The sequence below is a fragment of the Vulpes vulpes genome, chromosome X (assembly GCF_048418805.1).
Source record: "Vulpes vulpes isolate BD-2025 chromosome X, VulVul3, whole genome shotgun sequence".
NCBI classification, from domain to species: domain Eukaryota; kingdom Metazoa; phylum Chordata; class Mammalia; order Carnivora; family Canidae; genus Vulpes; species Vulpes vulpes.
The window spans coordinates 11346747-11490925 of NC_132796.1; positions in this window are offsets into that span (position 1 = coordinate 11346747).

Sequence of the window (144179 nt, forward strand, 5' to 3'; positions counted from 1 at the left end):
CTAGGTGGAAAGGAGAACAAGCAGATGAACCCAGGTTCAACACCTCCCTAGGTACAGCCATAGCTTCAAAAGACACTGAGTCAATTTTACGTCTTGGCTATATATATTTATTCCAGCTATGTACTGAATCCTGGGAGACTTTTAAGAAAGCCTAATGTTTAGCCACATCCAAAGCCAAGGTTCTTAACCTTTGACCACCCACTGGAATCACCTGGGAACTTTAAAAAATACTGGGGTGCCAACCCCAGAGCTTCTGATACAACTGGTCTGGATGTGACCTGGATGTAAAAACTCTCCAGGAAATTCTAATGTACACCCAAGGTTGAGAAAGTCTGGTTCAAACCAAGAGTCTTCTGATGCATCTACAACCCACCCCCACCCAGACGGTGGCTGAACTTTTTGTGGTGGGTATTGTGTGATGCATGGAATTGTTGAATCACTAGGTTGCACACCTGAAACTAATACAACATTGTATGTCAGCATGCTGAAACCCAATGCTTTAAGTGGGAAAACAAACAAAAATCAGGTAACTAACTGGCAGTTACAATATTATGTTTTGAAAAGTATGCATTTGCACAGGGGCAAGGGAGGGTGACTGAAATGATATGCTCCAAAATGTTAATAGAATTCTTTCTGAGAGATGGGATTATAAGTCATTTTCTATTTATGCTTTTCACGATTTTCCAGAATTTTCCACAATGATTATTCTTGAAATTGATGAGGAAAATGTCCCACCAAAATTGCTTTGTATTCAATACTAGAATAGCAAAATTGGAAAACATGGCACCTTATTTTGCCTAAAGTAACGAGTCTCCAAGTGTATAACTTCATCTGTATATCCACTTAAACCCCATAAAACTCTCATTGTTTCATACATGTGGCTAGCTTCAGTTGTGACCTTTGACTTCTTTACTAGACTCTACATACAACATTATGTTGATTGTTTCCTTCTGTAGAGACTCCTTTATCAAAAAAGATTTTATTTATCTATTCATGAGAGACACGGGGCGGGAAGGGGGGAGCAGAACCACATAGGCAAAGGGAGAAGCAGGCTCCATACAGGAAGCCAGACGTGGGATTCGATCCAGGAATTCCAGGATCACGCCCTGAGCCGAAGGCAGGCACTCAACCACTGAGCCACCCAGGCATCCCGAGACTCCTTTTTTAAAAAAAGATTTATTTATGTATGAGAGAGAGAGAGAGAGAGAGAATCCCAACAGACTCCCCATTGAGTAAGGGGCCTGATACAGGGCTTGATCTAAAGACCTCGAGATCATGACCTGAGCCAAAATCAAGAGTGGGACACTTAACCTACTGAGCCACCCAGGCACCTCTTTCTGTAGAGATTCTTTAAAAAATATCACTTGAAGGCATCCTAAGTCACTTATAGTTAGGGGACTTTACGACATGACATAAATGTGCATTTCCCTGCAAAGATAGGCATTTACCTCTGAAATCCAAGCATGAGTCACTTCCCAGAAGGGCCTGGCTAATGCAGGGATTTCACAAATGACATTTCCTTTATGTCAATACAACCTCTGGCTTCCTTTTCTAAAAGATAATCTAAGCTCCAAGCTGAAAATGGGCAGTGCTCAGACTGACTTCAATAATGGTTCTCACAGTTTAATGCTAAAGGATTTTGACAGGATAGATTAAAATCATAGCATTTCTACCCTCAAGGTTACAGAAACGACTCAATGGGGTTCAAAAAAAATAAATGACTACAGACAATACAATGTTTTGGATACTTGGTTCTAGATAAGCGAGAGATTTCTTTAATTAACACTGTAAAGTGTTTTCCCTTTTTATTGAAATAGAAAGTATCCTCTTTCATTAAAAGGAATTGGTCATGGACAGTTGGATACCTTTCATTTTGTACTTAAACTGCATTTAAAAGGAATTAAAATTTGCTTTGCTCTTATTCCAGAGCTCAGAAACTTTCATAAATATTGGGATGCTTTTAGTGAGGTGGTTTTGTTATTACTTTAGTTCTTAAGACATAACACAGGAAACACCTGCATCGCAGTAGGCTATTTCAAAGGTATTTGTTAGAATTTAATTCAATTACTTAACATGTGCCAGGGCCTGTGCCAGTCTGAGATGACACATGGATCACTGAGATGCATCACTGCTTTCAAGGAATTTACAGATTGCAGTGGAGATGCATAAGTTTACACATCATTGAATGCAAAACATTTAATTAGAAACCCAAACAGGCCGTGGTATATAGACAAAATGCTATGCAAATACAGAACACAATGGATGAAATAATACTGAGTTGTGTGGATATAGCCAGGGAGCTCAGGGGGGCTTTATCTCAAGGGAAATGGATTTCAGCAGTCAAAAAGGGGGGAATAAAGGCTAAGAAAATTTCCCACTTAGAATAAGGGGAACACTGATTTACAGACAGAAAAGTTCACACGTTCAGAGTTAAGTAGACAGTCAGATGGAGCTGGTATCCTGGGGCATGGCCAGCTCTTGGATGGTCTTCAGAAGTGAGACAAAGAGGCTGAATGTTAATCTGAGTGAAGCAGGGAGCTGCTGCGAGCTTCGGAGCATGAAGAGGGTGTGAGCAGAATTCAGCTGCAAGAGTAGTGCTCTGGCAATGGAGTGAAGGCTGGGCTGGAGTGAGGAGAGGCGGGTAGGGAGACCAGATAGAAAGCTATTGTAGGGGATGAGTGTGAGGTGATGGGACCCAGGGTCTGGGCAGAGCAGTGGAGATGTCACTGTATGTGGCTTTGCAAAGAGCTGCACACAATTTGCTCTTGTACCAACTGCAGCACCCCCCACCCACCACCCAGTGCTACCACGCTCTCTGCTTATTCTCATTTTCTGCTTCACTTACTTTTCCCTTCACCCTTGCTGCCCTGGACTTGTGGCCGATGCAGACTATATGCAGCTATGGCATATAGCTCATAGACTGTTTTCTGGAGAAAGTGAATTAAAATGAGTAGCTTGGAATTGCTATTTCCACATTACAGCTCTATCACTGACCTCAACTCTCTTCATTGCAAAAAAATTCAAGTTGAAAAATTTGACCCAAAGATACACAGAAATGTTTCTTTTTGGATAAAGGGAAAATAACATTTTTTTTTACATTGTTGAAATTTAGTTGACAATGGTACTGTGAGCCAAGAGGGATTAAATGCACTGGCCTCCTCACAACATCTGCCCCACCAGAATATTAACTCCCCCAGCCCCCAGCTCCCAAGGCACAGCCCTTCAACTGACTTCCAAAGTGGTGGGGACAGTCAGAGGCTTGTTATTCCAGTCCCATTGGGCACTAAAGTGGCTCAACGTGTCCTGACCTCCCTCTGAGTGAGGCTGAGCCAGTGTTGGAAGATGAGGCCAATATGACGGCAGCAGGCCTCTGCTCTCAAGTATTTAGCCAGGGATCAGCAGGGCAGAAGGGGTCAAGAGAAAGTGGAGAGGTGCATACATTGGGTGAGATCTATCACCTTTCAACTGAGGAGTACATTTTAGGCCAGAATCTTACTCTACCAAACTTCAGGCTGTCTTCCAGTAGTGCAGAAATAGATTATCAAAATTCTGCTTGGTCAAAAAAAAGAAGCAGTAGGAGATTGTAAATCTTGAATGACCTTGTGAAAATGGAATACATCATGTACCACTCCGGTCTATTTTTTCTTTGGCTCCCACTTAATTGTGCTTACATTTTAACATTAGCATATCCTAATTAATTGTCAAATACCAACAACTGTAATTCATAGAAGGCCAAACAATGCAGAGAAATTACTTATTCATTTGGAAAGGTCAGCCCAATTACAGTAGACAAAGGCTTGCACTGTCTTATGTTCCTAGTTAATGTCAGGAATCTGCCATTCCACGCATTCAATAAAAATGTGTTGACTGTCTACCATGTGCCAGGTGTGCAAGAAATACTGATTAATCCATGCCTTTGACCTTGAGGAATTCATAGAAAGACGTGTAAATAAATAATCCTAATGCATAGAGGTAAAGAGAAGGCATATGCTGATTTGATGGCATGTTTTCTCAAATGGGATGGCAAAGCAACGCTTGGTGTGCTAGACAATATGTGGAGTTTCTTCTGTGGGAAGGTAATATGAATGCTTAGAGAGTTTAGAAATGTTCTTCTCATCCGTTGCTTGCGGTGCCCGAGCTGCCTGGTTAGGAGCTGGGATGGAGCTGCTAAAGTACATTCGAGCCTATCCTATTTCCTAGATTGCGGCCCGCATACACCCAGAAGCACTAACTTTGTGTAACAAGCACTTTGCATGTGTGTAATCACTTCCTCACAGGCCCCCATGTGGTAAGTGCTGTTATCATTCCTGTTTCACAGATGAGCAAACTGAGGATTACGGGGCTTACCAACGTACGCAGCATTGCACTGGAAGTGGCACAGTGGACATCTGAATGCAGATCGTGTTCCTCCAAAGTCTCCGTGCTCTGCGGATTGGCCACCTATTAGTAAACTGCTGTTCATCTCTGATGAGATAAGGAGCTTGTGCCAGAATATAAATCAACTGCATCTGTAAGAACACTGTTTAATTCATCTTTTTTTTTTTTTTTTGGTATCAAAATTTTCTCGCTAGAGTAAGCAGTGCATTGATTTGCATTCTGGTGCAGCCTCTTATTTTGTCATGAATCAGCACTTCGTGTAGCACCACACTCAAATGACACTGACTCCTAGAAAGGCAGGATCTTAGATTACCGTAGAGCCTTTTATCTTTCACATCTATAGAGGAAGACTATTAAAGGGTACTTAGCTTGTCTTGAGACAGAAGTAACTCAGAGGCTCCTGGCTACTACTCTAGGGAGTCTGCTCCAAAATTTCTAAACCTCCTGGTCATTTTGAATGTTCTTCTTTCTGCTTCCCAAAGAAACGCATTTTACAGGGAATTGGTGGTCTTAAAATTGGCTGGGGCAATTTTCTTGTAATGATACTGTTGATGAAGCTCTTTGGCACCTTGTGAACACTCTCTCCCCATGATGGATCCTTCTAGCTGCCTCAGTGTCCAGGACAACAGAGGTAACTGGGACCAGCTCTCCCTCTGTTGGCACCAACAGCCTTTACTCTTGTACTCAGGGGCTTAACCAGTTGTTTCCCTTACTCATGTGATTTCCTACCATCATTTGTGGAGATGTATTTCTAAATACATGCCTATTCCATGATCCAGCAAGTCCAAGGCAAATGTCCATGAAAAGGTATGGATAAGAATGTTCATATCGACCTTACTTGTGATAGCCCCAAACTGGAAACCCAACGTCGACCAACAGGAAAGTGGAGATATAAATGGTACATGCATTCATGTAACGGACATGTGCCGTCAGTTCCTTTATACAGCAGTTATAAAGAATAAAGTGCTGTTATATACACAGCATGGGTAAATCTCGCGGACACAGTGATGAGTACAAGTAGGCACACACAGAACAATACAGTATTCATCTGTTGATATCAAGTTTAAGAAAAGTTACCTCTAGGATGTGTGGGGAGTGGGTAAAAATTGTTGGAGGCTTAAAGCCTTCCAGAGGGCTGAAAATGTTCAACATCTTGATCTGGAAAGTTCAGCATAAAGAAAACTTTAAAAAATACTCCAAAGAGAAGGAATATTTAAAGGATTTGGGGATTCAGTTAAACAGTTAAACTCAAAATGTACACATCTGTTGACCTTCAAGTCCACTTCTAGAAATTTCTCTTAAAGAAACAAACCATGATTATACATGAAGGTTTAGCATCAACACTCTTTCAGAGCTCTGTTCATAATTGGAAAATAATTGGAAACAAGCTAAATTTTTCACAATAGGGACTTGGTTAAAGAAATAATGATAAAGAAATTATGATATAGTCACATAGTGAACCACTAGGTAAAAATAAAAGATGAGGTTATAGAGAATTTTCACTGTGATGAAAAATGCTAATCTTGTGTTGAGTGAAAGGTGATAGGTTACAAAGCAGCATGTAAAATATATTAGTATTTTTAAATTTGTAGATATTCATATATTGTACACAAACTAAATATATGGGATTATGAATATATATGATATTGTACATAAAACACTGGAAATAGATTCACCCACATGTTAGACTCAGTGTTTTTATTAGGGATAACAGTTTACTTTTATCTTTGGGATTTTAAAATTTTTTCACCTACTTTTAACAATGAATATTTATTACTCATGTCATCAGAAAAATATTAAAAGTAAAGCCTGTATGCTCTGTGCCTATTAAATAAAGGCTGTAGGTTTCTGGCAGTATGAAAATGCAAATGAGATCATTAGACCAAATTGCATCATTATTGGTGAAAAAATGTAAATCCGTCAGCCAAATATCAAATGGGTACATTAAACCACTCTGAAACCAGTGATTACACCCTGAGTGACCTCACAGTAAAGTACCTTCACCGGTTTTGAATAATAATAAATATGGAGCCTGGTGTCAGTAATTCTCTATTCAACGAACCTTGAACTGAACTCACTCACTTGAAAAACAGCCACGATCCTCCAATTGCCTTTTTGATGGAGATGAAAAATGCTCACAACTCAATTTTAAGCCCAATTTTTTTCCCTTTGTCACTTTTACCTCAAAGAAGTTGTCAATTAAACCAAAGGGACATTTCACCGCCCTGAAGTTTCACAAAATTAGAGGTTCGCTGGCATCAGGAGTTGGAATTCTGTGTTTTCAGTTCCTTCCATTCATTACTGAACGCTCACAGGCCTTGAGAGGTATTTTTGTTCTTTTGAGGAAATGATGTGTATAGGGACACCACTGACAGTAGATTTTAACGACCCCAACTCATCTTCATCAATGCCTCAGAATCCTGAAATTATCAGATAAAACCATGCCTATGTGCTTTGTTACAAAACCCCTGCAAGGGATAGCTATAGGCAGTTGAATTTTTTTTCCAGGGGGAGAAAGGTAACTATGGTAACTATTTTTATCTACTAACATTATAATTTCATGTTGGCTAAAGCTGCCTATACCTTTATTTGTAATAGTCAGCTGTTAAGGGACTCCTTGAGAACACTCTTCTGGAAGCACCAGTCTCTCTGTTCTTCCCTTACCTGCTAAGTAGTCATTAAAAGAAAATTATACAGGCAAAATAACCCAGTTAGCATTTTCAGGGCTTTCTGAGCCATTGCTTTAGGCATTGGTGGGTGATTTGTTTTAATGTACCTTACCTTTTTCTTTTCCAAAACAGACTTTTCCTAGACTGCAAATACACACAGAAGTCACCTAATATTGTGGTATATATACTCTATTGTGTAATCTACTTTTTAAAAATGCACTGGGGTCCCCCAGCTAGCCACTGGGTTGCTTTTCCCCTCAAAATCCCTCCAAGGTTGGGTGTTGGGCTCAAACTTGAGAACATAAGCTATTTAAGCTGAAAGTAAGAGGAAGGGAAGAGTAGAAGCTACTCGCTGTTCTTCCTCCCCACACAGAGTGTCTGTGGAGTACATGCGTGTACTCCACATGAGCGTGTGCACATGCATATTGTGTGTGTTTGTGTATCGGTGAGAGGAGGATGAAAGTCAGCCAGGAAAGGTTTTAAGATCAACTGGCAAATTGCGACTGATTTACTAGAAACTCTGGTCTACCCCAAAATATTCAAACCAGGGGTCAGCAAACATTTTCTAGAAAGGGCCATATATTAGTTTCCTAGGGCTGCCATTAACAAATTACCCCTAAGGTGGTGGCTCAAAACAACAGAATTTATTCTCTCACCGTTCTGGACATCTGAAGTTCAAAATCAAGGTATTGTCAGGGCTGCATTCCCTCCCAAGGCTGTAGAGGAGAATCTTCCCTCTTCCAGCTCCTGGTAGCTCCTGGATTTCCTTGGCTTGTGGCCACATCACTCCAATCTCTATCCTCAATCTTCACAGGCCTTCTCCTCTCTATCTGTGCCCCTTCCGTTCCATCTCTCTTTTTTTTTTTTAATTTTTATTTATTTATTCATGATAGTCACACAGAGACAGAGAGGCAGAGACACAGGCAGAGGGAGAAGCAGGCTCCATGCACCGGGAGCCCGACGTGGGATTCGATCCCGCATCTCCAGGATCGCGCCCTGGGCCAAAGGCAGGCGCCAAACCACTGCGCCACCCAGGGATCCCTCCGTTCCATCTCTTACTAAGATTCTTGTCATCAGAGTTAGGGTCCACTTAGGTAATCCACGATGGTCTCATCTCGAGATCTTTAATTACATCTGCGAAGACTCTATTTCCAAAGAAGTTCACATTATTAAGTTCTGGGTGTTAGGAGGCAGACATACCCTTCTGGGGGCCACCATCAACCCACTACAGGCCAGATAATAAATATTTTAGGGTTTTTAGGCTATATGACCTCTGTTACAACTATTCAACTCTGCCACCACAAAGCGAAAGCAGCCATTTACACAGATATGTACACAAATGGATGGGACTGTGTTCCAATAACACTTTATTTGCAAAAACAGACAATGGGTCAGATTTGGCCCGTGATTCATAATTTACTAACTCCTTTTACAAAATCCTTTTTCTGAGGCACATGGGTGGCTCAGTGGTTGAGCTTCTGCCTTCTGCTCAGGTCATGATCCTGGGGTCCTGGGATGGAGTCCCGCATTGTACCCCGCTCAGGGAGCCTGCTTCTCCCTCTGCCTGTGTCTCTGCCTCTGTGTGTCTCTCATGAATAAATAAAATCATTAAAAAAAAAATAAAACTCTCTTCCTGGAACGCAAAGACCTTAACAGTCTGGTCCCACCAGAAATCTCTGACATTAGCTCATCCATTCCTGGGCATGGAAACTCAGTCAAACAAATTTTCCCAGTGTCCTATGAACAGGTTTTTCTGGTTTCCCACCTTTTTTGCTTACTAAATGTCTAGCCTCTCGTAAGTGTCGCCTGGTACAGAGTGAGAGCTCAATGTAAGTAGTTGTTACAAAGTACTTCAAAAGTTAGGCGTGCAGACAACTAATAATCATTGTTTTTAGGGGACAGGACAGAGGTGCTTTTCACTGTCCTTTATTTACTTGTCTCTAGAATTGAATATTTGCCTTAAGCAAGGTTGTCAAATAAATACAGGGTGCTCAGCTAAATTGAATTTTATATCAACAATGAATAATATGTCACTATAAGTAGGTCCCCAATATTTTATGGGGTAAACTGTACTAAAAATTAGTTATTTACCTGAAATTCAAATTTATTTGAGCATTCTGTATTTTTATTTGCTAAATCTAACAACCTTAACCCTGACCATTTCTTACTTTCATAAGCAGAGACAAAGTGCTCATTAGAGAATAATCATAAAATACAAGGTGTTGCCATTATTACTCTTTATTCTTTTTTAAGTTGCACATGTGATGCAAAGCTATACTTCCCCAACGAGGTATGAGAGTGTCTGCTTTCTTACATTTTGGTCACTCTGCATATTATCATTAAAAATATTTTTGCCAGGGTTCCTGGGTGGTGCAGTTGGTTAAGTGTCTGAATCTCAGTTTTGGCTCAGGTCCTGATCTCAGAGTTCTGAGATGGAGCCTAGTGTCAGGCTCCAGGCTCAGCACAGAATCTGCCTAAGTTTCTTTCTTCTTTTCCCTCTGCCCCTCCCCACTCCACACATATGCTCTCTCAAATAAATAAATAATTAAAAAAATATTTTTGCTAATCAATGGCATAATAGTATCTCTATTTCTTGCTCATTTGTTTTTAAACTGTTTTATTGGGATCCCTGGGTGGCTCAGCGGTTTGGCGCCTGCCTTTGGCCCAGGGTGCGATCCTGGAGTCCTGGGATCCAGTCCCGTGTCAGGCTCCCGGCATGGAGCCTGCTTCTCTCTCTGCTTGTGTCTCTACCTCTCTCTCTCTCTCTCTCATGAATAAATAAATAAACCTTTAAAAAAATAAACTGTTTTATTATGAAAGTAATATTTACCTAGTAAAAGAATTGAGTGTTCTAGAAAGATGTAAAAGGTATTAAAAGTCTCCCTCAACCCATCGTTTACTCACTAGTTTATTCAACTAAGAAACTGCTTTTAAGACTTTCTTGTATGTTTTATCTGCCTTTTTGTATGCTTATTTAAGTATGTTTTATATCTATATCTATTTTTACATAGATGGCCTCATACATTATTCTTTATCCTGCTTTATTTCATTAGTAGCCTACCTTAGACTACATCTACAACTGAACATATAGCTTTACCTCAGCATTTAAAAAAACTCACCTCTAATGGAATGAGTAAGTTATGGGAATAAAAGGCACAGCATAAGGAATACAGTCGATGACACTGTAATAGCAACGTAATGGGTTGGATGGTAGCTACACTTATGGTGAACAAAGCGTAATGTATAAACTTGCCAATCACTAAGTTGCACACCTGACACTAGTGTAGCATTGTGTGTCAACTATACTCAAAAAAAGAATAAAAGTAAAATAACCTCTATAAAAGAAAATAAAAGTTATTAGCAATGCCCCTAGTATTGACTTTAATTATATCCAGTTTTATGTTTGAACATAATTAAGCAACACTATAATAGAAGTAAACTTTTTACGCATACGGGGTTTATATAATTATAAGACCAAAATAGACTTACAAATTAAATCCAAGCTGCTAGAAAAATTTAATTGAACATTAAGTCAATAATGATGCAACTTTGCTGAAACTTACATTTTATGGCAGAGAGATGCATTTACATGTTTCATGGTATATTGGTAGTCGACATGATTTTATTTTATTTTGTTGTGAAGATGGTTCACAAAAAGCCGTGGCTTTAGTCCTTGTCATTATCATTCATGGTAATTTTCCTTTTTCACAACAAATGTGTTTATAATTATTAGTTCTGTATCCTTTTAGGGAAATTAACTAAATAGTAAAAGCCAAAATGCAATTATTTAAACATGGTTCTTGAAAAATACTTATTTAAGATTTTATTTATTTATTCATGAGAAACAGAGAGAGAGAGAGAGAGAGAGAGAGAGAGAGAGAGAGAGGCAGAGACACAGGCAGAGGGAGAAACAGGCTCCATGCAGGGAGCCCGATGCGGAACTCGATCCCAGGTCTCCAGGACCAGGCCCTGGGCTGAAGGCGGCGCTAAGCCACCCGGGCTACCCGAAAAATACTTATTTATTGCATATTCAGTCTTACAGTTACTGAAAATGAACCTGTTAGTCTGAAAAATGTGATGTTCACCTCCCATCTGGTTATAAGACAACAAAGGTGCTTACCATTAGGATAAGGTTGCTTTCGAGTACTTCCTGCCTGAGCTACAGAGCGCCATGCAATGATTCAGGTCTCCCCCAGAATTCTTTAATAGCCCTCCTGCAAGTCATTTGCATGGACACACATTGTGACATTATTGGGCAAAAACATACCATTTTGCCTTAAGTTCTCTTTTGTACATTTCTCTTTATCCTCTGACATTTAAAGTAGTATATTACTGATCTCTACTACATTGATTTGATTATATAAAACCACTGGTAATTTACTAAATAACTTATAAAACAGGTCTTATTCTATGAAAGTGTTATAAATGTAAGTTATCAACTGCAAGAGATAAGTTTTGTCTTTGTCACTGCTGATAGAATTTAACAAGGGCATAATGGTGGTCAGAAGATGGTTGTTCCTATTTTGACTTAAGAATATTCCTTGGGGTGGGATGCCTGGGTGGCTCAGCAGTTGAGAGTCTGCCTTTGGCTCAGGGCATGATCCCAGGGTCCTGGAATCAAGTCCTGCACTGGGCTCCCCACAGGGAGACTGCTTCTCCCTCTGCCTATGTCTCTGCCTTTCTCTCTGTGTCTCTCATGAATAAATGAATAAAATATTTTTTAAAAAAAGAATATTCCTTGGGGTACCTGGGTGGTTCAGTCAGTTAAGCATCTGCCTTTGGCTCTGGTCATAATCCCAGGGTCCTGGGATTGGGCCCTGCATTGGGCTCCCTACTCAGTGGGGAGTCTGCTTCTCCCTCTGCTTCTGCCATTTTCCTGGCTTTTGCTCACTGGCTCTATCTCCCTGTCAAATAAATACATAAAATATCTTAAAAGAAGAATATTCCAGGGGGAATCCCTGGGTGGCTCAGTGGTTTAGCGCTGCCTTCAGCCCAGGGTGTGATCCTGGAGTCCCGGGATCAAGTCCCACGTCGGGCTCCCTGCATGGAGCCTGCTTCTCCCTCTGCCCGTGTCTCTGCTCTCATTCTCTCTCTCTCTCTCTCTCTCTCTCTCTTTCTCTCTCTGTGTGTCTCATGAATAAATAAATAAAATCTTTAAAAAAAAAAAGAAGATTCCAGTGTGGCACTGGCACAAAAACAGACACATACATCAATGGAACAGAATAGAGAACCCAGAAATGGGCCCTCAACTCTATGGTCAACTAATATTCGACAAAGCAGGAAAGACTATCCACTGGAAAAAGGACAGTCTCTTCAGTAAATGGTGCTGGGAAAATTGGACAGCCACATGCAGAAGAATGAAACTAGACCATTCTCTTACACCAGACACAAAGAGAAACTCAAAATGGATGAAAGATCTAAATGTGAGACAAGATTCCATCAAAATCCTAGAGGAGAACACAGGCAACACCTTTTTTGAACTTGGCCACAGCAACTTCTTGCAAGATACATCCATGAAGGCAAGGGAAACAAAATCAAAAACGAACTAATGGGACTTAATCAGGATAAAAAGCCTCTGCCCAGCAAAAGAAACAGTCAACAAAACTAAAAGACAACATCCAGAATGGGAGAATATATTTGCAAATGACATATCAGATAAAGGGCTAGTATCCAAGATCTATAAAGAACTTCTCAAACTCAACACCCCAAAAACAATCCAGTCAAGAAATGGGCAGAAGACACAAAGACATTTCTACAAAAAAGACATAGACATGGCCAACAAGCACATGAGAAAATGCTCCGCATCACCGGCCATCAGGGAAATACAAATCAAAACCACCATGAGATCCCACCTCACACCAGTCAGAATGGGGAAAATTAACAAGACAGGAAACAACACATGTTGGAGAGGATGTGGAGAAAGGGGAACCCTCCTGCACTGTTGGTGGGAATGGGAACTGGTGCAGCCACTCTGGAAAACTGTGTGGAGGTTCCTCAAAGAGTTAAAAATAGATCTGCCCTACGACCCAGCAATTGCACTGCTGGGGATTTACCCCAAAGATACAGATGCAGTGAAATACAGGGACACCTGCACCCCACTGTTCATGGCAGCAATGTCCACAATAGCCAAACTGTGGAAGGAGCTTCGGTGTCCATCGACAGATGAATGGATAAAGAAGCTGTGGTCTATGTATACAATGGAATATTCCTCAGCCATTAGAAACGACAAATACCCACCATTTGTTTCGACGTGGATGGAACTGGAGGGTATTATGCTGAGTGAAGTCAGTCAGAGAAGGACAATCATATGGTTTCATTCATACGGGGAATATAAAAAATAGTGAAAGGGATTATAAGGGAAAGGGGGAAACTGAGTGAGAAAAATTAGAGAGGGTGACAGAACAGGAGAGACTCCTAACTCTAGGAAATGAACAAGGGGTAGTGGAAAGGGAGGGAAAGGGAGGTGGGTGGGGGGAAGGAGTGACTGGGTGATGGGCACTGAGGGGGGCACTGGACGGGATGAGCACTGGGTGTTATGCATATGTTGGCAAATTGAACTTCAATTAAAAAATTAATTAATTAAAATTAAAAAAATTTAAAAAAGAATATTCCAATATTCCAATATTCCAGTAGCTAGTTCTGCTTATCAGACAACATTTTAAGAGTTAAATACAGTCACTTCAGGCATGGAGATGATTAGATACACAAATGCAAATATGGAGTGGGCTCATTTTTTAAAAAAGATTTTATTTATTTATTCATGAGAGACACACAGAGAGAGGCAGAGACACAGGCAGAGGGAGAAGCAAGCTCCTCACAGGGAGCCCAAGGTGGGACTCAATCCCGGGACCCTGGGATCACGCCCTGAGGCAGACGTGCACCCAGGCATCCCGTGGAGTGGGCTCACTTATAATGTAATCAAACAGATTAGAGGCCAACAAACAGTTTTTGTCAAGGGCCAGATAATAAATATATTCCACTCTGTGGGCCATGGATTCTCTGTTGCAACTACTGAGCTCTATCATTGTATAAAATAGCCATACATGATACTTGTATGAATGAATGTGTGGCTGTGTTCCAAGAAAATTTTATTTGCAAAATGAACAGAGTCCTGGATCTGGCCATGGCCTATATAGTTTGCTAACCCCCAATATAGATGATCTGGAATGTACTTATTTTTATGGATCATCATAGAATTTAAAATACAGAATTAAGTTTCTTTTTTTGTTTTTTTTTCGAAATTAAAAGATTCTTGAAGAGCCCAGAGAATATATTTCTCCTAAAGAATGTTCTTCATTCTGCTTACTTCATGCAGAATACTATTTCTTTTTGATAGTGCTATGAATAAACTCTTTAAATTCTTTTCATTATTGTGTTTTATAATTGCTTGTAGCGGGTTTGAAGAGGAGAGCTACTGATCTGTATATGTTGAGGTTACATCTGGCTTACTTACTGAACTCAAATATTCTGTTAGGGTTTGAGTTGATTGAATAGACTTTTCTAGGCGGATAATGATAAAAACTCCAAATCATGAGAATTTCTAATATTCATATACCTTATTTATTTTTCTTGTCTAAATGTACTGGCTAAGCATCCCAGAATAATGTTGATTGGGCATGTGAAAGCAGCCAAACTTCTCTTGCTTTTTTTCTTTTTTTTAGCATTTATTTTTTTCCATTTCTGTAACTTTGTTAAAATCTTGACAAATTCCTCTAGGTCTTTGATATGAACCAGACAACAGGGGACCAAATATGTCACATCTCTCTGGATCTACCCTAGTGCCAGTGGCTGTGGCTTATTAAAAATACTGGCATTGGACCAATTTAATTAATTTGCTGAAGGGCATATGAAATTCTCGGGTTACACATAAGATGTAAGAAAGCCATTTCTATACCAATCATTAGCAAGGGGTATGGGTTTGGGCTCAGACAAATTATTAGGGACCATTAGATGATGGGGAATCAATTCACATGGCCATCAGAGTGGTCTGCAGGAAATACTTAAATTTCATAAGCAATTTATACTGCAGATGAGGTTACTTCTGCAAACTTAAACATCAGTTATTAAACTATTGTTACTCAGCTCCAAGCCTTCCCTTCTATGTTCTGTGATGCTCTGGCTGGGCCTTTACAGAACACATCTTTATGTTGCCAGTGATCCCAGTTAGGTTTTCACCAGAAGCACCAGTAATAACCTGTAAGGCCAGAGAAGGGAGAAGGTCTTGATTTTTCCTGTTTGTTTTCTCTGGGCTTCACCCCAGTCTCACTTCTTTACCCTGGCAGTGGCAAGGGCAGCAGCTGAATTCAGTTTTCACTCTCTTTCAACACATGCAGAGCCAGATTAATTGCACCTCACCAGCACCTTGAGTTAACAGCACCTGCCAAACAGGATGCCTTTTGCAGGGCTCCGAGTTTTAACTCCATGGGCCCTTCCTCCTCCAGTCTTCCAAAATTTTACAATCCCATTTGTAAAATTACTCTTCCCTTGTTGTACTCTTCCTTTGTTGTCTCAGGAATAGTGGCTTCTTCCTGTAGTTGCCATCTCTATAATACCTTCTTTCAGGTATTGTAGGTACCACTTTATACCTAACAATTCCTTATATTAAAATTACTCCTTTGATTTCTGTCTCTTGACTGGGCCCTGACTGATATTTACCTACAGAAAAAGACTTCCTTATGGACTATGTGGATTTATGTTAGCTCTCCTGACACTGGGTTTTCCCTGATATCTCCCCTTTCAGGATAACCGTAGTTTTGTAGAGAAGATTCCAGCTGAGGATCATAAGTTACCCATGACTGAGATAAATAAATATACTTATTCAGAAATTAGTTTCACTTATACCAAGTTCTTCCCATTACTTTTAAGATCTTCCCATTAATTTTAAGACTTTTCTACCTTCTAAAGATCTGAAATTCAACTGATATTTTATGAAATGCCCCTTTTAGCAGCAATTAGAAAACAAAACCAGGTTAAGGGCAAATAACTATCAAAGTTTCAGAGTATAAAAACTCAGACTGCTTTCACCAAAGTAATTAAGTTTTCTCCACCACAGAATGTAATTTGAGGAGAAAGAAAAATGAAGACCCAGGACAGATCACATTATATTAGCAGTGAAGAAGCCAAAATGTGAGAAGTCAAGTAATTTTTTTTTACCCTGTGGAAGTAAAAGATCTTATAGTTATGTATATCATTGTCAACATATCTAATAATTAATACATTGAGCGAAATCACCTTAGTGTGAAAAGGAAATTATTTTGTTCCCATGGGGTCAGGAGTATAAAGAAGTCATTGAAAAATAGCTCAATTAAGTTGGTTGAGAGTGAAACATTAGCATCTTGGTTGGTGTTCCCAACTTGCCTCAGGCATCAAGACACAGGATGAAATTTAGAAGTAATAAACTTAACAGTTAGAAATACTTGGCATTGAGAGCAGTCAATACTTATAAAAAGTTTAGGTTCCTGTAGGGAAACCCAGCACACATTTAAGCTGATGGGGGAGTGAGAATTTTCTTCCCTCTGTACACTGACATAACGTCTGAGCCTGTAGACCTAGTGCCTCCAAATTCTCAATCTCATAAAGCATCTAAATTGGATGCGAGGACGTAGAAAACTGAGCAGTTCCTATCTTGCCTCCATGCCCTGAAGTAAATAACAATTTAGTCTGTGCGTGTTAACTAGTGGTTCAATTCAGCAAGGCTTCCAGATAGATTAGATACAGATGTATTTGTGTTTGTACAAAGCTTCTGTGTTCTATATCCTTCCATCCATGCATCCATCTATCATTTATCCCAGCTTGCCCATACCAATGAGCTAGGCACTACGGAGCCAAGGAAACTTTGTCTTCTCTCATCCCTTTAACCTCTTCCTTAGATCTTGCTTGTGGTGCCAGGAAGAGGGGGGAACACAAATATTTTGCAAAAAGCATTTCCAAGCATTCTATTCTCCACTTTTAAAAAAGATTTTATGTATCTATTTTCAAGGGGGGACACACAAGCAGAGGGAGAAGCAGAGTGGGAGGAGCAGAGGGGGAAACAATCTCAAGCAGACTCTTCGCTGAGCACAGAGCCCACTGTGGGCTCTATTTCATGACCCTGAGACCATGACCAGGGCTGAAATCAAGACTCAGATGCTTAACCGACTGAGCCACCCTGGCACCCCTTTATTCCTCACATTAAGAACCGCTGTTTGAAATCCAGGTGGAAAAAAAGGACTTCTTTTTCCAATTCCATGAAGTTCCCCTCCTCAGAACCTTCAACTCATGCTTTTAATTGTGCCTAGAACAAATTTCTTTTCCTGATTACAAGATTACTTACGTCTCAAGATTCTATCCATCCTGTTTCCTCTTCTGTGCCTCAATAGGTCTCTCATCTAGCACATTCCACATTATCTTAGAATAATTCATTTCGGTGTTGCCTCCATCTGTAGATGAGGGCAAACACTTTGACTTGATTTTTGTCTCTTGTACTTATCCAAATGCCTGGCACATACTGGGTATACAATAAATGTTTGCTATTCTGAACAAGTACACTGACAAGCTGGATATTAAGGCATGCAAACATGAGAATTTCATCAGTGTTTTCTGCTTGTTCCTGTGTTCTCTTTCCCCAAAGCAGATTTGAAAGTACTTGATGGCAGGAAGCCCATATCTAGTCATTGGTTTATTCAACTTTTTCCACCTATTTCTTTTTTTTAAGATTTTATTTATTTATTCATGAGACACACACACAGAGAGAGAGAGAGAGGGGGGGGGGGCAGAGACACAGGAAGAGGGAGAAGCAGGCTCCAGGCAGGGAGCCCGACGTGGAACTCAATCCCAGGTCCTCAGGATCACGCCCTGGACTGAAGGCGGTGCTAAACCACTGAGCCACCTGGGCTGCCCTTTCCACCTATTTCTTGCCAGTGCTAGTATGGTGTCTTTCTAGAAACTGAATAAATCGGTGGGTTGCAATTTTTCATTTAGACAATGTGGCTGTAAACTTTTTTTCAATCATACAAGATGAATACTTTTATTTCCCTAAAGCAAATAGTTTGTATTATGTAATGAAATATGCTGTTCAAGGCTCTTTCTCACTCAATGGTCCAAATCTCTATTCATACTCATTTCTGAATTTCAACAGGTTTCCAGAAACAACTGCAAACCTTTCCTTCTGGGATGTAGCAAAGTCTTCAAGGCAATTTGAAACTGCCAACGTGTGCATGGAACAGGCTCTTTAGTGAAGAAAAAGTTAGAAATAGAAATTCAATGAGCTGAGTTCAATCAACATTTCTAACTTTTATGTACTCAAAGGAGTTCTTAAGAACCCATATATTGGTTGCAGGTGGATTTCCTTCTACATTTCCTTTTCTCAAAGTTAGCATCACTACCCAGTATTTTAATAGGAGAGGAAAGGGTTGGAAACCCAGCAGCCAGAATAAATAACAGCAAGGAGTGTCTCATGGGGGAAAGTGGAAACATGATAATTCTGTGGCTTCCTTTAAGCTTGTTAACAGGCTATACGGTAAGAAGTTGGCATAGTCTCACAGGAAACATTTATTGTCAGATGTTCATCCTCAAATTCAAAGCTAATCATTTTCATCCCTACTTATATCCCAGAGGGCAGGAAGCAGATTTAAAATAGCCCTGAATACCAATGTATGTAATATAAATTTTAAGTATGGTAAAACTGTTTAGCAATATATTTGGCTATCCTATTTCTCTGATACAGGTGTAAAGAAAATAATAAGAATATAATCCCCAAGAAAAATATTTTGGTGATTTATAAGACCATACTGGTATTATTTTGTCTAGAAGGATAAAACATTTTCAAACATATAGAAAATTATATATCTTTGTTCATACACCAAGATTAAATAGATTTTTCCATCTTTTTTTTTATAAAGTGTTACCAAGACAGCTATAGTCACCCTATCCCTTTCCCCTGCCTGAAGTTGATGTCTATTCTCCTGTATACTTTAAACTTTAGTAACATAAATATATATCCATAAGCAAATTACATTGTTTTGTTTTGAATTTTTACATAATATGATGCATATGTGTGCCTTGATCCTTTCACTCAACATTTTTTTAATTTATCCATATTAATACATGCAGACCTACTCCATGCATCTTTACTATTGCATGATATACATTTTCTTAATACTGCAGTTATCCATTGTTCTATTGAGGGATAGGGTTAGATTATCTCTAATGTTTCACTAAACTGTCTTTTACTTGTCTTCTTATGCGCAGGGATAAAAGTTTCTAGAAATGGAATTATCCAGTTACTATTTATATTTGTCTGCATCTTTATTAAATATTCCAAAAATGCTTCCCGAACTAAGCAAACCAATTTGTAGTCTACCACCAATGCTTTTGTTCAACTCTATGCTTCTCTATGTTCAACTCTTACCAACATTTGTTGTTTTCAGACTTGAATAATATTTGCCAATCTGAAAGTGGTGGGATGATATTATATTATTATTTGAATTTCCATTCCCTTGATTATAAATGAGGCTGAAGTATAACTTATTAACCACTGAGAACATCTCTTCTCTGAATTATCTGCTCATCCTTTGTCCCTGTCTCTTTTGGGTTGTTTTCCCTGTAAAACTTGCCTATAAAACTATCTGGGCCTGTGCTCATTTTATAAATAGATTTTAGATCATTGATTCTACTTCTTTAGTGGTTATTTTTTCTATTAAGTAAACTTTATAACCTAAATGTTTTAAGTAAGAAATGAACAATTTTTCTAAGTCTTCATTTTGTCCTTAATTTTGAATGCTATTTTAGCTAGGTGTAAAATTTTGGATAACAGTTAATTTCTTTTATTATTTTCAATATATTATTCCAATGTTACTTGGCCTATATTACTGCTGTTGCAAAGCCCAATGTCTGTCTTACTGTTAGTATTGTTATAATCTGGCTTTTTTTTTTTTTACTACATTTTAAATTTTGTTGTTGTTGTTGTTTCTTTGCCTGCAGTTTCACTACATATGTCTGAATGTGCACTTAGTTTTGCTTACTGTACTCAGAACATGTTGTAGTTTTTATTTTATTTTATTTTTTTTCATGTTGTAGTTTTTAAATTTAGGAATGTGTCTTCAATTCATTATGGAAAGTTCTGTTATTATCCTGCAAATATTGCCTCTCTGCCAATATTGTAATATCTCTTAATCTCTCTTTTCATATTTTCCATACCTTTATCTCTTCACACTTCATTCTAATTGATAGACTCAGATTTACTTTCTTTGTCTCTAGGCCTCTCCTCAGCTATATATAGTTCACTGTTTAATTTGTCCAATGGGTTTTTAATTTTAATAACAATGTTTTTTATTACTAGAAATTCTATTTGGCTATTTTTCAAATGTCTGCTCTTCTTTAAAAGTATATTGTTCTTTTTCTGAATTTGATCACTTCTTTTGTCTTTAATTATGTTTAACATATTTTTATAGTCTTCCATGAATTATTCTATTATTTCAAGTCCTTTGAGTTTTAATAAACCTGTTTGCTCGGTCTGTGGACTCCTGGCTCATGGTAGATTTTGTCCTCAATTATTATCATTAAGTTTTTTATTAAGATTTTATTTTTATTCATGAGAAACACACACACACACAGAGAGAGAGAGAGAGAGAGAGAGAGAGAGAGAGAGGCAGAGACACAGGGACAGGGAGAAGCAGGCTCCACGCAGGCAGCCCAATATGGGACTTGATCCCAGGACTCCAGTATCACGCCCTGGGCCAAAGGCAGGCACTAAACCGCTGAGCCACCCAGGGATCCCCCTATCATTAAGTATTAAAACTATTAATACTATATCAGTCAGATTCCTGGCAGGAAATATAGGGTACATCAAATAGAGTATTTATGGAGTTTCATAATAGGGCTATTTCCAAATGTATGAGCATGGCTAAGAGTAGCCAACCAATAGTGAAACATGAAGTTGTTGCTATCCCACTGTGAGTGGCACAAAGAGGAAGTGATTACCAGACCTTTAATTAGAAGACAGAGTTGCCTGACAGGAGCCATGGTCTTTGGTAGGGGCAGGCTGACACTGCCAACCAATGACCCAGAACAGGTGTGGCTGGAGAAACAAATGCCAATGACATTGCTAATCTATGGTCCTTCAATCTCCTGCCATTATCTTCCACTGGCTGAACCCACTGAAAAACCAGGAATCTCAGACTATGCAATATAGAGGTATCAATTCACTGGGGAGCAAAGCAGGGAGAAGGATGGAACAAAGATCTAGAGGAGCAACTGGAGGACATTGGGCACAACTGTAAGCTCATGTTCAGTGTTGTCTTATCTGTAAGAAGCCCCTGTTGCTTGGGAGGCGAGCATACCCATCCAGAGAAGCTTTATATTTGCTTCCTGAATATGACTTAAATTCACCATTAAACAATCGAAGGGGAGACAATTTTTAATTTTTACGCAAAGCACATTCATGAGCAGAACAATTTCTTTATTGCCTTATCATGATAATACATAGAACTTTGCAACATTTTCCCTGGATATGCAGCACTTAAGAATCTTCGCTTTATGCAGAGATTTGGGTTCCTACTATCTGCTGTGCATAAGTTGAAGACCTTATATTCAGTCACTGCACAGGTGGTAAAATTCCAACCCCTAGCTCGCCTAGAGTAGAAACCTCCTTACCCCCCAGCCAACTGGATGCTTCCCTCTCTGGCTATAATTTTTATCATAGAGAAACAGGGGGAAATACGAGAACAACTTATGTTATTGTCATCTGTTTAAGAAATTAAGCATCACTAACATTTTATTTTTTTTAATTCCATGTTCTTGCTTCTTTTTTTAATAAAATTTTTTATTGGTGTTCAATTTGTCAACATACAGAATAACACCCAGTGTTCATCCCGTCAAGTGCCCACCACTCAGTCACCTCCACCCCTTGCCCACCTCCCCTTCCACCACATTTTATATAAATATCGACATTGTCGTGTTCATTCAGTTATATGTCAGATGGTAACAGTCCATAAGATGTGCTGAAGGAAGAGGGGGATATAAAAATTTTGAGGGACTGATACTTTTTTATTCAGCATTGGCACTTTGTGACATTTTGGTTTATGTATGACAGGATGTCAACAAATTTTCTTTTATAAAAACAAGACCTTTAAACAGTACAATTTTTATAAAGCTTTGAAAACAAGATGATACACATTTCCTTGTGTTTGTTACAGAATTTTCGGTTACCTTGTGGAAAAGTACTTGAAGTAGTTATCAACTTAAAAAAAGTTATCAACTTTTCAACTTAAGAAGGCTGTTGTCTTCATTTTCTGGCCAAGAATAGGAGCTTTGCATGATGACAAGTGGCTGTCTTTAGTTGGCTACTCAGCAGACTTAAAAAAATTAATGCACTAATGTGTCTCTTCAAAGTATATATTAACATTTTAGCAAAGTGTGCAAAAAGCTGATTTTTTAAGAGATATTTTATGGAAAGAGCATTTTCAAAAGAAACGTTTGGAAAAATTTCCAGCCTTATGTAATTTTGTCACCAAAAATGATATATCACTTATAAAGAATATTATCATAAACAGAAAAACCTCAAAATTGAATATTCTAAACTAAAAAATATCTTTAAAATGCAAAGGCTTACTGGCTTTTAAGACCATTAAAATATATGTCAATGAAAATTTTTCATAAATTGGCAAGGACTGATTTGTATCAAGGAAAATGGAAATTAATAACCACATTACAACAAAAACTTTGGCATAAATGGTGAATGGAATTTTTTAAAAAATGAGCACCATGAATCAGAAGCAGTAGGCAATGAAGGTCTTATAAAACGCAGTGATGGATTTCAGAGCACAGAAGCTGAGGCCATCACTCTTTGCAGTTGGATATCTATGAGGTATGTTTTTCATGGTCACTACATCAATACAATAGACAAAGCTGCCAGGTGCTGCTAGGTTCTGTGTGAGGTTCAGGGCCACCAGGATAAGTGAAGTCATTCCTGCATTTCACTCAACTGTAAATAAATTTGCTGGTACAGGCCTGCATCAGCGTCTTCAATGCCTACACAGCAGCCCACCTACCTGTTTGCTGAGTATGGAGAGATATCTGCATAGCACACAGCCTGTAAACAGTGTAGACTGAGGGTATAAATCATGAGCCCACTGTGGGGATAAATGGAAGGCTAAACAGAAGGAGAATCCAACTTCACAGATGCTTCTCTCAATTTTTCAAATGCTTTTCTCTTCCTTGTATCTCATAAAGTACTTGGTCTATGACCAAACATTATTTGGAAAATGAAAGGCTCATATGTTTATACAGGTAAAGTTTTTTTTGTTTGTTTTTTTTTAGTAAACGCCCTTTTATAGTATATTGATTGGGCTATTTTCCAAATCCTCAACCAAATATGATGCTAGAGATGATGAGGTCACTTCTATGAGGCATTTCTGCTGGGAACAAGTGTTCTGTTTGGTGCTATGTCCACAGTTGAATTTTTATTAAGTTTTATCCTACAGGCTATGCTCTAATTGGCTCCTACACAAATTTTCTAGCTCTGGCTTCATTTGTTGATTAATGATTCTAACTTTCCATTTAATTATCAAGTCTGTTGATATGAGGCTTAAAAAACACATATAGTAGAAAGTCTAAAAATCCTTGGCCTCAACCATATGCTAAAAGTAGAGATTCCTAACTTTTATGAAATAAGATAGTGTGTAATACTCTAACTTTATTGGGTTTCCTAATACACAATCTTTGTTCCACCCTCTTCACCAAAAAAAAGTTTTCGTAACGTCTATTTGGAAAAGTAAATTTATTTTAAAGTTGTACTTTTAACATAGATTAGTCCTTAAAATAATCAAAGATAAATGAAGGTATATAAAAAACAAAGGCCTAGATAAAAAGACAGGTACACTTATGTTGCTTTCTTGTGTTAAGTAAAGTACTAGACTAATCCTATACTATTAATTTACTAGTATAACTCTTTACTACTATACTATCTGTATAGACCCACAGAAAGTCCATATATTAATTCCTATAATGCCAGCTACTGAAACAAATATTTAAGCTGTTAAAGGCATAGAAATTAGATACTCATTTTTTACTTATATACAATCCAGTCAATGGCCAAAAGGAAACCTAGGACAATGGTTATTATGATTAAGAAAGTTGTCTTTATAGGGAGACATCTGGGTTCAAAACCTTAACTCTACCACTTAATAATGGTGAAACCTTTGGCACTTTACCTAACCATTCTGTATCACAGATGGGCAGAGACTAAGGAGACACAACAAAATTCAAGGTGAGATCCAGGACCAGAAAAAGGATATTACTGGGTAAACCGGAGAAAGTCACAAAAGAGCTGTAGGTTGATTAATAGTGCTGTGTCAATGTTCATTTCCTGGTTTTAATCATCGTATAATGGCTATGCAAAATGTAATCATTAGGGGAAGCTGCATAAAGGCTGTATCTGGGAACTCTCTGTACTACTCCAGGAGCTCTTTTCTATGTCTAAAATTCTTCATAAGTAAAAAGCTTTAAAAATAAACATTTAGGGGATCCCTGGTTGGCTCAGTGGTTTAGCGCCTGCCTTTGGCCCAGGGCGCGATCCTGGAGTCCCGGGATCGAGTCCCGCATCAGGCTCCTGGCATGGAGCCTGCTTCTCCCTCCTCCTGTGTCTCTGCCTCTCTCTCTCTATGTCTATCATAAATAATAAATAAATAAATATTTTAGAAAGTAAACATTTAAAAGACCTTTTTGTGTAATGGCATTTTGTCTGACACCATCATCTGATCGCAGTGATGTCAGCGTGGTATCTAACCTGTAACTGTCACTTCAGTTTAGTTATGGGTTAGTTCACAAGTGGCCTCAGTTAATTTGGAATTTCCCAGCTTTGTAGCTCTTGTCCTTGGGCAGAGAAAGGTCGTCCGAACACATGAAGAAAGAAGGGGGGCAGCAGAGAATTGGCGAAGAAAGAAATGATGGGTAACTCCTGTCCTATCAAAATCCCCTAGCAGAAAGAGGATCCAGAGGATACCTCAGTTTCTTTCACAGCAGGGATTAGGTTTGAGTTTGATGCCATCATTATTATCATTGACAGCAACAGTAAAAACAAGGAAAGCCCATATCTGCCATGAAGACATTTTGCAAAGGTACCTCCATGTTCACAGTTGAAGCTACTTGACCAGTGGGTGGTTTGTATAGTTCTTTTTCCCTTCCCCTTTTGTGCCATCTGCCTTACACGTCCAGGATACTTGGATTCCGCAAGGCTGCATGAGCTGCTCTGGTGTCTCTATTGTGTGGCTTTCAGCAAAGCAATGGAAAGTGAGAAGCAGAAGGCAGTAATTGGCTTATCTCACATTTTGACAGAGAGACAAATCTATTCTCTGCTGTTGCTCACGTGAGGCTTCTCCAAAATGCGTGGCTTTGATGTGAGATTCGTCTGGCAGCTAGTAAAGACTCCAGGGAGGTTGGAATTTATCAGCACAAAATGAACTGACATGAAAGGGTGAGTAGAGAGAAGAGGGATGCAGTTAGAATACAAAGCCAGGCTGGGACTTAAGTGCTTCCCTAGACCTTGGGGGTTTTTCTTCCTCTCCTGACACTGGGAAATAAAGGAAGCATTTCCTGCCTAGGCCATTTCCACTCCAAGTGAGTGGTACTTTCCAACTCTAGGCATTATCTTGAGATCAGTTTTTTCCGTCATTATCCGTGCCTCAGTTTCAAAATGTGGGTGGCAGGAGGATATAGACCGGTCAGGAGGGAAAAATGAGTCCACACCTATAAAAAAACTTAAAACAGTGCTGGACACCTCATAAGCTCAGTCGATATGAGCTGCTGTTGTTCATGATGTCACTATCATTGCTACCAGAGCAATAATAGGGAGCATTTGAACAGAATAGAGGCTTTGCAGTCAGAACACGTGGGCCAGGGTATCAATTCCACCACTCACTAGTTGAGTGATCTGAAGTGGCCTTAACAATAAAGGGATAAGAGTGTCTAACTTCAGAAGTATTGATGAGATTTACAAGAGAAAAATGACAGGTTGCTCAATATAAAGTAACCATTATTTTTATTAGCATTGAATTCATGACTGGCAGATCTCAGTGATGTTCTGAAGTGCAGTCACCTCACAGGCTGCATTTGTGGCTGTTGGTCCTTTTCTGTAATGGATAAGTAGATGGCCTTATACATACCCTGGAAAGCTGGGGGTGGAACAATCTCGAAAGTCATCTAGCTTCCTCACTTTAAACATTTTAAGCATATTGCTGTTGGGCAGCAAGCTACATCCAGACTTCACTCACTCGAATCAAGCTTCTAGCCCAACTTTCTCCCAGTTTCTGAGATTAAGCTGACTCCAAGTAAACAAAGACTGGCAAGGTGGTTGAAGTCATTTGGGATAAAACTAATAGAATTTTCCCAGCTGTGTTTGCCTTGTTTACCCAATCTAACCATTCTTATTTAGAGACTGTTATCTGACAGCTTTGAAGTAAACACACGAATGAAGAGTGGAATTAGTACTCAGAAATTGTAAAACACAAAATTATAGTCCTTGTATGATTTTAGGCCAGGAGTCAGCAAACCATAGCCCCGCAATCTGATTTCAGACCATCTTCTAATCTTGCAAGAAAAATCTATTGGAACACTAGCAGGCTCACGTGTTCATGTACCAGCTATGGCTACATTCATGCAACAACAGACTCACTGTGTAGTTACAGCCAACACTGTGTGGCTCCCTCAGGCTTAAAATATTTTCTATCTGACCCTCTATAAAAAAAAGTTTCTTGACCCCTAGTCTTTGCAGTCTCAGTCCACAAACTAACATAGTAGACAAGAGCATTAAGCACCATTTGCTCAAATAGGTATCTTTTAAAATGTGGACACCAGGCTTAGGGAATTTAGCATAAAAGTCATAATTCTCAATACTTCTTAAAGAATGAATGCCACTTGGTAAATTTGTTCTCTAGCATCAGTGCAATAAAAAGAAAATATGAAACCCAAATGTGCCTGTCCATTCTGAACATCACAGAAATGTAATACAAATAAATAGTTGTGAAGTATTTCACATTCCTTGCAAGAAAAGATACTATAAAAAGCACAGAGAAATAGGTACACAGGCCATGTGTCATATGCTTCAAAGTAAAGTGTCTAATGCCAGTCAGGTTATTCTCTTTATAACTGGACATCAGAAGACACCGGAAGATTGCAAGCATAAGGGGATGAGCAGACACTTGGAAACTACCAGGGCAGAGAAACTGGGTAGACATTACTTTGATTATTAGCATTCCCCTCCGCAAATTCACACAGAACTTTTAACAAATAAATGATTACAATCATCAATCCATCTACTAAAAAGAAAGCTTGATAAAATAACACAATCTCATAAAGCTTTCTACAATTCTACCCAAACCATCTGTGTTTCTCAGATGCTCCACTTTGAAGTTGAGAAAGCAGAAAGATATTTTTAGCCCTGGGAAGGTAACAGTCATTTTCTGTTCTGACCAGGTCAAATCCTTCTGATTTGTGTAACTGTAGAAAAGCTCCTGGTTACCACTTAGATTTTAAAGTACTGCATTTTCTCCTGCAAAACTTCTCAGTCACATACCAATTGAATTTCCCAGTAAGCAGAGAGGCTTGGCGAAAATGAGGAAATTGAACTGATCATCTAGTGTCATGACTGAGAAGTTAGGCTCCAGAGTCAGAAAGCCCTAGTACCACATACAAAATTTTAAGCCAAACTCCTCGAAGCTCAGTTGCTTCATCTGTAAAATGAATATAATAGTAACACTATCTCATAAGGCTTTTGTGAAGATTAAATGAGATAAAGCATAAGAAGTGCTTAGAAAAGTACCTGGACAAGGATGCCTCAGTCATTTAAGTGTCTGCCTTCGGCTTGGGTCATGATCCTGGAGTCCCAGGATCAAGCCTCACATTGGGCTCCCTGCGCAGTGGGGATTCTGCTTCTCCCTCTGCCCCCCTCCACCCTGCTCATGCTTTCTCCCTCATACATACATACATACACACATACATACATATTTTTTTTAAAAAAAGAAAAGTACCTGGACAGAGGAAGCACTCAATATTTCTGTTTAAGCATTATCTTCAGTATCATTCTAATAAAGTTAAAATTAATAGCATTGCCATCTTTGTAATACAAAAGTATAAGATGAAATGTTGATGGGTGTGTATGTGTCTGTGCATGCACACATGTATAAGAGAAATCCTCTCTTTAAACAATTCTTCTAATCTTGTTAAATTTTACTGGATTCTTGACTTACACACTGGAATCACTTAGGGAGATTTAAATATCCTGATGCCAAGACCAACATTCCAGACCAACTCAAAGTCTCTGAGAGTAAGGTCTGAAGCATCAAAATCTTTTAAGATTCCCAAGTGATTCCAATGTGCAGCCAAGATTCAAAACTACTGATCTAATGTGACCTTTCTCCTGGGAAGTTAGTGGAATATTGACATTACAAAATGGCTCCTAGCTGAGGTATAAAATAGAACCCAACACTACTATCTTCCCACAAATTCCCGGGGAGAAAAACAGATTTTATTGTAAAAATCAGCTTTTCTGGATTTCCTATCATTGAATGACACTATCAGTGTCATTCTACATTTCTCTTCTTCCTCACTCCTCACATACACTGAGGCTCCAAGCTCCATCAATTGGTATTCACCTTGGTATCTTGTAACCATCTTTCCCTATTACCTCAGCCTCACTGGAAGTTTAGATCATTATCTTCTCTGTTTCAGACCAAAACAATTATCTCACAGTTGGTGTCTATATCTCTATTCAACTTCTCTATCTTAGTTTAGGTTCCCTGGAAGCAGATCCAAAGATAAGGATTCAAAGACAAAAAGTTTTTTGGGGAGGTGAATGCAGAAAACATCAGTAGGGAAGTAGTTTTAACCCACAAGGGGTAACAATTTAGGCCCCCAGGGATATTTGACAATATCTTAATATATTTTTGTTTGTTACAATTTTGGGGAGTGCTACTGGACTGTGGTGGGTAGACATCAGGAATGTTGCTAAACTTCCTATAATGCACAGGATGTTCCCCTAACCGCCCCAACAGCAATAAAGTATTAGCCAACCTCAAATGTCAATAGTGCCCATGTTGAGACACTCTGCAGTTGAGAAGTAAGAAAATGAAATAGGGAAGAGAAAGAAACCAAATAAGAGAAATAAACCAAATAAAAAATATATATTTTAAAGATTTTACTTATTTATTCATGAGAGACAGAGAGAGAGGCAGAGACATAGGCAGAGGGAGAGGCAGGCTCCCCGCAGGGAGCCTGATGTGGGACTCGATCCCAGGACCCTGGGATCATGCCCTGAGCTGAAGGCAGATGCTCAACCACTGAGCCACCCAGGTGCCCCAAATAAAAGTATATTATCCAACTAGTTAGCACTGTGGGTTACCATAGTTCAGTCCTGCTACTCTAGGAGATAGTAGAGACCACGTGCCTCAAAGTTATTCTACACAAGGGATATGGGAGCAAGAGTATTCATACACTAACCCCTGTAAGTCATCAGTGAGTGCTGTAGCAGGGGAAGTATGAGTTGTCTAATTCTCCCATATTTCTAGTCAGCTGTGTATGCGAGCAGCGAAAGAATTGGGTTACATCAGTTAGAGAAGGTCATCACACAGTTGGTCAGAAGTCTACAATGGTAAATTCCAAGGTATATGGGTGAGACAGCATCTGCTAAACATCCTTCACATAAATGACAGAGGAGTCATGCTAGAGCTTATGCAGAGCAGTCTTTCATCGATTTTTCCATTGTACTTAAGATAAAAGCCAAGTTCTATAAGGTGGCATAGCACACACTCCACAATTGAGCACTGTCCATCCCAGTGATCCTGAATCCATCCGAACAGAACTGGACTTTGTAATTCTAGGTTTCACATACAAACTACCTCTAGAACAGTGATTATTAGCTTGGATGCACATTAGAATTACCCAGGGTGCTTTAAACAAGCACTCTTCCTGGAGACTTCTGGGGAAGACAGTGGAATAAGAAGATCCTAAGTTCACCTTGCCCTGTAATACAACTAGATAACACCCACATCAGCATAAATAACCCAAAGAAGACTGATAGAACAGACTCTCCACAGCTAAATGTAAAGAGGCCACATTGAAAAGGGCAGCAAGGGCAAAGACACAGCTAGGAGCTAAATGGACTGGCAGGACTGTCCAAGGGAGGGAGGAACACCATGAGCACAAAGAGGGGAGAGAAAACAGACCTTCATACAAAGCACGACAATGCACAGGGAATCCCCATGGGGAAGATGAATCCCATTAACATTTGGCTTTGAAACTCAAAGGCCAAATTTTGTGAATTCTTACAACCAGCGGGGCTTAACATCTTAAACTTAGAAAATCAGCAGCCTTGGCTATGGGAGAATCAGGATGGAAAGAAGAAACTGAGTCCCCGTCCTCTGAAAGCAGTTTGAAAAAACGCCTGAGGTATATGGGAAAGAGATTTATTTACTGATTTCAGAGCATGTACTGGAGGGCCAGGGATCTTTAGTGGACTTCTCCAGGAACAAAGGAACTGGCAGGTGTCATTTCCCTCCCCGCTAGCCTAGACACAAGGACATCTGTGGGAACCAGCATAGCACAACGCTCTCCACCTAGCTTGCTAACAGTGTGGCCCACCCCTGCATGCTTCCGTGGACATGTCCCTCCAGCCAGGCCTGGGCACCAGTCTCCTATAGCAGGCTATTGAAAACCTTGCTAATACCATATGCCCCACACCCATGGTCTTCTGCAAATCTGCCTCCTTCAATGCCAGCCTCCTCTTGGGGACTTGCAGTTCCTCTCCTGCAGTGTAACACATACTCTGCCCCCGTGCTCTCCTGTGGATTCTCCTCCTCCAGCCTGGTGGCATGAGTTTTCGAAAGCAGTTTCAGTTCCCCTCCTACAAAAGATCTATGCAAACCCTGCTAACACTGTGTGCCCTACTCCTACATTGTTCTGTAATCCTGCCCCCTCCGATATGACCTTGTCCAGAGCCCCAGTGGAAGTAGTGCCACAAGTTTGGCAGTGTGCAAGCAGCCCTGATGGGCCAGCACCACTCCAAAGCATCTTCCGTCCTGGGGATAGGGAAAGATACCACAGATGCCAGGTTGGTTGTAGCCCCAGTAGTGGGCTGGGAGCAGACATCTGGTCCGACTATAGGTCCTGCCCAACAACTAGAGCTTCTTAGAGGCAAAACAGGGGAAGCACACTGCAGTCCAGTGCTACTGCATCTCAGGCAAACACCTGGTTTGACTCAACTCAAGCCCAAGATGGCCCCAGATTGGCCGACTAACAATACAGGGACCAAACCCTGCCCACAGCAAGCAGAGCCATTGCAGATGATTGGACTGAAGGCAAAAGCAGCTCAGTCACAATAGCAGGGTACATGCAGCACACATAGGAGACACCCCTGAAGTGCCAGTTTTTGGTAAACGGGGCATTGCACTATAGGACACTAGAGGACCTCTTCTTCAGAAAGCCACTACTTTTGAGAGCAGGAAATGAAGCTAACCTTCCTAACACACAGAAACAAATACAGACAAAACGAGACAGAGGAATATATCTCAAATCAAAGAACAGGACAAAGTCACACAGCAAGAGAGCTAAATGAAATAGAGATAAGCAATATGCCTGATAAAGAATTTAACATAATGGTCATAAAGATACCCAATGGGTTTGAGAAGAGCGGAGGACCTCAGTGAGACCCTCAACAAAGAGACAGAAGACACAAAAAAGAAACAATAAGAGATGAAGAATTCAGTAATGTAAATTAAAAATACACTAAATGAAATAAATTGTAGACTAGAGGAAGCAGAAGAATAGATCAGCAACCCAGAGGACACAATAATGGAAAGCAATCAAGCTAAGCAGGAGAGAGAAAAATAATAACAATAAATGAGAACAGGTTAAGGGAACTCAGTGACACCATGAAGCATAGTAACATTCACATCATAGAGATCCCAGAGGGAGAAGAGAGAGAAAAGAGAAAATCCCAGAGGGAGAAGAGAGAGAAAATTTATTTGAAAAAATAATAGCTGAAATTTTTCCTAATCTGGGGAAGGAACTCAAAATCCAGACCCAGGAAGCACAGAGAACTTCCAATAAAATCCAACCCAAAGAGATCCACACCAAGACACATAACAACTAAAATGGCAAAAATTCTCAAGAGAGAATTTTAAAAGCAGCAAGTGAAAAGAAAATAGTTATATAAGGGAAGCCCCATAAAGATATGAGCTAATTTTCAGCAGAAACTTCACAGGCCAGAATAGAGTGACATGATATATTCAAAGTACTAAAAGGAAAAAAACTACCTCCAAGAACACTCTATCCAGCAAGGCTTATCATTAAGAAGAGAAAGATATATAAGTACTTTCCTAGATAAACAAAAACTAAAGGAATTCATGACGCCTAAATCACCCTACATGAAATATGGAAGGGAACTTTACTGAATGGAAAAAAAAATAAGTAGGAGTAAGAAAAGTAGGAAGCAGAAAGTCAGTAAAATTAAGTATATCAATAAAAATTAGTCAAAGGATTCACAAATTAAAATGATATAAAGTATGGCACCATACACATAAAATGAGGTGAGAGAAGAGTAAAGATTTAAGGGACCATTAACTTAATATAGACTGCTATCTGCATAAGAAGTCATATATAAACCAGGAGCCTCGGTGTCCATCGAAAGATGAATGGATAAAGAAGATGTGGTTTATGTATACAATGGAATATTACTCAGCGATTAGAAACGACAAATACCCACCATTTGCTTCAACGTGGATGGAACTGGAGGGTATTATGCTGAGTGAAATAAGTCAATCGGAGAAGGACAAGCAGTGTATGTTCTCATTCATTTGGGGAATATAAATAATAGTGAAAGGGAATATAAAGGAAGGGAGAAGAAATGTTGAGAAATATCAGGAAGGGAGACAGAACATAAAGACTCCTAACTCGGGGAAACGAACTAGGGGTGGTGGAAGGGGGGAGGAGGGCGGGTGTTGGAGGGGAATGGGTGACGGGCACTGAGGTGGACACTTGACGGGATGAGCACTGGGTGTTTTTCTGTATGTTGGTAAATTGAACACCAATAAAAATTAATTAAAAAAAAAAACCAGAAATCAAAAACCAGTAATAGATATGCAAAAAAATAAAGAGAAAGGTATCCAAGTATATCATTAAAGAAAGCCAGCAAACCATTAGAGAAAAGAACAAGAGAAGAAAGAAAAAGAGAACTACAAAAACAACCATAAAACAAGTAACAAAATGGCAGTAAGTACATACTTATCAATACTTACCTTGAATGTAAATGGATTAAATGCTCCAATCAAAAGACACAAGGTGATGGAATAGTTAAAAAAAAAAAAAGGCAAGACCCATCTATATGCTGCGTACAAGAGACTCGTTTCAGACCTAAAGGCACATGCAGAGTGAAAGTGAAGGGATGGAAAGGCATTTATCATGAAAATGGAGGTAAAAAGAAAGCTGGGGTAGCAATACTAATATCAGACAAATAGGATTTAAAACAGACTGTAACACACACAAAGAAGAACACTATATACTCATAAAGGGAACAATCTACAACAAAAAAGATATAACAATTGCAAATATTTATGCATGCAACATGAGAGCATCCAAATACATAAAGTAGCTAACAACAAACATAAAGTAATCAATAGTGATACAATAAATGTTGGAGACTTTAACACCCAGCTTATGTCAATAGATAATCCACAGAGAAAGTCAACAAGGAAGCAGCAGCTTTGAATGACACATTAACCAGATGGATCTAACAGATATATTCAGAACACTGCATCCTAAAACAGCAGAATACACATTCTTTTCAAGTGCACATGGAACATTCTCCAGAATAGATCACATATTAGGCCACAAAACAAGTCACAACAAATTCAAAAAAGTTGAAGCCATATCATGCATCTTTTCTGACCAACACTATGAAACTAAAAATCACCCACAAGAAAAAAATCTGGAAAGAACACAAATACATGGAGACTAAATAACATGCTGCTTCTGCTGCAGCTGCTGCTTCTTCTTTTATGAGAGAGAGAGAGAGAGAGAGAGAGAGAGAGAGAGAAATAGAATGCATGGAAAGGGGCAGAGGTAGAGAGAATGGAGCCTGACACAGGGCTCCATCTCACAACCCTCAGATCTTTACCTGAGCCAAAATCAAGCCAGATGCTTAACAGACTGAGGCACCCAGGCATCCCTAAATAATAAGCTTATAAACAGTGAATGGGTTAACCAAGAAATCAAAGAGGAAATAAAAAAATACATGGAGACAAATGAAAATGAAAACACAATGGTCCAAAATCTTTGGGATACAGCAAAATGTGTTGTAAGAGCAAAGTTTATAGAAATACAGACCTATCTTAAGAAGCAAAAAAATCTCAAATAAATAGCCTAAGCTTATACCTAAAGGAGCTAGAAAAAGAACAAACACAAGCCAAAACTAGTAGAATAAAGAAAAGAATAAAAATAACAGAACAGAAATAAACACAAGAGAAATTTTTTAAAAACACACAATAGAACAAATCAATGAAACCAGGAGTGAGAGTGATTCGTTGAAAAGATCAACAATATTGATAAATCTCTAGCCAGACTCATCAAAAAAAGAGAAAGAGCACTCAAATAAAATCAGAAATGAAAGAGGAGAAATAACAACTGACAGTACAGAAATATAAAGGATGATAAGATAACATTTTGAAAAATTATGTGCCAACAAACTGAACAACCTAGAAGAGATGGATATATTCCTAGAAACATACAACTTCAGGAAGAAATAGAAAATTTGAATAGACCAATTACTAGCAATGAAATTGAACCAGTAATAAAAAAACTCACAACAAACAAAAGTCCAGGTTTGGACAGCTTCACAGGTGAATTCTATGAAACATTTAAAGAAGAGGTAATACCTATTATTCTCAAACTATTCCAAAAAATAGAAGAGTAAGGAAAGCTTCCAGGTTTATTCTAAGAGGCCAGCATTACTCTGATACCAAAATCAGATAAAGACAGTACAAAAAAAGAGAACTACAGGCCAATACCTCTGATGAACATAGATGCAAAAATTCTCAACAAAATATTAGCAAACTAAATCCAATAATACATTTTAAAAAATCAATCACCACAATCAAGTGGGATTTATTCCTGGGTTGCAAGAGTAGTTCAATATTCTCAAATCAATGATACAGCACATTAACAAAAGAAAAAATAAAAATTATATGATCATTTCAATAGATGCAGAAAAGGCACTTGACAAAGTACAACATCCATTCATAATAAAAACAAAATAAGTTTAGAGGGAATATACCTTAACATAATAAAGGCTATATATGAAAAACCACAACTAACATCATATTCAGTCGTGAAAAACTGGAGCTTTTACCCTATATGTAGAAAACCCTAAAGACTCCACCAAAAAAACAAAAACTGCTAGAACTCATAAATAAATTCCATAAAGTCACAGGATACAAAATCAATATACAGAAATCCAATACATTTCTATACACTAATAATGAAGTAGCAGAAAGAGAAATTAAGAAAACAATCTCATTTATAAATCCTATCCCCAAAATAATAAAATACCTAGGAGTAAGTTTAACCAAAGAGATGAGAGACCTATACTCTGAAAACTATAAAATACTGATGAAAGAAATGAAAGATGATACAAATAAACGGAAAGATATTCCGTGCTCATGGATTGGGAGAACAAATATAGTTAAAAGCTCATACTACATAAAGCAAGCTATAGATTAAATGCAATTCCTGTGTAAATATCAACAGCATTTTTCACATAACTAGAACAAATAATATTACATTTGTGTGGAACCACAAAAGACCCCAAATAACCAAAGCAATCTTGAAAAAGAAGAACAAAAGTAGAGGTATCACAATCCCAGATTTCAAGATATACTACAAAGCTGTAGTAATCAAAACAATATAGTAATGGCACAAAATAGACACATAGATCAATAGAACATAATAAAGAGCCCAGAGATAAACTCATGATTATATGGTCAGTTAATCTATGACAAAGAAGGCAAGAACATGTAAGGGGCAAAAAAACAGTCTCTTCAACAAATAGTGTTGGAAAAACTAGACATGCAAAAGAATGAAACTGGACCATTTTCTTACAACATATACAAAAATAAACTCAAAGTGGATTAAACACCTAAATGCTTTATCCTGAAACCATAAAAATCCTAGAAGAGAGAGCACTGGCAGTAATTTCTCTGACATTGCCCATAGCAACATTTTTTTAGATATGTCTCCTGAGAAAAGGATTCTAAGGTATAGCCAAAAGTAAACTTGGGACTACATCAAAATAAAACTTATGACAGCAAAGGAAACAATCAACAAAACTATTTTGAAGATATTTACAAATGACATATCCAATAAAGGGTTAATATATAAAATAGAGAAGTTATACAACTCAACACCAAAACCCCCAAATAATCCAATTAAAATGGGCAGAAGGCATGAACATACATTTCTCCAAAGAAGACATCCAGACGGCTAACAGACACATGAAAAGATGCTCCCATAACTCATCATCAGAGAAATATAAATCACAATCACGATGAAACATTACCTCACACCTGTCAGAATGGCTAAAATCAACAACACAAGAAACAACAAGTATTAGCAGGGATGTGGAGAAAAAGTAAGCTTTGTGAATTGTTGGTCGGAATGCAAAATAGAACAGCCATTGTGGAAAACAGTATGGAGGTTCTTCAAAAAATTAAAAATAGAATTACTGTACAATCCACTAATTCTGCTCCTGTGTATTTACCCAAAGAAAATGAAAACACTAATTTGAAAAGATATATGTGCCTCTATATTTATGGTAGCATTATTTACAATAGCCAAATTAGGGAAGCAACCCAAGTGTCCATCCATAGATGAATGGATAAAGAAGAGGTGAGGTGAGATAGATAGATATAGATAAAAATGCAATATTACTAAGGCACAAAATACAATGAATTCTTGTGATTTGCAACAACATGGGTAGATCTGAAGGGTCTAATGCTAAGTGAACTCATTCAGAGAAAGAGAAATATCATATGAGTTCACTTATATGTGGAATTGAAGAAACAAAACAAATGAATAAAGAAAAAAAGGGATTAACCAAAAATCAGGCTTTTAAGTTTAGAGAACAAACTGATGGTTACCAGAGGGGAGGTGGAGTGGGGGATGGTTGAAATAAGTTAAGGGGATTAAGAATATACTCATCATGATGAGCACTGAGTAATGTATTGAATCACTGTATTGTACACCTGAGACTAGTATAATACTGTATATTATCTACACTGAATTAAAATTTAAAAATAAAATAAAGTGGGCAAGGAGGCTCACAACTTCTATGACTAGCCTGTTAAAAAAATTAAATACTTTTCCTAAGGTGACATCCCCAGAGGTTTTGACTTAACTGACCTGGGACATGGCCTGGACACTGGCATTCTTTACAGCTCCTCTGGTGATTCTAAGGTATAGCCAAGGTTGATGAACATCATGCTAGAATTTTGTTTCTTGGAGGACAGGACCATCTTATTCGTCTGTGTACTTTCCCTATGACCTTCCCCCGGAGTGAATCCCATAATAGATGTTCAACTGATGTTTGTTCAATTAATGTAATAAAGTAACAGAAGCAAAGCTTGTGTGAAGAAGGATAAAGTTTAGAATCACATTGAGAATGTACTAGGATTATTACCACTTCACATGTTTTAGAACTTTAGGTCATCGCAAGTGGCCTTGTGTAGGTAGATGTTTTTCTGTTTTATTTTTTCAGAGGAAGGTGTTGATATTCACAAAAGTTAGATTGACTCATTCAAGATCAAGAAGCAGAGACATGACTCAAACCTTAACTGCCCTGACTCTGAACACTGGGTCCTTTTCAATAAACGATCCTGTCTCAAATAGATAATGGCAAGTGGGAATTCCATCAAGGGTGTGATTCCTTTCCTCTTACAAGGACCTGAAAGGGGTGCCCAGGAGTCTCCTGGAAGCAGAAGAGAAGCAGCAGTAGGCTCCGAAGTTTTGGGTATCATAAGGCTCTCCTGATGATACTCTGTATATTCAAAAGTGGAGATTATACACTGAACATCAGCGCCACGGCAGGAATGGAAAATCAGAAACCACCATCTCCAAGCAGAGCCAATTCAGCATTACCGAGATGTGACCACAGGATCTCCTTTAATGAAACCCAAGTCTTCGTGTGCAATTGCTTTTTTATGGTTTGAGCCATGGCAAATGCTGGGATGGCCCAGGAAGCAAGAGGGAGGGCAAATAACTCTATGGCTTTAAGCCTACGAATCAGAGATAATACAAATATAAGTATCACTCACCAGAAATAAATTTGCAATGATGGATAGGTAGGCTGTAGAGAGTGCCTAAATAAACAGGTGATGTTTCCTTTTCTGAACACCAACTGTTTAAAAGAAAAGCAAAAACATGACAGAGACTGCTATGCCTCTAGTTCTTCTCATTCTAAAAAAAAGATGGTGAAGGGGGAAAAAAAAAAGCTACTAGTCCATATACATGGAATTAAACTACAGAAGGTTTCCGTCAGTCTTGGCATTAACTTCTCCACTACCACATCCACAACAGAATTCATATTCGTGGCTAGGACTTTGAGTAGAATGTGCACATCACTGGTTTAGAAATTTCCAGCTACTGTTCCATACGCTTCGTGAAGAAGGCAAACAACAGTTAACAGCATGCTGCCTTTGGTTTCACAGACTTAAATATTGTGATGTACAAATGGAGATTCTTTGTACAGTATAAACACAACCTGACTATTAACTGTAATACTAGAAAACACTGCTATACCTTTTAAACACAGCGATTTCTCCCCATCACACTGCTAAGCTTCTCTTCCTACAAAGCCTAGGAAACAAAAAGTTGACACGTCTGACAGGGACTCAGAAATGCTACATTCTATCTCTCAATTTCAGTGTCTCCTGACTTGCTGACAACCTTTTGATGATGTGTGAAGTATCAAATCTGAAATGCATGGTGGAGCTCACAAATCCAGGGATGCTCTCAACTTGGCCCATTTTCAGTGGAATATATCTATGGCCAAGAGCTGTGAGGGCAACTTGATCTGTATGTGTAATTCAGTAATGCTGTGCTTCAGTACGAAGACAAATAGAAAGTTCTATGTTACGACACTGTCATTATCTCAACGAAATGAGGGATGGCATATGAAAAGAAAGCTAACACAGGGCAGAGAAAATGGTAACTTTTAGGTCAAAGCATAACCATGTCTCACAATCCAGCATTAATTTGTCCATCAGAAAATCCTCACATCTAAGGTTAATTGCCCTGTGTTTGTTGGCCCCTATGTACTCTCAAATCCAAAGTCACCATAATCAATAAATGTTGGCCTCCCTAATCAGGCTTTCAGCGAAGACCAAACTCTACCCATGTCTCTAGTTATATCTATTTATGGTGCCAAAATCAAAAAACAAAAATGCTGTAAACAAGCTGTTGAGTCTCTCCCAGCACAAATGGAACACAGAGGACATTTATCATAGCAGAGATGAATAAATCACTCTCCCAACTGTCTCACATAGGCAAGCCAAAAATTGTTTTACTTTCCAGCACTAAAATATCTGGTAGCAGGAAATTTTATTTTCCCAATCTGTATTTTTAATTTATTCCTTCACTAAAAGAAAATATATATTTGAGGTAATAATAGCAATCAGCCATACAATTTAAAGGAATACATTTGCCGGAACATCCTTGGTGTCAGAATCTTTAGTAGAGTTTTGAGCCAAATTTTTGAAAATTAAATTTCATAAGGAGAGCATGAGTATGAATATCAAAATCACTTTGTTCATTTGTGATACTATTTAAATAGATAAACTTGCATTTCTGTCCCGATGGAGTCTAGAGAAAGGAAAACAGAAGACTCAAGACTGATCATTTGAGAACACTCATAATATATAAGGAAAGGAAAATTTGGAATGAGCCAAGTATTCTGAAAAAGAGATTGGGAAGGAAGGCAGGATGCCCTTCAGACCCCACTCTCCTGCCTGGGAGTTCCGTGGAGAAGAACAGCACACCCCCCAACCCCTAGGACCCACATTTTCTCACCCCTTGCTTTCCCTCTATCTCCTGTACTCTCCCTTATCTGGCAGGTCTTTATCTAGTCTGCTTGGCAGGAAGCCTAGCTCTGTCTTATCACAGCTTGGTTTCTGTCTGTGCTCCAAGGCCCCTCAGGACCTACGCTTGTGAAACTCAGTCTTGTTCCTGTCCTCCCACCCTCCTGTTGCAACATCCCTTTCCATTGGAATGTACCTGCCCAAATGATCAAGAGGGCCACAGAGGATAAGGGATATACACCAAAAACAAGGGGAGAGGCTGGGAGCTCTGGGCACAGTTGCCTCTGTTCACTCCTAACCGTGGACATCTGGCCATAGCTCCACCCAGGTCACATGCTAAATCCGTGAGAGTCACAGGATACCAATGGTCTTTCTCTGGGTACATGCTTGGTAGGAAGAAAAAGGATTTCCCTCGTAAAATTTCATTTATGGGTTTATCTATTTAGTGGTGGTTTTTTTGTTTTGTTTTTACTGAGGTCTAACACACACAGTAAGCTGTGTAAAGTATGCAAAAATGTACAGTTCAAAGGGGTTTTACCAACATATGCCCTGAGTACACTGAGTGACCACTACCGAAATCAAAACCATTCCGACACCCCAAGAGGCTCCTTCAGGCCCCTCCCCTGTCGATACCCTCTCCCTCCCCACACTCCACAGCAGTAAACGCTATTCTGACTTTCATCACCAATGCTTACTCTGGCCTCTTCCATCATGTACAGCATGTCCTCTCTGTGTCTGGCTTCTTGAATTCACCACCATGTGGGAGAGTTCTCCATATTGCTGTGTATATCAGCGGTTCTTTCTTTTTCATGTGGAGTATTCCATTGTATGAATACAATTTATTTTTCATCGATGGGCATTTATGATGTTTCCAAGTTGGTGTTATTATGAATGAGGCTGCTATGAACTTCCTTCGCTGTGTTTTTTTGATGGGTATAAGCATTCATTTCTCTTAGGTGTGTATCTGGGAGCATAGAATTGCTGGGTCATAAGATAGGCATTTGTTTAGGGTTAGTAGACACTAAAGGGGTCCCTTTTGAGAAGTGCAGATACTGTATGTAGCAGCAAGTTAAATCTCTTCATGAACCTCTGAGTCATTTGACTTCATAATGTTGTTGCCAACAGTTAAAGACTTGGTTATGGAGAAAGCTATTGAACAGAAGCCAGGCGAGGGTGTCATGCATGTTTCTTCCAGAAAGTAAGCCCTGTTTATTTTCTACCAACGGTATGCATATATAGGTTTATCCCCAAGGAGAGAAATTAGAATCCTAAGCATTGGGGATTTTATCTTCCCCAAATTGCAATCTCATTATGCAGTATACCAAGTTTGTAAACAAGTTTCAGCTACTTGCCATTTCACCAAGACGTTTAATTAGCTGTTTCTGTTCTCATTGCCCTATTCCCTCTGGAGATACATAGGTAATAAAATAAATGAATTAAACATTCTTTAATATTCACTTGGCACAATGTGTCGTGTAGCCTGCAATTAAGTAAATGGTTATATATGAGACTGGTTAGCTTATACACATTTAAAAATTTTCCCCAAATCAATTGTGTTGTTGCACTATGGACTATAGATTTCTCAGGAAACTTACATTGGTCTCATGTTTACTTTTTTAGGTTTCTGTAATTAATTCTATGTGGGATTGTGGAAGGCAGGAAGGGAGGAAGGGAGGGAGAGAGGATCCATTTTTCATGTAGCAATTTTATACTCATTCCATTTCAGGTTGCCTTCACCTCACTCTTATTGCATCAGTGCAGTGACCCACAGTATCACAAAGGTTGAAAGGACCAATTGCCATTACAAATTTTGTCCTCAGAAATTTCAATGGCTTTTGACAAATTGTGACCAGAATCGCCTCCCCATGAATTCTAAAAATATCGCTAGATGGATATTAGTTATCTCAAAATATAGAAGCAATAAATCAATAGATTAAACAAATATCCAACTGACTTTTAGTCTACATATTCCCTGGGGAGTGGAGGTATAGATTTTTGCTGGCTCACACTATTCAATAGGTACAGAAATACAAGAAGTTGATAGAGATCAGAGTAGCAAAACATAGAAAAGAGGTGTCCTAGAAGCTGTGTCAATTTCATAAGGCAAACAACAGGAAATAATATAAGCCAGGTGATTAGAGTTGAATTTCCATTAGGTAGGACACAGGAAAAATCATGTCAAACCACAGAGCTGACAAAGACTTTAGACATCACCAAAGATGAGGAAATTCTTTGTGAAAAGGTGAAGTAATCTGCCTGGGAGAACAGGGAGAAGAAAATTAATATAATTATTAATAAAATTAATAAGTTCCTGGCCACATTTTATACAGAATATAACATAATATACAACAATAACGTATTACTTCTAATTTAAAAACTTACTGAGTCTGGAGGAAAGGTGAAAGGTACAAAATCCAGATTCCATGAAAGTCATTAAATTTGACTATTAAAAAAAACTTCTGCCTTCTGCATGGGAAAATTCCCAACAAAAGAATCTTAAAATATAATGTACATTATGGCATTAATTAATAAGAAAAAGCAGAACAGACTATAGAAAAATAGAAAAAGAATATAAATAGGCAGGGGCATCTGGATGGCTCAGTTGGTTAAGAATCTGACTCTTGATCTGAGCTCAGATCTTGATCTCAGGGTCATGAGTTTAAGCCCCGCATTGGGCTCCAAACTTGTCATGGAACCTACTACACACACACACACACACACACACACACACACACACCGAGGCAGTTTCCAGAAAACAAATTATAAATAGCCAACAAACATGTGAGAACATGGTGAAATTCATTTGTAATTAAAAATGCAAGTCAAAAGATACTATTTTTCAAGCATTAAGTCAGCAAAAATTTCATAGTTTTGTTAATACCCAGTACTTTGGAGAGTGTAGAGGAAATATGCATTTTCATATACTGTTAGGAATATAAAGAGTTTTGGGGGAGCAACTTGGTAGTGTCTATCAAATATAGAATTATGCAGGGTCTTTAATCTAGAAATTTTTCTCTTAGATTTTTCCCATACACCCACTTCATCAAACATATGTAGAAGGATATTTATGACACTATTTCTTTGAATGACAAAGAACTTGAAACACTTCAAGTCCATCAATAGGGTGTTGATTAAAGAAAGTATAATGCATCAATCCTGTGGAACTTTATTTATTGAGAGACAGAGAGAGAGAGAGAGAGAGAGAGAGAGAGAGAGAGAGAGAGAGAAAGTGAGCACAAGTGGGAAGGGCAGAGGGAGAGAGAAACTCGAACAGACTCTATGCTGAACATGGAGTCCGTTGCAGGGCTCAGTCTCCTGATCCTGAGATCATAACTTGAGCTGAAACCAAGAGTCAATATTTAACCAACTGTGCCACCCAGGCGCCTCTTTTTATTTTGTTTTGTTTTGTTTTATCTTATTTTATTTTATTTTATTTATTTTATTTGGAGAGAGAGAGAGAGAGAGAAACTTTATGGAGCTTTAAAAGAATGAGGTAGATTTGTGTGCTTATGTGAAGGGTGGAGAAAAAATACTATGAAATGAAAAAGTAAAGTATAGAACAGCTTATGTAATGAATTCCTCTGGTATCACTGAAGAAAAGTGTGTGTCTACATCTCTGTCAATATTGCTATAAAGAGATATACACAAGTATATACACAGATAAATTATATATTCTAAATATAGACAGAAATAGAAAGAATATTTTTAAAGATTTTATTTATTTGAGAGAGTGAGCAAGAGAGAGAGATAGAATGAGGAGGGGGGAGGGAATAGACTCCCCGCTGAGCAGGGAGCCCAATGTGGGGATTAATCCTGGGACCCTGGGATCATAACCTGAGCCAAAGGCAGATGCTTAACCAGCTGAGCCACCCAGGTGCCCCCCAAAAATATTTTTTGCAAGACTGGTATTAGGATGAGGGAAGTGAGGCGCTTCAAAAGGACACCAGAAAACTTAGCAAAATAAATATTTTCATGCAATATATTTATTAATTTAGAGAGAGGGAGCATGAAAGGGAGAGGCAGAGGGAGAGAGAAACTCAAGCAGACTCCATATTCAGAACAGAGCCCCTTGCAGGGCTTGGTCTCACGACCCTAAAATCATGACCTGAGCCAAAACCAAGAGTCAGGTGCTCAACCAACTGCACCACCCAGGTCTGCCAATGCAATATTTAAAAAATCATAATTAATGCAAAAATGTCATGATGAAATATCAAAATTTTAAATAAAGACAAGCTGCTGCTGTTTGTTTTATGACCTGTGGTATCAGGCAAGGATGTTTTTATAATCTTGGAAGACAAGGCTGTCCAATACTTAGACACCTACTGTCCAATGTAATAAAGATATGTCTCCATCCGGGGCAAAATTCAGGCAGGTTTGCTTGCACTCCACTATAGAATATTTTCGTTTCCTAAGACTGGGGTTCCTCAGCTGTGACATGAACCCATCTGTATGCAATATTCACCTGGGCTACTCCATGTTGCCTTTGTGGGACCTGGTGGGCAAGGGAAATTGGCACAAACATGAAGCTCGTGCTTCTTGTACTGTGAGTAATAAAGATCTTTGCCTTTGACTTGGAGATTTCTTATCTCATGACTGCATCCATGAAATTCATGCTAACTTGTCAGGTTGCTAGTAGGAACAAACCCACTGAAACTTCATAATTCTTGACAAGAAGAAAGTTTCTTTTCTCCAACTTTCGGAAAAAGAAATAGTTTATGTAAAGATTTGGGGTTCTAAGAGAAGTAAACGCTTCGGTAAACTTAAAAGGTTGAGTGAATAAAGGGAAATAGCTGGAGATAAAGACAGAATGGATCTTGAAGAGTCTTTTGGGCCATGCAAAAGGTCTGAACTTTGGTTCACAGACTTTGTAGAGCTAATAAACATTTTAAGCCAAAATATAAGTTACACATATCTTTATTAGAAAGATTACTCAGTGGCAAAGTGGAATGTTGATAGGAGTCAGGAAGAACCATTAAGAGGCTGTTGAAATAATAAAAATAATTAAAATAATAATTAAAATTGCTAGCACATATTAGTTTCTGGGTGCCAGACACTGTGTTAGGTGCTCAGGATTATATTCTTTATTTCTGTGGGAAGAGAAATTGTTATCTTTATTTTATACATGAGGGAAATGGAAGCTTAAGGTAAATTAACTTGAAAAAAAAAAAAAAGGTAAATTAACTTGTTCAATGCCAGAAATGAGATGGAGACTCAACCTGACTCCAGATCCCAAGTCCTTAACCACTACCTGAGTGGAATTTTGATTAAAATGTATTCAATTTCTGTCATTTAAATTCCTGTGTTATGATCTTCTCTCCAATATGGAGTACAGATTCTTTATATCACACTGTTTACTTCTGCTTATATTTATTCTATAATTCTAGCTATCTTTGGCCATACCACCTTCCAAAATATATTTCTGTCATAGTTATTTTATCTCCTCCAAATACATTACTTTGTCATTGAACAGGTTAAATCCCCATAGTTTGATTCTTATTCACAACACCTCAAACTCTCTAGATCTATTTTTATGACTTTATTGGCCTCCCCAGTGTGAGAAAACTTTCTAATTGGGTATCAGTGGAAAATTTAATGAGCCTGCTATTTATTCCCTCTTCCAGACCAGTAATAAAGACTTAAAATTTCCTTTCTTTCTGTGCTATCATGTGTTACAAATTAATGCAATCCTCAGAATGCTAGGAGATTCTATTTTTATTAAGAAATATAAGGAGAAAATGCTAATTAGGCATGTCTGTAAAAGATTACCAAACCTAATACATATTGATTGTTTTATATGGATTATTCTATTAATAAATGATAGCAATCATCCTTACATTTATTAATAAATGATAGCAATCATCCTTACATTATCTGAAATTCCTAACATAATATAAATGTAAATTGCGAAATAATTCCTAAATCAACCCATTTTTGGTCAATTTGTTGTGATTCATTATGATTTATTATTATTTTTCATATAAGAGGAAGTTTTCATGATACAGAACAACATACTTTAATAAGAAACAAAATTGGGGGGAAAAGGAAAATTAGATAAAAATACGCAAATCTTTATGAAGGAAAATATAAAAAACTATCTTATGAATACATAATTCCATTCTCTACTTCACAGTTGGGATCATAAACTATAACTTTGAGGAAACTGAACTATTTCATGTTGATAGATATTTACTCTTCTTTTGTAACATATTTGTTTAAATACAACTCACCACAAAATTAAGATATACGATTCATTGGTTTTTAGTACATTCACAGAGCTGTATGGTCATTGCCCAATTTGGGAACATTTCATCACTCCAAAAGGAAACTCCATGCCTTCTAATTATTATCTCCCAATTCTCGTATCCCCTGCAGCACTAGGTAACCCCTATTTTCTGCCTCTGTAGAATTGCTCACGCCTGACATTTTATATACTGGAATCATATAATATGATCTTTTGTCACCTAGTATAATGTTTTCAAGGTTCATCCATGTTGTAGCATGTATCACTATTCCTTTTTTTAAATATTTATTTATTTATTTATTTATTTATTTATTTATTTATTTATTTATTTTAATCACTATTTCTTTTTTGTGGTCAAATAATATTCCATTGTATGGATGTGCCATATTTTGTTGATCCATTCACTAATTGATAGACACTTGGATAAATTCCACTTTTTGGAGATTATAAATATGCTGCCATGAACAGTTGCATACAAATTTTTGTGGTGATGCAATTTTATTTCTCGTAGGTGTCTACGTAGGAGTGAGGAACTACCACACTGTTTTCCATAGTGGCTGCACCATTTTACTTTCCCACCAGCAGTGTATAAAGGTTCCAATTTTCCCATATGCTTGCCAACACTTATTGTCTTACTTTTTTTATTATACCCATCTTCATGAGTGTGATATGATATCTAATTATGGATTTGATTTCCATTTCTCTCATGACTACTGATGTTGAGCTTCTTTTCTTGTGCTTATTGGCCATTTGTGTATCTTCTTTGGAGACATGTCTAATCAGACTCATAGCCCATTTTTTTAAATGGGGTTATGTCTTTTTATTACTGAGTTATAAGAGTTCTTATATATTCTAGATATAAGTCATTTATCAGATACATAATTTGAAAATATTTTCTCCCATTCTGGGGAGTTATCCTTTGGCTTTCTTGATAATGATTGAAATACAAAATTGTTTTAACTTTAATGAAGTCAAAGTTATCTAGTTTTTCTTTGCTGCTTGTGCCTTTGGTATCATATCTAACAATCTATTGCCAAATCCAAGACCACAAAGATTTAGTCCCAGGTATTTTCCTAAGAGTGTTATAGTTTTTGCTCTTACATTTAGGTCTTTGGTTCATTTCATGTTAACTTCTGTGTACGCATGAGGTAAGGCTCCAACTTCATCTTTTACATGTAACATATTTATCAAAAATCAATTTGCCAACCTATTTACTTTTTAAAGTAACCTACCTATACTTATTTTTCTTCATCCATAAAATTTTCCTTTATCTCATTTATAATACTCCCACTTTCTCTTTTCCTTCTTTTCTTGTACCCCTTTAAAGGGAGAAAGTCACATTCATGTTCCATAACTCATCCTTGGCCAATCGGAACATTTCATTCCCTCAACCACAATGATTGGTTTAGGGATATGCTTGTGACGTAAGTGAAGCTAGTAGTCCCAATAAGAGTCAATCCTTGGACTTGGTAGGAGCTACAGAAGAAAAAAATATTTTCCTTTGGATTTGAATCTGAGATGATGAAGACCTGGAGTTTTTTGGCTACCATCTTTTTGCTGCAAGGGCTGTGGAAATAAAGCCAACACAGAAAACAGTAGATCCAAGGGATAGAGAGAAAATGAATCCTAGTGATATAACGTGAACCACTGGGTCCATCTTTTCATGATGCCAATTCTCTGGACTTTTCAGTTAAATGACTAGTAGGTTTCTTCTTAGGCTTAACCCACTTTGAGTTGGGTTTCCATCCCTTGCAGCAAAAGGAGTCTTAACTGATGCATAAACCAAGTGGCTTTTTAAACAAAGAGAAGAAAAGAGTCTTTTCCAAGCCTTCTCCTCTCAAAAAAAAATGCCAGTAGAAAATTTCAAGAGGTTCATATTTCCCTTAATGGAAATAATGTAGGCAGGGACCACATATATTCAGGATAACTATGACCCAAGCTTCTTAAATGAAAGTAGACTACTGGTCCTTTGAATTCAAGAAAGAGATTTGGGTTTTCAAAGCCATATTGTATTTGTGCATCTAACAAAGTACCCAGCACATGCTAAACTCTCAATAAAGATAATGGATGGGTAATTAACTGAAAAAGTGTTCCATCTGCCTATAAAGTCTTGATACAAAGGTATTAATCCCATCCAATTCTTACCAAGACCATGACTCAGTGTATGGCCCTGAAGCATTTGTCCTTAAGGTCAACTTTTGGTTGTATTAGTCAGTTACTGCTGCATAATAAACAACTACAATCATGTGTCTGTAAGTTGGCTGAGTTTGGATTGGTTGGCTTCTAAAAGGCTGTTCTGCTTCAAGCTGTGGGCCCAGCCAGGCTTGCCTTGCTGTGGACTAAGCTCTGTTCTGTTCAAATATATTTCCTTCTTCAGCTCAGGCTGAAGATGTAGCAACTCCCCAGGGGGAGCTCTTCTGACAGCAGAGACACAAGTGTGTACATCCAACCCTCAAGTATGCTTAAAAACTTTGCTTACATCATGCCTGCTGACACCTGCCAAAGTAAGTCACATGACTGAGCCCAACATCAATTGGACAGCAAAATGTATTCCTCTAGTGGAGGTGGGAAAAAGGATGAGTATGTTATGAATGATAATTCTATAACAGTGTTGTAGATCTCTTCACATCAAGGGTTAAATCATTTTCCTGGAAAAAAATCTTTGAATGCTCTAAGTCAAGTTGTTCCATCCATTTATTCATGGATTCATTAAAAAATAATTTATTGAACATCTACTAATGCCTAGTGTGTGAGAGTGGGTGCATGAGTGTGTGAGCGCATGTGTGTGTGTGTGTGTGTGTGTGTGTGTGTAGCAGGGAAATGGGAAGGCTGAAAGCACTTCTCAGAATAAATCTACAACTATATTAGAAAATTGGCCTTTTTCCTCAAGGACAGCTCTAACACATCCTGTACCATCATCTCTGGGACAATGATTCAACATCCTGATAATCCTCAAGGAAGAATACAAGGAAAGCAAGGAAAAACATGGATGGGATAACAACATGTTTTGTTTTCCTGTCATTATACATTCGAATTATCCCAGTGTTGATAGAGCACTACCCAAATTCCCCAACTAAGCCCTCATTGTGTTCAGTTGTGCTGCCAACATAATCCAGCATGGCTCCTTTGTGTTTCACAATAAAGAAAGCCTTCCACATATCCACCCCCTTTCAAGGGGGAAGCTGAAAGAGCAGATGTGTGGTCTGGGATGGTTTCCAGAAGTTGACAGTGCTGAGCTGGCAGCAGCTCCTGTTGCTACCAGGAGAGGTCTACCTATAAAGATGCAGTCACTTGTACCCCACATTTTAACCAATGTTCATGGCCCCTGGAGCACAGGGGTTTGGCTCTTCCACTTAGCAACTTATCCTACAGACCTCTCCTTTGTCACAGGCCACAGCCTCCAAACTGCATGCCATTCAGTTCAGCCATGCTAAATTAGCCTCATATCTGCTTGGGAAGGCCAACTGTCAAAATGTCAGGATGTGAGAGGGGCCTGGGTGGCTCAGTTGGTTAAGTGTCTGACTCCTGATTTCAGTTCGGGTCATGAGATTGAGCCCTGTGTCTGGCTCTGTGCTGAGTATGGAGCCTGCTTAAGGTTCTCGCTCTCTTTCTCTCCCTCTGCTCCTCCCCCTGCTCATGCTCTCTCTCTCTCTCTCTACAAAAAAAAAAAAAAAAGGTCAAGATGTGAGAGTTGATTGTTAAACATGGCCTACATTAAAAATTAAATTACATAAATTTACAGTTAAGTTATTTTAAAAACAATTTTACTACTCCAGACTCATCACTTTCTAATTATCTTATTGCATTATATGATCATGCTCTTGAGATCGAGTACATCTATTGCATCTGTATGTTGGAAATACCATATAATGATGTGCTACTATACTTACCTCTTCCCAGTTTTTCATTTAATGATGCTACATCAGTAGCTTCACACCTGCCACCATGGGAATACTGACACTATGGGAATTAACAAATGCTACAAACCAGGCTTCTTTAAATAGTTTTTTAGAGAACTCGTTGTTCAAAGTTTATAAGCACTAATGATCTCCATTATCTATCTTATGTAATGAAGGCATATTTACATTTTACAAATATCAACCCCTTTTCATCTTCATAGCAACCCTACGGGATAGGTACTATTGTTAGCATCATTTTACCGTGGCACGGAGCAGTTATGTGACTTTCCCAAACCCACATACCTAGTAGGTGGGGAGTCTGGTTCCAGGCTCCATGCTCTTGTTCACTGTGTGTGCAGCCTTTCCTTTCCTGAAAACACACCAACATTCTACCTTCACTCATAATTAGAGCCTGAATCGTTGTCATTGTCTCCAACCTCCTTAATATGCACACCCTGGGCCCAGGCCCACCCTGATAACTGGTCTGAATACAGAGTTTAAGGTCAAAATTCAGGGCTGGCCATCTGGGTCCCTATGTGCAGTGGAATTCCCCCACCACTTCTCTCTTCCCCTTCTCACTCTATGATGCCTGTCTGGTTTGCCAACATTGTCTATTTTCAGCTAGTTTCTCTTACTAGCATTGTGATTCTGCAAAAAAATGTTTTCAAACTCTTAGAGCCTTAGTTTCTCAATCCATAAATTGGGGCTCATAATGGACAGGTAACATATACAAAATTTTTATTAGAAAACAGAAAAATCTTTTAATAACTGGAACTAGCTATTCTGAGCAAACTCTGTCAAACAGAACAGGACATAAGTCCCTCATTCCTCTACAGCCCGAGTCAGCAAACTTTCTCTATAAAAGCAAATAGTAAATATTTTAGGCTTTGCTGGCCATACAGTCCCTGTTGCAACTACTCCATTCTGCCCCTGCAGTGGGAAAGCAGCCACAGATAATAAGAAAGTAAATGGGTGTGGCTGGGAGACAATAAAACTGTATTTTAAGACACTAAAATTTCAATTGCAAATAATTTCACACCCCACAAATCTTCTTTTGATTTTTGGGGCTTAAATTTAAAAATATGAAACTGTTCTTAGCTTATGGATGATACAAAAATGGGTGGTGGGCCAGATTTGCCCCATTGAGTCATAGTTTGCCCACCCATGCTCTGTAGGAACTCTCCTGCGGAACTACAGTCTGGGGGGTTTAATGCAAATTTCCCAGGGTACCAGGCATTGAGATTTAACACCCATGCCTGAGCCAATCTGTCAAAGTGTGCTTATTCATTGAATAGCGTCAGTTTTTGGCAAGTACCCCTTAATGGCCTGTTGAAGTGTTGAAAGACAGAGAAGGTATTTTTACCAGACTTCTGTTAATCAGTGAATTATTCTCAAAAAAAATTTTTAAGTAACTATTTGATCACTGCCAAGACCCCGTATTAGAATCAGTTCCCTAAAGCCAGGCCTGAGAGAGTTTTGTAGGTATGTGGCTTATCAAAGGAAAGCCCTCAAGAGCAAGGGAGGGATGGAAGCAGGATAGAGTGGGGTGCAGGGGAGTGGGCTTGGCTAGAGACCAGCTTCAATCTGATCCCATGGGAAGCTCTGGAGCACAAATAGCATCACAGAGTTATGCATTCTTTCAGGTCCCCATGCCAACACATCATTAGCTCTGGCCCCTGGGGGTGGGGATGGTAGACTTCACTTCCAGATGAGGCAGCTGGCACCCAATTGAGGGAAAATCTTCAGAGAAAGGGGCAGCTATGAGCTGTAAGGGGCCAACATTCACAGCAGCTAGGGGATGGAGGCGCTAGCCCAGGAAAGGGGATCTGGCTGGGCCACCTACAGAGTTATAGCCAGTTTACAGTAGCAAGAACACATGGGTTGCCTTTCCATTCGGGCTCCTTCCTCACCATGGACTGCCCTCCCAAAGTTCTCACTGGGCCTTCCAGGAATGAGAAGGGCTAGGGTTGGATGGAAGTGCTATACTTCACATGCCTAGGAGTTGCTGGCTACCTCAGCTGTAGGAGAGCTTCTCTTAATTCTGAAGTAGGTGCCTCACAAAACAAGTGGAGAGAGATTGTTTATTTTCCATTTCAGTTGTCACTTTTCCCGCTGTCAGCCTTTAGAAGATGCCATCTTGCCTAACCTCCTGCTTTAGTTGTTGTTCCCTCCAGCGTTTCCTGGGAACTATTTCTAGCCACCCAGTCGGATGTCTCTGTCAGGCCCCTTCATAAAGCCTTTTTTCTGAGTGCCTCTTCTATTTATCCTCTTGTTGGGAACATACTCTGTCATTCTCTTGGGAGTAGTACATGGTTCAGCCACAATGAATGACACATGCTTAAACTTCCATTCTAAGTATAAAAATTAGTTGAAATGCCACAGAGGGTTCCAAAACCTTGAGGACATAATAAGTGATTTAGAATCACAGCTAAATCTAATTTTTCTAAGTTTTGCTAAATGAAAAATCACAACCCTAATAGGTTTATCTTAAGAAGAAAATCTCGTCACGCATGTAAAAGTGAATTAAAAACATAGGACACAATCCCTAACCCACCCCTGGAGGAAGCCCAGTGTGTGCCCTTTCCTCAAGCCTAAGGGCACAATTTGAATATCCCTGAATGTGAATGCTGCAAATCTGTACCTTTGATTCGAGAGCAATAGTTACAAAAAAACGTTTCCAATATACCAGCAAACCTATATTGGCTATACAATTTCTCTATACATGCACTAAGGGATGTTTACAGAACTTACAAGAAATGAGAATAAAAGCATTTTGACTAGTTTTTCCTTTTCCCCCCTTATCCCCCCACCTCTGCACTGTAGCCACAAAGGGCCTCTCAATACACAGAAATGGTCATGTCACTTGTTAATTAGCATCATTCAGTGGCTTCCTATGCCTCTTACAATGAAGCCCTGAATCTGGCCCATGAACCCTGAGGCTCTCTCTAGTTCACCCCAGCCCTCCTTTTTTAAAAAGATTTTATTTATTGTTCTATGTATGTACGTATGCATTTATTTATTTATTAGAGAGAGGGCACAAGAGAGAGAACACATGAGGGCATGCAAGCAGGAGGAGGGGCAGAAAGGGAGGGAAATTATCTGAAGCAGACTCCACACTGAGCACGGAGCCTGATGCAGAGCTCATTCTCACCACCCTGACATCATGACCTGAGCTGAAATCAAGAGTCAGACATTTAACACTGAGCCATCCAGGTGCCCCCCTCCTTTTTGCTTTTACCTCATACTTCTCTTCTCACTATCTGTACTCCAGCCACAATGACTACAAATGAGCCACAGGCCTTTGCACATGCTTCATACTGCTTGGGACACAATTGCCATCATGCTTCTCCTAATGCTTACTCATCTTCCAGACATCAGCTCAAATGTCGCATTTACTGGGAACCTTCTCACCAACTTCACTCTCTCAGACAGGGTCAAATCCCTATTTTATACGCACTTAGAGTCCTGTGTATCTTTCTTTCAGGAAGCACCTATTACAGTAGGTATTTATATTTTGTTTCTGTGATAATTTGATTCTCTACCTCCCCCACCAGATGGTTGGGATTTTGTCTACTTTGATCACCATTATTCCTAGTACTAGCACCTAGCACCATGAAATAGTTTAGTGAAACACGGAGTTAAAGAGGACGATGCGAGTCACATGAAACAGAAGCAAATCATCTTACCAAGCCTACCCTAGATCACCAAAGCCACAGCCACTCAGCTGTTTACTTTTTTTAAAAAAATATTTTATTTATTTATTCATGAGAGACAGAAAGAGAGAGAGAGAGAGAGAGAGAGAGGCAGAGATGCAGAGGGAGAAGCAGGCTCCCTGCAGGGAGCCCGATGTGTAACTCAACCGACCCCAGGACCCTGGGATCACTACCTGAGCCAAAGACAGGCGCTCAACCACTGAGACACCCAGGCATCTGTTCCTGTTTACTTTTTATGCTATTGAGATTCTGTGGATGTTTGTAACCCAATATGGTCATCGCCACATATGACTAATATACAGAAATGTTCAGAACTTTTATTGTTATACTCATAAGCATAGTAAATCTCCAGGAGGGAATTTAAAATATACAGCATCCTTCACTTGTTTGAACATAAACCCACTTTTTTTTCATAGACTATGTTATGGAAGTACCTTTCTGAGAACATGATGTGGGAAATGCTGTTTTAAGGACTTTCCCAACTCTAACATTAATCCTATGATTCCAAAGACCACATAGCTTAGTCCTTGTAGTCCTTTTGTATTTAGATAATTATAAGGATTCATATGAAATTAGAAGAAATAACACAGAGAGATCCTATAGACATTTTACCCATTCCCCCCAATGGCAATATTTTGCAAAACTATAATGTAATCTGACAACCAGGACATTGATGGTGATGTAATCTATCGATCTTATTCAGATTTCCTCAGTTTTACTTATACTTGTCTGAGTATTAAATCTATACAATTTATCACAAGCGTAGATTTGTATATTCACCACCACAGTCAAGATGCAGAGCAGTTCCAATACCACAAGTATAAGGACGCCTTATCTTTCATAAGCAAATTTAAAATCAACTAAAAGTGAATCACAGACCTGAATATAAATTACAAAACTATAAAACTCCTGGAATATAGCATAGGAGAAAACTGTTGGTTTGGTGTTGGGGGTAGTCATTGAGGGGACATGATTGCCAATTGAGCTCCATACCTCTTCCTCTATCCTTGGAACGTGGATTTCACTTGCCTTCCCCACTCCCACAGCCTGCTCCAAAGGTGCAGCTTTGAGACAGTGATGTGGTATTAAGACCATCCAGACAGTACACATGACTGAACCCAGTTAATTCCTGTATATAAACTTCTCAGCTTTGATGGGCAGGTGTGGAGATCTACTCCTGTTGCTGTTGCTCAAGACAAGCCTCACAGGTAAGTTCCCTTGCTTATTAAACTTGTCAGTTACCAGACTGGAGTGGTCTGCCTCATTCTGTGGTCTCTTCCTGCCCTGCAAGGATGGGGGGGGGCAGTTTCAGATCACACCTGGGATGCTCCTGCAGAGTTTGCACACCAAGAGTTGGCAATGACTTTTTAGATACAACACCAAAGACATGATCCATGAAAGAAATAATTTTGACAAGCTGGACTTCACTAAAATTAATTTTTTTTTCTGCTGTGCAGAAGACACTGTCAAGAGAATGCAAAGATAGGCCACAGACTGAGAGAAAGTATTTGCAAAAGACACATCTGGAAAAGGACTATTGTCCAAAATACACACAGAACACTTAAAACTTCACAATAAGAAAACAAAACAACCCAATTTAAAAATGGGCTAAAGGCCTTGACGGACACCTCACCAAAGAAGCTACACAACTGTCAAACAAGCATATGGAAAGATGCTCTACATCCTATGTCATCAGGGAAATGTGAATTAAAACAGTGAGATATCACTATACGCCTATTTGAATGCCCAAAATCTGGAGCACTGATAACACCACATGCTGGCAAGGATGTGGAGCAACAAGAACTCTCGCTGCTGGTGGGAAAGCATAGCTTAGCCACTTTGGAAGACAATTTGGCAGTTTCTTTTTTTAAAAAAAGATTTTATTTATTTATTTGACAGAGAGCGGAAGCAGGAGGAGTGGCAGGGAGAGGGAGAGGGAGAAGCAGACTCCCTGCTGAGCAAGGAGCCCGATACAGGACTTGATCCCAGGGCCCCGGGATCATGACCTGAGCCAAAGACAGACACTTAACCGACTGGGCCACTGAGGCATCCCTGGAAGTTTCTTACAAAACTAAACATATTCTTATCATACAATCCATCAATCACACTTTTTTGGTATCTACCCAAAGGAGTTGAAAACTATGTCCACACAAAAACCTGCACATGGATGCCTATAGCAGCTTTATTTATAATTGCCAAACCTTAGAAGCAGGCAAGGTGTCCTTCAGTAAGTAAATGGATGAATAAGCTGTGGTATATCCAGACAATGGAATATTATTCAGTACCAAAAAGAAATGAGCTATCACACCGTGAAGAGACACGGCGGGAACTTAAGTGCATATTAATAAGTGAAAGAATCCACTCTAAAAAGGCTATATACCATTTGATTTCAATGATATGACATTGTGGAAAATGCAAAGCTATGGAGACTGTGAAAAGATCAGTGGTTGCCAGAGGTGGGGGAGAGGAAAAGATGAATAAGTAAAGCACAGGGGCTTTTTAGGGCAGTGAAACTCTTCTCTGTGAGACTATAATGGTGGATGTATGTCATTATACATTTTTCCAACCCACAGAAAGGCAATCTCTCCCTTTTCCCTACCATGTTATACCTTATGGTCAGCACTGCTTTTCCCTGCTCATGTATTTTATTCTTTTCTTTCTTTCCTCAATTATCTTTGTTTCTCTGTGCTCAGAGCCATCCCTCCACATACCCTAAATTTCCATGTCCTTAGTTCAAGCCAGAGACAGAGGATTCCTATCCTGATTCTTAATTCCTATGACAGAGAATTTGGTTGCCCAAGCTTGGAACATATATTGTTCTCTAATAGTCAGCAGTGGCCAGTAGCTGGGACAGACAATAAGGCACTTGTCACAGAGAACTGATATGACTGTCACCCTTGTAGGGCATTTTCACGGGCAGGTCAAATCTACCACAAACAGTCTACTCAAAGCCCTACCTTAATTTGGTGGTTGTGTGATGTTTTGTTAAACTAGGATACTCTCTCTTCCAGTGGATTTAGATGTTGATTTTCAAGTTGAAATAAAGACATGTTTGTGACACATCTTAAAATTATGAAATCCATATAGATACAATCTACTTACATTACTCTATATCCAATTTGGGGCTTTGGAAAGGTGGCAACAATAAAGTAAAATAAGGTTAAGCTGGCCCCACATTCTATCCCACCCCTGTACTTGATAACTGCCGATTTACCTTTGTCCCACACCTTATAGGACATCTGTGGATGAGTATATGGTACTTTAGAGTACACCTTTCTTACAATTTGTAAGGATAAGAAATAGAGTTGGAGAGGGGCATCTATAAACATTTGCTTCCTACTGACTAAGGTACGAATTCCCCAAATATATGTAATGATAATAATTAATAATAACACATGCCTATAGCATTGTCCTGAAAACTAAATGAGAAGACATGTGTAAAACACTTAAAATAATGCATGTCACTGAGTAAGAACTTGATAAATGTTAGTTATCATGTGTCAACTTAGCATTAGCAGTCACCAATTGAGTGGAACAGCTGAGGTTATCAAGGAACCAACTAGACTTAACTTTGAAGTGGTCAGTAATGAACCACACTGACTGGTATTTCTATGCAATGTGGTTTGGTCATAGGTAGAAATGGCCTCATTGAAGAAGTGATGGTTTCCATTTATAATGGTATGTAAAGCAGAAATACTTAAGGAGTGGTCATCAGTGTCCTTTGTATCCTTAAAAATAAAACACAGACATTTAGAATTAACCATGAATTCAAATTCTAAAACAAAAATAAAATTAATTTCAGTAAAAATTCTTTTTATTTCTCAGGCCTTTTCATTTTCCATCATAATATATGGATGAAAACATTTTCAGGGAGAGATGCCAATTTTTAGAACTTGGTCTACTGGCATGTGGGCAAGACTGTTCTTTATTATTCACTCTAATTTTCAGGTTGTATTTTTGGCCCTAATTTATATGTTCTGACAAGAGAAATTTGTGTGTGCACTGGGGGAGGTGAGTACTTTTAATCTGATGGGACTCTGGGGAAGAAGACACTGCATGTGGATGGTATTTTTTCAGGGTGTAGTTATCTGTGTTTATTAAGGAACAAATGAGAAAATCAATCTTTTTCTCCACAAGTAAATGGAAATAGATTTTAGTTATATTAATGAGGGTCAGGCATAAGGCTTTTGCGTACAGATGTGCTATTAGTTAAAATTGAGTCTTTCTTTTCAGTGTTTGCTATTTGGGGAGCTCAATAACAGCCTAGTTATATTTCAAAGGTAAAGCCACAATAAATTCCATTCCAACTGAGTATACTAAGTTCATTGCTGCTTGTTAAAAATAAAGGCTCTTACCTCCTTAAATGCTTACTTGGTGCTAACATAGCACCCTATAGCTTCTGTCCAAAAATACACAACAGGGTGACACATAAATCCTTTGACTGTATGATAAAAAATAAATAAACAAAGTCTCTGGATTGCTTTCTTGTCTGTTTCAGTTATTCAAAATAATTATATTATTTCCTCAATGCTATGCTTATACTATAGTTCCTGGGATAATAAACTCCAAAGCAAACAAAATGAAAAATAAAATCCAAAAGTGGTGAGAAAAGTCTACTAAATTAATAAGCCTGCAGAAATTCTAAACAAGGACTTCTCTGAGAAAAGGAATTAATCCCTCTCTTCTTTCAAGGCATCTGGGAATCGGAAAAACTGTTAAGAGACTCTAAAGTTAGGGTTATACAGCCCTGGAATGATGTTTCATAACAGTGAATAAAGTATGATGGGTGATGTCAATTGGTACACATCCCAACCCTCTCCTCCCGTGCCATTTTATATTAAAGAGGTTTTTAAAAAGCTTGCATTCCTCATCTCTCCAATAGAAATGGGTATCCATGTGACACAGATCTGGTCAACTAAAATGTGGACATAAGATGCTCGATGCATGGAACTACAGTAGTCATCTTGACTTAGGTTACTTGCCTTAAAGAAAAACACATCCTGTGTCATTAATTATTCTTCTATAATTTTTATTTACTACATAGTATTCAGTTGAATGCCTATGGCAATTACTTCATCCATCCTATTGACTATAGGGTTGCTGCAGTTCTAGATAGAACTTTTAAAATCCTCTATAGAACACCTGATCATGATATGGCTAAATTTTTGTACATAATAATAATTATTTTCTTAGGTTTTTCCTCTATGGTCAAGAACAAGACAAACATATCTGTTCACTTTTATTCAACATAGTGCTAGAATCCTAGCCACAGCAATCAGACAAGAAAAAAGAAATAAAAGACATCCAAATTGGTAAGGAGGAAGTAAAATTTTCACTATTTATAGATGACATGATATTTCATATAGAAAATCCTAAAGACTCCACAAAAAAATCTACTAGAAATGATAAATGAATTCTGTAAGGTCACAGGATACAAAATCGATATATAGAAATCCATTGCATTTCCGGACGCCTGGGTGACTTGGCGGTTGAGGGCATGGTCCCGGGTCCAGGGATCTAGTCCCGCATCTGGCTCCCTGTAGGGAGCCTACTTCTCCCTCGGCCTGTGTCTCTGCCTCTCTTTGTGTCTCTCATGAATAAAATAAATAAAATCCTTTAAAAAAAGGAAATCCATTTCATTTCTATACACTAAGTAGCAGAAAGAGAAATTGAGAAAACAGTCCCATTTACAAACTGCATCAATAAGAACAAAATACCTATGAATAAACTTAACTAAAGAAGTAAAAGACCTATACTCTGAAAACTATAAAACACTGAGGGAAGAAATCGAAGATGATACAAATAAAAAGATATTCCATGTTCATGGATTGGGAGAACAAATATTGTTAAAATGTCTATATTACCTAAAGCAATCTACAAATTTAATGCAATATGTAAATACCAACAGCATTTTTCACAAAACTAGAATAAATAATCCTAAAATTTGTATGGAACTACAAAAGATCTCGAATAACCAAAGCAATCTTGAAAAAGAAGAACAATGCTGGAGGTATCACAATCCCAGATTTCAAAATATACTACAAAGCTGTAGTAACCAAAACAATATGGTACTGGCACAAAATAGACACATAGATTAATAGAACATAATAGAGAGCCCAGAAATAAATGAACAATTATATGGTCAATTAATCTACAACAAAAGAGGCAAGAATATGCAATAGGAAAAAGACAGTCTCTTCAACAGTGTTTTCGGCTACATGCAAAAGAATAGAACTGGATCACTTCCTTACACCATACACAAAAATAAACTCAAAATAGATTAAAGACCTAAATGTGAGGCCCCGAAACATAAGAATCCTTGAAGAGAGCGTAGGCAGTGATTTCTCTGACATCGGTCGTAGCAATATTTTTCTAGATATGTCTCCTGAGGCAAGAGAAATGAAAGCAAATATAAACTATTGGAACTACATCAAAATAAAAAGCTTCTGTACCTCAAAGGAAACCATCAACAAAACAAAAAGACAATCCACTGGATGGGAGAAAATATTTGCAAATAAGGGGTTAATTTCCAAAATATATAAAGAACTTCTTAATCCAACACCAAACAAGTAACCCAGTTAAAAATTGGCTAAAGACATGAACAGACATTTCCCCAAAGAAGACATACAGATGGCCAACAGACACATGAAAAGATGCTTTACTTCACTCATCACTGGGGAAATGCAAATTAAAACCGCAATGAGGTATCACCTCACACTCATCAGAATGGCTAAAATAAAAACACAAGAAACAAGTATTGGCAAGGATGTGGAGAAAAAAAGAAGCTTTGTGAATTGGTGGGAATGCAAACTGGTGCAGCCACTATGGAAAACAGTATTGAGATTCCTCGAAAAATTAAAAAATAGAATTACCATATGATCCAGTAATTCTGCTACTGGGTATTTAACCAAAGAATATTAAAACACTAATTTGAAAAGATATATACACCCCTATGTTTATTGCAGCATTATATACAATAGCCAAATTATGGAGACATCCCAAATGTCCATCAATAAATGGATAAAAAAGTGGTATGTGTACACATACACACACACACACACACACACACACGCACACAGGAATATTAGCCATGAAAAAGAATGAAATCTTGCCATTTGAAACAACATGGATGGATCTAGAAGATGTAACGCTACGTGAAATAAGTCAGAGAAAAGCAAATACCATATTATTTCATTCATATGTAGACTTTAAGGAAAAAAACAAGCAAAGAATAAAAGAGAAACAAAAATACAGATTCTTAAATATAGAGAACAAATTGGTCATTGCCAGAGGGGAGGTGGAGGTAAGGATGAGTAAAATGGGTGAAGGGGATTAAGAGTACACTTATCATGATGAGCACTGAGTAATGTATAGGATTGTTGAATCACTATATTGTACACCTGAGACTAGTATAACACTGTATGTTAATTATAATGGAATTAAAATTTTTAAATAAGATGATAAAAAATAATTATTTGCTTAGGAAGAAATCCTAGATATTGAATTGTGAGATCAGCAAATATAAACGTGTTTAACAAATTCCCCATAACACAAAGGTTGTGTTAATTTTCACTCTCACCAGCAGTGTATGAGCATGTCTGTTTTTCCACACTGTCCTTATCACTGAATATTACTAACCCTTTCAACTTTTTACAGTCTTGTGGGAGAAAAATGGTATCTTCCTATATAGATGCAACTTGCATTTTTTTAATTTGGCAAGGGTTAACTTTTAAAATATGTTTATAAGTACATCTTTTTGGTAAATTTCTTTAGTTTTTTGTTCTTATGTTCATTGAAACTGTTTTGTTAGTGTTCTCTATATACTAATACTATTAATTTCTCTATTGTATATGTTGCAAACATACTTCCTAATTGATCAAATGTGTTAAAAATTATGGCATTTCTTGACAAAAGTTTTTTATCCTACTTTATGAAATCATTCTAATCCATTTAAAAAATTTATAGCTTCGGTCTTTGCTGTCATAGACAGAAATGCAACAGAACCTATAATTTTTTATGTCTTATGTAGAATAGCAGAGTAGAACTTTTCATTTAATCAATGTAAACAAGTCAAAAAAGGGTAAATAGGATGCATTACATGTTAACTGTTGTGCACAATTCCAGATAACTTTCTTATTCTTTAACACATTTAGCCCTTACACTTTAGAGTGTGCTATGATTGGGCCTATTTTTACAGATGAGAAAACTGAGGCTCAGGAAAAATAAGTATTCGTTTATAAGATTTGGAAAAGAGTTTGCTTATATTATCCTTGGATATTTAAGTTTGTTTCTTAATTTTAATGACTGTGACTTTTCTGGACATAGTTATTTGATTCTATGGATCTGATCACGGATCTGACCCCAACTCTAGTTATCTCTTGGAAAAAAACTGGACTCCTGGACTTGTAAGGGAGCTAAAGAACACAATAACAGAATTTTCCCAGCCCTGCAGAGGTTACCTCAGTGCCTAAAAAATGCACATTGTCAGGGATGAGTAGCAAAACTCCAGTTATCTCTAGTTGCACCATCAGTTTCTACCAGCAGGGATGGAGAGAACTGGGTTTAAATGTGTTTCTTTTATGAAGTCAGGACAAGACAACATTCTAAGGAAAGCCCAGGAGAAAACATCTGGTACTTCAGAGTTTTAAAAGATTTCTCTTCTGTTGATTTTATCCATGAGAACAACCCGGAAGCAGAGTGCCCACAGAAACAAAGAAGCTGACGTTTGGAACATGTGACGGAGCCCCTTTGCCCTCTGTATCCCTAGTGATGAGGGAACAGAAGGCTACCTGAAGACGAAGCAGAAGCTGACACTGTGCAACCACCCCCCAACCACTCCCAGGGTGGGATGTGTGTGACATACCACAGGCACTCCTGGCTGCCCTAAAGCTAAGGGAAGGAAAAAAACAGATGGTTGACTTATAGAGATCATAATCCTGAGTCTCCCTCAGTTTATAAATGTCTTAGTGATTTACAAGGAAAAAAAGTATTCTCATCAGTAACCTAATTTCCAGAAGCAAATGTAGATAAAATTAAATGTCCTTATAATCTGCGGCCCATTGACAAAAACTTGAGGCAGGCGCAATACAATGTTCCTCTGGGAAGCTCCCAACTGTCTTAATGTTAATGCTTTACTAGAGGGAAAAACAACCTTAACTTGACAATGGCAAGGCCTCCAGTATCTTGTAGGTCCTCTTTAGTATATGAAAGTTCTGAGGGACGCCTGGGTGGCTCAGTGGTTGAGCATCTGCTTGGGGCTCAGGGCCTGCATGATCTTGGGGCCCAGGATCAAGTCCCACATCAGGCTCTCTGTGGGAAGCCTGCTTCTCCCTCTGCCTGTGTCTCTGCCTCTCTGTGTGTCTCTCATGAATAAATAAAGAAAATCTTTAAAAAGAGAGAAAATTTATCTGAAAACCTCCCTTTTTTCTTACCTCCCCCAACCACATAGTATATAATCAATTGCTCCTCATAACCCCAGTGCAGCCCTCTCTGCCCACCCATCCTGTCCCCATGCTTTAATAAAACCACTTTTTGGGAAGCCCGGGTGGCTCAGCGGTTTAGCATCGCCTTCAGCCCAGGGCGTGATCCTGGAGTCCCGGGATCAAGTCCCAGATCAGGCTCCATGCATGGAGCCTGCTTCTCCCTCTGCCTGTGTCTCTGCCTCTCTCTTTCTGTGTCTCTCATGAATAAATAAATAAAATATTTTAAAAAACACTTTTTGCACCAAAGACATCTCAAGAATTCTTTCTTGGCCATCAGTTCTGGACCTCATCCCACCAAACCTCACCTATATTCCAAAACTACATCACTAGGATGCCAGGATCCTAGTTAACAGCAAAACATGATCAACAGGTTTCTTTGAAGCTGCTCAGTGTAAAAGGTTGTGCTAATGAGGAAAGCTGCTAAGTGTTAAAATGGCAAGTGCACTGAAGGCATGTGTTCTCAGAAAAGCAAATGCCTTTGAAATTCCCTGGAGTGAGCTCGCATTTTGTACAAGGTAATGGTGTCCAAGACTCAGAATTCTAGTCTCATAGACTCTTAGGGTTGGCAGATCCCTTAAAAGTAATTCAAGCAGATTAATGGTCATTTGGCACTTTGGCTAGGTAACTGGGATTGACTGCAAATAGGCATGGGGGATATTTTGAGGGTGATAAAAATGTTCTAAAACTGAATTATAGTGATAGTTGCTTGACACTATAAATTTACTAAAAATCATTACATTGTACATTTTAAATGTCTGAAATTTATGGTATATCAAATATGCCTCATAAGATTATTTTTAAAGAGTTAGTTATTAGAGAGAGAGAGTGGGGGTGGGAGGGTAGAGGGAGAGAGAGAATCCCAAGCTGATTCCCCTCTGAGCACAGAGCCTGATGCAAAACTCGATCTCACAACCCATGAGATCATGACCTGAGCTGAAACCAAGAGTTGGATGTTTAACCAATAAAGTTATTTTTTTACGTAATTCAGTCCAACCTTCCCCCAAGATTGTATCCTCTTTTATCTGTTGCCTTACCATATCTCCTCTGGCTTTCTGTGATAGAGCTGGCTTTGCCCATGCTGTCCACAGGAGGGAAAAGTCAGATAATCACCTTTCTCTACGTGTAGTTTCTAATAATAAAGGATGGGACTTTCTTTTTCCAAATTCTTCAACATTTTAAACAATAAATCGAAATACTTGGGAGTTCGTAGGGGTTCCCCAAGTTATAAATTATTCTTTAAATACATTAATGTTCTTTGTACTCTTTACTCATTATTACAGATACCTGAAAACTTTAATGAATGATAAATATTATGTTGAGTAGTATTTACAAGGAATAGTAGCCTACAGTGAATATCCAAAGATTAGAAATGCCAACAAAATTATTGCATATTTCTTGAATATTGTCTGAATATCCTGACTGCTTAACAGAGTTAAAAGCACTACCCAAAATCACATATTTTATTGATAATTTAAAGACTTACTTTGCTCCTAAAACATGGTATTCTCATGTACAAATCATAGGATTTGTACAAGTTACCGATATAAACTTATGAATAATTTATTGGCAAGAATATTATACCATTAACAACTGGCAGGGGTATAAACCCACTACACATTTTTAACATGGTAATAGATATAAGACTGACCAATTAGATCATATCCACTTCTCTATCATGTGCTCCTGTCTTTGTTCCTAGAAATATTGACCTTAAACTTTCATGCCATGAGTAAGGTTTTGCTCATACTTCTTGCTCTTGCTTTTTTAAAAACATTTTATTTATTCATAGAGACACACAGAGAGAGAGAGGCAGAGACACAGGCAGAGGGAGAAGCAGGCTCCATGCAGGGAGCCTGACGTGGGACTCGATCCTGGGTCTCCAGGATCACACCCTGGGCTGAAGGCAGCGCTAAACCGCTGAGCCACCCCGGCTGCCCTTGCTCTTGCTTTTGACTTAACATCAGTAGGTTCCTTTGAAATCATAAAGTCTCTGGATTGAGAGTGAAGTTTTAATTCTTACAGGAGAATTATAATACCCCCATTTTCCCAATGGATTTATCTTAGAATTTGGAATTCAGAAAGACACATATATTTCCCAGAGAAATTCCAGGGAAGAAATTCCACATGGAAACACTAATAATAGTGGTTCTCAAAGTGTGGTCCCTGGACAAGCATCATCAACATCTCCTGGAAATTTCTTAGAAATGCAAATTATCAAATTCCACCTCAGATCTACTGAATCAGAAAGCTGGGGTAGGACCCAGCAATCTGTCTTCACAAGCCCTCTGGTGATTCCAGTCTAAACTAAAGTTTGAGGACTATGGGCAGCCCCAGTGGCCCAGCGGTTTAGCACCGCCTTCAGCCCAGGGCATGATCCTGGAGACCTGGGATCGAGTCCCACATCAGGCTCCCTGCATGGAGCCTGCTTCTTCCTCTGCCTGTGTCTCTGCTTCTCTCTCTCATGAATAAATAAAATCTTTAAAAAATAAAAAAATAAAGTTTGAGGACTACTGCTGTATAAATACCCCAGCTCTCTCACCCCTAGGGAAAAAAGACCTGAGGAATGCGTTCGACGCTTATTCCCAGAGCTTTGCTCGCCAAATGAGCCCCGTTGCTTCTAGTGGTAACTGGTTTGATAACATATCCTTTATTGACTGCATTTCTTTCCTTTTACTTCTCTCTGGATACTTCCTTGGGTCACCTCCCAAATAAACTACTTGTACTGGAATTCTTATCTCAGAGGGAACCCAAAGATACCTCTTAAAAGCCCAAAATGGCAAGTGAAGAAATAAATAAAAAGGGTTCTGGTGTCTGGGATGCCTGGGTGGCTCAGCGGTTGGGCACCTGCCTTTGGCTCAGGGTGTGATCCTGGGGTCCTAGGATCGAGTCCTGCATCAGGCTCCCTGCATGGAGCCTGCTTCTCCCTCTGCCTGTGCCTGTCTCTGTGTGTCTCTCATGAATAAATAAATAAAATCTTTTTTAAAAAAGTGTTCTAGTGTTGGACAACCTTGGCCCAGATTTCAACTGGCCACTTAGGTATAGACTTTCTCTGAACCCGATTTTCCTCATGTTACCTGATTATCTTGCAGAGTTGTTTGGAGAACAGGTGATTAAAGAAAAAGGTCTGGAGGTGCTAGCAAGTGATGATTATGAACAGACCTAGTCAAAGGCCATCAAGGCATAGTCTGAATACTCCTAGGTTTCAGACAGCTCAAGGTTATGAAATTTCTCTATAGCCTTTCTTATTGCCTACAGTTATAATCATGGTAGGTTAAGCTACACAACAGCAATAAAATAACCCTAAAATCTCAGTGGTCCATTCCAACAGACTTTTTTTTCCCTGTCATCACAGTCTAACAATGGTTAGGAGGGACTCTTCATTGGCTCTTGTCCCAGGAAATGAGACTGAGTGGAAGACTGCATATTAGGTTTTATATCCAAGCAAGTAATATACACTTTAAAGCCTACGTCTCCTTGGCCATAACCCAGTAATATGGCCTCAGATAGCTGTGAGGGAAGCTGGGAAATATAGTTTCCTGTGTACTGAGAAAGTATTATAGTACTTGGCCAAGAAAGGAATTTCTCTGTCACAGTTCTTATGCCTACTATCAGGAACTGATGAGTTTTATGTTTTGGCTCAGTAAGGTTACCTTGTTTTTCTTCCTTGTTTGTATACATTCCACCCAAATGTCATACTCACTGTATGTCTTGATGTCCTTCAATATTGAGAATGCTCTTTCAGTCCCTAACTATGTGTCTATCCCTATAAGCTTAGTGTATGGTCTCCATTCTTTCCATACTGGAAGGGGTAATCTACTCCATTCAGTTCAGTCTTTTTAAAAATTTTTAATCTATCTATTTATCTAGCCTATATATTTATTTATTTAAAGTAGGCTCCACACCCAGTGTGGCTTGAACTCATGGCCCTGAGATCAAGAACTGAGCCGAGATCAAGAGTCAAACTCTTAACCAACTGGCTTAGGCACCCCAGTTCGGTCTTTATTGATTGACTCTCCTGGTAGTGCTGCAGGATGCACAACCACCCATATTTTCCACCTAACTGCTGACACGCTATTGAATGTTCCATTTTTGTCTCATTTGAGTCATTTTACTACTGTTCATATTGATTGGTCATACTATTATTTCAAAACTCAAAATCTGATTCCATTTCTATGTATATTTCCAACAGAAATGCATATACAGAGTCACTAAAAAATGTCTCTTAGCATGTTTATACAACAGTATCTATAATCAAAAAAACCTGAGAATTATGCAAATGACCATCAATAGAATAAATTGTGGAATATTTACATAATGGAATACTAGATGGCAATGAGAATAAATGGTCTACAAATATATGCAACAATATGAATGAATCTTACCAACACAGTGTTGAACAAAAGAAGTCAGATGAAAAAGGAACTTGTATGATTCCATTTATACAAAGTTCAAAACATGCAAAACCAGTCAATAGTATGAGAAATCAGTAGAAGGGTTGCCTTTGGGAAATCACTTGATCGAGGGATAAGGTGGGACTGCCAGATGTTGGTAATGTTATGTTTTCTTTATCTGGCTGCCAGTTGCATGGAAGTTTATTTAAATTTGTTTTCAGCTGTATGCGTACGATTTCTGCAGTTTTATGCATGTATGCATGTTTCCATAAGTAATTAAAAGCTACCCTAATTAACATTTTTCTTCAGTAAATCTTCACCATATGTTCCTTAAGTACAAGGATTTTGTTTTACTCATTTTCCTCTCCCAAGCACATAGTATATGCCTAATTAATTTCCATAAAATTGTTCCATTCTGCTTGGGTCAGTCCATCACAGCCTACTACAAAAAAAATTGATTAGTTTCATTTAATTCAATATCTAATTGTTAAGCTGTCAGAAAACCTATAATTTAGCAAGGAATTAGATAATAAAAATAATGTAATAATAATATCATAATAATAGCTTAGTTGAGGCTGGCTTAATGCCAGGCACTGAATTTAATACTTACAACAACTGTGTTATAAGTTGTGTTTTTATTCTCATTTATAGATGAGGAAACTGAGACACACAAGTTCTCAGCGCAAGGCCCTTGATTAAAACAAAGTGAGTCAATTTCTAGAACTCCTTCTTTTAATTACTACCTATATTAGCTTTGGTTTTGGTTTTTTAGGTTAAGTTTTCCTTAGTTTTTTTTTATTTTATTTACAATTAATTAACACATAATATATTATTGGTTTCCAAGATAGAGGTCAGTGATTCATCAGTTTTATGTAATACTCAGTGCTCATTATATCACATGCCCTCCTTAATGCCCATCACCCAGTTAACCCACCCCCTACAACCCTCCCCTCCAGCGACCCTCAGTTTGTTTCCTATGATTAAGAGTCTCTTATGGTTTATCTCTCTCTACCTATATCAGTTTTTTATTATTGTATAATAAATTACCACAAACTTAGTGGCTTAAAACAACATACATTTATTTTCTCACAGTTTCCACGGGTCAGGAATCCAGGCATGGCCTAGCTGGGTCCTGTGTTTGGAGTCTTGAAAGGATACAATCAGGGTGTTAGGCCACATTTCTATCTAAAGGCTTGACTGGGCAAGCATCCACTTCCAAGCTCTTACAGGTTTTCAGAAGAATTCATTTTCTTGATGTTATATGACCGAGGCCCCCATTTTCTTGTTAGCTGTAAAGTAGAGCCCACCCTCAGCTCCTCAAGGCTGCCCTAAGATCCTTGCCATGTGGCTACCTCCATAGGCCCTCTCACAACACGGCAGTTTATGTCCACAAGGCAAGCAGTAGAACCTCTCTCATCTCTAGACCCTCTTTTAGAAGGCTCACTGATTAGCTCTGGCCATCCAAGGTCATGTGAATTTTAATTTTAGTTAGTTCAAAGTTAGCTGATTAGGGATCCTTTCTACATCTGCAAAATCTCTTTACCTTTGCCATATAATGTAAGCCAAGCATGGGTGTGATATTCCATCATATATATATATATATATATATAGATCCTGCCCAGACTCAAAAGGTGGGGCGGGGGGGATTATGCAGGATATGACACCAGTAGGTGGGAATGTTAAAGGACCATTTTATTTTTTTTTAAGATTTTATTTATTTACTCATGAGAGACAGAGAGAGAGAGAGAGAGGCAGAGACACAGGCAGAGGGAGAAGCAGGCTCCCTGCAGGGGGCCCGATGCGAGACTCGATCCCAGGACCCCAGGATCACGCCCTGAACCAAAGGCAGATGCTCAACTGCTGAGCCACCCAGGCGCCCCCAGGTTCCTGGTTTTAAAAGGCCACACTTATTCTATGTGCAGTTACTTCCAGGAAATATATTTAATGATTATCTTTATATTATGTTTCTCAAAGATATTTCAAATAAATTGTAAGTTTGCTCACTTTAACTACACTAAAGGACTTCATTACATAAATGAACCACAGTTGGTGTACATTTTAAAACCTACAAAGTGGTACATTATGTTAAAGATCTGCACATGGAAGTAAAAGCATACAAACATTTATAGGAATCAGATATACCATCTTCAGGGAAATGGAGGACACAAGCATGAGAGAGAAGGAAAGAGATTTAATTCTATTTTTACTGTTTTCTTTCTTTTAAAAGAGATCCAAATCCACAAATGGAAAATATTTATCTCTGTAAAAAATATATTTCTCTCTGTAAGAGTGGTGATATTCTTCGGAGTTATTTACATCAATGAACCTTTCTCTCTCTAGTGGATGTTAAAATAACTTATATTGAAAGTTCTAATTATTAGTTTCTAACTCTTCAAAGCAACCTGTAGATAAAGGTTCTCAAATATCTAAATCAGCCATTTAAAACAGGTAAAGGGTTTTTTGTTTTTTTGTTTTTTGTTTTTTGTTTTTTGTTTTTTGGATTTGAATGTTGGCTCTGCTGCTTGCGTGCTGCATGATTTATGGTGAATTACTTTTCTCCTGTGATGCTCAATGTCTTTGTCTATGAAATGGACGTGACAAGAGTATCCTTCTCACATCATTTTGATTATGAGAGCTAATACACACAAATTGGTACGTTAGTAAGTGCTCAACAATGTGACATAATAACAGCAGTAATATGAGTCTCGCTGCATTGTGGAATTGCATCAGTAAAAACTACTGACTGTTCATATATACAAGAGATACTTGTAGGGGCGCCTGGGTGGCTCCGTCAGTTAAGCATCTGACTCTTGATTTCCACTCTGGTGATGATCAGAGGGTCATGAGATCAAGCCCTGCAGGGGGCCCCCCCCAGGTGCCACCCCCCCCCACCCCCTTGTCAAGCTCTGTGCTCAGCAGGAGTCTGAGATTCTCTCTCCCTCTGCAGCCCCTCCCTGCCATGTGTATACATGCTCTCTCTCTCTTAAAAAAAAAAAAAAGAGATGATTTCTAGATAGCTAATCAAGTGCAATAGTACAAATATTACTTAAGTTTTAAAATTATTTGGTTTTGGTCATTTAATATTTAAATGTCAAACTACTGACCTTTTGCAGCTAAGGTATTCTAACTCTAAAGCTAGCAATGGGCCTCATTCTGAAATTTTAAGAAAACAGGAAAAATCCCTTTATAACAATAGCAATTCAACTAAGACCAAAGTTGCCAACTGCTTTTGCTGATAAGATGAAGTAGTTGAAAGAATGATTGTTAAGGCTGCTTTTTCTGAGTGGTGCTGAAACACTCCACACCCCTTGCTCTACAGCATCAGCACTCCTGTATCATGGGTGTTGAAGGACTCACACAGTAGCAACCGTACTTTTGAATGTAGCATTTGGGTTGCCTGAGTTATTATTAACAGGCTAACGTTAGAATATATGATATGAACCTCTCCATCTTACTTGCAAAGTGATTTTCACAAAACTCAGAATATATAGTTATTTTGCATATTTATTTCACTTAGCTTGGAATTATCTTTTGTTTTCCCAGTGACCTAGGAAGAAAACAATACCTATACGTGGTGTGTTTTTTTTTTATTTTTAAAGGCTCATAGAAAATCATATGGGATAAGTTACTATCATAAGATTAATGAGCATATTTTAAAATAAGTTATTTCCTTTTCAAGCACTCCAATTAAAATTTTTTGATCATTCTATAGTTTCCTACTTATCAGAATTTTTATAGATAAAAACCTGCTCTGTCTTCTCCTAAAAATACCAAGAATATTTTTTTATGAAGCCCCTTCATCCCTACCAGAGAGAGCCCCAAGTATGCTGCTATCTGGGCTCCTGGAGCTGTTATATCAAGCTTTTTCTCAGCCACACTTTCCGCCCCACCCCAGTGATTCTGCAGGCATGTGTGGGGGTGTCTTACACTGTGATTCCCAATGTCTGCATAGCCAGAAAATGTCCTCAGGCTTTTAGAGAGTTTAGTATTTGCAGGACAAAGCTTTTGGGGGTATATTAATTTCCTATTGTCACATACATCGCGGCTTAAAACAACACAAATTGATCATCTTATGATTTTGGAGATCAGAAATTTAAAATTTGTTGGCAGGGCTGCATTCTTCCCAGAAACTCTAGGGAAGAATCCATTTTTTTGCCCTTGCCAGCTTCTAGAACCCATGAGCATTCCTTGGCCCATGGCCTCTTCTTCCATCTTCCAAACCAATAACGTACCAACTCCAGCCTCTGTTTCTGTCACCATATCTCCTGCCCTGTTTCTGACCCTCCCTACTCTCTCGAGAAAGGACCTTTGTGATTACATCGGGCCCATGCAGATAACCTAGGATAATCACCTCATCACAAGGTCCTTAGCCAAACCACGTCCGCAAAGTCCCCTTTTCCATATAAGGTAGCACATTCACAGATTCTGGGAATTAACACATGGACATTTGAGGACCAATCATTCTATACCTACCATGGGTAATACAAGAATATTGAATGCCCAGGATAACGTGGGACACCGCTGGTGTTTCCTCCCAGGACAGAGGTAGGATTTTGCAAGATGAACGTGGTTAGTCTTTGAATACTTTGTGGAAAAAAAAAAAAGAATACTTTGTGGAAAGAAAAAGTAGGTGCCGCATAGATAACTGTTACTTTTCTTCAACTGACATCCTTTGCTGCAAAAGCCTAATACACATAATATCAAGGGGGCATCTCATTGTTATACTGGCATTGGAGTTAACATGTTTTGAGGCCCCGGATCACAGAGAAAAATGGAATGCCTGAATTTCAATTTCTTGTCAGTTTCATGGGGGGAACAAAAAGCCTCAAGACAATCACATCTTATTTTAGGGGCCCATCTAATTTTCAAGAAGTCTCACCAAAGGCTAAAAATGTGTTTTCCTGGGGGAACAGTGCTGCTCTGCTTATGAAAACAAAAACAGCAAGTGTCCACACAGGTGTTGGGTAAAACAGGAAGATGGAGATCAGAGTAAGGACTCTGCCTGCCATGATGGGCTTTTGCAAGACTAGAACCAATTGCTTCAAAACCAAGAAAACTTAACATGTGCCAGAAAGAATAAGTATGAATAGAGGAGAAAGGACAAAAGCTCCGTAAGAGCCACCAACACAAAGGGACGGCTGTTTCTTGCTGTTCTTTCTCTTTCTCTCTTTTTAAATGAAGCTCTGAGAGGATTATTTCCATCTTTCTTATTTGTTTTGGCTCTGGAATAACTTATTGAACACCTCATTTCCAGAATAATTAATCTGGTACCTCGGATCAATGCAAGTCTCCCGCTAGATGCAGAAATTCAGAGGTGAGTGAGAATTGGGCTCCATCTTCAAGTTCATGGGTCCATGTTAAGTAGATCCAAGCACCCAAACAATCTCAGGTCACTGTGATACTCTCTGTCTATAGAAGATTTAGTTCTTTGGCCCTGGGTCTTCACTCATCTGAGGGCACATTCTATAGCCACATCTTGACCAAATCCTCTTGAAGGGCAGGTTGCTTCTCTGTCCGCCCCCCACCCCCAGACTTTGGGTTTGGCTGTGCAACTTGCTTGGAACCACAGGATGTGAGCAGACACGATACAACCAGAGGCCTGATGTGCGTCTGCTCCATCAAGCTGCCCTTCTTCGGTCTGGTGCCCTGTCAGGAGAATACAGGCCCCACAGAGATACCACCTCTTCATCTTGGGTCCCTGAATGAGACACCCTGAGTTCACCACATGCCCTGGGCCACCTCTCCTCCAGATAGGAGATAAGTGGCATGGGAGACAGAACTGGATTCAAGCTGGAGCCTGGGACCTGGTGTCTGGAACCTAGGGCTCAGAACCTGGAGCCCAGATACCAGCCTAACCCAGACTGGGTGCACCCAAACCACATCCCTGTGAGCTCTAGACTAAAGGCATGCTGCTTAAAGTCACTGAGTCTTGGGGTGGTTTGTTGGTAAGCATTGTTGTGGCAATATGAGCCTGATACACTGTAATAGTAGCTGGAGAGAAAGGATCCCAGAAGGTGGAAGAAGGAAAAGAAATGCTCGACCCTTACAGAGTCAAAGAGGTAGCTGAGGAAACAAACAAAAAAAGACGACGACGACCATGGCACACAAAGAAAAGAAAATAAGTGATTGTCACATGGTAATGCCCTCCCTTCTTTCCTTCATAGAGGCCCAAATGAGGAAGTCTTCCAAGTGCCAGGTCATCCTGGGCTCTGCTGATGTGAAAGTCAAGATACAACCATGCCTTCCGCCCTCTCACTGTGACACCCCCCCCCCCGCACCCCGACCTCTGCTTTGGGTACAAAGGCCTTTTATAGAAATGAATTGGAAAGAATTTTAATCTACAAAGCTACACTTAAAGAAAGCCACAGGCGCAGCTGTTTTATTCTTTAGCATCTTCTACGGCAACCTTCTCGTGAAATTCAGGAAAAAATAAATCAGTCTGAATGAGAAAACTAGTTCGCTGTGGGCAACCTGAGTCCCAGGGTCAGGCACAGAGAGGGGATCGCATATTTTCGTTGCAATGAAAGATTCTCAATCTCTCTGGACTCGCTGTTTTAAAAGTGGAAACGAAGACGGTAACCACTAACAGAAAAGGTCAGAGTCCAATGACTGGATATAATTTCTCTCCCCAAAATTGGAAATTGTTTCTAAAGGCTCCTCATAAGCACAGTACATAGGGACCTATCATCCTTTTATCCATTTTCTCTTGATCAGATTTCTAAGTTTCAGTGAGACAACTATATAAAAATTCTTCTCAGGTAATACTTCTGAAATGCTCACCTTCATCAAACCCACATTACAGATACATTAAAAAAAAAAAAAGAACTAGGGCCGCCTGGGGGGGCTCAGTGGTTGAGTGTCTGTCTTTGGCTCAGGGCGTGATCCCAGAGTCCCGGGATCGAGTCCCGCATCGGGCTCCCCGTGGGGAGCCTGCTTCTTCCTCCGCCTGTGTCTCTGCCTCTCTCTCTTTCTGTCTCTCATGAATAAGTAAAATCTTAAAAAAAGAAGAAGAAGAAGAAGAAGAAGAAGAAGAAGAAGAAGTAAAGATGTCCCTGCTAAGGTCTGCATACATACATGCAGATAGGAGAATATGTGTGTATTAAGTGAATCTGTGTGCTAGGATCCCTGAAATATTTTCCTATCCTAAGAGTTGAGTCCTTTGGAGCTGAAATTATAGTTTGTGTGTGTGTGTGTGTGTGTGTGTGTGTGTGACACTTCTGGATCACCAGCATTTATCACTTGAGAACAAGGTAGAGATTAAAGAAGACTCCTCTATGCACCCCCAAACACACACACACACACACACACACACACTCTCTCTCTCTCTCTCTCTCTTTCACACACACACACACACACACACACTCTCTCTCTCTCTCTCTCTCTCTCTCTCACACACACACACACACACACACACACACAGCCCAGACAGCCCTCAAGATTTTTTGTTGTTGTGATTTTTCCTTTCCTTGGTGCCTTCCAAGCCCTGCGCCAGGGGTCTGCGTGCTTCTCAACTTAATCACCCTCCAAAAGAGCTGTCAAGGCTTGCCCTTTCCTATCAAGCCTTCTAGCTCCAGTTCCAAAAGATGCATGGTGTAAGTGCGTGGAGGAAAGGTCATTTTGGAAAGGATTTTCATCAAATATGCCACACCATTCACCGAGAGTCACGCTGTATCATGTGGGCGGCTTACACAACCACTTCCTGAGTCTTTCTGTTCCTCCTTCTTCCCACAACCTCCTTGTCACTAGGAGAGCTCCAAGATGAGCCTCCACTATTTTATCCAGCATCTGACCACAGACCATATCAACAGGCTGAAAAATAGAAGCCACAGAACTGACTCAACCAGAATTGACTAAAAGTCTGGGAGGAAATGGGTTTTGTTTTTTGTTTTTTTTTTTGGGGGGGGGGGGTTGTTTTTGTTTTTGTTTTTTTGTCATCCAGGCAAAATAAAACTTCAAAACCAAAAGCTATTCTCAGCTGTGAAGGCAGCCCTGGGAAAGTTCAGGAGTCTAGCCAGACTCGTTTTATACAATTCAATATAAAGGGTGACTCTGTCCTGCCCTTTCTCACTTGGATTCCTTGCTTCTGAATAAAAGTGTTTCTATTATGAGAGGTGAGACCAGAGCCCTTGGGTTCTGAAAATGGTTTGTGTGACTTCAGACAATTGTCTTTGCAAATATGATACCATATTCTCACCCTGGAATCCACAGAGACCCACGTCAACGTAAGCAAGCAGAACCCAGTACTAGGGAGCACAGTGGCACAGGCCAAGTCATGGATCATTGTGGGACCAGTCTGACATCAGACCCCGAAAGGGGAGGGTTGGCCCTTTGGGAACCTTCTCCCCTGCTGCCACCATTTCCTTTTTCTCCAAGTGTCACCCCTCTTGGAAAGCCAGATCCCCCACAGCAACCCCCCCCCCCCCCCCCGGCTATTAGGGGTTTCCTTTCAATTTTTGTTTTTTACCCAATTCAATAAAATTTGTTGTTCATTGAAATGCACCAGGGTCTTCCTCCCTTTCTCCCATCTTACTCTGCATTTTTCTGCCTCTTCCCTTCCCACTTCAATCCTCACTTACAACCCCAGGGAGTGACGAGGAGGTGTGGTAGATCTCCAGATCCTAAGCCTCCATCTGAATCCCACTGCGCCACCTAGTGGCCACCTGGTCATTGGCAATCCACCTTCCGAACTGCACTTGTTTTGGGGGGTTGTTTTTTTGTTTATTGAAGTTCGATTTGCCAACATAGAGCATAACACCCAGTGCTCATCAACTGCACTTGTTCTGTTGAGGTCTCGGGATGGCCAAGCTTGCCTAAGGGGATTATTTGAGGATAAAAGTGAAATAGTACCTGTGGCATTGTTTTGTGAACTGTCGATTACTAATTTCAGGTTGTGATAACTAGCAAATCTCCTTTCTGTGCCAGTTCGGGCTGAAATTTTCCCTTGCTTGAAAATGTAAGTACCACAAACACAGCTTCTAACTGATGTTCTCTTCAAACTGTCTACTCTTCAGCCACCTCCACCCACCCTCCCTGTCTGCTGCCACCCAGGGCTAAGCTCAGGCCAAGACTCTGGATCAGAGCAAAGGCCATGAGAGGCAAAGACAAACCAGCAAACTGACTCACGTTGGGAACTCAGAAGAACCTCCTGGGGGCAAGGAATTTAGCAGCAAATCCAAAGAAAAGGCAAATCTGAAAGATCTGGGTCTTGAGGATGCAGAAAACAAAACTATTGACTGAAACAACAGACTTGGGGAAAGATGGTTTCAAACAGAGCCTAGAGGTATGTCTCAAATCACCCTCAGAGACCTTGTTTCCTTAAGGACACTGGACTGGAAACTTATTTAGACTCAGCTATCAATGTTCTATGAAAGTAAGGAAAGAAATGAATTTTTATTGAGGAAGAAGTACAATTCTGTAATTTTGTTCTGAATATGTTTTCTACCCTGAGATTCCTTACCCATCAGGGAAATAGATTCTTGTACTTTGAACAGCTGGCTGAGAGTGTGATGGAAAATTTATATAAAGCTGGGGCCCTGAGGAGACCTCAGGGATAAAGTTATATCCCCAAGGCTGTCGTTTTATCAATTTTTATCTCTTGTCTGGTGGTTATGGATGCAACTAGCCATGAATATAAAAAAAGGCTTCTGTTTGGAGGTGCTCCTCACATTTTCTCATGGCACGATTCTCTTTTTTAAAAATGGCTGTAGCACTGACCATTCACAAAGTTAGAATCCATCCAGCCAACGACCCTGACCATTCAACCTCAAGTCAAAGGAGCATGTGTCTGAAAATCTCTGTGCATCATTTGTGCAGTGATACTTGCTGGTTTGACACATGATTATTTCGACCAAGTGGACAGAATTGTTTCTATGGACACCAAGACCACAGTCTGTTTCCAGAGCCATGCTCAATGTGGCCCTGGTCTTGGTTCTTCCAGGGCAAAGCAGTTGGAAGTATTTTTAAATAACCTATGAACTTGCCTACAGGTGGGCTGGCAGTCAAGAAATAATTTGCTTCCTGGGAACATGATAGGTAAGAGGGGTTTTTTGATCTGGAGATCACATCAATTCACTTGCAGGTGAATTGTCTTTCTTGAAGTAGAAATGCTTTCTGACAAAATTACTAGTGTTGTCCATTAGGGTAAAAATCCCACCTTCCTTCTAACCAAGCTGTCTTGTTTAGAGCTCTAGCAGTAAATTTAGCATTTAAGCCCTGCCAAAACATGCGAGCTGATGGATGCTAAATGTCTCAGAAACATGACTTATTGACCCTTAAACATCCATATCCTATGCTCATCTTAATTTGGGGCAATCGCAAAATTTTTTATCTTCAATTTAAACATACATAAAAGCAAGAAAGGACAGAGAATACAAAGATCAGTTGGAAGAGAACAAAATCACCTTGTATTTTGCAGACAGTTTCTCTCAAGGATGAGATTTTGAGGCTAAGTTAGAGCTAAATCAAGTAGATAGGAGAAGTGTCAACTATCCCATTAACCTGCTCATCTCCTTTACATAGTAAAGTGTGCCCTTGGGCCAACCAAGAACTATCCAATAGATGATATGTTCCTGGCACAGGAGAGGGAGAGAAAAAACACAGCTGCTGTTCTCAAGAAATGAACAGGCAAGCAGACAGCCTTAACCGTGCCTCATCCATAAAGTGGGGATAATACAGATTGCTTTAAAGGTATCATACCGGGCAGGCCCGGTGGCTCAGTGGTTTAGTGCCGCCTTCAGTCCAGGGTGGGATCCTGGAGACCTGGGATCGAGTCCCACGTTGGGCTCCCTGCATGGAGCCTGCTTCTCCCTCTGCCTATCTCTCTCTCTCTCTCTCTCTCTCTCTCTCTCTCCCCCCCCCTCTGTCCCTCATGAATAAGTAAATAAATCTTTAAAAATAAAGGTATCATACGAAGATAAAATAAAAAAATGATGCACAAACTTCCAGTTATAAAATGAATAAGTCACAGGGATGAAAAGTATAACATCAGGGATGTAATATTGTAATAATTTCATATGGTGACAGATGGTAACTATGCTTATGTTGGTGAGCATTTCATAATATATATAATTGTCCAATCAGTATGTTGTACCCCTAAAACTAATACATTATGTCACTACGCTCCAATTATAAATTAAAAGGCAACATGAAATGTAACTAAATGAAGTAGCATGAATAAACAAAATAATACGAAATACAAAACTAAAATGAAATCTTGTAAATTCTTTAGCTTAACAAGCTTAACACTTGACACTATTGGGTATCCTCATTCCTGCCTGTGGATGATGTTATGAACAAACTTGACTGGTGTTCCAGAATGGGTTACAGGTGGCCAGGTTAGGAGTTCATTCTCTGCAAAGAGAATCTTCACTTGACTAGCTCCTATGAAGTCATATGACTGTATTAGGAGAGTCAGTAGGTTAACATTCACCTGGAAGTGAGTTCCAGCAAGGTGTAAAGGCTTAAATGCAAAACAAACTGACAAATGGACCCCAAAGGAACTGGAAAAGGAGTAGAAGGAAACACAGGTGTATATTTTCATAATTCTCTGGGTGGGGAAAACATTTCCAACTGACCAATTCCAGGAGGAAATATTTCAATTAGGATAAACTCACCTTTACAAAAATGTTACACGTTCACATGTCCAAAAATCATTCATGTTAAAAGAGAAATGAAAAACTAGGAAAAAATACTTGCAATGCATATAAGAGACAAAGCTTTTCAAATCAAGAAAATTTGATAACAAACTCAACAGAAAAATCATTACGGACATGGAACAGACAATTCACAAATGAAGAAAACTCAAAGTCCGATAACATTTGAAAAGATGGCTAAGTCACTAACAATAAATTTGAAATGACAATAAAGAAGTAGCGAGCCATATATCAAAAGGTTTGGCAAAGCTGTAAAAGCTGGATAATGCCCATCAGAGGACGAGGGGTGGAGACCCACACAGCTTCACATACTCTTCGAAGAAATGTCAGTTCATATAACCTTTAGTAGTTCAAGTTAGTGGCATAATCTTTAACTAAGAAGTGATCCTTCTAGGTATTTATCCTGAAGTAATATTTAGAATGACACACAAACACAGAAATTCTTAAATATTTATTCACTGCTACTGTAGTGGTTAAAACTGGGAATACTCCCAATGCCTGCCAATAGAGAATTTGTTAAATGAATTGTGGTACATCTATTCTCAGGGCTTCTCAACCCCAGCACTGTTGATGCCTGGACCACATCATTCTTGGTGGTAGGAGCTGTTCTGTGCACTACAGGATGCTGAACAGCACCCATGGCCTCCACCTATGAGATGCAACCAGCACCTTGTGCCCAATTATGACAAACAAAAATGTCTCCATATATCGCCAGCTGTCACCTTGGGAGCAAAATCAACCCCACACCTTAGGAATCACCAATGTAAGTGAATACTATGTAGTCTTTAAAAAGAGTGTATCAGGGGATCCCTGGGTGGCGCAGCGGTTTGGCGCCTTCCTTTGGCCCAGGGCGCGATCCTGGAGACTCGGGATCGAATCCCACGTCGGGCTCCCGGTGCATGGAGCCTGCTTCTCCTCCCTCTGCCTGTGTCTCTGCCTCTCTCTCTCTCTGTGTGACTATCATAAATAAAATAAAATAAAAATTCTAAAAAAAAAAAAAAGAGTGTATCAGAGTCCCATGCATGACAAGGAACGACAAGCATGGGATATGGTTAAATTAGGTAAGTGATTAGTGAATATTATGTGCTATGTAATCTGATTTTCACAAATACATATAATTTTGCATGATTATTTGTGCATGGTGCTATGTCCCGAGGGAAAAAATCAGGGAGAGTCCTGGCAAACTCATGGTCAATGGTGATGATCCTGAGCCTCTAATCTTAGACATGAAGAATGTCTGTGTTTAAGATGAACAAGTCACATGACCTCTCTGAGTCTCCGGATCTCTCATCTCTACACAATGTCATTCAAACGATAAAGGATTCATGAGGAAGACATTCGAAAAGCAATAGGGAGCACTTGTGAGCACGGCCTAACATACAGAGTTGTCCAATCACTGTGTTGTACACGTGTGTCAACCAAACTTCAATTTTAAAAAATGACAGTCATTTTAGTGAAAATGTTCTGTCTGAAAGAGATCAAACTTTGGCTTTGAGGCCACTGATTTTAAGCTTTTGCAAAATAGATTCATAATTTAGATTCGATTTCTAGAAGAGTTTTTTGAGGGTCAAATTCCTATTTCAGAACCCATCAGCAGATACGCAGCTCACCCCTCACCGCTGCCTTTTCCATGATTCCCCGGGCTTCCCTCCTGCTGCATATACTTGGTTTTTCTCGTTGTTGCCATTCATTTATTTTTGTACTGACCTTTTTTAAAAAACAAAAACAAAGAAAACGTGACCTTGGAACTTTGAACAGAAAAACCATTTAAAACACGAAGGTCTCTAGTGTTCTGTTTTGTTTTTATCCTGTGCTCATATTCATCTTATGGACTATAGAGAAGAATACTTTTCTTGGCTTTTGTTGTTTAAAAATAGGCAACAATAACCAGAGTTCTTGGAATTTAAAATGTCTAAAGCTCAGAGAATGATGGAAGTCAGGCGGCAAATACAACTTGTCCTTGCTGATCTATCTCTAAATGAAAACGGAGAGGGTGAGCAGGTTAGCTGTCTAATTCTCTGGGCCTTCAGTAGCAAATAAAAGAATCTATTTGATTGAGAGGTTTCTTTAACAGGAGACCCCATCTGTGATAGAAAGAACAAAATTAACTGTTATGCTTCATTTGTTTTCATTATCCCCAAAACAGCATGTCTCTGAGATCAAACAGATTTCACTCTTTTCCTCTTAATGCAGCTATGGCAAGTGTCAGAGAGGAGAGAAAAATCTACTTTCTCTTGCAGGCCCGAGAACCTATAGGATGTAGGGTAGGGAGTGCCATCAGATTCAGGACTTTAACACAAATTAGATAAAATGACGGTATTTAAAGGAGAAACCATTCAATAGATACCACCCAAACTCCTAGAAATGTCGAATCCCTCTTCCACAAGAGGCATTCCCGGAAATGATGAAAGATTAGGTTATTGGATGAAAGGAGATTAGACAAAAACTCCAATTATGTTCCAACCAAGAGAGCTATATTCTGTTGAATTACCTGCTCTTTGTAAAAGCAGTTGGGGATTAATTTCAGAGTGCCTTCCTTCGGTAAGTTGTGTTATTTAATGCCAGAAGCAATTCTGAATCATTCAAAAGAGAATGACAAAATAACTAGCCCAGAGTAGATTGTTTACTAAGAGTAGCTACCTTGAATAAAGACCAGCACAGAGGGTCTCACCTGGAACCCTGGCTGGAAGGCGACCCAGATGGTGACAGGCTCCAACTCTTTACTTCCCTCCCAGTTATGCCACCGTTCACTTGTTCATCTTTTCCTGCTCCCCCTCCCTGGGGCCTCTGCAGCATGGAACTTTCCTGTGAAATCTCATCTGCTCACTTCTCTGCAGTTTCCTCATCTGCCCCAGGGAGGGCTTCGGGGCTTTTCACCTTTGCTTTTTCTATCAGCCCAACTGCATTTTTAAAATTTTCAGCTATTCCTCAAAATATGTGATCTGATGGTGGCCCCCAAGTCTCTTTCCAGAGCTGCCATGAGTTTATTATAATTTAAAAAATTCTTCCAACACATCAGTGGGAGTTTTGATCCCAAAAAGCAGTGAACTTTGCTCTCCCGATACAGACATAACAAATTAGTATCTTGCCTAGTGTTCTCTTTGACAGAAGAGACCAAGACCAATGTTCTTTCCTACTCCTCATCAACCTACAGAGCTATAGGAAACATGCCCCATATACATTTAAATATTTAGTATCTCCTCCTTGTTCATTTATTTCTTATCCTTTTTGTTTTCTTCTACATGGAATTTTCAAAATCTGCTATAATACTCTTCTGAAGTTCTTTTTTGCTAGGAAAGAGATGTTATGTCTTTAGATTAATAAATAATGTATACAACTCTAATGATATTTTTCTATTAATATTTAGCAAAGCATTAAATTGAGTCTGTGTGTTAAACTTATGAAATTGATGAGCTCTGACCGTGGGGCCACGTAACAAGGCATCTGCCTCTAGAAGACATTACTCTGTGCAGAGGGTTTCATATTAATTTCTAAAGTACTTGGGTTAATGATGTTTCATTAAGGAACCCTTAACAAATGCAAAGTGTTCACTTTTATGGAGGGATTTAATGGGAACTTAATGGATTTATTCTATTACTTTGCTCATTTAAAAAATATTCTTTAATTAGATATTACTATTAATGGACCTGTTATGCACATTTCAAGGAGTCTCTCCAATTATTCAGAATTTAATCATTAAAATTTATCAAATCAGATGGAGAAAGCATAGATGAAAACAGTTACATATTTAGATAAGTACCCTTGAATGTAAGACATGTAACAAATGAACAGCTGAGATCTAATAGGGAGGGGAGTTCCTCAAATATATTTGAAAAACTGATCATCGAAATTTTTCTTCATATATAAGAGTTTAATTATTCACCCATTTGTTAAACATATATTTCTCTACTACTCATATGTGAGCTATAGTGATTTAAAAAATAGAAGAGGGGCACCTGGGTGGCTCAGTCACTTAAAAGTCTGCCTTCGGCTCAGGTCACGATCCTAGGGTCATGGGATCAAGTCCCACACAAGGCTCCCTGCTCAGCTCCCTCTGTCACTCACCCTGCTTGTGCTCTCTCTCGCTGTCTCTCGCTCTCAAATAAATAAAATCTTTTAAAAATAAAAAAACAGAAGAATTTAAGAATCAAATGAAAGCAGAAATAGACAAACCAGTAACTATGCTAGACTAGAACATGGTATGTGCTAAAATAAAGGTAAGAGCAATGTGCCAAGGAGCAAAAAAGGACAACTCACTTGACTCGAATGCGAAGGGAGGAAAAGACATTAGAGACAAGGTGACATTTGAGTTGAGTCTTAGAAGTTGACTTAACACTAGCCAGGCATATGAGACAGGGAAGGATACCTTAGGCAAAGAAAATTTGGAAACACAGAATACTGTGTGTTTCAGAAGGTCATGGTACACAAGGGAATATGTGAGAGCTTGAATTGATGTGCTGGCAATGAGGATAAAGAGAAGAGGATGAATTAGAAAACTATTTCAGAAAGCTTGACTTGACTTGAGTAACTGATCATACACAGAATGGATTGATGGAGAGGTCTAGGACATTTACCAGATTTCTGATTCGGGTGGAAGTATGTATGGCGGTGCCTTTCACCCGTGTAGGGAATATAGGAGTAAGAGTGCATTTGTGGAGGATGGAGTGTCAGAGACTGTGATGAACACCATCTTGGACAGGCTCCTTAGAGAAACCTACAGGAGATCCAGATGGCCCAGGCAGCCAGATATTTGACATGGAAAGAGATCTGTACTGAAAATACAGAGGTGAGATTGTTATTCTTCTGATTATATCATGAAACCAAGTTGTCAGGAGAGGTACGAGATTAGTTTTGTTGTTAGAGAAAAAAAATTGTGATTTTCAAAATTACTATCCAGTATCATCATCTGCCATAAAGCATGCATACCTACTGTATAACTAAAGCCTGATAATAGGCCCACACCCTTTAAATTAGAGACTCCAGCATTCTGCTGAGGACTAGGCATTCGTGGAACATGGAGTGTAGAATGAGAAAGACATCAACAGGTGACCGGAAAATTGGGAGTTAAAAAGCAAATGATAGGGGCACCTGGGTGGCTCAGCTGGTTAAGCATCCAACTCTTGATTTCAGTTCAGGACATGATCTCGAGGTCGTGAGATCTAGCCCCATGTTGGGCCCTACTGTGGGCATGAAGCCTGCTCAAGATTTTCTCTCTCCCTCTGCCCCTCCCCCTCTTAAAAGAAAAGCAATGATATATGCAAATGTTCACAGAAGCAATATTCATAATAACCAAAAAGTGGAAATAGTCCAAATAACCGCCAGCTGATGAATGGATAAATAGAATGAAGTATATCCATACAATGTAATATTATTCAGCAATAAAAAGGAACAAAGCCCTGATACATGTTGCAATACAGATGAACCTTGAAAACATGCTAAGCTAAGGAAGTCAATTACAAAAGAATATATTTTATATGATTCCATGAATAGGATATGTGCAGGACAGGCAAGTCTCTAGAGACAGAAAGTAGAGTAGTGGTGGCCTAGGGCTGGGGAGGGTAGAAGGGTGGAGAGAAATGGAAGGCAGTTGCTAACGTATTGCTTTGGGGAGGGATAAAATGTTCTAAAAGTGATAGTGCTGATAGTTGTACAACTCTGTGAATGTATTGAAAGCCACTGAATTCTACATATTAAATGGGTGAATTGTACAGTATGTGAATTATATTTCAATAAAGTTGTTACAAAAGAGTTTTATAGTCTTATTTTACAAATGAATATTTCAGTAACTATGTATTGAGAACCTACAAAAAAAGCAAATGATGTCCACACGATGAATTATTAAGTGAGAAAAACAAATTGCAGAGTAATGCATATCTTAGGGACCCATTTTACAAAAATAAGCATCAAGAAAAGCCCTATTATACACATTTATGTTTGTGTAGCATGTATAAGTTACAGAAGGATAAACACATTGCTTTCAACAAAAGAATAGGAAAGGGATGAGTGGATAATTAGCTTTTTAAAACACATAGCTGCATATTTTTCTGATCTTAAGATAGGCAGGTTATTCCTTTATATTTTGAAAAATTAATATAAAAATGTATTAAAAATACAAGTAAACATGGTATCAGGCCTTAAGCCTCCTTGCAAGGGTCATAGCTCTGTCTCCTGCTTGTGTGCTTCACTGAATGCTCACTCTGACCCTCAGCCCAAGATAGGTCAACTCAGCCCTATCCAACCCAACCCCAACCTTGGGGCTTTTTAAAACATTTTATTTCTTTATTCATGAGAGACACACAGAAAGAGGCAGAGACAGGCAGAGGGAGAAGCAGGCTCCCTGCGGGGAGCCCAGTGCAGGACTCGATCCCAGGACCCTGGGATCATGTCCTGAGCCGAAGGCAGATGCTCAACAACTGAGCCACCCAGATGCCCCCCAACCCCAACCTTGGGTCCACGGACAGAGATTCACTCTTGCTTAATGATGGAAAATAACAGAGAGAGAACATGTGTACACAATCAAAGCAATAATGGGGTACTTGGGAGATATTTTTGTTAAGCACCTACTCACTGCCTGGAATTTTATATCCATCCTCTAATTTATAACTCCATAACAAATCTAGGAAGTGGGTATTTTACCTCCACTAAGCATACAGAGATGCTGACTCAGGAAAGCTAAGTGATCCACCCAAGGTCACATTTCTATGGAATTATAAGGGCATATCTGCCTGACCCTTTCCAAAATCTCTACCAGCTTTGTGTGTCAAGAAGCTCTGAGTCCATGATTATATTCAGAGTAAAGGGGGAAAAACTAACCCTCAAGAAAAAAAACTGGATCAATTTATGTGGGGTAGTAGTGGCCCTTAAGAGTAAAATGGGGTGCTAGCTAGAATCAAGGAAGAAGAACCTTGGTAGAAACTCAGTCCTTCAGGCTGGGCCAACATGGGGGAACATGCAGTGGGAAGATCAAAGACCCAAAGGAACAGCCCAAGTCTGTGAAATGGCCTGGAGTCCATGAGGATCTTGGGAAACAGGCTATAACTTTGGGTGGGGGGTGCTGTTGTTAGAGTGCTTCAGACTTCTCTCTGAGGATACTGAGGTCTAGGCCCAGTTGACCATGGAAGCAACTTCCATGAAAAAGTTCACAAGAGTTCCAGAGTCATGGCTAGGGTATCAGTAAAGTGATTTAATCCCATGCCTTAGCAGATGGAGGTGAATGTTAGTGTGGAGTATGTAGTGAGGTTCCAGCTAGACCAGGCTCAGATTCATATCATGGCTGTGTCTTCTGGACTACTGGCCCTCCAAATGATGGCACACTGGAGCCAGCTTATATTGGCTTGCAAAGAGCTCATGGTGCACATATCCTCCCAACTCCATGTTCACTGACATCACATTGGTCATCTGTAATCATCCATAGGGGAAGTATTTATACTATGGAAACTGGCAAATGCTTCAAATCAAGGTGCTTTTTTTCCCTAAAGAGCCAGTTGTTAAACATTTACAACTGCCTCTAGGTATTAACACAGATGGGAAATGATGAGGGAACCTGTGAGGAAGTTTTGAGCATCTGAGAGTGAATATGAGATCAAAAGTCAAAGAGGATGCTCTTATACCCATTCCCCAAAGTGACCTGAACGAGGAGGTTTGACCACATAGAGGGACTCTATACAGCAGGAACACTGGGAAATAAGCAGCCCTATTTTGGTATCTAAATTGTGACTCGAGCAGGTAGGGAGTATTTTGCCAAGTGTTTGTTTTGTAGATGGCTTTGAGAGTGCAGTAAGGGTTGAAAGGAACTCCATCTCTGGAAATCCTTCTGTGAGAGGAAACTGGTACTAATGTCAGTGCCTGGGTACAGTTCTTAAAAGCTGTAGCCAAAGACCAGGGTGGGCTGACTCATGAGCCTATATGAGATACTCTTTGAGTATCTCATACTTTGAGGGGAAGGCTGAAGACATGGTGACAGCAGGTGGGGACAATCCAGCTATATTTGGGCACTGTAACGTTACCTCACTTGTACCTCTGCTTGTGATACCTAGGGAGTTTGGAGTTATGGTTATTTTGTCTGCTCCAGCAGATGTGGTTCCCATCTGTGTGTGTGATAGGCAGACTTCTAAGATGGCTCCTGGTGATTCCCATCCTCTTGCTATTCACATCCCTGCATGATCTCGTCTCATTGAGCGTGAGCAGGACCTAGTGACTAGCTCCTAATGGACTGAATATGGTAAAGTCATGGGACGTCACTTCAGTGTTTAAGTTATAAAAGACCATGACTCCATCCTGCTGGTAGACTGTCTTTATTGTCTTCTTAGCTTGTACACTTTGATAAAGTGAATGTAGAGAGGCCCACATTGCAAGGAACTGAGGGCAGCCTCCAGTCAATAACCATGAAGAAACTGATCCCTCGGTCCAACAGCCCTTGAGGGACTGAATCCTGACCATCACCATGCGAGTGACCCTTCCCCAGCTGAGTTTGATATGAGACCACAGCCTTGGTCAATACCTCGATCGCACTGTTGTGAAACTCTGAGAGCCAGAGGATGCACACATCTAAGCTGTGCCTGAATTTGTGGCCCACATAAACTTTGTGATAACAAATGTGTGTTGTAAGCTGCAAAGTTTGGGGGTAGCATGTCATGCAGCAGTCGTTAACTCATATGGCCTGGGATAATACAGGCTGGGAGGCCTCACATGTTTGTGTGCTCAGTTTCAGGTCGTCACTAACAATCATAAATCCTGCTGCAGAAAACATTACAAAGGGTAGGTACAAGGTGGCAGGCCATTAACCCAAACCATTCCCAGTGGCGTAAAGAGCTACAGTGACATGCAGATAGACTTGGGAAAGTCAGACAAGGCAGGATGGATTCACCCAGTAAAGAAACACGAGCCCTTCGTACACTTGATTTACTACCTGGACACTGGAAAGAAGAGCCAGGACCATCAGCTCCCCATGGTCCTTACTCAGGGAGACACCAAAATAAAAGCAGCCAGGTAATGGCAGCATCAATGGCAGGACAATTTCATGTCTGTGGACAAGACCTGTTCTGCATTACTCTCAGTTATCTGCAGGCCAGGGTTGTAAGCTCCCGTGGCACCAGAAACAGGTACGGGGGAAAGGTGAGTAGATCCACACCGAAACACAAAGGTTCCTTCCACCGCTGTGCCAAGTGCTGTAAGGGTATTAACTCATTTAAGATTCACAGTAATGAGGTAAGGGTGGTAATATTATTCACAGCTTTCTGTAAAGAAGAAATCTAAGGTACCCAGAAGTTGAGCTGAGCCACTCAAAGTCACACAAAGTGAGTGGCAGAGCCGGGCTTTGAACTGGGTCTCCACTCAGCCTCCATGCCCTTCTGCCTCTCTGCAGTGAGCCAATGAGCTTGGCTGGACAAAGGTTCTGAGGAAGGAATGATGGAAAAGAGGGAAGTTTCTGACGTTTATGGTCAGGGGTTCTGAAGAACCGAGGAAGGCTGAAGTTCAGATGATCAGGTTGTTCTTTACCTTTAAGAAGCTTGTTGTCTTCTCTGAAGGAAAAAAGGAAACTAAAAGCAAAACAAAATGAAGCTTCTGTGAAGGGCAGTGTTTTCTTCCCCCTTTGGACAGGAAAACCAATGCACCAAGCAAATGCTGTTCCTGAGATGCCAGCAACCTGAGGACAGCCCAACGAACCACTGAGAAGGACCTTTGTCATGTGACAGCCCCATTTCTCCCTAGGACAATCAGGTGGGCGTCCTTAGTGGCACGTACTCAGGAGTTTCTGTTGCTGGCCTAGAGGCTGAGATAAGAACCACTAGAAATCCTTGCTTGGTAGTGCTTCTCGATGGGGCAGTCCTCCTCCTGCCCTCCAACCACACACCCACTCTTCACTCCAGGAAACCCTTGCCAATGTCTGGAGATTTGGGGTTGTCACAACTGGAGGGTCATGGGACTACTGGCATCTAGTGGGTAGAGGCCAAGGATGCTGCTTCATACCCAACCATACATGGCACAGATTCACACACACACACACACACACACACACACACGGTCGGGAAATCTTGCCCAAGAAGAAGTAGTATGCTGAGTCACTCACTTAGATATGATTCTGAACATCTGCAGGGAAAATAAGAGCGTGGAGGAGGAAACAGATTAATAAGTATAAAACCAAGCATTGCCTATATCATCCCTTGGTGAAATGGGTTCTTCAAAACAGCCAACAAGATGGATCAGTGAAGCCCTAACTTGTTTTCTGTCTTAAAATTATTGGTGTTCTGTATCTCCTAGAAAAATCAGATATCTGGTTCATAGCTGGAGCCAATAACTGAGAATCGTGCCATGAAATTTAGTCTAAGTCATCTTTCTTCCCATGCCTGCAACATCTTCAATCAACAATTAGGATCATCTGGTACCTTATAAAATGCCTGGCCATCCATTTCTCTAAGCGGACAAAGAAATATGGAAAACATGAGGTGCTTCATTATTCAGCAAGAAAACTGATTCACTGAGAGCCTGCAAGCAAAGCCACTCTACCTTCATAGGTGCATTAAAATAATTTGAACTGCATTATAGCAAAGCCAAAAAGCCACTTGGTCATTGACAGACACAAACAAGCCCGAGAAACCTAAAAAGAACAGCTTTCCCAAAATAAAACCCAAATGTACATTGGAGAAAGACAGTAACCCTACCCCCCTGTGTCAATATAGAAGAGAGGAGCAGTAGAGTAACGAGTCAGCACTACCAGATTTACATGCACGTAAGGGAGCTCAAAAGTATCTATGAAGTTCCGACAGAATTTTCTGTAAGTTTCTTTTTTTTTTAATTAATTTTTATTGGTGTTCAATTTACCAACATACAGAAAAACACCCAGTGCTCATCCCGTCAAGTGTCCACCTCAGTGCCCGTCACCCATTCCCCTCCACCCCCCGCCCTCCTCCCCTTCCACCACCCCTAGTTCGTTTCCCCGAGTTAGGAGTCTTTATGTTCTGTCTCCCTTCCTGATATTTCCCAACATTTCTTTTCCCTTCCTTTATATTCCCTTTCACTATTATTCATATTCCCCAAATGAATGAGAACATACACTGTTTGTCCTTCTCCGATTGACTTATTTCACTCAGCGTAATACCCTCCAGTTCCATCCACGTTGAAGCAAATGGTGGGTATTTGTCGTTTCTAATGGCTGAGGAATATTCCATTGTATCCATAGACCACAGCTTCTTTATCCATTCATCTTTCGATGGACACCGAGGCTCCTTCCACAGTTTGGCTATTGTGGCCATTGCTGATAGAAACATCGGGGTGCAGGTGTCCCGACGTTTCATTGCATCTGAATCTTTGGGGTAAATCCCCAACAGTGCAATTGCTGGGTCGTAGGGCAGGTCTATTTTTAACTCTTTGAGGAACCTCCACACAGTTTTCCAGAGTGGCTGCACCAGTTCACATTCCCACCAACAGTGTAAGAGGGTTCCCCTTTCTCCGCATCCTCTCCAACATTTGTTGTTTCCTGCCTTGTTAATTTTCCCCATTCTCACTGGTGTGAGGTGGTATCTCATTGTGGTTTTGATTTGTATTTCCCTGATGGCAAGTGATGCAGAGCATTTTCTGTAAGTTTCTGCAGTGAAGGAGAGGAAAGAATAATTCAATCTTCTCTTATCTCCCTGAGTAATACATGGACTCACTCTGTGATAGTCCCCTATAGACCTCACGAGAAAGTCAATTTTGGAGGGATGAGTATACAGTGTCCAGGATCAGAAGGCTTTTGACCTTTCATCATAAAATAAGAAGGTCAGGCCTCTTACTGGCCCTATTAAGTTTTCAAGGAAATACTCTAAGGAAAGGAGGGTAAAGAAGCAGCCAATCCTCCCCCTCCAAGGAAAATTCATCATTTTACTCTTATGCATTGGAGAGAAGTCAAAGGAAAAAGTGTAGGTCTAGCTCCAGCTAAGTACCAGGCATGCAGAGTCTGGTCAGTTCTCTCTATTCATGGCAGTTACATGCTATAAAATCACCACACACACTCAATTAGCAAACACTAAAGCCCTGCTCCCAAGGGAAATACAGGGCTACATTCCTGTGATGGTCTGGTCACAACATTTTTGTCACCCAATCAATACATAACTTTGTTTTGTGTGTCTCTCTTTGAAGACACTTTATTTAGAATATGTTGCTGATTCATTAACATTGAACTCACAGCCAACAGCACTGTAACTCAGGCCTGACACAGCTGAGCCAACATGCGTGTTTTCTCCATAAGGCACGATACAGGCTTCTTACACTTAGAAACAACAGACAGTGCTTCAGCACTACACTTGCGGGTCATTTTAAGCAGTGAAATCACACACACACACACACACAGTTCAAAAATGCAAAATTATGTGCACTAAGTAGATTGGAAAGAGGACACTTGTTTAACTTGAGAGCTGAAACTGGAAGGCAGAACATCGTCTTCTTTGACCTCAACTGGCAATGTGCACTTTGGGTGACGCGAACTTTTTGCCACTCCGTGCATTTCTGTGAATGATTGCAAAAGAAATATAAGTATTAATATTGGGTTACAAGTACATTTTACCAAGCTGGCAAGTTCACAGATAGAGAATCACAAATAATGAGGATCAACTGGATGTTACCCTATTTACACCTTACAATGACCTTGCAAAGTAGGCATCATAATCTCTATTATCCATTAAAAGAGTAAGTTCAGGAAGGTTAAATAACTTACCCAAGATTACCAAACTAACAAGTGATTGATTTGGTAAATAATTCTTAGTTTCCAGTGTACCAGGCTGGGACTCAAAGCCCACTGAAGCCACCCAACTGCGGCAGGCAGGCAAAGTAGGAAAGACCAGTGGACTCAGAACTCAAGGCACATTCAGGGGCTACCCCTCAGCTCCTATTAAGATCCTTCTTCTACTTACTTATTTATTCATGAGAGACACACAGAGAGAGAGATAGAGGCAGAAACACAGGCAGAGGGAGAAGCAGGCTCCCTGTGGGGAGCCTGATGTAGGACTCGATCTCGGGATCCTGGCATCACGACCTGAGCCAAAGGCAGATGCTCAACCACTGAGCTACCCAGGTGCCCCCTATTAAGACCCTTCTTGAGTTATACAGTCAGACACAGCCTCTACTTGTCACATTCATCTCTATCAAAAGAGCAGCTAAGGGGGGCACTACCCTTCTGGAAAAGTAGTGAAACACCATGTAACTAAAACTGAGGCCCAGCCAGAAAAGGACCATTTTATCAAACCCATTATTTGGGGGGCAGAAATTTGTTCCTCCTTAGCCAAACCTCCAAGCTACCCAATATGGTGATTTTGGAGATGTCACTGTTATTAGAAAGAGCAGCTGGTACAAACCTGAGCAGTCTCCTCCAACTTAATACTTGCCTTACCTCAGACAAATGGTTCAGTTCTCAGCCTGAAAATGGTGTATTTGCTGAGTTTGACTTCTTTGAAACTTCCATTAGGGGTTTCAGATATCACCAGGAACATTTTGAAAGATCTCGAGTTTTCTGGCCCAGTGGACCAACCTGATGCAATAGTTTAACAACCACCTTCCCACCAGTTGGTAAACAACTCCAACAACTACTTTACCTCGTATGTGGAGTCACAGTATCTCTTGCTCTGAAGATCAATCCCTTGGTCCCCTGTCTTCTGTAAACTTCCTATACTCTCTCCTTTCACTGAACTAATTCTGAGACATGTAAAGCCCCCAGCAAGTTCCCCCAGCATCCTTAGTTAAAAAAATATGAGTCACATCACTGAGGTTAGCTTGGTCCTGTGCCCAACCTGGAGGAGAACCATTGCCCCTGCCACTTCCTTCCTTCCTTCTCTCAGTGATGTGACCACTGGTGCTCCTGACTCCCAGCTTGAGAAGAACTCAGTTACTAGAGGCCCAACCCTCCCAGGGGAACAGAGAACTTTGGGACAGCAGCCCAGAGCCCTAGCAGTTACTGACTGAAATGGAAAAAGAGGGGAATGCTAGAAGACCAGTGTTTGATAGGACATAGGGAAGCTCCAGGAATACTCTGAGTTTTTCCTAGAGTAGCAGGAAGGACTTGAGGGAAGAATTGGCTTTGTCAATTCTGAGTAAGTGATGAAGATACACTCCTTTATAATTAACAATTGAGACCCTATCTTATGCCCAGGCCTGGTGAAACATGGAACATGAATATTCGGTCAACAGTGTTCCCTAGAGCTCACAAAAAAGTGTTGTTACACTAAGTCTAAATATGGCACCATTTCTGGAGAAGGCTGTGGCTGTGTACATCAGCACAGAGTTCTAGGAAGTGATAACTTCCCAGAGGCACTGAGGGGGGTTATCTTGACATTATAATACCTGGCCTTAGTTTAGGGGAATGGAAAATATTTAATTTAGTCCATATTTGATACCTACGTTTCAAATGAGCCTTCTTATAACTTACAGAAGCATTGGTAGCTTAAAGGAACCAGGCTAATGGAGAGGACAAAAAGGAATAAATTCAAAAGAATTCTTGGTATTCTTCAGATATTTTTGTTTGCCACCTGACTGAGGAGAAGTTATACTTTGTTATTATAAACACAGAGAGTAAGAAGTTTCCATAAATGCCAAATGCAGATCTTCGAGAATGTTTTGAAGCAATTTCTGTGAAAAATAACATTCAGGAAGAACTCTATAAATCTTATTTTTTCAAATGTTGATGTTTCCTACTAGATCACTATCTAGAAATTCCAAGCCTAAAAAGTAGATTTAAGAAAAGAGGCTTTTTCCTCACTCTTCAAAGAAATCAACTTTTTTCCAGGAGTGGGAATAAAATGAGATGTTTAAATAGTGCACGGGGTTAAGTATCACGTAATGAATTTATTATAATACACAGTGGCTCCTCTTAGGTACCATCCTTTGAGGAAGTACTATAATTGAGATCACAATAAGTTTTTTTTTTCCTTGAGAATAAAGGAACTAAGCCAGCTTTAATGGCTCCCAAAGAGGTTTCATGCCTTTGTTTAAATACCTGCCTGTGAGTTACTTAGTTCCATTTTAAAAAAATTGTAATCAATAGAAAGAGACATGTTCCCTTTTGTCAGAGCCAGGTTGTAAAACCACAAGTAACATAGACTGGTTGGTCAGGAGACAAATTGCATGAAGCTCTAACTGGCTTATTAGGGTCATGTCTTAGTCGTGAATCAACCATGGTGCCTAGAGCAACAAGTTGATCCCAACTGGCGTCTTATAGGTGATGTCTTTCTGAATTAACGAATGGGTGACTACACTGGCGATACACAGGGGAGCATGGCGGGGGGGGGGGGTGCAGCAGAGGAGGCAAGGAATGATAATCCCACCCATGAAAACCCATAGGAACACGTTGCTCAATAAATTTACTACTTCCTCCTTTGAATCTGGCCTTTTCAGAAAAATTCAACAATTTCACCTCTTTGCTTTCTAGTATTGCAGATTTATTGTCTGCTTTCTTAAGTAAATATACCAATAAGCCAAATTCATCCTCACCTGGGTGAAGGATAAACTTTATAGGACATAAGAATGGGGCTAGGAAAGATGTTCAGCTCCCTTCCTGCAGTAGCAGCAAAAACCCCAGTGTTGCCAAGTTGTCTTAACAAAGCTGATCATGTGTAACTAACTATGGCATGTCATTATACGCTAGGATAGTCTATCACTGTACCAATATTTATAGACCTAAATATGATGACACCATTACCTTATCTCTACAGGGGTACAGATACTCAGGAGAGGAGTTTAAGACAACTCCTTTTATGATGCCCTTAATGTGCCATAAATCGAACTATAAGACTTAAAGTTCATCTTGATGTTTTCCTACTTCTAAAAAGCTTTTAGGCTATGGTGGATAAAGTACCTTGTGCTATTTCAACTTGATGGCTAACCTTTAAAGGGGATTCTGAAAGCCAAGAGAATATCATTACTGCTCCCACCCATTGATTCAGCAAACTATATGCTGAGCTCCTTGCATGTGACTGGTTGTGAGCTGGGTGCTAAGGATACAGATGAATAAGCTACAGGCCCCACTCACAGCATTTCTGGTCTAGGAATCATAACCAAACATCTGCGTGAACAATGCTATAGAGAGAGACATGAGCTGTGATAAATGCATGTACAGTGTACGGTGAGACCCATGGGAAACCATCATCAATTCTGCCTAGAAGATTGAGGAAAGGCTTCACAGAAGAGATGAAATTGAACTAAGCCCTGAGTAACGAGTTGCTACCAAGGTAGCTTAACCCCTTACAGTGAAGTGGTATTTTTCAAACTTGAGCGATAAAATGATAGCAAAAGAATTCATTTGGCCTCTCAGGGTTGACTGACAGTATTTTTTATTCCAATGGTATTTTAAAACACGCATACATAAAACCAGGTATAAAATCTTCATGATCTTAGTCTGAAATCAAAACAAATTTACAAAACACATAGGATCAAAGTGACAATATCAATGGACTCCAAATTAGCCCTTTCATTTAACGAAAGGGACGATGCTGTTTTCCTGAAACCAAGTCGCCGATGTTGTTCGTGTCATAGCTCCTCTCTGGCTTATCAAACTAATATGTACAAAGTAATATACTTAAACTTACAATAATACAAAAGAGCTCATGAGCAACTGCAGTTGTCTCCCTTTGAAGGAACCACTATTTCTAATTTTGTCTTTCTGACAGGTACTGCTGTATTTCTCAAAAATTTGCTTATACTGATATTTTTTTATGTATTGACCTTAAGCATTTTATACCGATTTATTGATTTTTAGCTGTAGACTTAACACTCTTATTTACTACTCACTTCCCCCTCTATATTCCACCCAACAGAGTGACAAGAGTGGTCACCTCTGAGCATTAAACAGCATTTTAAACCTCCTTGTCTGGAGATTCTTGTCTGGAGCTATCAAACACAAGCTCTTCCTCTTTTTTCTCATTTTATTAGACAAAGACAGTCCTACCCCATCCTTCCTTCAATGTCTCCTCCCTTCCTTTCATCTCCCAATGAGTATCAGCTATTCCTTTTCTTGCATGATAATATTTATATCGTGAATTATAACCATAGTTAAGTTTCTTATGATTTGTCTATAGATCGATCCTAAATGTTAAAAACCTATAAGCTTTCTTAACATTTGGTTTGACCAAATATTGTTCACCTTAGAACCAAATGATGCCCTCCAGGGGCAGACTGTTAAAATCCCAGCTCTGCTTGTATTATCTATGCAACCTTGGGTGAACAACTTCACTGTGTCTCTTTACTTCATATAAAAAAAATAGGGGGGTAATAATTTTACCTACCTCGTGGGGTTGCTATATTTCAGTGAATTAGTACATGTAAAATGTATAGTGCCTACGCATAGTAACTCCTCAATAAATATTAGTTTTCATTACATTTCCTTTCCTATGGCTTTCAGAGGAGACTGTCCCCAGGGTGAGGTTCAAATTAATTATCTTCTTTTATATATTCGACCAAAAGCCTTTTCCTTATTCTATATCATATCCAAATTGTTCACTTTGTCTCTTTTGCTGATTCTCTTTATATCTGGACACTTTCCTCCTGGGACTCCTGCATACTTTTGTGCCATTCCTCCTTTGACTGAGCTGATTTTAAGTCAGCTCACATCTTTGTTAGCCTCAGATTTCCCTTCCCCATAACCATGGAACTCTTTTTCATATCTCTGCTTTTTTAGAACCCCTATTTCCTCTGTCGCTATCTCTTGGTTTATCATTTTTTCCATCTAATACAGACCTCTCCACCCCTACCCAAATCAGGCATGTCCGATTACACAAGCAATTTGGCCAATAGTCATAAGTAGTGGCTTTATTAATTATATGTTTGATTGATGAAGTTTCATAGTTTTAAGAATAACTTGGTTCTTAATTTCTAAAACATTTTATATAGTTAGTTCTATTTCATCATTTTTAAAAGAAAATGTATTCTCAAATAACTTCCTAAGAAAAAAATGCACAAGTGCCAAACTTTCTGAAAGTCTTTATTCTGCACTCATACTATTTTGATATCTTCCCTATGGAATTTTAGGTTAAACTCACTTTCCCTTAGAACTTTGAAATTCTGGGGTGCCTGGGTGGCTCAGTTGGTTAAGCCTCTGACTACTGGTTTCAGCTCAGGTCATGATCTCAAGGTTGTGAGATGGAGCCCCACATCGGGCTCTGCGCTCAGCATGGAGTCCACCCAAGGTTCTCTCCCTCTCTCTCCCCTTCTGCCCCTCCCCCCACTTTCTCTAAAATAAATAAAATCTTGTTTTAAAAAAGAATCTTGAAATTCTTCCTTTAATGGCATTTAGTAGAGTGACCCAGTGTACCTATGATAGTTGTGTTTCATACCTGCTATCCCTGAGGCTGATCCATGTGTCACAGGTGAGATCTCCTAGTTAGACAGTAAGTTACATGGTCTTTGTAGCACTTAGCATTTGGTGTTGCTGATGAATAAAGAGAGAGTGATTTAATTCTTGTTCCATTCTAGGTAACATATTTTCTTCTTGAAAGTGTTTATACTTTTCTCTTTATCCTCAATGTTCTAAAAAAAAATCATAGGATTTTTTAAATTTATTTTTTATTGGAGTTCAATTTGCCAACATATAGCATAACACCCAGTGCTCCTATCAAGTGCCCCCCTCAGTGCCCGTCACCCAGTAACCCCCACGCCCCGCCCACCTCCCTTTCCACCACCCCTTGTTTGTTTCCCAGAGTTAGGAGTCTCTCATGTTCTGTCTCCCTCTCTGATATTTCCCACTCGTTTTTTCTCCTTTCCCCTTTATTCCCTTTCACTATTTTTTATATTCCCCAAATGAATGAGACCATATAATGTTTGTCCTTCTCCGATTGACTTATTTCACTCAGCATAATACCCTCCAGTTCCATCCATGTAATTTTATTGTGATGGCTGCTTTGTTGTCCCTTTCAATTTGAAAGTATTTTTTTATTTAGCTATAGAAAGTCATATTTCCTAATTTCTTGGAAAACTTCCTATTCTCCATTTTCTCTAACCTTACTTTAATTCTTAAGTTGCTAGTTTAGGTGACTGAGAGGGTATTTGGGCTACTTACCAAAACAGTAAATACATACAGAAGGAAGAACAGATATAGTAAAGAAGTCAATTTTGGAAAACGCTTTGCTAGTGGGATATCTAGGTAGAGATCAAGATTATATACTCTCCAGTCAGAATCTTTTCCTCTCCCTTTGTCTGTAAATCTATAAGAATTAGGAGCATGTCTTCTGTGAACTATTGCTGGGGAAAAACATTCACCTGGGACATTTTGGGGGGAAAGTATATTTACCAAAAACCCCATAATTAAAGTATGGTTTCTCAATTATACCAAAGGTCTCAGTGCAAGTTAACATTTTCCACTGCCTGGAATAGTCAAACAATAACATTCGTGATAGGAAAGAATTAATGGTGATTCTGAAGGCACAAAACTGGAAGCCAGGGGAAAAGAACTGAACAAGATGTTTAAAAATCATGTCTGCTCTATCCTTTTCCTTTCTTTCCTAGTTTCTTCCTTTTTAATCACATATTAACAAAACATTTCCGTTCTCATATTCCAGGGTAACTTTTAAGGCTTGGAGTATGGTATAAAAACACTCCAAGGTCATAAGACATTTCCACTTGATTATGCCACTTGAAAGAGAGAAGAGGCTTGAGAAAATGAAATATTAAATGGCCTCTCCTGGAATTTTCCTGGAACCCTATGGCTGCCACTGCACAAAATGTTCCCTTTTACTACAGGAAATCAGAGCCTTGGGGATCCCAGCAGTTGTTCAGTTCATTTAAGCATTTAGCCCACAGGCGTGTTAAGATGGTTCCTAGGGGATTCTCCTTAGTTCCTTCCCACTGTGATTTCCTCGGCACAGTGTTGGCAGACATATATGCTAGAGTGTTTAAGCAGGCTCCAATCTGGCCAAGGAATATATGGGTATTAGAAAGCCCCAAAGAATGGACTGATTCAAGAGACTGCTGACAGTTGGAAGTAGGCTACTGATAGCAGAACACCATCTATCTTGCATGAGACTCAAGGAAACCCATAGGAAAGATTTAGAAGTCAAAATGATACCTGAAGAAGATATGGTTTCCTTTGAGTTATTGAAAAACATGTTATTATAGATCTACATAGGTCAGGAATTCTGTGGTGAACACTATGTTGGACTTCCAAGATGTCCCCTCAAGAATGAATGACTTGTGTTTCTGGATCCTGGGAGCCCTCTGCAGGGACTATCTCAGCTGAATCTAATAGACTGGACCAAGCTCACGTTCTCTTTTCAGGGCAACTTCATCCAATGATGAATAATGCACGGTCATAAAAGACTAGACCCTGGGACATGCCTGGACAAGTCTGAAGGGCCATCCCAGCTCTAATTGTCCCCCACGGGATGGCCTGATCCCTTTGTTTAGAGTGCATCCCAGCTCGATTTCCCTATAGCCCAATCCTGCTTCTTTTCCTTCCTTTTTATGGGTGCTGATCCACAATACTCCCTAATAAATGCCTTAGTCCTTAACTCCAAGTACCATCCTATACCATCTCCAAGTCTACCGCCCAGGCAACCCTGCTTATAACAAATGGAAGGAGCTTAAGTGCAGGTGCCTTCCTAAAAGGCATCCTGACACCTCCAAATCTATGGAAGCAATCTCTAGCTGTTTGTGTGGTGTTGCAAAGTTTACATAGTGCTTTCATCTTATTAGAGTCTCAAATCCACTCTATGATTTAGGGATAATTTTATCTCCATTTTACAAATCAGGAGCGTGAGTCTCAGAAAAGTTAAGTGGCTGCTGCATAGCTCAATTCACTAAACCATCGATGAGAATCCTAATGATGGTGGTGTAAAAAGTGGCCTTAAAGTTAGGAGCTAAGCTTGACTGTTACCTCCTGCATTAGCTTTTCATTGCTGCCATAACAAATCATCACAAACCCGGCAGCTTAAGACAGCATAAATTTATTATCTCACTGTTTTGTGAGTCAGAAGTCGTGGTAAGCTTAGTTGGTTTCCTGGCTTCATATTTCACAAGGCCAAAATAAAAGTGTTGACTGACTGGGTTCTTACTGGGAGACTTTGGGAAAAGTCCGTTTCCAAGCTCATTCAAGTGATTGGCCCAATTCAGTTCCTTCTGGTAGGACTGAGGTCCCAATTTCCTTGCCAGCTATCAACCATGGACCGGCCTTTCCTCCTAGAGGCTGCCCGCATTCTTTCTTATGCTTTCTGTGTGCCCTCCAACCCCAGAATCAGCAGGCCAAGTCCCCCTCATGCCTCAAATCTCTACAATTTTGTTTCTGCTGCATCTCTCCGAATTTCTCTTCTGCCATCCTCTTCTGTAGCATCATTTCTCTTGGCCAGAGAAATTTCTTTGCTTGTAAGGGCTAATGTAATTAGATTGGGTAATCCAATCCAAGTAATCTAGGTTTTAGATCTAGATTTACATTTTAAGGTTCAATGACCAGAATTAAACTGGCAAAATCCCTTCATTATAATAACTAGATTAGTGTTTGACTGAACTAGAGGATTGGAATCTTGAAGGGCTATCTTTGGAACTTCACCTACCACATTTATGACCTGTGTATCTAAAACAGATGCCTGACTCAGGGCCCACAGAGTAGGCTGTCGTCTGATACATTTGAACTTGCTAACTTTGATCACTACTTCTGAGTGGCTGACCACCACCAAAATGAGGCACTATGAAAAACCAACAAAATTATCCAATATTCTTTACCTCAAGCGCCATCTCCTTAACTACTCTGTGGTCCAAATATCACTGTTAGTTCTTTATGGGCAGGGTTTCCCAAATGTTCCTAATGATAGTACTCACCTATTTCCCAGGACTCTCCTCTCTAGATTCTGATTCAGTGAATCTGGGATTGGGGACCCCAGAAATTCATACTTATGAAGTACCCCACAGGTCACCTTATCCTGAGGAAAGATGAAGATAAATTGCCATGAGATTCAGGCTCTTTACTGCCACTAGGCATTTGCATTTGCTGTTTGCTCTGGCGGGGTTACATCTTCCCCTGCGCTTTGCAGGTCCAACTCCTCCCCCTCCCTCCCACCTTAGTTGTCATGTTCTCTTCTTAAAAGGATCTCAAAATACCATCTTGTCTACCTGAGATTGGTTCTTCTGTCTCGTTATATTTCAGCCCCTCACTGTTTCATTTCCTGTACAGTGCTGATCATTATCTGCACATATTAAAGAATTTGCTTGTTTCTTATCTACCTCCTAACCTAGCATGTAATATTGAACAAGGCAAGGACCAATTTGCAATTTATCACTTATACTGAGCACACTGCTTGATATTCAAAAAGTGTCCAATGAATAAAGGAATGAATGGATGAACTGCAGCAAACTCATAAGCATAGTGCCACACTCCAATAAAAGCCAAAGTCCACTAGGACAAAAACATTTCCTAGAAGCTCATCTGGTGGTCTCCCCCTTTTCTCAATAAGAATGTGAGAAAAAGTACAATCTTAAAAAAATAAAATAAAAATAAAATCTTTGTCTAATTTAAGTAAACAGACTTTAGAGATGTGTATGTAGTAGTCACCTAAGATCTATGTAACCTTAGTATTTCAAATATTAATGAAGGCAGAAACCATTGTCTCATGAGCACTAATTATTATTTATATAATAGCTCTTATTACAGTTCTCTGCTTAAATATTACCCAAATGTGTATAGACTGTCACAAATGTTAGTGGATAATCTAAACTGTAGGCTAAAAACTAATTCAAGTGTGCCTTAATTGATTACTGTAAGTGCTGTGTCTAAGTCTCATCCTTTGGGGAGTTAAAGCACTCCTGAAACAGATTTTGCTTGTGTAGATTTCAGATTTGACTCATGAGTAAAAAAAAAAAAAAGGAGGACCTTCCTCTTCCTTCACCAGCCCTTAGATCTCTTCTCCATATATCTCTGTTCTTCTGTGCCCCCAGGAAGCTAACTTCTATGGGCTGTATCACTCCGACCTCTGTAACCTCTGGCTCGTGGTTGGGTTTAGCTAATGGGGGTCACCTGGAAAGTAATCAGAGCACAGATTTTATTTTATTTTTTTTAATTTTTTTTTTAATTTTTATTTTTTATTTATGATAGTCACAGAGAGAGAGAGAGAGAGAGAGAGAGAGAGAGAGAGAGAGAGAGAGAGAGAAAGAGGCAGAGACATAGGCCGAGAGAGAAGCAGGCTCCATGCACCCGAAGCCCGACGTGGGATTCGATCCCGGGTCTCTAGGATCGCGCCCTGGGCCAAAGGCAGGCGCTAAACCACTGCGCCACCCAGGGATCCCGATTTTATTTTTTTTAATTAATTTTTATTGGTGTTCAATTTACCAACATACAGAAAAACACTCAGTGCTCATCCCGTCAAGTGTCCACCTCAGTGCCCGTTACCCATTCCCCTCCACCCCCCGCCCTCCTCCCCTTCCACCACCCCTAGTTCGTTTCCCAGAGTTAGGAGTCTTTATGTTCTGTCTCCCTTCCCACAGGAGATTTTAAAAAGGTCAAAGTAATTATTCCTATGGCTTTCTCCTAGCTCCATATTATTATTCCATGATAATAATTCCTATGGGAGGGAACAGGCAGGTGGGGAGTGTTTTCCATGATTCCAGCTATCACTTGCCTGTAGTTCTGTTTCCTCTTTTGCTCATCAGGCCTCAGGGTGCTAACAGCCTCCTGATACTGCCATACTCTGGTGCCCCAACACCCCTTAATGGTTCCCTTAACTCTACCAGTACCCCTAAATAGTTCCTTCACTAAAAAGATATGTTCAAAACTCCCAACTAAGTGTACTGTTTTCTTCTGGGACTCTGACCTATTACACATTTTCCTTGGCCCAATTTCCCATTTCATTTGTGTGATTACAGGACTAGAAAAGCTGAGGGGGCATTACTAGGATATCTTCTGCTTCTGACCATTATATATGACCATTCAGGATGCCAGGCAAAATTTCTTCTGTCTTCACACTTCTAAAGTTTTAAAAGACTGGGAAAGGCAAAAATAGTTCACAATTGTATAGGGATTTTCTTCTCTGCTTAGCAGAAATTAGAGCTAAGACTTTAAAGCTAATTTGAATTTTTTTAAATGAAGCCGACCTTGAGTACTTATATTTGAAAGCTTAATTGTTCAGCTTTAGAGCATTTTCATTGATTTGTGAATGATGATAAATCATTTGAGTGGACTATTTTGCTTATAAAGTGCTTCATTTGGCTGTATTTCAAGAAATGCAACATGGCAAACAATACTTGTAATATGAATGGTTCAGAAAACAGATAAAGAGCTAATAAAATTTCCCTTCTTGAATCACTATAAATGGGTCCTAGCACTTGAACAAAGCTCATCTAATGAGCATTTACCATTTTTCCTAATTGCAAAAAAAAAAAAAAATGAGTTGTAAAATATCCTATGCCTATCGCTGCCACTGAATTTTTACACAGGTAAATGAGATATTGCATGGAAAATGCTTTCTATCTTGGGTGGAAAGGAGACACTGGTGTTGTAGAAACACTGGGTTGGGATCTATTCTAATTATGACATGTCCTGGAAATAAAATTGCAAGAAATTACTTCATCTATTCATTCCTTGGGTTTCTCATCTTTAAGGCAATAGTAATAAAACCTTCCAACTTCATAAATAATGAGTAAATATATTAGTTTGTGTTCCCCTCCCAAAACAGAGCCCAAGACAAGGACTAGAGAGCAGGCTGGTTTACTTGGGAGGTAGTCCTGTAAATAAAGTAGGAATGAGGGAACTGAAAGAATGAGAAAAATATAATAAAAAGACTTCATGGATGACATTGTTACCACCATGAATAACCTGAACTTGCACCCACTGAGGACTCTGAGCATCCATGTAGAATGATTCTCGGAGTTGTTTCTCTGAAGGAAGCAGAGGGCAGTGGCTAAAGCATTCATCCAAAGACTCTCCACTTGTTGAAGGCTGCCACCAAATGTTAACTCACTAGCACCTGCAGGTGTGCCTTCCAGAGGTTAAGAGGACCTCTGGGGCCTTGGGGCAGAAAAGAAAAGCAATGCTTGAGGCCAGATGCTTTTAGGGCACATGGAGGCATTGAAACCGGACGGATTTGACATGGGACAAAAAGCTGTCTGTTAGAGGAAATATACTTTAAATGCTTTTTTCATAGCCTGAACTAAGGCAGTTGTGGTGGGGATGGTGAGGAAGTTTTCAGGAGACATCTGAAATAAAAATGACAAGGCTCGTGACTAGCCGAATAGAAAAATCCAGAATGAACTTGATTCTTCTAGCACAAAAGGCTAGATAGATAACTGAGTTGATCCCTAAGGTAGGACTATGGCACCAGGTCAGTTTTGTTGGAAAAAAAAAAAAAGATTTGTGTTAGACAATAGCTCGTGAAGGATAAGAAATCTGTTCACTTTCTAATTTCCACAATGTTAAGAAAGGCAAAAAAAAAAAAAAAAAAGAAAGAAAGAAAGGCAAATGTTTTATCATTATGATATGATTCCAGAATTCCGTAATTCCTTGTGGCAATACCATTCTCAACCTAGGACCTAGTAAGGACCTAAATGAGTGGACCTTCCTTTTCTGTAGCAAGTAGGCAGGAAGATGAATCAATGAATAGGTTTCATACTAAGTGATGCTGGGGTTGGGGGTATTTAGTCCTCTCCATGTCTGGTATTTCCTTCAACATGGAGGGATATCCATTAGTGTTGTCCTTCTGGCCTCTGCATCTGAGAATGACTTCTCACCCACACCCTTTTATCAGAGACTTGTGGTTTTCCAGGAATACTGGTGACGTGGTACAGTAAGTCTGACTGATTCTAGAAATCCGTGTCAAGAAGCCCAGTTGTCCACAAATATAAACCATATTCTCCAATATCCCAAATATTGGATTTCCCTGGGAGTTTAGAGCCCAGGTAGTAAAAAGGGATGCTAATTAGGGCTCCTTGAACACTACAAGTGAAGGCCATTCAACCAGAAATAACCCCCAAAGCCCTGCCCACAAATTGCAGTTCATTCCAGAAAGATCTTTGCAGTAAATAGAGACTTAATAATTACTTAGGAATAGGCTAGGTTTCGGAAATGAAATAAAAGCACACATTTCCAGGAATTTAACAAAGGGAAAAGCCAGAATTCTAGACAGAGCTTTGATCTTGAATGACCCTAACTGATTAAATATACAATTATATATATAATCAGAGTGCATAGATATAATACACTGAAATATTGGAAATATAAAGAGATAGACAAAAGGAAATATTTCCTTTTGGAACAGAACATCTTTATAGGACATACTGATCTAATTTACCAGAAGGGATCGCAGTTTCTGGCTATTTCTCTTTTGGGGTCAGACAGCCAATTTTCCCCGTTACCAAGCATCTTGGCAGAATTAATATCTCTTTGTGCTTGAAAAGGCCTTAGAAAATTAATTCAGCTCCCTTATTTTCTGCTCCCTCTAAACCAGGGTGGACAGTTTTCTTGTCTTTGTTTTTTAGTTTTTGTTTTTTGTTTTTTTAAATAAAGGGCACGTAAATACTTCGGATGCCACAGAGTCTCTGTCACAATCATTCAAGCCTGTCATTGTGGAACTGAAAGCAGCCATAGACAATGTGTAAGAGAAGGAGTGTGGCTGTATGTTAAAAACAACAACAACAACACTTGGTTTCTAAAATAGGTGGTGGGCCTATAGGCTATAGTTTGCCAATCCTTGCCCTAAACAGGTGCTACTTAAAATGTGGTAGCCATCTAAAACAAGTGTTGGTCAAGAGTCCACAATGAAGTAGGTACAGAAATGGACAGTAAGCGGTTAGAAACTTGCACTGCCATTAGACATTGTCAACACCCAAGAGCATGATTTTTTTTTTCAGTCATGCATCCTTGCTGTATTTCACAAAAGTATCAGGTGACGATGAATTGGAAATCAAACACTGATCCTTCGGCCATACAGTTTGAGAACCAAGATTCTAAATTCCAAGCTCATCCTCATTTTCCAGACAGGCAATGAGACTCCAAGAATGGAGCTGTTCAGTGTTACCCAGCCAGTTAGGGGAAGAGCCAGAGTATGAATCAGGTTTCCTGACTCCTAGTCCAGTGATGTTCCCCCATCTGGTACAAATTTCACAAAAATCCCCCATATGGTCCAAAGCCTATGTTAATGACTTTATGCCTTAAAATCCTTTCACAAGGCCAAGCTATAGCTTTGAGCTCTTTTGACTGCTCAGAAGGTTCAATGATCACATGCCCAATGATTTTCTGTCAAGGTAGAGAATAAAACCCTTCAGCCTCTGAATTTCGGATTCTGTGTCTGATGCTACCCGAGTGCAGGCTATTGCTCCAAACCAGTCTGCCTTTCTCAATTATTTAATTAAGATTCTGTAATTTCCAGGCCAAACAGCTGTGAGAAAATAAAAGTTAATTATAGTATCCCTTTTAACCCCCCACTCAGCAAAGTCGCTGGGTTATGAGGAGGACCCTATGTATCTCAATGAAACAAAAAGCCACATTATTCCAAATATTCTGCTCCCCTTCTATTCCCTACCATCCACCTGGGAGATTTTCAACCCTTACTTATATAGGAAAAAAATAGTTACTTATGTATGCAAAGACAGTCCGGATAGCTATTAACAATACAGTGAGTGATGAGGGGCAAATACAATGTCAGTGGAAGATGGAGCGGCTGACATAATTTGTGGAGGGCTCTTAGAGGCCTACAAATCTAAATGATGCCAAGATTCATTGACCGTGCTAGCAAGATCAGCTTAAAGAATGGTTACTTAAAAATGAATGAAAAATATTGATTCAATAATGAAAAAGATGACTCCTGCTAACATAATTCAGCCCGTAGGATAAAATGGCCACACCACAGTAAGTCATGGATCAGTTTTAGAAACAACTGCTTGAATTTTATTTAGAGGACATTTAAATGCCTAAGAGTCTCAATTTCAGATTCCACTGATCTAACATTACTGCTGAATGATTTGAGACTTAGGCCAAAGTTTGCTTCTGTTGAATAAACACATAGATTGGAGAAGTTAATATCAGGCACTGTGGACTTGATTCATACTGATAGACTTATTTCTAGTTTTATACCACTTTTCTCTGTTCCTTAAATAAAGCCCTCAAGAGCCTTAGCTAGGTGACATGGCAAACTTATTTCTAAATACCTGCATGTAACAAAAGGCATTTATTTTTAAATGTTGTCTAATCCATATGTTCTCATGGTTCTGATGGGTTTTTTTCTTTTCATTAATCCAGATTAGTGTTGACTGGAACTCTTAGAATCAGTGTATTGTTGCTCTATTTAGGACAGTGGAAACATCCAGGCTTATTACATTCACTAGAAAATTCTCACCAAGAGGGAATGTAAAATGGGCTGCCTGTTTGGAAAACAATACGGAGATATTACATATAAGTAAAATAATATAGTATTTGTCTTTTTGTGACCGGCTTATTTCACTTATCGTAACGTCCTCAAGGTTCATCCACATTGCATGTAACAAAATTTCTTTAAGGCTGAACAATATTCCATTTTATGTATGTAAGGTAATCGGACTCACAGAAAGTAGAATAGTGGTTGCCAGGGGCTGGGAGGAGAGGGAAATGGGGAGCTGCTGTTTGATGGGTATAGTTTCAATTGTAGGAGATTTAAAAGATCTAGAGACCTGTTGCACAACAATACTGAACCATACGCTTGGAAACTAAGTTGGCAAACTGTGTGTTCTACCACAATTTTTAAAATTAATTTAAAACATACTCACTAATCTTTATGTGTGTCACCATGGATGAAGAGGCAGTGTGCTGTAGTGAGAAGACTGCATAGACTCTGGCATCGGTAGAGCAGGGTTCAAATTCAGCCCTGCCATTTGCCAGCTTTGTGGTGTCAGTGGTCAAGTCAGGGCTCTAAACTTTAGCTCCCTCATCTAGGTTATACTCAGCTTGTGACACCATGGATCAGACTAAAAGTAACCGTGAATATAAAGCTTCCAGTATGTTCAGAAAACAATGGCTATAGTGATGACAATGACATTCTCACAAGGTGCTAGGAAAAGAATAAAAGAGAATTCCCAGCCCTAAGGGCTTTTTAGTGATGTTTTTCTTACTTACACTGGTTTTTCTCTGATTTGCTTCTATCTGGAAGATGAAGAAGACCCTCCAGGTTTTCTCGAGATGCTGTAGCAAGCCAGTGTAAGTGGCAAACTTATTCTCTTATTTTATAACAGGGTCATTTAAACAATAAACCCACAACCTCTTATTATTCCAAACTCTTCATTTCCCAAAAGCAAAATAACCTTCTCAAATAATAACCCACACCTGGCTGCCACTAAATTTTATAGGCACTGGCTATGAAAGAGACAGTCTGTGTTCAAAAGCCAGGAGCGAAGCACTCTACACGATACACCACCCGCTCCATCCTTGGATAAATTTATCTTCATGCTCATACGTGTTAGCTGTCACGCAGCCTGTATGTTTTACGATTGGTAGTCACGGGTTTATAATGCCATGTATTATAGTTACTCATTTTTCTCCAGTGTAGACTATTTTCAGGGCCTTCTTTTTGAAATTTTCATCTTAGGAAAAACTTGTCATGGAGTATCATGATTTGGGCTCTAAGGAATTTTTAATACAGTGTACTGGGCTCTCATGAAATGTGAATAAGTAGAAAGTAAAAAGGGCCAGATGGCTACAGAGTGGTGGGTTTTTTTTTTCAACCTTAAGTTATCAATTAAAAACAAAGTCCCTTTTTTTGAGAGAGAGAGAGAGAGAGAGAGAGAGAGAGCAAGCGCATGCGCCCATATGTGGAAGGGGGGGGAGAGGAAGAGAGAGAATCTTAAGCAGGCTCCATGCCCACTGTGAAGCCTGATGTGGGGCTTGATCTCATGACCTTGAGATCATGACTTGAGCTGAAATCAAGAGTTGGATGCTTAACTGACTGGACCACCCAGGTGTCCCATTAAAAACGAAGTTCTTGAACAGGTTTCAGATTTTGATTATCTAGGCCAGGGGCTGGCAAACTGCTTCTGTAAAGAACCAGAGAGTAAATATTTCAGGCTTGCAGGTCACAATGCCTCTGTCACAACTATTCAACTCTGCTGTTATAGCATGAAAGCAGTTATAGACAATACATAAATAATAGTGTGGTTGTATTTATGGGCGCTGCCTTTAGGACACTGAAATGTGAATTCCAAATAATTTTCACTTGTCATGAAATAGTCTTATTTTTTTCAACCATTTAAAATTTTTTAAAAAAATCATTCTTAGCCTGCAGGCTATACAAAAATAGGTTACAGTTTGGATTTGACCTGCAAGCTACAGTTTGCTGACCCCTGATCTAGGTGAATCATCCTTTCGAATGTTGTCAATACCAAGAGGTGTCCTAAATATCCAAAAAATAAAATCCAAATATCTTAGTCTAACATACCAAGCCTTCTGTTATCTGACCCAAATCTCTTCTCCCACTACCATGCTCCAGCCATCTTCCATTTAAGTCCATCTGGTTTTTCATCATTCCAGAATATACCATGGACTGTCATATCACCATGCCTCTTCTTTCCCCACCAGTCCTACATGGTAAAAACTCATCCATGTCTTAATGTAAAGCTCCCCTACCATGTTCTCCATGGAAAATTCCTTGATTCACTCCTTCTAGTGTGAACAAATCCTTCAGGTCCTTCAGGGTCATGGGGGCCTTTTGTATGTACCTCATCTGTGACATATGTGTTAATGTCATATATCATATTTTTGTCTATATTCTAATCAGATGGTCATCTCTGTAAGGAAAGAAAATGTGTATTATTCACGGCTATATACACCCTCAAAGCCAATTCTTAACACATTGCCTTATATGTAGCAGGTGTTCAATAAATATTTGTTAATGGAATGGGTTTATTAACATATACAGACACATGATCAGAACAACTTTAAAATATGCTCACACACCTCTACCCTTGTTCTCTTTAAGCCCTTATGGGGATAGGATCACAAGAGCTTTTATCTGAAAAAGGGACAATGCCTGAAGAGCTATCAAACATTTTGGACTGCTTGCAATCTGAGCCCTTACACTGGCAGCAAGTGGACAGAGCTTCCAGGGCTTCTAAAAGTCACAGCACAAGGGAGTATTTCATAGAATCCTAGAAAATAGAGCTTTAGGGAACCTTAGAAATCACCAATCCCACAAATCCTTGCGAAATGAGGTAGAGCTCAGAAAGAAGACTAAGCCCACTAACTGCACCTCCTGGGACACAACTCTGAGAGTTTGTTCAGCTTCACTTTGTTGAGTATACATCTTCATTCCTTTCAAGTAAATATCTAGAAGTAGAATTGCTGAGACAAAAGTAGGTGTGTGTTTTGGAGAGGGGGGTTGTTTTGTTTTTTAGAGAAAGAGAGAGAGAAAGCACAGGAGTAGGGGCAGAGGAAGAGGGAGAGGGAGAACCTTAAGCAGGCTCCACACCCAGCACAGAGCCTGACACGGGGCTTGACCTCACAACCCTGAGATCATGACCTAAACAGAAATTAAGAGTCAGAAGCTTAACCTGCTGAGCCACCCAGGCACCCTAGTGGGTGTTTAACTGTGTAAGAAAATGAAACTGTTTTCCCAAGCATCTGTACCATTTCACATTTCCACCAGTCATGTATGAGGCAATTCAGTTCCTCTGCACCCTTGCCACACATGGTATGGTCACTGTTTTTAATGTTAGCCATTCTGGTAGGTAGTGGTTCCTCTATGGTTCCAAGGAACATTGCACACACTTAAATTTTGCATTTAATTTGCATTTTCCTATCGACTAATGATGTTGAGAAGTTTTTCGTGTGCTTATTGACTGCTCATGTAGTATCCTTAGTAAAGTGTCTGTTTAAGTCTTTTGCCCACTTTTTATTGAGCTCTTTTTATTGGGCTATAGGGGTTCTGGAGGCTGCCATATCTTAAAAAGAGCCTTGCAAATAGTTTTTAGGACGTTTGACCAGAATAAATGTATTTTGGTTCATGGTATTTTATTAATGTCTCACCCACATAGACAATTTATATCCCACATCATACTCCTAAGCAGTGACACAACTTATATTTCTTTGCTCACTAAACTGACTCATACTTTCAACTTGCCACTGAAACACTCAATTTCTGCCACAGATTCCTACGAAAAGCCACAATATTCCAATCCAATATATGAAAATAGATGTGAAGTAAATTGAATTTCTCATATTGTCATCAGGCCTGTTGACCAAAAGCTATTTGATTTGCAAAGCCCTTCCTGGGTAGATGGGTCAGTGTTTATTTTCATGGATTTTGCTGTTCTAAATCAAATCAACCAACAGGCCTTTATTGAGTGCTCTAAGTCATCTCTGCAAGGCATTTCATGCATTACATATTAAATTCCAGTTCACAAATTCAATTCCTCTTTTTTGACCCAAGTTTTATTTGCGTTCTTTTGACAGCCTGTATTAAGCCTTTTCATCATTTTTAGCAGCCAGATGTCCAGATGGAAAAGCAAATTATTTCCCTGAAATTTGACATCATCATAATTCCGGAACGAGTTACAACAATAATAATAATGCTAATAAAACCTCAAATTTTCTGTAATAATTCATAGCATGGGCATACAATTCAACTACACCTTACTACCACTCCATAAGGTAGAAATTACCTTTCTATTTCACTGGTAAATTTCAAGAAGTAAAGAAACTTATCTGAGGTCATGTAGCTATTGACTAGGAAGGAGAAAATCTGAACCCTTGTCTTATAAAAGAGCCCACTGGTATTTCTACATTGTGAGGAATATTTTCCAAAGTGGCATCTATTCCAAAAGGAGACACAAGACAGCAAATGTCATTCCTACTAAGTGCTGCTATAAATCAGGTAACCTAGGAATTTGGTTCCTTTTTCAGCCCATGCCAACATACTTTAGTGACCTATTCTCATTATTTAAAAAGAGAAGTCAAAGAATCAGAAAACACAAGGAAATTATAAATCAGTTGAAGTCACACCACACAGTTATTTGGAACATTCAGACATCCTTCCAAATTGCTCACTCTAAATTTCCCTCCACTTTGTCTCTAATGGTCTACACACACACACACACACACACACACACCTATGTGGAATTATTGGGGTTATGCACCTATATATCTTTATTGCCAAAGGTCCTCCACCAGTCTGATCAGAGGTTGCAGGGAGCACCTCATACGTGACAGGGAATGCACTCCACTCCAAAAGCCCTGTTACATGACCAATCTGTGGCCTCCCCTATTACAGAGTACTGTGAGCCAAGTCTTTGTTCTGTAGGAAACTGCTATCCTTGCCAGGTGACCACTGCTGCTTCCTAACTTTTCACAAAGGAACACTCTTACGCCACCACCATCCTCAAGTAAGGAATATACCCTATTCCATATCTCTCATCAGCATATCACAAACCAGGCTATGCTTTTTCCCAAGACTTTCTTGTAAAGCTGGTGAAAATCAAAGAAAAATTTTAAAAGAATCATTTGACAGCAGTACCCAAATGAAGTCTCAACTTTAGAGTCCCTCAGGAGGGAAGTGCTCAGCCTTGCTCCCAGCCTCCACATGGCATACTACACCTTCCACCTCTAGGAACACATATAATCCTAACCCTAGGTCCAGAAAAAGAAGAATTCCTTACTCCAATATAGCGGCCATCTGACTAGTCTTCATTTAACATGACAAATTAACCTCTTCACAGGCTGATCACGAGGAAAAATGATATGCTATGTAGGTACAAACTCTTATCACTACAAAGATGTGGTCCAACCTTACGGACTCAACAGAAGTTAGATGCCACCTACTAAGGGAAAAATTTATTAGGCATCGAGCGTGAGAATATGAGCACATCCAGGGACTGACCCTGGGCCCACTGGACTCTTAAGAAGCCCGTCCTAAACTTGTTTGAAATCAGCTTCCTGGCATCAGCCCAAAGGCATCCCATCACAATGAACCTGGGTCCTGTGCCAACCAGACAACTGTACTCATGACCTGTCTCATTTGGTGTATTTCTTCCTTTCTGCTTGTATCTCACCCTTTTAAGTTCTGTTCAGAGAGGCAGAGTGATGTGAACTCACACCTGAGCAATAGAGATCTCCTTTCATAGGCAAACAACAAATTCAGTTAGGGAACAATTTTTTTTTTAACCATTTATCAAGTGAGTTCAATTCTTAAAGTTCCCATCACTCAGTCTTAAAATCACATGGAAAAACAAAGAACTCAACAGCCCATTTCTGACTTGCTTCACCAAACTTCTCAGCTTTCTTTTTTTTAGTTCTTTTAACACTCTCATTGAGAATTAAAAATCACATACATATCTACATGTACACATACAAATAAACATTGTATTATGTTATTTTACTTAAATGGAATCATACTACAAGTACTGATTACTCTCACTTAATAATATGTCATGAACATCTTTCCATATCAACAAATATATATTTATAACATTTTTTCTAATGGCTAAGCAATTCTCTATTGCATTTATCTGCCATAATATTTTTAATCAGTTCCAATCAATGTACACTGCGGCCGTAGACCAGGGTTCTTTAACTACAAGTGACAAAACCGAATTCAAATTAATTATGCAAAATGGGGAATTTTATCTTCTTGGTCTACCCATTACATTTTCGGTTATATTAGCCAACAAAGAATGATTGGATCTGCAGGCTCAAATATCATCAAGGATTGATCTTTAGTGATCTCTCATCTCTACTCATCCCTGTTTCTCTTTGCTTTCTGGATTTATTATCTTTTCTCCCATGTTGCAAAGGAAGAAAAAGATGGAGAACCAGGATAGAGAGACTTTCTAATAATCTTGTGGCATGGGGGAAGGAAATTCCTCAAGGTAAGATCAGACTGCATGTATCAGATAAAGATAAACTAACAATACCAAAAGCTGATAAATAAAGCACTAGAAAACTATAGCTAAATCCCTTCAAATATGATGTAAAAAAAAAAAATAAAATAAAAAAATAAAAAAAAAACAAATATGATGTAAAAATATTAAACAAAACATGCTAAAAAATATCTACCAGTACGTGACTAGGACATCCTAACCAGTTTTCATTCTATAAATTCAAGAATTTTTTTCAATATTTAGATATCAACAATTATAAATTACAATTATTATATTGAAAGGTAAGAAGAAAGTACATATTAGGTCAAGAAAGAAGAGAAAAACAACACAAGAAAAGGCCACTGGCCTCCCATCTGAGTCAGTTTCCTTTAAAGAAACTGGGAAATTGGGGGATCCCTGGGTGGCGCAGTGGTTCGGCGCTTGCCTTTGGCCCAGGGCGCGATCCTGGAGACCCGGGACCGAATCCCACATCGGGCTCCCGGTGCATGGAGCCTGCTTCTCCCTCTGCCTGTGTCTCTGCCTCTCTCTCTCTCTCTCTGTGACTATCATAAATAAATAAATAAATAAAAATTCTTTAAAAAAAAAAAAAAGAAACTGGGAAATTGGAACCCATGCACACTGTTGGTGGGAATGCAAGATGGTGTAGTTGCTGTGGAACACAGCATGGAGGGTGCTCAAATAATTAAAAATAGAGCTACCTTAGGATACAGCAACCTTACTTCTGGGTACATATCCAAGAGAATTGAAATCAGGATCTCAAAGAGATTGAACTCTCCCGTTCATTCTAACACTATTTGTAATAAGATATATATGTGCTTAGCTTCTGCATCTGCTCTGTAAAAGCCTCCCCCTTAGCTCCCTTTGGTGGAGCTCCCCAAACAGTTTCACTGTGACATTGCCCAATTCAAATCAATGTTTGTTCAAACAGCCTTCAAAAAGAAGGAAATTCTGCACTATGCAACATAATGAAAACATTATGTTAAGTGAAAATAAGCCAGATATGGAAAAACAAGTACTGCAGGATTCCATTTATAGGAGGTATCTAAAATAGTTGAATTCATAACATCAAATACTGGAATGATGGTTGCCAGGAATCAGGGGTGAAGGGAATGGGGAATTATTAATCAATAAACAAAGTTTCAGTTAAGGAAGATGAATGAGCACCAGAGATCTGCTGTACAACATTGTATCTGTAGTCAACAATAATGCGCACTTAAATGTTAAGAGGATAGATGTCATATTAAGTGTTCTTAACACAATAAAATTAAAAAAAAACTTTCCAGGAAAGCTGACCCAATAATTTCTGCTTATCTGTTATTGAGTCTTCTTCATCCCCAAGGAATGATGAAAACTACAATGTATTTAAGAGTCTGGGCACATTGGTGTTCCCAATAATCAGGGGGTTCCGTTACTAAGAAAGACAGGAAGAACAGGCAACCAGGGGTGTCTGCCCTTAATTTCTTTTTATGTACTCGATCTCTCAGACAGAGAGAGGTTCTACTCTCCCATTATTAGCCCATTTCTTGCAAAACATTTTTTTGTCATATTTCTTATGAAGTGAATTGGGACACAATGGCTTCTGACAATTACATCTTTGTTGTGGATTTTACCCTTCTTGTTTTAAAGGGACCTTTGTTGTCCTATCTAATGCTCTTTAATCTCTTGGAAAACCCTATTTGCTTTGTATTTGCCTAATATATTTCCCACATTCTTTTATTTTTAATCATTCTGATTCTTTTGTATAAATGTATCTCTTACACTCAACATACAGTTGTATTATAGTTTTCTCTTGCAAAGAGCATGCATGTACTTTTGTTTTTCAAACCCTCATCTTAGAGCTTTATCTTTTTTTAAGATTTATTCAACAAAGAAATTCACAAGTGGGGGCGGTGGCGGCAGGGAGAGGGAGAGGGAGAAGCAGGCACCCTTCTGAGCAGGGAGCCCAAAGTGGGGCTTGATCCCAGGACCCCAGGATCAGGACCTGAGCTAAAGGCAGACGCTCAACCGACTGAGCAATTCAGGCACCCCTGAGCTTCATCTTTTAATATATAAACTCTTTTCCAGGGGGATCCCTGGGTGGCTCAGCAGTTTAGCGCCTGCCTTTGACCCAGGGCGCGATCCTGGAGTCCTGGGATCGAGTCCCGCATCAGGCTCCTGGCGTGGAGCCTGCTTCTCCTTCCTCCTGTGTCTCTGTCTCTCTCTCTCTCTCTATCATAAATAAATAAATAAATCTTTAAAAAAACTGGCTAAACTCTTTTCCATTTAATAATAAAACAAGTGTTTGATTATAATCTTTCCATGTTATTTATTTTTTAAATGCTTTTTGGACATTTATTTTTTCTTTTTTACGTCATTATTCTTTTGTTCTCTCTTAGCCCATCTTTGGTAAGTTTATAGTTATTTTATTTTAAATTATAATTTTAACAAACACACATCACCTATATAAAATATATTAATTCTTAAAATGTTAAATGGAAATGGCATGATATCTACTAACAATTTTATGGGCAAATAGAGAAAATTCCAACTCCCTTCACCCCCCAGTTTTGTGACTGCCTCTGTGATTTTTAACTCAATTACTAATATTAAAATTTTTCATTTATATAATTGTATCAGGTAAATTTAGATTCAGCTGCCAACTAGAGACTGCCAAATAATGGCTTAAACAAATAATACTCTTCAGTCATTCTTGCTAAAGGCCGCTCACACCTCAGCTCTGCCCTGATCTGGCAGTCGCCTGCAGTCTTCTGAGCCAGACTCACACACAGGAAAAGTTGTCATTGGCTTTAAAAATTTCCTCAACTTTGACTAATTTTATTGTACCTGGTCACCATTCTCCAGATACCTGGTGAAGAGTTAGGGTCTTTCCTAGTTTCCATGTAAAGTTTTGAGTTAAAAGTCTGTTGTGTACATTTTGGTAGGTATTGATTGGAAGATGGAGGTGTACGTGCCTATTCTAATGTATTTTCTAGAAATCATCCTCAGTTTACTTTTTATAAAGTAATGTATCTTCATTATTAAAAATCTGGCAAATACTAAAGTCACAAAGAATTAAATTATTTGTACGTGTCAGTATATTTCTTTCTAGTGTTTCATATATGTGTATGGCAGTGAAGGAACGAGGGGGGGAGGGAATGCTTTTTGCTTTTTGTTTATAAAATTGTGACCATAATGTATACCTTCCTTTTCATTCAATTCACTATAAACACTTCCTAGACCATTCTATGTACTTTCAAAATATTTGAAAGCTACATAAGATTTTATTACATAGATGTACCAGAATTTCTATAACTATTTTTTGTCTTTAAATGTCTTTCATTTCTAATTCTCTGCCATAATAGTGTTCCAGTGAATATTGTTTTCCATAAATTCATGCTCACATTCCAATCATGTCCTTAGAATATATCCTTGGGAAATTAACATAAAGCTTTTTGAGGCACATTTCCAATCATCTATTTTGTAAGTAACTATTTAACCACACCCCAATCACTACCAAGTATTATGTGTTGGGGGTGGGGGGGGAGCACATTTTTGGATAGCCAAAAAAAAAAAAAAAAAACACCTCCTTATTGCGTAAATCACACGTACAGCACTTGACCACTAATGATGTACATGTGAAAACATTTGTATTTCTTATTTTCTGAGTTTTATTTCTAGGGCCCATATTTTTCAATAGGGATTTTAGTGTTTCATTCAGTTCTTTCTTTGGTCTTTTCCACCCTCACTCTTCAAAGGTAAAGTACAACCAAATTATACGTTGCCAGAAAAACTTCAGTATTTTATTCTATAATCTAGAGAGGGGAAAGAAGGCAATCAATTTTTCAACAGCAACTTTTCTCATTCTCTTCCAGAGCCAGAGGCACATTACCATGAAAACCGTGTTGTCTTTATGAAAGCAAAATGTGTTTTCCATCCATGGACACAAGGGAGAAGCTAATTAGCTAGCACTAGAAAACGAATGTATTTAATCTTCTTGGATAAAAGGATATGAACTAAACTCAATCGCTTCAGATTTGCTCAGCAGACTCCTTATGAAGTTTCTAATCACATGAGAAGTTTGTTCTTGCTTATCTTTATTCGAAAGAGATCCGGACAAGGGCAGGAATTGATTCGGGAAATGAAATCCTAAGGCCTCCAAACAGGAATGATATTAAAAATGCGTTATGATTCATCAAGCATGGGAACCAATCAAGAGGATGCCAGCTGTAAACAATGTTTCCTCCAGCCATGAGGGTGTGTAGACCCTGAAAAATCCTGCTGATGAGAAGGCTCCTCTCATAGGAGACATAGCCAGGGGACTTTAGCTACTTTCTCTTTCTTTAGATCTTAGGAGTCTTCTTTCAGTTGGTATTCTAACATCAATTTAAAACCCCCGAAGAATATTGAAAGAAAAATAACTGGAAGTGCCTGGGTGGCTCGGTCAGTTAAATGTGGGACACCTGATTTCGGCTCAGGTCACAATCTCAGGGTTGTGAGATCAAGGACATGGAGCATTCTTGAGATTGTCTCTCCTGGTCCATCTGTCCTTCCCCCCATGCTCAGGCTCACTCACTCTCAAAAAAAAAAAAAAAAAAAAAAAAAGAACTGGCATTTGGAAGGGGGAATTAAAAGACGTTGAAATAGGAATGCCTGAGTGGCCCAGCGGTTGAGCATCTGCCTTTGGCTCGGGGTGTGATCCCAGGGTCCCAGGATCGAGTCCCACATCAGGCTCCCTACATGGAGCCTGCTTCTCCCTCTGCCTATGTCTCTGTGTGTGTGTGTGTGTGTGTCTCTCATGAGTAAATAAATAAAATCATCTTAAAAAAAAAGAGGTGGAAATAGATGAAATAATTTCAGGCCAACTATCTGAATCCAGTGATTTCTATAATTAAATATTTATAAGAGCATAATTACTATAAAAGTTTACACAGAAGCCATTACCCAGAGACTAGAGAACCAACTGAAAATTCAAGGGTTAGAGGTTCTGTGTAGAGGTCCATCTGGGATGTTAACTAAGAGGTGGCTAGGTACTCATGCCCATAAAAACGAATGCGTTCCTCTGTAATTTTTTTAAAAAGTCAAGAAACATTTCAGAAGTAAAAAAAAAAAAAAAAGAAAAAATAATTCCTCAAATTGAAAACACACTGAAACAAATGGACCCAGTGATCTATGCAACTGGCATTATAACCATACAAAATAATTATTTCAAGTGTTTCTAAAACACAGCATCTTGCTTTGCATCCTTCGGGGATACATTATAAGAAAAAGAGAAATGTGAAAAAAAATCTTGACTTTTATCCAGTAGTTTTATGGTTAGTGGGAATACTGTATTGCTATTTTGAAACCATTTTTGTATATGAAAGAATAAAGTAAATAAATGATAGAATCCAAGATTTTTCAGTGCAAGAGAAAAGAGCCCTAAGGATAAAACCAAATAAGAATGCCATAAAAAAAATCGATATAAACTCATTGTGTGTGTGTGTGTGTGTGTGCGCGCGCATTGTAAGACTGTCTGCTGGTAGCACCTGGAAACAATGACATGCCAGAAACTATGATTCCTAAATGCCATTAACTACTAAAAAGAAGCAGTGCTTTTTAGAGAAAGAGTTGTTTCTAGATATGGGAAGTGCTAGGTGAACACAGGCTGGCCTGGTGAGCAAGGAAGCAAGAAGCACTCAGAGACTAACCAAATTTAGGGCTAAGAATCGAACAGCAGAATAAAGACATATACTTGGGGACTGCAAACTAATTTTCATAATATCCTAATCAAAATTAGCTGGCACGTTTATAGACCTCTACTGCAATAAATGAAAATCACATGCCTTCCGAAAAATGTGACTATTATTGATTGAGATGCATTAAGTAGATGAAAATCCACAGGTCTGTAGGAAGAAAACGGCCACCAAGCCGTCATTTGCCATCAGTGAGGGAGATTATCATGCCTCCTCCTTACTTTGGAATTTGTCCTGAAGAAACCATTTGTCCTGGTTTGCAATAGGAATTATATTTCAGTGTAATCAAATTGACACAGCTGATGAGAAAGCTCTTTCTCCCAGTGGAATGACAGCTGAGAAACGTAGAACGAATGATTGATTTAGAAAACCACCAATCCGTAGGCTCTCACGGAGTCCTTCATTAGGGCGAGGATTAACCACAGATGTTAAAACCATTGGGTAACTTGTTAATGGGAATAGGATCATCACATGGTATCAGAGAATCGCCCCAGAGATTAGAAACTGCTTGCCAGGGGGAAATTGTAACTTTACAAGGGAGGGAACAGGTTGTCACCACTTTAACCCAGTGATCAATCAGCATTTTCCAATAATAATGGGACAATCAGACCTTATGAGCCCCCTGAGGTGATGTGGTAGGAAATACACACCATCACTTATGAAGTAGTCCGCCCAGTAAATATTTAATGTAAAGTGAACCGAGCCTGAAGCTCCGACGAAATCCAGGGCCCAGCAGGATAAGGGAAATGACACCTGCAGGTAAAACTTGAAGAAACCCAGGAAGTGAAACCATTATGGGACTATTTCTGGAAGCAGAGCTTCACCTTGGACCCTACCAATCATTAAAGGCTTTGGACATCCACTGGACAGCCTTCCCGCAGTGTAGGCTGGAACTCATAAGCAGAGGGTTCTACAGGAGGATGTGTGCACAGCAGAAAGCATCATGGGTGAATTTACCAAAAAGGGGGGGGGGGGTCCTTTCATGAGTGGCCTTGCAAGCAGAGGGGGTCTGGGAATCCCGGACTCAGGAGAGTGGTAAACAAGAGCTGTGCAGCTGGAGCCTGTGCTGATAGCACCTGACAGGCGTGTGGGACCCTGAGGCCATGTGAAGCAGCATCTGCTGAGGGAGGGAGGGCCACCAACCCCACGTAGCAGGACACCTGGGGAGAACCAGCAAGTGGTTGTCTCTGGTCAATTCTTCTTGTCTCCTTGGGGGACAGTCCCCTGTGGGCACTTCTGCCCTTGTCTCTTCAGCTCAAGGGGGGGTGGGGGTAAGAGAGAGAGAAATGGGACCTGCAGCCTCTGGTTCCATGTATAAGGAGCTTGGGAGTCCCCAATCTGTCCTAACAACAAGTGAAAAAGTGAACACACCGAAAAAACCAACAAGTCTTCTTATAACCGGAAGAGAAGGAAGGTCACAGGCACATCAGCGAACTGGAGACACGGGGGGAAGACGGAGAATCACCAGTTACCGGGGGCAGGAGCGGGGCCGTGGCCTCCACCGCGAGCGGGGTCGGAGCAGGGACAGCGGGACCGGAAGTGGCCAGTAGCCGGAAGCTCAGGGTGTGCGAATCCGGGAGCCAAAGACCCCCCCGGGGGGGGCAGTCACAGAAGGGCCCTCACACTTCTGGGGGCTTTAAGGCCAGGAGCTGGACCAGCGCCCCACAGTAGATTCCCAGGGGAAACCCACCCCCACAGCAGCAGGGAGGGGAGCAGGAGCCATTTTGAAACTCTCAACAGTGCTCTGCGTCTCCTGACGGGGTCTGCCCTCGGGAGAAGCCGTGTAACAGGAACCCACATGACCTGTTCCACCAGGGACGAAGGGGAAACTGAGAGACGCCTGTGAAAGTCACAGCGCTGAGGCACAGGCTCCCTGAAGATCAAGAGCCAGCCCTGGGGGGCCCCCACCTTCCGCCCAGGGCGTGGTCCCGGCTCTGGGTCCAGCCCAGGGGGGGGGGGGGAGCCTGCTTCTCCCTCAGCCTACGTCTCTGCCTCTCGGGGGGGGGGGGGGGGGGGGGGAGCCTGCTTCTCCCTCAGCCTACGTCTCTGCCTCTCTCATGAATAAATAAATAAAATCTTTTTTAAGAAAGAGGTGAGATCCTAGGACTATCAAACACTTCCCCATGCCCACTGTATCACCACAGTCCTGGAGGCTTGTTTCTATGGGTTTCTTTGACCCCTCACATCATGTCTGGCTCTGAAGAAAACGCAAGCACCGGCACTAAGAACACGTAGAAAACACAGTCTGAAGAGACAGAGCAAGCAACAGAACCAGACATGGCAGGGATGTGGGAATGATCAGACTGGGAATTCAAAACAACTATGAGGAATATGCTAAGGGCTCTCCTGCGTAGACATCACGCACGCACAGATGGGCAATGTAAGCGGAGAGCTGGAAACCCTAAGAACCCAAAGAAATGCTGGAGCTCAAAAACACCCTTAGAGCAATGAAGAATGCCTTTAATGGGCTCCTCGGTAGACCAGACACACCTGAGAGATGCATACTGAGGTATTTAGGGGTGAGCTGTCAAAATGTCTCCAAGGTCCTTGAAAATACTTTTCGCAAACAGATGAAACAAATATGGGAAAGAAATCCAGGTGACACATGTCCATTATATTTTGATTTTTCTGTTTATTTGAAAAAGGTCTACGTATACCTTTTTCATATATATATACGTTTTTCAAATATATATGTATATATATTTATTGCAGTATATACATTCTAATAAATGTTTAATGAATGAAATCAAGCCTGCAGATTTTATTATATATTTTAACGATATATCAATCTATATTTATAAATATAAAAGAATAGAGTTAACTATGTTATCATTTTCTACCAAGTACTAAATAATTGCAAGGAAGCTGAAAACTTTAATTAAAACAGCATCAGTAGAAGTCTGAGCAGGACCTGAAATTAATAAATGTGCTAATTGGAGAGCCCTGCAGAGAATCTTTGCTCATTCAGATTTAACCGTGGCATACATTATTTCTAATAGGAGATTTAATATTTGTACAGCACTGTGTTTTTATAGCTTTGTTTTAAAACATTATCGAAATATTGAAAAGTAAATATCTTAGGCCCCCACTAGCCTTCCCAAGAAGGAAAACAACAGCAGGGTTTTTTTTTTTTTTCCAAAATTTTCCCGTGCAGATTCCTTATTAGATTACTGCACTGATGATTATCCATCTTGCTTTTTCATTTTTAGATGGTTTTTTTTTTGTTTTTGTTCTTTTTGGAAAAACTTTTTATTTGAATGGTAAAAGCAATGTAAATATTTACAGAGAAAAAAAAAAAACCAACCTCACCCATAATCCTACCACGCTAAAACCAAGAGATTGTTTTTATTTCTTGCTAGTTTTAATACTCATTATTTTTCATCGTTATTATGGTATATGCAACACTATGCCCTGTTTTGCTAAAATGTCTCATAAGCATTTCGTTTGTTATTATATATTGTTCCTCATCATTTTTTTCTTGTAAAATCACTTTATTTTTTTGATTTTTAGTTTTTGATGTGAACATTTTTTGCTTCAGTTTCTCACTTTCAGTTTTGACTTTTTATTAGGGAAAGTTTCAAACGCTCAAGTAGCAAAAGAAGACTCTAAAGATCAACCAGATACAGTTGTCTTAAGCTCAGGGCCAGTCTTGTCTCATCTGTCCACAGATCAATACATTATTACCTTTATAATCCATAGATTATGATGAAGCAAATCCCAAACACCAGATTACTTCTCCCAGAATGTTTCATTAGGCTACTCTGAAATATAAAGGCCCTTCTTGAAATATGACTTCAACATCATTACCAAACTTAAAGAAATAACAGTAATTATTTAGTATTATCAGACTATCCAGTGTTCAAATGTCCCCAAATGACTTATAAATGCACTTTTAAAGTTGATAAGGATTCAAAGTCCACATATTTCATTTAGTTGAAATGTCTTAGACCCATTAGTGCCTATATGCTGTTTGTTTTGTTTTGCTTTGAAAGATGTTATTTTATTCTGAGAGAGAGAATGAGAGGACCAGCAGGGGTGAGGGGCAGAGGGAGAGGGAGATAATCCCAAGCAGACTCCCCGCTGAGCATGGAGCCAGACCCAGGGCTCAATCTCACCACCCCGAGGTCATGACCTGAGCCAAAACGAGACTCAGACACTTACTTGACCGACTGTTAAGCTGCCCAGGGTCCCCAACCCTAATGCTATTTTGACAGGAACTAACAGATTGTCCGCCAAAGAGAACACCCCACGGGTATATCTGCTTCCCCTTTCCCACCAACATTGGTGTAGTCTAAAATTCTGTGTCAATATAAGAGGTGAAAAACCGTAATTGTTTTATTTTCCTTTTCATAACTAGGAGCAAAACATTATCCCTTTTTGTGTAAGACATTTGTTCTTCATTTTCTATGAACTAATTCTTGATGATCTCTGACCGGTCTTCTATTGGATTGTTGGTCTTTTCATATTGATTTGCATGACCGATTTCTAGAGCAGGGAAATGAGTTCTGATGTGTGTTGCAAATATGGTTTCTTGTTTGCCTTTTATTTGTGATATTTTTTGATATACAGGATTTTTCCCCAAAAAAATCCACGTGCTCTATTTTCTCCACTCCCCGATAACATTTCTCCTATGTTTTCTTTATACACAGGGTAATAGAATTTCCAAAGGTTTTGGCACGTGTTATCTTGTTTGTAACAAAAAAAAAAAAAGTGGCAAGTGTTGGCTAAGTGACTCGGCCCACATCTCTCATCTTCATTGTGAGCGCTTGCCTGGTGAACGTTGATAAATGTGCAAGTATGTGTTTCCCCCCAAATTCATCTTAGATGTGCTCTACAAGAAATGAGCACTTTCATCAAATCATTTTTAGAAATACTGGGTAACTTCCCGGATGCCTCTACTCTCCCTTATTACATTTAGTGATATAACTGAGAGTAATTGAAGGAATTGCTGAAGAGTGGTATTTTTCCTGAGTATTAATAGAATTTCCAACAGCGGTTAATTGAGGAAGGCATTCAATGGAATTGGTTACCTAAAAAGTCCTTCTAAAACAAAAGCAAAACAATATTTAGTGGGAAGAGCTAGAAGTCAGGTTTGTTTGCCCCTAATGTATGATCCTAGATAATGAAGGAGATAATTTAGTTCCTTTCGCTGACAAATGGTACTGAGGAAAAAATGAGAAGTTAGTCAGAAGTCAAATGAGTCGCCCAAGGTCACCCACAGAGTAAGTGGTAGAGCCAGGATTCATATCCAAACTTCTCAATTTGGGCTGCAGCCAATATTCTGTTTTCTCAAAATAATAATCCAGAAACCAGAGAGGATATTAATGTGAGGCAAAGTACACATTGAAAGTTAATTTGGGGTGTCACTGATGCTCACTTATACTGAAAGACGATAGTTTATGCCTCTGATCTAACCTACTTTGCTTATACAACCCATGAAACATTTATTTATAAGAACTTACTGGTTTTCACACATACTCCCTCCTTCCCACAGTTGTCCAGGCGTCGCGCCATGCCCTCTCAGCAACAGATGCTTGCTATTTGTTGAATGAACTCTCAATGCTACTCAAAATCTCAAAGAAAACTCAGTGGTTGATTGTCACTTATGAATCTTGATTTTATATGCACGTGCTCACATCAGTAAAAGAGCCTCTTTTCTATTGTGAAGATACCAAATCATTTGATTAAAAAGAAGTTTCCATCCTTAGAATGAAACCCAGAGCCTGAGCTGAGCCAAGAAAATAAAACACAGATTTTCTTTTATAATAAGCAAAATTAGCCTATGTATATATATATGCAGTGTATAAATAAAATGTAGAATCCTGCAAGCCCAAAAGTATATATATCCCAGCCCACTAAAATCTTACGCGTAAACTAGAATTATAACTACTTTTACCGAACATTCTTCATACGCTAGCTACTGGATTAAGTGCCTTTTGGGTTAGATATCAGTGCTGAAAAGACATGAACTATCAAGCCGTGAAAAGACACAGAGGAACCTTAAATGCACGTTACTAAGTGAAAGAAGCCAGTCTGAGAAGGCTGCATACTGCATGATTCCAACTATCTGACATTCTGGAAAAGGCAAAACTACTGGAGTTGCCAGGGGTTGTGAGGGAGAGAGGGATGAATAGTTAGAGCAGAGAAGATTTTTATGGCATTGAAAATACTCTGTATGATACTGTAATGATGGATATATTTCATTATGCATTTGTCCAAACCCATAGGATGTACAACACCAAGGGGAAACCCTAATGTAAACCATGGACTTCGGGCGATAATGATGCATCACTATAGGTTCATCAGCTGTAACAAATGTCCCACTCTGGTGGGGGATGTTGCTCATGGGGGAGGCTGTGTATGTGGCGGGGCAGGGAGGATATGGGAAATCTCTGTACCCACTGCTCGATTTTGCTGTGAACTTAAAATTGCTCTAAAACTAAAGTCTGATGGGTCATGAGGATTAAAGAGTACACTTATGATGAGCACTGAGAAATGTATCAAATGGTTGAATCGCTATATTGTACACCTGAAACTAATATAACACAGTAGGTTAACAATACTCGAATTAAAATGAAAAACTTGATAAAAAATTTTGCGACACATACACAGAAAAATCAAAATTAAAACCCAAGTCTACTTAAAATTATAATATAAGGGCACCTGGGTGGCTCAGTTGATTAAGCATCCAACTCTTGGTTTAGGCTCAGGTCATGATCTCGGGGTCACGAGATAGAGCCCTGCATCGGGCTCCGTGCTCAGTGCAGAGTCTGCCTGAGGTTCTTTCCCCCTCCTTCTCCTCCTCTTCTCTCCTGCCCTTGCTCGTGCTCTCCCTTTTTCTCTCAAGTAAATAAAATATTTTTAAAAATGCAATATAAATTTTAACAACTTATATAATAAAATTAAAATAATCCAGAAAGAAGTATATGTCTATTTCAATCTTCTCTGATGCATCAGGGTCTCTGTTCATCCTGCCCGTTACATGTAACCTTCCTGCAGCATTCAACACACTGTATTTTAATTCTCCTTGTGGACCCTGAACCCTGGGTAGTTTCATCAGGCCGGGACACTCACGCAGGAGGCCTTAGCAAAATCAGACATTATTAATATTTGACATGTATTAAACATTACTGCTCAGAGTAGGATGCCTTGTGAGAGCTGTGCCTTCTGCCAGTGGAATATGCTTAAATCCTACCATTGCAGCCAACATGTCAGAAAAGCTCCTTCACCCTTTTTTTTTGTGAATTGGAAAACCAAAAAACTCCCCAGAGACGTCTACTCTCCCCCACTTCACCCCCACCCCAACATACGGGCCTCTCTGGTTCTCAGGAAAGGTACACCTGGGTGGATTTGCAGTCTGGGCTCCTGGCCTCCTGCAGGTCTGTACATGTAGCCAAACAGAATGGAATCCACACCTTTCCATGGTCTTTCTTCCCTCGTCTGTCAGGAGTGGAAACCGAGAAGAACTGGAGCTGCTGGCAAGGCCTGGGCCCCTTCTTTGTCCAGGTCTCAGTTCGTTCTAGGCATGCTCAAGCTTGCTGGCCATGGCTCCTCTGGCCCTGCCTCTTCTGCTCCTCGGGGTTAACCTGTGTCTTCGTGATCGATAGGAATGGCAAAAGGGTTCATTACATTACCTCTGGATATATCTTACAATCGTAAAATGTTGAATCAGTTGGACCAAGAAATGGAAGATTTATTTGGGAGACACGATCTAGGTTCTTCAAGCGTGGCAGGAAATAAACGGACAGAAACTCAGATTTCTAACTGCAAGTGTCTTGGATCTTCAGAGCAATTTAATAATATAAACCTAATGAGGCCTTGGGCTTTTTAAAAAGGAAAAATTGTGGAGATTATAGAGCTATCCTATAATTATATGGAAATTGCTCAAACCATAATTATTTTCTCAGTTAATTTTCAGGTTCGCAGTGAAATCTCAAAGAACCTATTTTCATCCACTATCCATAATTAGTGATTATGGTTCCTTTTTAATATAAAATGAAAGTAGATTAAAACGAAAAAGAAGTTTTCACTTCATTTGTGTATATGACATGTTGAAACAATGTTCACCTATAAGTGACATAATAAACATAGACTGAAGTCTTATTTCTAAGCCTATTATGAGAGATATCTCCACTGATGATCTCAAGTACAAAATGATCTAGAATATAAACATCCTTGTTTTAATTTTTGTTACACATTCCTGTAGCAGTTTATCTCATTTTGCCTGGATTTAAAATCTTATGTGTACTTGCCTAATTTATCCACATAACTGCCAGATAACAGGGGACCTTTCTTTTATCTTTGTACCCAGCTCTGCCTTTGGCAGAACCTTCAGTTAGTATCATAGGAGGAAACGGAAATTGATTCAGAGCATAAAGCTGTAGATAAGTGCTTCTCAACCAGGGGTGGTTTTGTCCCCCAGGGGACATTTGCAATGTCCAAAGACATTTTTGGTTGTCACAATGCGGGGGCGGCGGGGGGGGGGGAGGGAGGCGGTGCTACTGGCTCTAGTGGATAGAGGTCAGGGATGCTGCTAAACATTCTACAATACACAGGACAGCAAGGAAACAAATTCTTCTCCAAAGCTTCTGGAGGCAGTGCAGCCCTGCCATCATCTTGATTTTAATCCAGTGAGACCCAGTTTAGAATTCTGACCTCCAGAACTGTAAGATAATGAGTTCGTGTTGTTTTAAGCCACTACCCTTGTGATGATCTGATACAGCAGCATGTGGAAAAGAACTCAGATAGGGACAGGCAACTTACAGAATGGAAAATATAAATGCCTAATAAATATAATTTTAAAACCCTCAAACTCAGAAATTCAGGCGAGACGCTATTTCAAACTTCTAAATACAAAGTGTTGGAAACGATGTAGGGGGAAAGTAACTTTCATCACTGCTGGTGGGAGTGAAAATGGACATAACCATTTTGAAGAACAATTTTACAGCATTTATTATCATTAAAAATGTGCATAGCCTGGAACTCCACAGTTCCACTCTGATGGATAAACCCTGGAGAAAAGTCTGGCACAGAAACATCAGGAGAGCTCTAGAATAATGGGCATTGTAGCGTCATTTCAATTACAAAACAACTGGGAAACACCCTAATTATTGGTCAATAGAGGAATTTATAAATCTGCTATGTGCATAGATTGAACACATTGCCTAGAATGAATACATGAACTATATGTTTCAACACAGATCCCCAACACACACCACTGATTAAATAGAGCAATTTGCAGTGGGATACACATAGTATAACTGCCTTTGTGTCATTTTAAACACACACAGCCCTGTTATATGTCATTCACGGATGTCTATCTACGTAGTAAGACACAGGAACATCAGCTGGGGGGATGCAGGTCGCTTTGCACTGGCAGTCAACTCTGGAGAGGATGGGAGATGGGACTGGAAAGGAGGACGGAGGGGATTTCAAGTCCATCTGCAATGTTCTGCATATTAGACACATAAAAACACAAAAATAAAAATGGCACACAAAATACCATCTTGTGTTCACATATTTTTTTCTTACGCTTTTCTTTCTCTTTTTGCCTTAAATTCTTCTCAAAATACAAGCACAAAAACCAAAACAGTATACATCAAAAGAAAAGTGATCATATTGAAATTGATTTAGAATAAACCCTGAGCTAAAACTTATTAACTCACTTTGTCTTACTCAACTCAGGAAGTATCTTGATGCATTAGTTCAGACTTAGTACCTTCAAGAATTAAATTGGATTAATGGGATAACAGAATAGGTGCTGGATTGAAGGATGGAATAACAGGCACGGAATAACACCTGAGCATTAATAAAATTTGTATCATGTTTTCAAACAGGAAAAGTGTCTGACATGCCAAACTGACTTTCCAGAGAACTCCACCAGTTAGGTAAGGCGGATCTTCTGAAGAGCTTTGTGTTCAGGTGAAAAAATGGAGGCCCAAAGAGGACAGTGACTTATTCAAGGTTGGTAAGTGGTAAGAGCCAGAGCTTGGACGAATGCCTTCTGCTTCTAAGTGCCATGCTGTTTGTACTATGTCAACTACCTTCTAGGATGGAAGGTGGCTTATTTAATAGCTGTTCCTATTTTTTATTAGCTGTTCCTATTTAAGAAAAAGGATGAAAGGAAGGAAGGAGGGAGGAAGGGAAGAAAAGAGAAGGGAGAAGAGAAGAGAAGAGAAGAGAAGAAGGGAAGGGAAGGGAAGGGAAGGGAAGGGAAGGGAAGGGAAGGGAAGGGTGTTTTAGGTGTTCTAGTTGGCCCAAATGCGATAGAAGTCTATGCTCCTAACTGGCTGTTTAAACAAGCAAGCAAGCATGCCAATGTTTCTTCTTCTGGGTTAATATCTAGTACTCACCTCAAAAGAGGGACTGGTCCTAATGTTTAAATTTTACTGGGAAAGTCCTGGGCAATATCAAGATGGATAATGGTAAAAAAGACATAAGCAAGAGTTATGACGGTAATAAAGTATAGAAATCACGTTATATTTGGAATCATTAAATTTTTCTTGGGGGAAAAGAGAAACCTTAGGGAAATTGATACCTGCCTTTAAGTTTTTGAAGAATTTCTAAGTGGAAGAGGAATGAAAAAAAATTAGTACTAGAGCCAAAGTGAGGAAGTGATACAGTGATGCCAGTTCCCAGCTAAGAATATAGAACTTCTAAAATATAGAGCTGTCAAAATATTAAGAAAAAAAAAGGAATGGCTTGCCTCAGAGGAGTTCAAACAGAAACTGGATGAATGGTTTCCAGCAATGCTTAAAAGGAAATGCTTATTTTGGAAGAGGCGCTGAACTAGATGAAAGAAATGGAATCGGGACGCCTGGGTGGCCCAGCGGTTGAGCGCCTGCCTTCGGCCCAGGGTGTGATCCTGGAGTCCTGGGATCGAGTCCCGCATCGGGCCCCCTGCAGGAAGCCTGCTTCTCCCTCTGCCTGTGTCACTGCTTTTCTCTGTGTGTCTCTCATGAATACATAAATAAAATTTAAAGAAAAGAAATAGAATTGTTTTCTGCCTATCACTCTCCCTAACACTGGTCTAATGGGAAAGCAAGACTCCCCTCAAATAGTTCTGGAGACCCCTCCAGGAACACAGATTCCCTCTAGATCTCACAAACATCCTGCCGGTGTGCGTGTGTCTCAAGTGGAGAGTGGAAAGACACGCTGAAGATCTTGGAGAGGGGTGTGCCTCTGGTTTTGTCATCCAGACCTCTTCTTGTGAGGTCAGGTACGTGGTGAAGAATGTCACACTGGAAGGCAGAGGGGCAGATGGGTATCACCCTTCATGGGAACACCAGTGCTTGGCAGGTGCCTACTCAAGCAAGTTGACAGTTTCCATGAATTGAGGGCAGGTGGCCAACCGGAAAACTGTGCGAAGGACCTGGCAAGTAAGTTGTCTAGTTGCAGATTGTGAGACTGTATATCACTCAATATGAAATCTAGAACTGGGAAATGCAAGAGAGGAAGAAGTCAAAGAAACTTAACACGTGTGACGTCATGTTTTATCTCATGGAGGCTTGTGGGGGCAGAAGACTCCACTGGGCTAAGTCTTGTGGTCCACGGACAGCAGATCCAATACCTCTGGTTCAGTCCTCCACCTTCCCTAGGAACAGTACAAAATTACAAGGCAACCTCCCCCAAAGCTTATTTTGCTCCTCCCACCCGTGTCCTAGCGTGCCATCATCTCACCATGCCCCCCTGGAGCTCTCCTTGTCTTGCTGTCACATAATCCTTCCTGAGGACTTACTCTACCAGAATCTGCACTCCAACCAGATCATGGTCATTCGTACGCACATTAAAGGTAGCGTGGCATTGCCCTAAGGGTTTATAACCGTGGCCCAATCAGGACTACATTTGCGAATTAGCTTAAGTGTACAGCAGCCAACCAATAAGCAGTTACTATCTTGAACCCAAATTTTTCCAGGGTTACCATAAAATCTAGTTGTGTACCTCAACAGAGTGGACCATGGTGGTAAAGGTAAAAGATGTGGTGTTGCTGGACCACAAGAGTGGAGAGAAAGCTCCTGAACCACGGGGCCTAGTTTTAAGAAGAAATGACTCCTTCCTTTTTGCAAAGGTCAAACCAAAAGAAAGGGACAGTGACATCAGAGAACAGACCTAGGGAAGTTTTCTTATGGGGCTACTTCTCAGAGCATGTCCTATTTTGCCACAAAAATCTTTGGGACTAACGGAAACTTATGGGATGGTGGGTACTCCTACTCCCCCCCCTTGGGTTTGTTCTAATTTTTATGTAGCTTCTTTTTTAATTTTTTATTTAAATTCAATTTGCCAACATGTAGTATAACACCCAGTGCTCATCCCATCAAATGCCCCCCCTTACTGCAGGGGCTCCCACTTCTAATGTTGACAGTTTGCAATGCATCAAAGGAAACCGTGTTGTCTGCTACATTAAATCATACTTCCTGGGATTATTGCCATTTTCCAGAGAGGGCTTCCTTACTGTCCTATGAAGGTTTAATATTGAGCCAAAACATATCATAGTCTGGTGGATATTGTGGGGGGAATTCCTCAGAATCCATTTCCCACAGCTGACCATGCAAATTTCATCCCCCTCGCCAGTGATTAGTTCAGGACTGGGCAGGCCTAAGCCAGTTTGGAGCAAAGACAGATGCTAGGAGAGACTTGCTGAGTGCATCTGAGAAAAAAGCTTCCTCGGTTTTAGGAGAGACGAAGGAGGAGCCTCCCCCTCACTTGATAGATGCTTTCGAGGGTGGATGGGATGCAGATTGCAGCCCGCAGCCATCCTCCTCCTACGAGAGCAACCAGCAACCCCAGGAGCTTGCCTTAGGATGAGGCCCACCCTGCAGGCTTAAGAGGCAATTCTTTCTCTCTCTTTTTTGCCAGTTTCAAAGCCTCAGAGGGGAGACATAGGAAGAACTCAAGTCCCTAATGGCACTGTTGAATCCCCGAAGCTCACTCTACTTCTGGACTTCCTGTTGCACGTGCTATTACATTAATTCCCTAAGTCAATTTGATGTGGGGTTTATTGCTGCCCACAGCCATAAACATCTTTACCGATACAAATCATTGGCGAGAATCCTCTCTTTATGGCAGGCACGACACAACGGTATAATTAGCATGGATTTGCAATCCTCATTTCTGAAGTGATGCTATTTAAAAGCACATGCTCTTATCCCAGGTGAAAGAATACAATTTTTACCGACTATAATGAGATGCAACAATTACAGCAGAGTAATTTTGAAAACAGATGTCATGATACTCCCATCTTGTGCAAAGCTTATTTTAGTATTTTTTATTGGCAATTCTTCGCGAGGTGCTCAGGCTGCGTGGTGGCTATAATTGATAAGACTGGTTGCATCGTGGAGGACATTCACATGCTAATTCCATTTCAACTTTCAGACCATATTTTTTAAATTTATTTTTTATTTATTTATTTTTTATACAGTGAGCATTTTTTTTATGACTCTTACTTTGAACTCTTTATTGGGTAGATTACTTACCTTTGTTTCTTTTTTGTTTAAGATTCATTTATTTTATTTATTAATAAGAGACACCGAGAGAGAGGTAGACACACAGGCAGGGGGAGAAGCAGGCTCCATGCAGGGAGCCCGATGCGGGATTCGATCCCAGGACTGTGGTGCGGGATCACGCCCTGGGCCAAAGGCAGAAGCTCAACCGCTGAGCCACCCAGGCATCCCCAGACCATATTTATCGAGTAGATTCTATGTGAAGGCTCCCATTGTTTTCACTTGAAACGTTCAAAACAGGACCCAGTTTTACATTTCATGATCTCTGCCTTTAACCATTTGTAGGACCCCATGTCTTAACAGGTCTGGAATTTGCGACTCAGGGAAGGAGGGGATTGTAGAGATTTCTTGGCCAGCTGGTAACTGATGAGATCTGTTTGGGTTGGAAATGAAAATCAGTGGCCATTATTCCTTTAAAACAAAAAACCAGTGAATCACATTTTTTAAGTTAATACATAAACCACTTGTCAAGTACTTAATGTTCCTAATTCTCCATTTGTTACTTCTCCTCCCTTGCATGGCCCTTCCTTGTTTTCTCTGCTACTTCAAATCTTAGCTAGCCCCTGTGTTTGTTTGTGGAGGTTTCTAAAATGTAAATTGAAGTTAGTTAACATCTAACGTAGTATTGTTTTCAGGAGCCAAATTTAGTGATTCATCACTTTCATATAACACCCAGTGCTCATCACATTAGGTGCCCTCCTTAATGCCCATCACCCAGTTACCCCCCATCCCATCCCCGATCCAGCAACCCTCAGTTTGTTCTCTATTCTTAAGAGTCTCTTATGGTGGGGTGTCTGGGTGGCTCAGTTGATTAAGCATCTGCCTTCAGCTCAAGTCATGATCTCAGGGTCCTGGGACCAAGCCCCATATCAAGCCCCACATCGGGTTTCTTGTTCAGTGAGGAATCTGCTTCTTCCTCTCCCACTGCCCCTTCCCCTGCTAATTCTCTCTCAAATAAATAAATAAAATCTTTTTTTAAAAAGAGCCTCTTATAGTTTGCCTCTTTCTCTGTTTTTACATGAGATTATTTTATTTTATTTTTCCTTTCCTTCCCCTATGTTCATCTGTTTTGTTTCTTAAATTCCACATATGAGTGAGATCATATGATATCTTTCTCTTACAGACTGATTGTGCTCTGCATAATATCCCCTGGTTTTTAAGACTTTGTTCAATTTCTTCTTTAGACCTTTGGAATTGACTCATGTCATAGACTGGAGGATAAGCTGGGGCCATATTGACAAAGCTGAGTCCTTAGGTTTAGCAGATCATTTTAGCACTCAACATCTAAGAGCAATTGGACAGTCAATATTGCGTAACCCGGGGTAGCCCTGGTGGCGCAGCAGTTTAGTGCCACCTGCAGCCCGGGGTGTGATCCTGGAGACTTGGGATCGAGTCCCACGTTGGGCTAGCCTGCTTCTCCCTCTGCCTATGTCTCTGCCTCTCTCTCTCTCTCTATGAATAAATAAAATCTTTTTAAAAAATATTGCATAACCCGAATTCTAGTTCTAAACCTAGAATGAGGTCCACCCTGACTTCTGAGCCTTAGTATTCTCATCTGTAAAATGGGGAAACTGAAAATACAGGCACAACTTATTTTATTGTGCTTCACTTTATAATCTTTGCAGATGTTGCTTTTTTTTTTTTTTTAAACAAATTGAAGGTTTCTGGCAACCCGGCATCAAGCCTATCAGTGCCATTTATCCAAGAGCATTTGCTGACCTCATGTCTCTCTGTCACATTTTGCTAATTCTTGCAATATTTCAAACTTTTTCATTATTATTCTACTTGTGGGGATCTGTGGTCAGTGATCTTTGATGTTACTACTGTAATTGTTCAGGGGCACTGTAGATTGCACCCATATAAGATGGCAAACTTAACCAATACATGCTGTGTGTGTTCTGACTGCAGATGGGGTGGAAACAGCAAGAGAACTAGAATCAGAAGGGGAGCCCACAGATGGGACTGAATCACCGCAATCTCATGATAAACTTTAACGAATGAGGAGTTGCTTCTGATGAAGGAGCAAAGAAACTGGTTTCTTGCAATGAAATCTATTCCCGGTGAAGATGTGACAAAGGTCATTGAAGTGACAACAGAGGATTTAGAATATGATGTAAACTTAGTTGATAAAGCAGCGGCAGGGTTTGAGAGGATTGACTAATTTTGAAACAAGTTCTACTGTGGGTAAAATGCTATCAAACAGTGTCACCTACTACAGAGAAGTGTTTCATGAAAGAAACAATCGATGCAGCAAACGTCACTGTCACCTTAATGTAAGAAATTGCCACAGCCACCCCCACCTTCAGCAACCACCACCCTGACCAGTCAGCAGCCCTCAACATGGAGGCAGCTGGTGGACCCTCCACCAGCAAATAGATTACGACTGGCCGAAAGCTCAGATGGTGGTTAGCAGTTCTTAGCAGCAAAGCATTTTTTAATTAAGGCGTGTACTTTGGGGTTTTTTTTTAAAGATATAATGCTATTTCACATTTAATAGACCCCACTATAGCGTAAACATAACTTTTCTATGCACTGGGAAACCAAAAAATTCACTTGACTCACTTTGTTGCAATAATCGCTTTATTGCAGTGCTCTAGAACCGAATCTGCAACATCTCCGAGGAGTGTCTGTATTCCATTGTCTAGATGGACCACAGTTTATCCAGTCACTTACTGGAGGGCATCTTGACTGCTTCCAAGTTTTGGCAATTACAAGGAAAGCTGTTATAAACATCTGTGTGCAGGTTTTTTGTAGATAGAAGCTTTCAACTCTTTTGGGTAAATACTAAGGAGTGCAACTACTGAATCGCAAGGTAAGAGTATGTTTACTTTTGTAGAAAACCAAGAAACTGACTTCCAAAGTGACTATACCATTTTGCATTCCACCCACAATGAATGGGAGTTCCTAATGCTCTACATTCTCACCAGCAGTTAGTACTCTCAGGGTTCCAGATTTTGACCATTCTAATAGGGTGTGTAATGGTATCTCTTTGCTATTGTAATTTGTATTTTCCTTATGACATAGGATGTGGAGCAGGTTTGGGCTGAGATGTATTTTAGCATGGAAGAAGCATTGGGGTAGTGGGGAGACGCAGATCTTAGTAAAGGAGCATAGGCCAGAACTGAAGAACTGTAATTGCCCTGGAGGAGGTCAGCTTGCCCTGGAGGGGATGACAAGTCACTAAAGGGGTGAGGACAGAGATGGGGATGGGAGTGACACGTTCAGATTTGTTCCTCAGAGTAATCATTAGGGCTGCATGCAGAGCATGGATTGACCAGTCAGAAGACAGAAATCCAGGTAAGAGATGATAGAAGATGTGGAAGGGGGATTGGAATTAAATGAATGGATTCCAGAACTCTTTGGAGGAGGAAGAGAAAGAATTTAGACTGATGTCCTCTCTTCCAACAAGCCCTCCCTGATGGCCCTCACCTGCAGAACATCAGGCCTCCTTCTGCTATGCTTCCCACACGTGCTTCTTCTATCATTTCTCCCACATCCAGCTTTAGCCACAGGTGCAAAGTTGAGTGCAAAGAGAGGGAAGAGATGGGCACAAATGGAGGTCAGAATGCCTGGTTTTGAATTCAAGGTCTATGACTCATCAGTCTGATGTCTTAGGCAAATTGCTTGTCTATTGAATCTCCATTTCTGTATCTATGAAATGAGGACTTTTTAAAACCTAGTATGGGGGTGCCTGGGTGACTCAGTGGTTGAACACCTGCCTTCAGCTCAGATCATGATGGGGAGCCTGTTTCTCCCTCTGCCTATGTCTCTGCCTCTGTCTGTGTGTCTCTCATGAATAAATAAATAAAATCTTTTTTAAAAAATAAAATAAATAATAAAATAAAATAAAACCTAGTATCATAAAGTTGGTTTGAGACTCAAATATGATAGTGCTATGGAAGTGATATAAAATAATAAACAATTGCATTTTGCTAATATTGCTTCCATGTCTCTCTCTTGCCTCCCCCAATCCACATGCACATGTGTACAGATACATTACATGGAGAACAGCTTGACATAAAAGATGACGACGTGAATGGAGAGTCCAAGGCCTTCCTTTGTGCCTATCTAGATTCATGACTATGGGCAAGTCATAGTCTCCTTGAACCATGAGTAATAATAGCTAACATTTCCTATGCAGAAATAAAGCTAACATTTTCTAAATAGAACAAATCAGTTGTAACCGCTCTGCACATTTGAACTCCTTTAATCCATATGACCACTTTATAAGTAGGCATGGCCATTATTCTCCCCATTTTATAAATGAGGACACTGAGGCACAGAGAAAGTAAATGATGTGTTCAAGCCTATGCAGCTAATAAGTGGGAGACCTGGGATTCAACCCCAGATGGTCTGTTTCCAGAACTCACATCCTTAACCACTCTGGGCATCTCCCAGCTATTTGAGGATGACTCCCTGTTAGCACCTTGCAGAGTTATTTGCACCTGGGTGTTTCACTTGTTTGGAAAGAATGGATTACTTGTATTCTCCATTTTCATCTGTAGCTGTTTTTGATAATTTGGTGACATGTACGTTTATCTCATTAATTTCTCTGGGCTAATCTTCCCATCAGTATTTCAGGGCTAGCCACACTCTCCTAAGACATGCTATGAGTCATCCCTCCCTATTTCAAATGACTTGATGCTTGGTGACTTCAGCTATTTCCCTAGGGAGCCGCGTTCCACATTTCATATTCCAGTAATTCTTTAAATGAAAGTCATTTCTAAAAACCATCTTCTCAATTTCCTTTATCACTTGTTTGTAGTCACCAGTTTTATTGGCCCTTCCTACGTGTTTTTAAACACAATCACATGACCTCAGTCAGCAGCCCTTTATCCTGGTAATCCACAGCATTTCTCAATTCCTGTTCTAATATCTAAAGGTAAATAGAAAAAGCAAACTTGACTTTAATTAACATTTCACTCAATGAATATTTATTTTTTCATGCTCTGTCACATGCACAAAATACATTGAATCATGAGACCTTTGCAAATTCTTTTAAAAGTATTTCTTGGCTCAGTGGTTGAGCATCTGCCTTTGGCTCAGGTCATGATCCCAGGGTCCTGGGATCGAGTCCCATATCAGGCTCCCCACAGGGAGCCTGCTTCTCCCTCTGCCTATGTCTCTGCCTCTCTCTCTGTGTGTCTCTCATGAATAAATAGATTTTTTTAAAAGTAGATCTTGAGTGTCTCTCTCACACACTCACTCATACACACATAAACACACACATTTTTAAGATTCTTTCTCCCTCTTTAGAGACCAGCGAAAATTTTTCCAAAACTCCAACTAGTACCTCTGACATTTTACCCCTGTACTCTCACTCACAGCTTTAGCCATGGTGAAAACCATAGGACAACATAACAAGAAGCTTTTTTTTTTTTTTCTTTTCAAAAACAGATCGTATCTAACCCAGCAGTTTTCAGCCTGGGGTGAGTTGGCACAACAGGGATCATTTGCAATGCCTGGAGACATTTTTATTTGTCACTAATGTGTGCTGGGGGGTGCTAGTGGCGTCTGGTGGGTAGAGGCTAGAGGTGGTGCTGAACATCCTACAGCGCACAGAACAAAGAATTATCTAGCACAAAATGTGAACAGGGTTAAACTCGAGAAATTCTTAAAACCTCTGTCAACATTTAATACAGTTTATGCTTGCACAATTCAACTTCCTAAAAATGTGCTCTCCGAACAATTACATAATATTTAGTCTGCATAGAACTTTGGTGTGACCAAAGTTCCTCTCAAAAGTCATTCATTCTGGATTTAAAAACATGGATACATCAAGTTATAAAGATAAACTAGGCCCCAAAACTTAAGTAACCAGTAAAATCAGCAATCCACAAGCCCATTTTGGGAATACTTCTAAAGGCTTTTTGTTTTTAAAAGCAAATAAGCCAACTTTAGAAAGCAAGCCAAATTTCTTCTTGTGATTTTATTTCCTGTTCTCAGAATTTCAAGTTTCTAAGACTTCGTGTCATCTGATCTCACTTTTGTCTCAATTTTGTGTTCCTATGAAAGGCTATGCGATATAAGCCCTCTTGAGTTTCCAAATGAGAGAATCTAATGTTCTGACACATGACACAGCCTCAAAGTACACCTCCAGATGAGATCCAAATCTGAATAATTAGAGAGAGGCTATGCTGGAAAGGGCTGTGCGCTTTAGTTCTCACACTGAAAAAAATCTGTTTATTCTTATCAACCTCATTTCCACAATGAGTCACCACTGAAATAAAATGGCAGCTCCTCAGCTACCTATGGCCTCAACCTTCTAAACTCAGCCTAATGGCCCTCCTTTGCTTGGCCCTGTGCCACCAAGGACTGTTGGCTCACCCTAAAATCAATCCTCTTGGCCGCTCTCTAATTTTCATTTAGTAAATTTAGAATATTATGAAGTACCCTTCTAACCTCTCTCTGGGATAATGTCCAGAAGCCACTTTGCCTAAACAAAGTCATTGATTTTAATAGAACAAATGAGAGAGCCAATTTGTATTGCATGGCACCCTGACAAAGATGGGGAAATGCTAGGGCTCATTTGTCCCAAATTCTCTCTCTAATTATAATAACAACTCTGCAACCAAAGCAAGCTTTTACAAAAGTAAATTAGATTATGTCACTCTCAGGTTAAGCCTTTTCCATAGTTTTCCATTACTGTAGGAGAAATTCCCAAATCTGTTGTGCAGCTTGTGGAAGATGAGTGTTTTCTAGGCCCTGCCTTTCTCGTCAGTCTCAAAGCACTCCTTCTCCATTGAAGTCCCTGCTCCCTTATTCTGAATCTCTTAAAGTACTCTCCCTTCTTCCTGGAAATCTCATACCCCCATGCCTGCCCCTTTCCTTGGCCTAGCTGACCCCTTCTCATTTTTCAGATTATGGCTCTAATTCATTTTCTCAAAGAAGTCTTTTCTGCTTGCATTACATCTGCTGAAAATTCCATTGGCCAAAGCAAATCATATGCCAAGTCCAGAGTCAAAAGGGGAGGATATATACTATGACAAGGCCAAGGCAAAGAAAGAGTAAGGATGTGGGGAAGAGGAAGGAATTGAGGCCATTGCTGCAATCACCACATTCCTCTTCCAGGTGCATACAGGTGATGATTAGGCACCCCTAATGACGATCAGCATGTACCAGCGCTCATCTGGAACCAGTCAACTCATTTATACAGTTGAATAGTTGTCTGTTTCAGGTTCCTTGTCTATACTTATCCTCTGCCTGAAGCCCTCTTTCACCCTACGACCCCTTACCTAGATCTGGTGAATTTCCTCTTCAAATACCTCAACAACGCATTGTTTCTTTGCAATTCCACTGAAATTCAACCTACTGAAGTAATTAAATACAGGAGACCAGGCACAGGTCCTAAACATGGAGGCAGCCACGTGCCTGAGAAAAACAGCCCTATTGGAGTCAATCCTGATATTCTCAACCATAAGCAAAGCTGACCAAAAAAAAAAAAAAAGAACTATGCTCAGACAAGTCCAACCCACAACCACAAAAAATGATTAGACAGTCCTCTCTTACAATCGACATAGATGACTGCTGCTTCTTTACCAATGACCACTCAAGCCTTGCTTTAGTCCTCCTGTCTCCTAAATAAACATTATTTTAAAATACCCAATCACCAAATGGTCACAGCTCCTTGATAACAGGCAAGCTAGAAGAGGCCCTGATTTCTTAAATCTTCCTTAGAGGGTTTAGCATCAGCGTAAGCCCTCTAAGGAGGCATTCCCGGATCCCCCATACCAAGATGTCCACAGTTCTCCCAGGGGATGGTATTTCTTGTGGCAATAGGCTCAATAATCCTAACGTGGTTTGAGTATTAGCTGTGTTATGAGGCTGTTCACTCAGTGGGCTTCAACACTTTTAGTTAACTCATTCCCATTCAAAGGGTTAAGTGCTCTGACATGGGCTGGGTTTGAAACACACTGAATTTCAAGCACTGCTCAACAGCACAAAGGAGCCTTAAATAATATCACCCAGGTGAATGTAGGATTGACCCAGACTAGGCAACAGATGCAGGAAGCAGTCACCGATAAAGCACAATATCCCTTTTCTAGAAGCTCTGAATAGAAGAGTCAGTAATATATTCTCCCATTAGTGCCTAGACTCCAACAAGATAAAGCAAGTTTCCACAGGATAAAATGGGGATTTTTCCCCCACCTTAGCTTCTTATAAGACTCAAACCTGTGCATAGTAAGCAAAATCAGTTCTTACAGGGACCCAGAGACTCATTCTTTAGAATTTGGGTGGCCTGAATTCCTGGTTCGTTTACCATCACATTTTTTCCAATAAGTATTTTATACTTTCTTATACGATATTGCTTTCATTTGCAGTCACTGAAGAGTGGAAATGAGCAATAAATTCTCACTTCTATCAATTTTCCAGATGCCATCAAAATCGTACATGATCATATTACTAGAAGACACATGCACATCGTTGCAGAAATATCATTAATCATAGTATTATCAGTAATTGGTATATTTTCTCAAAATAAATTATTATTTGGGAAGAAACAGCTGTGTATTCAGTATCAGCCTGAATGCCTTACAAGATAAGAACTGTTAAATCCTATTGAAATATTTCCCCAGGTAGCCAACCAAAATAGCTTGAGAAGCAACAACCTACAGTTTCAGCATATGCTAAGGTCTCCAATTCTGCAAATGAAGAATTGTGGGGGGGAGGGAGTTTGGTTGGTTGTTTTTTGTTGTTTTGGAGAGAGAGAGAGAGCATGGGTGGGGGAGAAGGAGAGAGACAATCTTCAGCAGGCTCCAAGCTCAGCACAGAGCCCCACATGGGAGCTCAATCTCACCATCCTGAAATCATGACCTGAGCCAAAATCAAGAGGCGGTTGCTCAACCAAGCCACCCACGCGCCCCAAAGATGACTGTTTTTTACATAAATGAGGAATTGGGTAGGTGAGTAACTTTTTCAGATACTGATCAAACTTTTATGAATATTACCATAGAGGTCTGAGCTCCAGTTTCTCACTTGGCTTTTCCTTCTTCCTTTCTTAATTAAAAAGGAAATTATGTGGGGATCCCTGGGTGGCTCAGTGGTTTAGCACCTGCCATCGGCCCAGGGCGTGATCCTGGAGACCCGGGATGGAGTCCCACATCGGGCTCCTTGCATGGAGCCTGCTTCTCCCTCTGCCTGTGTCTCTGCCTCTCTCTCTCTCTCTCTCTCTCTCTCATGAATAAATAAAATTTTAAAAAAAGGAAATTATGCAAATGTGGTAGACATTAGAGCTGTGTGTAAATTCACCTCTCTCTGGGCATCCGGTCTGTTTGTATTTCCCTACTCTCTTAGACTCAAGGTGGCCAAGACTTGCTCTTAGCAATGAAATTCAAAAAGGGACATATGTTAATTCCTTCCAGGAGAAAGGCTTGGAATTGCCCCCCCATGAGACCTCGTATCATCTCTTTCCTCTTACCATGGTGACCAGTGAAGCAGCAGGTGTAGGCTGCATCAGTCCAGGTCCTAGGATGACAATGCATGGAGCACAGCCCACCAGGCAACTCATGAAGAACATATGCAATAGGAGAGAGAAATAAATGTTAAGTCTCAGATTGGGTTTTTTTAAAGAACATTTTGTCATCCCAGCACAACCTAAACTGTAATAGAGATAGACATTTTTATTGTTAAAAAATTAAGGTTTTTTTTTTTTCAAACAATATAAAGGTATATTGAGCTTCACTTTCTAACACATTGGCCATTAGTTGTACATGGCTATTTAAATTTTAAACATTAGTAAAATTGGGGCACCTGGGTGACTCAGTCGGTTAAGCATCTGCCTTCAGCTCAGGTCATGATACCAGGGTCCTGGGATCTAGCCCCACTTCCAGCTCCCTGCTGCTTCCAGCAGCAAGTAGCTGCTTCCCCCTCTCCCCTTGCTTATGCTCTCTCTTGCTCACTCTCTCTCTCTCTCAAATAAGTAAATAAACTCCTTTTTTAAAAAAATTAGTAAGATTAGAGATACATTTCCTCAGTCACACTAGCCACATTTCAAGGGCTCAACAGGTACGTGTCACCAGGGGCTACTGAACGGGACAGCACAGATAGAAAACATCTCCCTCTCTACAGAAAGTTCTGCTGCACAGCGCTGTAGGGCTGAACAGCTAAGTACTCAAATCACTGTCCATACTGCGTCACCAACCCCTCCCTAAACTCTACCACTCCTTACAAATTATTAAGTATCATTCTAGTCCTTCTACCTTATATTACTTCTCTATGACTCCACATTATAAGTATAAATATATATCTTGGTGACCTGCCTTTTTAAAATGTATTTAATTTTATTCATGAGACACACAGAGAGAGAGGCAGAGACATAGGCAGAAGGAGAAGCAGGCTCCCCGTAGGGAGCCCGATGTGGGACTTGATCCCGGGACCCCAGGATCAAGACCTGAGCCAAAGGCAGATGCTCAACCACTGAGCTACCCAGGTGTCCGGGTGACCTGTCTTTTTTTTTTTTTAAGATTTTATTTATTCATGAGAGAAACAGAGAGAGAGGCAGAGACACAGGCAGAGGGAGAAGCAGGCTCCATGCAGGGAGCCCGACGTGGGACTCAATCTCGGGTCCCCAGGATCACGCCCTGGGCCGAAGGCAGCGCTAAACTGCTGAGCCACCCAGGCTGCCCTGATCTGCCTTTTTAATTCAACCAAATAAAATGTCCTAAAGATCATTTTTCCCTGCTGAACA